The sequence below is a fragment of the Panthera tigris genome, chromosome E3, assembly GCF_018350195.1.
Source record: "Panthera tigris isolate Pti1 chromosome E3, P.tigris_Pti1_mat1.1, whole genome shotgun sequence".
Classification (NCBI taxonomy): domain Eukaryota; kingdom Metazoa; phylum Chordata; class Mammalia; order Carnivora; family Felidae; genus Panthera; species Panthera tigris.
The window spans coordinates 17,744,239-17,881,534 of record NC_056675.1 but is presented as its reverse complement, the minus strand read 5'-3'; the positions used below and the strand labels follow the sequence as shown (position 1 = coordinate 17,881,534).

Genomic DNA, 137,296 nt, shown 5'->3' with positions numbered 1-137,296 from the left:
CCAAAAATAAATAAAAACATTTTAAAAAATTTAAAAAAGAAAGAAAGAAATGGAGCCGATGTGGGGGGAGGTCTTTGAGTCTGACACACCAGGGAGATGTCCAGGTGCAAATGGACCCCACAAGGCTTCCAAAGATGGGACCAGAATCTGGGAGGGCGCAGAGCTGGACAGACACACATGGGGAATCAACACCATCACCGGCATAACGACATCAAGTGATTTCTGTGTAGCTGGCACAATGAGTATTATCTCATTTAATCTGAACCACAACCCAAGCGAAGGCAGTGTTTTCACTTCATCAATGAGGAAACTGAGGCACAGTGAGTGGAAGCGTCCCGGTTCTGTCCGAGGTCACACAGTTAGCATGTGGCAGGGATAGGACTTGAACCCAGGCTCTGACTCTGAGGTCATTTCTAAGCCAAAAGCTGGCTTGGACCCCAAAAGCTGGCTCCACAGCCAACCCAGAGGTGCCAGGTGTGTGGGGCCAGCAGATACCTCAGACCAGGGGAGGCAGGTCAGAGCCGGAGAGAAACAGCCCAGGGTGGGGAAAGAGAAAATGCAGAGAGCTCAGGAAGGGGCCTCCTGTCTTTCAGGCACTGGCCAGATACCTTCCAGGAGTCTGTCGTTTGTGAGCTGGGAACTATTATTGTCATTTTACGGATGCAAGGAAATGAGGATCTGAGAAGTCAGGTGACCTGCCCAACGTCACACAGCCTGTTCCTGGTGAAGCCCAGATTCAAACAGGAGCCTTTGGACTCCAGAGCCTGGCCCGTATCCTAGTGCACACGGCCTCCTTAGCGACAGCACCCCCACCCCAGGCAGAGTCACTGGGCTCCAGCCCCCTCCCCCACCCGGCTGCACAAAGGACCGGACTTTGCTCCCCTCCTCCCCCGCCAGCTATGTAGGGGCAAAGTCCAGAGCTGCTCGCAAAAGCGGCCTCCTCCAGACCACCCTGACCTTTCCTTTCCGGGGGCTCCAGCCCCTTTCTGCCCCTTTCTTCCCCAGAACTCGTTGGGGAACCATAGAAAGAGAAATAAGGGTAAGAAGTAGACTCCTGGAGACAGAAGAAGAGCTTGGGGTTCAGAGAGGTTGGGGGCAGAGAGTAGTGGGGAGGGAGGAGAATAGGGGGCAGGCGCAGTTGAAGGGGGTAAGAGACTGAGATGTGTTGGGATGAGGAGGGAGGCAGGATAGGGGACATGGCGAGACAGGGAAGGGGAAGCCAGGCCTGGGAGCCTCCTCTACCTTCCGGGTCCATGACCGCTTGAAGCTGCAGGACCGGCGGCGGCGTGCACTGCTCGGTTCCCCTTCTCCTCGGAGGCCGGAGGGGGTGGGACTGCCAGAGGAAGAAGGAAGGGGCTGGTCCAGCCAGCCCTTCCCAGATTCTCTGGGGCTCCCTCCCTCCTCCCCTCTGCCAGGACCCCTGGGGCGGTACACACCTTCTCCTTCCACTTTCTGCTGGACTGGAAGAGCTCTTGCCTGTCTTACTCAGAAGTCCTCACCCCGTTCCCTCCACGCAGCCAGCCTTCCCCAGGCCGTGAGGCTGCTGGTGACAGCTGGAAAGCTTCTTTGATGGGTGCCCTGGAAAAATCGCGGACTTGGGTCCTGTGTTCAGATCCCAATTCCCAATTAGTTCTAAAATCTGATTTTCTGAATAAGTGTATTTCTCACTTGACCTATTTTTCCCCCCCTTAGGCCAGACCCCCACTATATCCAACTTGAACTAGAATAACGCTCTCACTTTGGGCTGCACTCCCTTCAGGCCATCCTCCTGGATGCCCGGTTTACCCAAAAGACAGATCCAAGCTTGCCACAGGTGTACTTGAAATCATCATTTTTTCATTCACTAATTCATTTACCCCTCCATTCAGTAAACACATATCAGGTAGCTACTGTGCCGGGCCCTGGACCCTGGAATCACAAAGATGACACGTGGACTTGGAGGGGCCACACTCTAATGAGTGAGGGACACCGTCACACAGTTACAGCCCGGGTGTCGTGCGGTCACACGAGGTGCCGTGGAAGAAATACCATGTCTGTTGGGGATGGAAGCGGCAAGGGCGGCTTCACAAAGGCGGTGACATTTGAGCTGAATCTTGACGGTTGAGGAGTTTGGTGCGAAATCAAGATGTGTGCGTCATGGGGCAGGCCGGGGGTGGGCTGGCTTCAGGCAGAGCGCGTGCAGTCTTGAGTAGGTGGCTCTCTTCAGGACCAGCCCTCCTGGGATGGATCTGGCCCATAGTCCAGCTAGGCTATCCAGAGGCCACAAGCTGGCCAGGCAGGGACTGAGCACCCTGGGAAACTGAGGCACACAGGCACCCATTTGCAGCTCATTGTCCCCAGCAAGTAGACTGTCTTCAAAGTACCCTGGGTTTCCTTTGTCTAACAGCTCTACCCCGAACCTCCCTAGAGGACAACAGCCACCCACTGTGTAGGATACCCTTGTGGAGTTTGAAAGTTTTCTCTCTACGTTTGGCTGGAGTCTGCTCCTGCAAATACTTTGGGAATCTTAGCATCTTCTGGTTATATTCCTCTCTGGTCTTGCTAACAATCCAGGCTTAATCTGCTTCCTGGCACAGTCACTGAGCTTGGGGCTCAGGGCTGGGGTCTTTCTCATTCCCTCAGCCCAAGGGCTTAGAGGACTCAGAACTGACAGGTGTCACCTCTACTTGTATCCCACCCATCACAGGTTCCGCCTGCCGAACTGAACGTGGTCCAGGGTCAGAAATAGGGATGCAGAGGACATTTAGGTGTAAATATCCCTTTTCAGAAATGAAATGTCCTCAGAAGAATGCATGGGGGCTCTTTCTCCTGTCTGCAAAAATGAATTGCATTAATAGATTTCTCAAGACTTTCTCTAAATTCTTTTACCACCTGGAAACATCATTTTGTATGACACAGCTTTATTTGTAACCATAATCTTGAGTGCACTTTTGAGAACAAAATGGAAACGTATTTGAAAATATAAGACGAGGAGTGTCTGGGTGGCTCAGTCAGTTAGGCGTCCGACTCTTGATCTCGGCTCAGGTCATGATCTCACGGTTCATGGGATCAAGCCCCACAGCGGGCTGTTGGCTCTGACAGCATGGAGCCTGCTTGGGATTCTCTCTCTCTCCCTTGCTCTCTGCACCTCTCCTGCTCATGCTCATGCACACTCTCTCTCTCCAAATAAAAAAAACTTTAAAAATTTAAAGAAAAAAGAAAATATAAGATGAAGTATAGTACATCATGTGTACGTGTGTGTGTGTGTGTGTGTGTGTGTGTGTGTGTGAATCCTGTTATTAAGAAACTGGAATGGGGCGCCTGGGTGGCTCAGTCGGTTAAGCGTCTGACTTCGGCTCAGGTCACGATCTCGCAGTATGTGAGTTCGAGCCCCGCGTCGGGCTCTGGGCTGACTGCTCAGAGCCTGGAGCCTGTTTCAGATTCTGTGTCTCCCTCCCCCTCTGACCCTCCCCCGTTCATGCTCTGTCTCTCTCTGTCTCAAAAATAAATAAATGTTAAAAAAAAATTTTTTTTTAAATAAAAAAAAAAGAAACTGGAATGTGCTGGTAATTAACTTGTTACTGTCTGGACAAAATAAATATTTTTAACATTTTGAACTATACCCTCAAGCACACATCAAGAAAAACACATGGCCTATTCAGGGACCTACAAGGAATGTGATGTGGCTGGAGGGCATAGAGTGTTTGCACCAAGGGCTGACCAGTCAGGGCCAGATCTCGAAGGGGTCTTATCTTCAAGCTAAGGCTCTGTCTTGACCTCATTAGGAGGGAATCTGAACCCTTGTAGAAGAGTCATTGGGAGCATCATGGGCAGAGGGTAGAAGAGGTTATGGTCAAGAAACCCAAAGAGAAGTCTGGGCAGGACCCAGGCAAGGTATGTTGGGGCCTGGGGGAAGGAAAGACTCTAAGGGACCATGGACGCAGAGTCAGGGGGACTTGGTACCCAAGAGGCAAAGACAGGAAGAAGTGAGGTTTGATGATGGGTCTGAGAGGCCCTGGAAGAGTCTAGAACAGACTTAGGTTTGGTGACCTCCCCGCTGCTTTCAGAACTGAATCCAAACTCCCTAGTCCTTCACAGTGGGGCTCCAACCCGCCCTTCCCACCTCATGTTCTTGAACCAGACACCCCATCCCCCCAGCGAATACCTTCTTGGTACTATTTTTTTCTAATCGTAAAAGTGATAGGTATTTATTACATAAAACTGGGAAAATACAGAAAAGTAGAAACAAAGTAACAATCATTCGTAAACCTCTCACCTGACAGATAACCACAATGAACATTTGGGATATTTCCTTCAAGTTCTTTTTTTTTTTTCCACAAACGTCCATGTTTTTGCATTTTCATTACAAATCTAGATTCATACGTATTTACAGATTAGTAACTAGCTCTTTGTTCCCCGGTGACATTATATTATAGACGTTTTATTGCATAGTTTTGGAGCACATGGTGTAATAAGCCATTTACAAACATTTTCGTACTCGATATGTTTGGCCCTTTCATTACCACACTTGATAATTCTCTCTTTTGTTTCTCTCCCCACCCCACCCTGGCCTCCTTTTGGTCTTTTTTTTTTTTTTTTTTCAACGTTTTTTATTTATTTTTTGGGACAGAGAGAGACAGAGCATGAACGGGGGAGGGGCAGAGAGAGAGGGAGACACAGAATCGGAAACAGGCTCCAGGCTCCGAGCCATCAGCCCAGAGCCTGACGCGGGGCTCGAACTCACGGACCGCGAGATTGTGACCTGGCTGAAGTCGGACGCTTAACCGACTGCGCCACCCAGGCGCCCCAACCTTTTGGTCTTATAGTATCTGCTGCACCCATTCCAACGTGCGCCATAGTCACACGGCCCTTATGGCAACTTTGCGTTTACTGCCCCCTCTGCTGAGGGGGCCTTTCCCCCCTTTTCAGCCTGGCAAACACCTTCCACCCAGCCATGGCGGCATGACTGGCGAGGGCTGCATTCGTCCCAGCTCAGCCTGTCCCCAGTCCAAGCACAGGTGGCACAAGCCACGGTGGCCAAGTGGACCCATGGTCACTTTCTACCCCCATCTTCCGTGGCCACTTTCTGTCCCTTCTCTCCCCTCCCCTCCCCGAACCACAGGAACAGATGCACCCCTGAGCTGTTCCCCTCCCCTCAAGGTCAGGCCACGGGCAGTCACACACTCAACTTCCCAAGGGCCTTTCTGTGGGTCAACCTGTCTCCTCTCAGCCACTGCACCCTCTGACTCAACAACTTCCTCTTTGCAAATTTCCTCTTTGTCCTGGGGAAATACCGACTATCTCTGGCGCCCTGTGGCCCCTTGGGCTCTGGCCTGGGGTGGGGTCTTCTCCCCGCTCCCAACCATCCTATCCCAGAACCACAGGGGAAGCTCCAGCGTCTATGGGCCTGTCAGTCTCACGGACTTTTCTCGGAGAGGGGAAGGAGCCCGCCCCCAGTGGAAGAGGAGATACAAACACATTAAACGAGGGCCGCCTGGCTGGCTCAGTCAGTTGAGTGTTCTCGACTCTTTTTTTTTTTTTTTTTTTTTTTCAACGTTTTTAATTTATTTTTGGGACAGAGAGAGACAGAGCATGAACGGGGGAGGGGCAGAGAGAGAGGGAGACACAGAATCGGAAACAGGCTCCAGGCTCCGAGCCATCAGCCCAGAGCCTGACGCGGGGCTCGAACTCACGGACCGCGAGATCGTGACCTGGCTGAAGTCGGACGCTTAACCGACTGCGCCACCCAGGCGCCCCGAGTGTTCTTGACTCTTGATTTCGGCTCAGGTCACGATCGATCTCATGATCTCACGCTCCCCGCGTTTGAGGCCTGCACTGGGCTAGTGCAGGGCCTGCTTGGGATTCTCCCCCTCTCCCTCCGTCTCTGCCTCCTGCACTCTCTCTCTCTCAAATAATTAAAACGTTAAAATCCACATTAAATGGGTAACAGCACACCCCCCCCCCCCCCCCCCGCCACCTCAGCTCTCCTCTCCTCTGCCTTGGGAGCAAGCCAGCTGGAGTAGGGGAGGCTCTGGGCACGGGAAACAGCGGCTGAGCTGAAGAATCACACATGCAGTCCATCAAGCCCCACGCTCTTTATTGGGCTACAGACATGGCTAAATCTTCTGCCGCCTCCACCCCACCTGAACCAAGATGAGGACACAGATGTTCTCAGGGGCTCCTCGGATTGGCAGCTCCCGTCCCCTCCACACGCCGGCCCTACTCACCGCCACCTGCACAAACGCAGCCATGGCCTGGCCTCTTGCACGCAAGCTGCGCCCGTGACAGGACACACGCGGGTGCCAGGGTTTCTGGAGGACTACACCGGCCGGGAAACTTTTCTCACCTCTGCCCCGGGGAAGAGAAGGAGCTGCCACCTCAATCCACAGGTAGGGGGTGGGGAGTGTGGGCCAGGCGCCAGCCTAGGATCCGAGAGCACAGCTAGGTGATGCCCCCCCACCCCCAGTCCCTGCTCTGGTGGCCAGTAGCTGGGCACGGGGCACTTCGCAGTGTCAAGTTCGTGGGCTGAGCCGGTAGGACTGTCCTAATCTATGGGGCCAAAAGCACTTTCCAGAGCAATCCTCGGCGAGAGTTTGCTGGGTTGTCCCCATCTTCCTTCCTAGACTCCGGTGTCCCTGGGGAGTCCTCTGAGAAGGCATTGGCCAAGGAAGTTTGGCCTCGTGGAGACTCAGCAGCTGATTTCAAGGACAAAAACGCGGAGAAGAGGGTGATGAGGACCAGTTGGGATCGATGAGGAAAGTCTGTTGGTTCCGGGGGTGTGGGTGCCGGCTGGGAGACCTGGGGTTGAGAAGCCGGATGAGGGCTCGGGATGAACATACCGGGTGAGGACCCAGACGATGCTGCGTGACAAGGAAGCTGGAGGCGATGATACGAGGGAAGGTGGTGAAGGCCGGGAGCCATTCTGACCTGCGCTCCTGTTTTTCACAAGCACTGAGGGGCCTCCACATCTCCGGCCTCTGGCCCCTGGGAAGCAGGGGCCTCCACAGCCTCATCCTTGCTGCCCACCAGCGGCTCCTCCTCCCCGTTTAGGACGGGGGGCGGCCTGGCCGTCAGCTCCTCCAGCTCCAAGGAGCCCGGTTGCGACTTGCGTCTATCGAAGAAAGTGGTGAGTGTGGGCTGCCGGCCAGACGCTTCCCCCTCGGAGACCCCGGGGCCCTTCCCGCCCCCAGACCCGCCTGCTGCTGCTGTCAGGGCCTCCTCGTCAGACACCTGGGCCGGCCCAGCCCAGGCATCTACTACCCCGTTGCGCTTTCCTCCCCTGCTTAGTATCAGGGCCCCTGTCCTCCTCTTCTGCCGCCGGCGCCACAGCAGGAGTAGGGTCACAAGGATTGTGAACACCACCAGGGCCACAAGCACAGCCACCAGCAGGGTGCCATTTTTCTTGGGAACTGATGAGGGATGCCTACTAACTGTGCCTGTAGAAATGGGGGTTGCTTTTGCCGAGGAGGTGGGGAAGCCACTGGGCCCCTTAGGGCTCGCCAGAAAGCCAGTTGACATGGTGAGAGGGGTTACACTGGCTACATCAGAGGTCTTCAGAGAGCCAGTCGCCATGGTGGCAGAGGGTCCCCTGGCGACATCAGAGGTCTCCGGAGGGCCAGTGGCCATGGCGGAGGGTCCCCAGGTGACATCAGAGGTCTCCGGAGAGCCAGTCGTCATGGTGGCGGAGGGTCCCCAGGTGACATCAGAGGTCTCCGGAGGGCCAGTCGCCATGGTGACGGAGGGTCCCCAGGTGACATCAGAGGTCTCCGGAGGGCCAGTCGCCATGGTGGCGGAGGGCCCCCTGGTGACATCAGAGGTCTCCGGAGGGCCAGTCGCCATGGTGACGGAGGGTCCCCAGGTGACATCAGAGGTCTCCGGAGGGCCAGTCGCCATGGTGGCGGAGGGCCCCCTGGTGACATCAGAGGTCTCCGGAGAGCCAGTTACCGTGGTTCCATCAGTCATAATGTGAAGTTCCAGAAAGTCTTCTAGTGATTGAGCATTAGTTTCCAGGTTTGATGACTTCTTGGTGGCAACTTCCCCAGAGACCGATGGCTCAGGTACATGGAGGTCACCACCGGCAGTAGTGGACGCCCCGAGAAAGAACACCTCATTGGCTGTATAGGAAGCTGAAGAAGGTGGGGAGATCTGGGGCCCGGTGCCGTTGCTCTCCTCGCGGACCCTGGCTGTTGCAGGACCGGGGGTCACTACGCTGAAGTTTGGGGGCTCAGAGAAAGTTGGGGTCAAAGAAGCAGAGGGTCTTGTGGGTGCAGACATCCCCAAAGTGGTCGCGATGTCCACAAGCTCTGTGTTCATCTCTTGGGTCCAGACGCCCCCAAAGAGGAGGAGAAGCAGGATCATTCCCATGGCCACAGGCGTGAGCAGGAGCAGAGACCTGAGGGAGGGGAAGTGGAGAGATACCAACACACAAAGCACTGAGGGGGAGAACCTGGCCGGGCCCTCCTCCCCGTCTGCCCACTTCCCTGCTAACTGCCAGGCCTAACTTGCGGCTTAACGGCTTTTTCCACCCTCGCTTTTACTATTATCAGAAAGAACAAGGGCACAGATGCTGGCCGCTCTGCCGTCAGCCCTGATCCGCGGGCTCCCTGAGCCCTGGCTGCTCGTGCTCCAGCGATGGCCAGCCCCCTGGCCCTCCCTGACTCCATTCAGCCCCGGCGGCTCCTGATCTTTTCCTGTCATCTACCAGGCCCTTTTCAAGCCACAGCACATCTCCCGCGGCCGCGAAGTCTCCCGCCCCGCCAGGCCGCGCCCCATACCAGCTCGCTTGATGAGGGCACAGGGCTGGGACCAGACCACTCCAACTCCTCCTGAGGCTGGGGCAGGACTGGGCAGATGGGCCCCAGGGGGAAAGGAAGTGGCCCTGGCTCCACCCACCCCACCCCGGCATCCTGCCCCACCCGCCCTGCTCCCACAGCTGCTGTGTGATGACAGCTCCATCACTCGCTCTTGCTGGGGTCTGAGATGATGCCAGGGGCTCTGGGGTCTTGGCTGAGGCAAGTGGGGTCACGGCGGGTGCCGGGGGGAGGTCTGGAACGGGGACCTCGCTGGGAGCCGGGACGGCGAGGGGTGAGGCTGGCAGAGGGATAAGGGTCAGAGCCGGTGTGAGGCGAAGCCGTGCTCTAGAACAGGGGGTGCGGAGGAGGACATGAGAGGGGAGGGTGGCTTCCTTTGCATTTGTGGTTCCCAAGTTGCTAGGCCCAAACCCAGGGTAGCACCCTTTCCTGCCCCCGAGAGCAGGGTAGCACCCTTTCCTGCCCCGAGAGCTCCCCGGAACTACCAGGGTAAGAGGCCTCGGCTCTGGCTGGGGGGGCCGCGAAAGCCTTTGCAGACCGCGTGCAGTCCTGATGGGCTCTGGATGACATCTCAAGACTGGTGGCTTGGGGGGCCACCACGCGGGGTCCCAGTTGTGGGGTGCTTAACTAGACCAAGGTGGTTACAAAGCACTCATTCGTCATGATTTTATTTGGGGGGAAAACTAATAAAGATGTGGGAAGCTATATGGAAAACAGTCTGGAAAAATATGTACGGAGGCATTAACCAAGTTTCTTTGGATAGGTATGAGTAGGGGGTCCTTTATTTTCTTCTTTTGATAGTTGTTGTTTTCTGAATTTCCTCTAATTGTTTTCTTTTTCCTACTCCTTCTTCTTTTTGTGTGTGTATACACATATTTTTTCACTTCTTTTATTTATTTATTTATTTGTTTATTTCTGTTTCTCTCTTCTAATTTGTAAGCTTTGACTTTCTGCATGAGTGTAATTTTGGCTTTTTGCCTTTCTTTAAAAGAAAAAAAAAAATCAAAACCAGAGGTGCCTGGGTGGCTCAGTCGGTTAAACATCCGACCGGCTCAGGTCGTGATCTCCCGGTTCACGAGTTGGAACCCTGCATCGGGCTTTGTACTGACAGATCAGAACCTGGAGCCTGCTTTAGATTCTGCATCTCTCTCACCTTCTGCCCCTCTCCCACTCGTTCTCTCTCTAGCTCTCTCTCTCTCTCTCTCAAAAATAAATATTTAAAAAAATCAAAACCATGTTTATTTTTATGTATGTATGTATGTATGTATTTATTTATTTACTTTTTTGAGAGAGAGCATGCATGAGCAGGGTAGACAGGCAGAGAAAGAGAGAATCCCAAGCCGACTCCACTTTTCAGCACGGAGCCCTACATGGAACTCAATTTGATGACCCTGGGACCTGACCCAAAATCAAGAGTCAGACGCTCAGCTGACTAAGCCACCCAGGTGACCCCAAACTGATTTTTATGTTGTAAAAGTAATAGTATATGTACGTGATAAGTGATTGAACAGGTCCGTGTGAAGGCCTGGGGTTATATGCCACGCACAAGCTAAGGAGTTCGTCTGACACAGATACATGAGACACCTGGGTCCCAGACAGGGGAATCCATCACCCACAGCAGAGCAGGCAGGAGCATAATGTTTGCATCAGTTCCCCTCGCCCCCACGTCCCACAAGGGTGACACACAAGGGGCTTGCCCTGCCGCTAAGGAACTCTGAGCTTGGGGCATTTCCCCCTGTTCGAGCAGGTGGTAAGCAAGCCTGCTCTTCAGGGCAACATTACTGTGTCCCTCACTCAGCCCAGAGAACAGCCCCAAGAAATGGCCCGGATGTAGAGCAGCTGGGACCTGTGTTCTTGGCATGCGAGCAGGAGTGTGCGGGGATGCTCAGCGCCCTGGCGGATTGCCTCTCCTGACAGGAGAGTGTAAGGAGGAAAAGCTCCAAACCCTGCCACCAGATAAACGTTCAGAGCAAAGTTGGGTGTTACATCTGTGCTTACACAAGCATATATGCATGTATTTCATTATATTACATCTTATTCTACATACTGTTCTGCGCTTAACTGAACAGAAGAAGGAAGGAAAGAAGAGAAAAAAAAAGAAGAAGAAAGCCATTCCATTGTCAGACATTTAGGTTATTTTAACATTTTACTATGGCAAATAGAAAAGTACAAACAATTGGCTGAGAAGTACTTGGAGGTTAAATTTTTTTAAGTCGATTTATTTATCTTGAGAGAGAGAGAGCACGAGAAGGGAGGGGCAGGGAAAGAGGGAGACAGAATCCCAAGCAGACTTTGCACGGTCAGCACAGAGCCTGACATGGGGGGCTCAAACTCACGAACCGTGAGACCATGACCTGAGCCGAAACCAAGAGTTGGTCCCTTAACCGAGAGAGCCACCCAGGCGCCCAGGTTAAAATTTTCTTTCTTTCTTTCTTTCTTTCTTTCTTTCTTTCTTTCTTTCTTTCTTTCTTTCTTTTTATTCTAAAAAATCAACCAAAATATTTGTAAGACTACACAGAGACTCCCAGTTTCCGAATCTTTAAAACAATTACTGAAGCACAATGCATTTTTGACAAAAATGTCATTTCAACCAAATTGCTGCTGACAAAGTTGGATGTTCCCCAGGCTCTATGCGGGGCCCCAGTTCCGGGGAGAGAAGAGAGAACCAGGCTGGGCCCGGGCTCTAGCCTGAAGCGCTCAAGAAACAGGGACCTATCTGAAAGACTGTAGATCCTGGGGTGGAGGGAGAGATCATGAAAATGTGAAAAAGACATCACAGAAGGGCATTACTTCGAAAATTCTGGTAGCAGCACTCTGCCAGGTACAGAACCAAAGGTTCTCTGTGCATGGTCCCAGCTGCTCCTCACAGCAAGCCCATTTTACAGGTGAGAAGGCCAAGTACAGAGACATTAAGTGACCTGTCCTAGAACAGGCCAGGCTCAGTGCCAAGCACTTCATATTTACATAGTATTTACTCTTCACAACAACCCTGTGAGATACCAATCATCACCCCTAATTCTGCAGGTGGAGAAACTAAGAAACAGAACAGTTCAGAGACTTGTCAAGGCTCAGGCAACCAGCAAGGGCTAGAGATGAGCTTCAAAACCAGGTTGGTCTAAGGACCCAAGGCCAAGGATAAGGATCTCCCAGGTAGTACCAGGGTCGGAAATTTAGTTACTGGGCTACATGCAGAGACATGTTTGTGTATAAATGATTCAAATAATAGAAGACCTGCTAAAATAAGGGCTAGAGTCAGCCTTGGGAAGTGCCTGGGAAAACTTCAGAGAAGCAATGTCTTCAAAAGCTGAAAGGAATGGGGACTCCGCTCCTTCCTTTATACCCTACATCTAATGTGTCTGTACATCCTGCGATCTCTACCTTCAAAATGGGGCCAGCACCTGAAACCCAGATCTTGGCTCCTAAATACTTCTCTCCTTGGAAAGGAACCAGGGCTCCTAAGAAAATGGCTGATTCCAAAGCCGGGGCAGGGAAAGCACAAGGTAAGCCTGGAATATCTTGTTGCATCAGGAAGTAAGGACATGCTCAAAGAATGATAGGAACGGGTCAAAGGGACAAGGAACTAGCTTGAAGGAGTTTCCCTGGGGCCAAAGCAGAGACACTTTGAGCATCAAAATGAATAAGTGTAGTGATCGATTAATGCACTGAATAAAGAAAGAACCCATGAGTTCATATGGCTCCTGAAACTACCAGAAAGACAGAGTGAAGGGGGAAGGGAGGAAGATGGGAGAGAGGAGGGAGAGTGGTAGGAAAGCTTTTCCAGTAGGAAAAGCTACTGGATCATTGTAGAAGGAATGTAGAGTTTTAAAATGACCAATCTACAGCCACCATATAACCGATTCAAGTAAGAATGAACTGTGGAGTAAAATTGGGGCAGCAGGGGCGGGGTGCATATATGATATTTTTACAGGCTTAAAATATCTCCCCACCAGATATATACACATTACGAAGGAAAATTAGCAGCTTCACGGTGGAGAAATCTAGCAGACATCATCTTAACCAAATGATCGCACTTTTTTTTTTTTAAGATTTTATTTTTAAGTAATCTCTATACCCAACACGGGGCTGAAACTCACAACCCCAAGATCAAAAGTCACTGCTTCACTGAGCTAGCTAGGTGCTCCAACCAAGTGATCAAACTTAACATCACCAGTCATGGGGCAAACCAACATTGGGAGGCTCCAGATATGGTGCACTGAGAAGGACACAAAATCACATCTGTGGTAGTCCCAGCAACAATGCAGAACCTGATTGTTAAGAGACATCAGGCAAGGGGTGCCTGGCTGGCTTGGTCAGTTGAGCGTTCAACTCTTGATTTCAGTTCAGGTCATGATCCCAAGGTCATGATCCCAAGGTCATGAGCCCCACATCCAGCTCCGCTCTGAGCATGGAGTCTGATTGGAATCCTCAATCTCCCTCCCTCTGCCCCTCTCCCCTGCTCATGTTCTCTCTCTCTCTCTCTCTCTCTCAAATTACATTATATATATATATGGCAAATCAAATTGAGGGACATTTTATAAAATAACAGGCCTGTACTCTTCAAAAATGTCAGCATTGGGAAGGACAAAGAAAGCCTGAGACATTCTTCCAGATCTTGAAAGAGTGAAGAGATGTGACAACAAAACGCATTTATGGATTGGACCCCGGAATCAGGGGGAAAAGTTGCTATCAAAGACACCATGGGAATAGTTGGCAAATCTGAATGCAGACTGTAGAGTAGATGGTAATATTGAATTCACATTCACTTTCCTGAACTTGATAAGTACATGCTGGTTACAACAGAGAATGTTGTAGTTTGCAGAAAATACATCGTCGAAGCACATAGGAGTGAAGGTGCACAATGCAGCAACTTCCTCTTAAACGATTACACACATTGGGGCGCCTGGGTGGCTTAGTTGGTTAAGCATCCAACTTCGGCTCAGGTCATGATCTCACAGTTTGTGAGTTTGAGCCCCGCGTTGGACTCTGTGCTGACAGCTCGGAGCCTGGGTCCTGCTTCGGATTCTGTGTCTCCCTCTCTCTCTGCCCCTCCCCAACTTGTGCTCTATGTCTCTCAAAAAAATAAGTAAATGTAAAAAATTAAAATAAAACAAAAAATTTTAATAAAAAAATTTAAAAAACGATTCCACACAAATAACAGTAATAACAATAAAAGTAATAATGGAGGAGATAAAAATGAAGCGTATGTGTCAAAATGTTCACAGATAGTGGAGAAGCTCCTGGGTTGGTGAGCTGTGGGGATTCGAGGAGAGCCGTGCGCTCCCAGAAGGCACAGAAGCTCCACCCCCTTCCCTCATTGATGCCCTGTGCACCTCTTCCGTGGGGCTGTTCCTATATTCTCATATATTTTAACATTTTCCTAGGCCATCATTTCCCTCATTTGTTTAGCACCTGCCCTGAGATTTGAGAAGACAACTATGGAATAAAACAGCGAGAAAGAATGTCTTCCAAATCTTAATTCTCTACTCAGTTACTCATAAAAGAAGAGAAAGAAGTCTTTTTTTAAATGTTTATTTTATTTTTCACACACACACACACACACACACACAGTGCGAATGGGGGAGGGGGAGGGGAAGGGGAAGAGGGAGACATAGAATCCGAAGCAGGCTCCAGGCTCTGAGCTGTCAACACAGAGCCCAATGCAGGACTTGAACCCACACACCGCGAGATCTTGACCTGAGCTGAAGTCAGATGCTTAACCGACTGAGCCACCCAGGCCCCTGAAGAAGTCTTTTAATTAGTGGTCATTAACAAAAACGCTGGATGGGGTCATCACACTTCCCCAAGGGCAAGAACAAAAAAACCCAGAGGAGACTTCTGAGAACTACAAAGTTTTTATGATGTATCCAGATGCCATACTAAAAATGTAATTCTACCACCCGTCTATTATTCGCTTAGGCATACAGCAGGGGGACATGTTTTTTTGTTTTTAAAGTTCGTTTATTTATTTTGAGAGAGAGAAAGAGAGAGAGAGAGAGAGAACGCTTGGGGCTTGATCTCAGGTACAGTGAGATCATGACCAGAGCCAAAATCAAGAGTCAGATGCCTGGGTGGTTCAGTTAAGTATCTGACTTTTGATTTCAGCTCAGGTCATGATCTCACGTTTCATGAGTTCAAGCCTGCTTGAGGTTCTCTCTCTCCCTCTCTCTCTGTCCCTCCCCTACTCATGCTCTCTCTCTCTTTCTCAAAATAAATAAGCTTAAAAAAAAAAGACACTTAACCCACTGAGCCACCCAGGCGCCCCTAAAATTTTTTATTTTTAAGTAATCTCTTCACCCAATGTGGATCTCAAACCTATGACCCCCATATCAAGAGTTGCACACTCCAGCAACTAGGCCGGCTAGGTGGCCCCAAAATTTTGAAAATAAAACAACACAGAAAGATCCAGAGTCTGCCTACTCTCCTCATCACCACTACCCCCTGGTCCAAACCTCTCCTACTCTCACCCGGTACATGCACCAGTCTCCTTCCCTGTGACCTCATCCTCCTTTGGAGCTCTCTTTCCAACAGAACAGCCAGAGGGCCCCAGATCACACATCTGATCCTACCCTTCAGCTGCTCTACACCTGAAGACAGTGCCCACCGCCTCAAGTCCCCAGAATGGCCAACGAGGCCATACCTGATCTGCCCCTCCCCCTCCCCCCCTCCCCCCCTCCCTCCCTCCCTCTCCTGCCCTTATTCCCCCTGCTCCTACCACCAAGGCCTCCATTTGTTTCTGAAAAATGTGAGCCTTGGGGCCTTGGTGCTGTCATGGCCCCACCTGGAAGGCTCTTCACCCAGATGTCTAGATGGCTCCTTTTTTCATAGATTGGGGTTTTTGTTTTGTTTGTTTATTTTGTTGCTATGGTTGGTTGGTTGTTTTTTTTTCCTCACAAGTTTTTGTTCAAATAATAGCTTCTGGCTCTGTCTGGCCACCCTATTCAAATTGTGCCCACCCCCTGGTCTGCACCCCCCCATTTCCGCCCCCCACACGTTTCTCTCCACAGCACTTCTCACCTTCTCGAATGCTGTATCTTCTACTTCCCTATCTTGTTTCTGGCTGGCTGGCCCTACCAGCACGTGAGCTCTGTGACGGTGCAAGGTGTTTCTGTCTGCTGTCCCGGCAGACCCTGGAAGGTGCTTCGTACACAGTAGGCGCTAGGGTGATGCAAAGTTCTCCAGCCCAGAGAAAGAGAGGGTGTCCTGCAGGGCAGAACGGGGTGAGGTAGGGGTGGGGGTTGCGGGCATTCGAAGGGTCTGGATCTGCGACCACCCCCGCCCAGCCCGCAGACATCCAGGAGGTCATCCCGGGTCATCAGAGGGTTTCAGGCTTCCAAGTGACTTGAGCAACTTGTGTTCTATGAAGATAAGCTCTTCCCTCCCAGCCCCTTCCTCACCAGTGTTTGGGCTTGCAGTTCCGACCTTCTGCAGGGCTCTGAGGGGCCGTTTGCAGCCAGACACCACAGCAGATAGGAGCTGGCACCAGAGAGCCTGCCCCTCCCTGCTCCTAAGCCAGGCGCCAGGGGAGCCACAGAAGAGCGGACGGGACACTGGCACTGAGCTGCATTGCCTCCTCTGTGTGCGGCCTAGGGTCGGTGATTTCATCCCCTCTGCCTCAGTTTCTTCATCTGTAAAATAGGGATAACATTCTATAATTGCACCAAGACCCATTAAATACCTAGGAATAAACCCAACCAAAGAGGTGAAAAGCTACACATTGAAAACTATACAGAAAGCTTATGAAAGAAATTGAAGAAGACACGAAACAATGGAAAAAGGTTCCATACAGTTTCTTCATCTGTAAAATAGGGCTAATAACCATTTACAATTGCACCAACACCCATAAAATACCCAGGAATAAACCCAACCAAAGAGGTGAAAAGCTACACATTGAAAACTATACAGAAAGCTTATGAAAGAAATTGAAGAAGACACGAAAAAATGGAAAAAGTTCCATGCTCCTGGACTGGAAAACAAATATTGTTAAAATGTCGATACTACCCAAAGCAATCTACATATTCAATACGATCCCTATCAAAATAGCACAAGCATTCTTCACAGAGCTAGAACAAACAATCCTAAAATTTATATGGAACCAGGGGCACCTGGGTGGCTCGGTCGGCTAAGTGTCTGACTTCGGCTCAGGTCATGATCTTGTGGTCTGTGAGTTCAAGCCCCGCATCGGGCTCTGTGCTGGTAGCTCAGAGCCTGGAGCCTGATTTGCATTCTGTCTCTCTGCCCCTCTTCCGCTTGTGCTAGCTCTCTCTGTCTCTTTCAAAAATAAATAAACATTAAAACAATAATAAAACTTGTATGGAACCAGAAAAGACCCTGAATAGCCAAAGCAACCCTGAAAAAGAAAACCAAAGCTGGAGGCATCAGAATCCCGGACGTCAAGCTGTATTACAAATCTGTAATCATCAAGGCAGTATGGTGCTGGCACAAAAACAGATACTGAGATCAATGGCACAGAATAGAGAACCCAGAAATGGACCCAGAAATATACGGCCAACTAATCTTTGACCAAGCAGGAAAGAATATCCAATGGAATAAAGACAGTCTCTTCAGCAAGTGGGGCTGGGAAAACTGGACAGCGACACATGGAAAAATGAACCTGGACCACTTTCTTACACCAGACACAAAAGTCAACTCAAAATGGATGAAAGACCTAAATGTAAGACAGGAAGCCATCAAAATCCTCGAGGAGAAAGCAGGCAAAAACCTCTTTGATCTTTCCCGCAGCAACTTCTCACTCAACACGTGTCTGGAGGCATGGGAAACAAAAGCAGAAATGAACTATTGGGACCTCATCAAAATAGAAACCTTCTGCACAGCCAATCAGCAAAACTAAAAGGCAACCAACGGAATGGGAGAAGATATTTGCAAATGACGTATCAGATAAAGAGTTAGTATCCAAAATCTATAAAGAACTTCCCAAACTCAACTCCCAAAAAACAAATAATCCAGTGAAGAAATGGGCAAAAGACACGGATAGACACTTCTCCAAAGAAGACATGCAGATGGCCAACTGACACGTGAAGAAATGCCCAACATCACTCTTCATCAGGGAAACACAAATTGAAACCACAATGAGATACCACCTAGCACCTGTCAGATGGCTAACATTAACTCAGGCAACAACAGATGTTGACGAGGATGCAGAGAAAGAGGATCTCTTTTGCACTGTTGGTGGGAATGCAAGCTGGGAAAACAGTATGAAGGTTCCTCAAAAAACTAAAAACAGAACTACCCTAAGACCCAGCAATTGTACTGCTAGGGATACGGGTGTGCTGTTTTGAAGGGGCACATGTACCCCAATGTTCATAGAAGTGCTATCGACAACAGCCAAAGTATGGAAAGAGCCCAAATGTCATCGACAGATGAATGGATAAAGAAGATGTGGAATCTATATACAATGGAGTATTAGTCGGCAATCAAAAAAGAATGAAATCTTGCCATTTGCAACTACGTGGATGGAACTGGAGGGTATTATGCTGAGCGAAATTAGCCAGTCAGAGAAAGACCAATGTCATATGACTTCACTCATATGTGGAATTTAAGATACAAAACAGATGAACATAAGGGAAGGGAAGCAAAAATAATATAAAAACAAGGAGCAGGACAAAACATAAGAGACTCTTAAATATAGAGAACAAACTGAGGGTTGCTGGAGGGGTTGGGGTGGGGGGATGGGCTAAATGGGGAAGGGGCGTTAAGGAGACACTTGCTGGGATGAGCACTGGGTGTTATCCACAGGGGATGATGAATCACCGGAATCTATTCCTGAAGTCATCATTGCACTACATGCTAACTAACTTGAATGTCAATAAAAAATGAATAAATAAGTAAGTAAATACATTTTAAAAAATAAATACAATACAATAGGGAAAATAATACTATTTTTCAAAGTTCTTGGGGGGATTAAATTAGATCGTGTGGGGCCCTTCATCAGAACCTAATGCCTAATAGCTGACGTAATAAGAAATGAGTTAAGTGCCATTCTGATCTTCCACACCAGACTCCAGGGCTACAGGATTTGGACTTGCCTTGGGGCCTGGGGCCCTTTCTTCCCATCTATCACCCTGTCCAGGAACAGGACAGGCAGACATCCCTGTCCTCCAAGGAATTTCCATTTAGCCAGAGAGAGGTTTACGTACTAATTTATTCACTGAACACAACTGCTTTTTAAATTTTTATACAAGGGGCACTTGGGTGGCTCAGTTCTTCAAGCATCTGACTTCGGCTCAGGTCATGATTTCAAGGTTCGTGGGTTTGAGCCCTGCATCAGGCTCTGTGCTGACAGCTCAGAGCCTGGAGCCTGTTTCAGATTCTGTGTCTCCCTCTCGCTCTACCCCTCCCCTGCTCACATTCTCTCTCTCAAAACAAATAAACATTAAAAAAAATTTTTTTTAATTTTTATCCAAGTAATGATATTATAAGTACAGAGGATTTATCACGAATGGCAATCCTCCTCCCCTTTCCTTGCCAAGTCATGGTCCTGGAAAAAAAAAATTTTTTTTAATGCTTTTAACTTATTCTGGTCTCAGTTCTTCTGATGGGTCCATATCCCTAAACAGCATGCTAATTCAACTATTTCTTAATGTATCCGTTTTGCCTGAATCTACGGGCTTCCAGCTTAATAGATGAACATTTGACCCACTGGCCCTGTCTCACTTCCCAGGTTTCCTACATCCTTCTCTTTAGGCCCTTTGTAACTGTAACTAAAGTTGTTTTTTGTTACTTTATTTTTTTTTAATTTTTTAAAAATGTTTTTTAGTTTTTGTTTGTTTTTTTTTTTTTTGAGACAGAGAGAGACAGAGCATGAGCAGAAGAGGGGCAGAGAGAGAGAGAGGGAGACACAGAACCCGAAGCAGGCTCCAGGCTCCGAGCTGTCAGCACAGAGCCTGACGCAGGGCTCGAACCCACAGACTGTGAGATCATGCTCTGAGCCGAAGTCGGACGCTCAACTGACCGAGCCACCCAGCTGCCCCTGCTTTTTGTTACTTTAAATAACAGCTGGCCATGGTCATTGGGGGTATCAGTTAAGCTCAGAGGCACAGTGGTTCAGGGAGTAGACTCTGGGACCAGATGTCCTGAGTCAGATCCGGGCTCAGCCCCTGACTGAGAGTGTGAGACTCTGGGCAACAGATGTGGCCTTCCCGTGTCTGAGGCTGCTCAGCCACGAGAAGAGGCTAACAACAACAGCATCTGGCAGACGGCCTTGTCCTGAGGATTAAATGAGCGCGGACGGGGCTCGGAACACCACCAGAGCCTCTAACCGCCTGTACGCGGTGTCCACGTTGGCTGTAACAAATCCTCCGTTGTCACTTTGTGGCTTCCCTGCCTTTAGCTCTCTTCTGCCCAGTTTCTGTTACACGTACATTTACTTTGATAACGCTCTGGGTAGGGGGCGGGTGGCTCAGTCGGTTGAGCTTCCGACTCTTGATTTTGGCTCAGGTTGTCATCCCAAGGTCGTGGGATTGAGCCCCACGGTGGGCTCCAGGGCGGAGCCTGCTTCAGAGTCTCTCTCTCCCTCTGCCCTCTTCCTCCCTCTCTGAAATTTAAAAAAAAAAAAAAACTATTTATAAAGATCTGGGTAGATTATACTTGCATTCTCTTCTTTGCATGGTCTAGAGCTATACTGTCCCATGTAGCAGTCACTAGCCACATGGGGCTATCTGCATTTCGATCAATTAAAATTAAATAAGATTTAAAATTCATGTCCTCCATTGCAACTAACCAGCTACATTTCACATACTCAAAAACCGTATGTAGCTCATGGTTACCTTACTGGATAGCACCTCAGCAGAATATATGCATCGTCTCAGTAGAATATTTACATCGTCTCAGTAGAATATTTGCCTCATCTCACTGGCTCGTCCAGAATTTGAGTCTAACAGTGAAAAACTATCAGTTGTCTTTCCTTTTAAAGATTACATAATTTTGTTCAGTGCACAACCAACACTTTACTGTGATTATCTCCCCTAACTCATACATCTTTCAATTTTTCCCAGAGTTTCTAATTGCTTCTCATAATTCCTTGTTCCAAGAGGCTTCCTTGCCCCCCTGCTCCTCCCTATTGCTACACAGCTTTATCCTAGAACCAGTGGTATTGTGCTCCCAGGTGGGGTCCCCTATTTCCTGCACCCCACATCCTCCTCTTTCTAGGTTTAGCCCCTCATTTTTGCTGGAGCATATCCTCAAGTCATTTTCTAATAAAGGGGACTTCTTAGGAAGAAGGTAAACTTTCTGATTAATCTTTCACCTTCATAGGTCTTTATTTCATTCTTACACCTGCTTGATATAGAATGCTAGGCTAGGGGCACCTAGGTGGCTCAGTCGGTTAAGAATGCCAGGCTAAAAATTATTTCCTTAGAACCTAGAAGCATTATCTTCTTTTCTTCTAGGATCTGGATACTTGATTTTGCTGATGAATAGTTTGATGCTAATCCAAGAGTTTTTCTCAAAAAAAAAAAGGGGTGGGGGGAGGATTTGAAAATTCAGCCGCTGCGTTAGAAAGCCCTACTCCAGTAAGCAAGGCCCCAATTAGTGTTTTATTAGCTTACTCTGAATGCTGAAAGGACTTTAAAGAAATACCAGATATTCAAAGAAGCGCTGCAAGGTGAAAAGAAAGCACCAAAATGAAACAGCCTCAGCAACCATTCTGCCTCCCTCCTTCCTAACAGAACCCCAATTTGTTCAGAAGCCCACTCTCCATGCACATCAGGGGTACTGACCCCTCCTTCAGCTCCCGAAGAAAGTCTGATTAGAGGCTCTTGAATGGCTCAGTTGGTAGACTGTGCAACTCTTGATCTCAGGGTTACAAGTTTGAGCCCCATGTTGGGTGTAGAGATTACTTAAAAAGAAATAAATTAACTAAGATTTTAAATATTTTAATGTTTTTTTTTTTTGAGAGAGAGACAGAGACAGAGCACGAGTGGGAGAGGGGCAGAGAGAGAGGGAGGCACAGAATCCAAAGCAGACTCCAGGCTCTGAGCTGTTAGCACAGAGCCGGCACAGGGCTCGAACTCATAAACCGTAATGAGATCATGGCTTGAGCTGAAGTCAGACACTTAACTGACTGAGCCGCCTAGGCGCCCCTAATTAATATCTAAAAAAAGAAAGTCTGGGGCTCCAGGGTGACTCAGTTAAGCATCCGACTTCAGCTCAGGTCACGATCTCGCGGTCTGTGAGTTCGAGCCCCGTGTCGGGCTCTGGGCTGATGGCTCAGAGCCTGGGGCTTGCTTCCGATTCTGTGTCTCCCTCTCTCTCTGCCCCTCCCCTGTTCATGCTCTGTCTCTCTCTGTCTCAAAAATAAATAAACGTTAAAAAAAATTATAAAAAATAAAAAAATAAATAAAAAAAGAAAGTCTGATTAATCTACAGGAACTACCCTCACCTTTGCCCATGATTGGAAAGGGAAATGTGACCCGATTCTAGCCCACTAAACTGAAAGAAGGGAAGCTTCTTGGGAAGTTTTTCCTTCCTTCCTTCCTTTTTTTTTTTTTTTAACTTTTGTTTAAATGTTTATGTATTTATTTTGAGAGAGAGAGAGAGACAGAGAAAGAGAGAAAGAGAGAGGGGATCCCAGGTAGGCTCCATGCTGTCAGCACACAGAGCCCAACACGGGGCTTGATCCCACAAACGGTGAGATCATGACCTGAGCTGAAACCAAGAGTCAGATGCTCAACAGAATGAGCCATCCACGTGCCCCAGAAAGCTCTTCCTTACTTTTAAAAGAAAACCAGGGCACTGACTTCTCTCTCCCTCTAGACATGATTAAGGACACATCCAACAGCTCTGAAAGGAACCAACACTAGGATGATGACAGTGTTGTGAGTGGCAGGGCAGGGAGACAGCATGGGATCCCTGAGGCATTGTAAGAGGTAGGTCAGTGAGCCCTGAATACCACCTGTCCCCTTCTGTGGTCTTCCTAGTAGTTGGATCTTCAGTTTTTTGTAGTTAAGAGCATCATAAGTATATAAACAAAATGAAAAATAACCTTTGAGGAAACAGAAGTTGAAAGGAAGGAAGGAAGGAAGGAAGGGAGATCTGATATTCTTGGAGAATTTTGAGAAGATATTGCTTCCTTAAAATAAGAACAGGATGCTATGAAAAATAAATAGAGTACAAGACTGAATTCTTAGAAATTAAAACTGTGAGGGGCGCCTGGGTGGCTCAGTCAGTAGAGTATGTGACTCTTGATTTTGGTTGTGAGTTCAAGCTCCATACTGGGTGTAGAGATTACTTAAAAATAAAAACTCCTTGGTGTTATGTCCCGTATTCTTCTGGCCTGTGCCAGTAAATCCCTTCTTGTTTTTAATAAATACATGCATACATACATACATACAATACAATCAAGAACTATCCCGGGGTGCCTGGGTGGTTTGGTCTGTTGAGCTTCCGACTCTTTTTATTCTTATTTTTTTCATCTTTATTTATTTTTGAGAGAGAGACAGAGTGTGAGCAGGGAAGGAGCAGAGAGAAAGACACAGAATCGGAAGCAGGCTCTAGGCCCCAAGCTGTCAGCACAGAGCCCAACACAGGGCTCGAACTCAAACTGCGAGATCATGACCTGAGCGGAAGTCGGACGCTCAACTGACTGAGCCACCCAGGCGCCCTGAGCATCGACTCTTGATTTCAGCTCAGGTCGTGATCCCAGGGTTGTGGGATCAAGCCCCGCATCAGGCTCCATGCTGAACATGGACCCTGCTTAAGATTCTCTCTTTCTCTCTCTCTCTCTCTCGCTCTCTCTCTCCCTCTGCCCCTCTCCCTCACTCACACTCTCACTCTCTCTCTCTAAAATAAAAAAAAAATTAAAAAAAAGAAACTATCCTAGAAAATAACCCCCCCCCCCAAAGTAGAAGGTGGAGGAGAAAATATGAGAGACAACATGTAAGGCCACATTATTTCAGGTAAATCTATGTGCTCTAACAAAGAGATCCAGTAGGGTAGCCAAAAGAACAAAGTAGATTATCTCTAATGAAACAAGTCCAAGTTAAGTGGTGGTGGCTGGTGACACAGCTCTGTACCTCGCATCATTCAGGGACCAGACTCCTTCCTAGCATTTTTCTGCCGTCCACTGTTGCAGAGATAAATCTCCTGTCTTGATGAAAAGAGAGTATGGAGGAGGCATGCTTTGCCCACCTTCTTAGACTTATGCCTAGAAGTCTTAAACATCAATTTCAAAATATTCTGTTGGTGAAAACTCAGTTGGATGATCATATCTAACTGCAAGGAAGGCTGGGAAATGTAGTTCAGCCATGTTCCCAATGGGAGAGGGGATGACTGGATTTTGGTAGACAATGAGTAGTGCTCGCCACAGAGACACAGTCGGTCAATCCGAGAGGTTCAAGCCAACCACACCAGGAAGAGAGAACCAAAAGAAAAAAAAAAAAAAGAAAGGGGTAATTATTCGAGAAATAACATAAGATACTCATTTAGCTGAAAAAATGCATCTTCAGACTCAAATGCCCATTCCAATAAAAGACTGGTTAAATTTACTCCTATGTATTTTATTCCTTTTGACTCCATTTATTCTTTTGGGGGGGGGTGGGGGAGAACAAGCGAGGGAGAAGGGCAGAGGGAGAGAAAATCTTAAGCAGGCTCCTCCCTCAGCACGGAGCCTGACACAGGGCTTGATCTCACAACTGTGAGATTATGACCTGAGCTGAGATCAAGAGTCAGATCCTTAACTGACTGAGCCACCCAGGTGCCCCACAATTTATTCTTTTTGCTACAGACTGAAATGCCTGCCCAATAAAAGAAGACTCATGCCCAGACATTTCACAATCCCAAAGACGCCACGTATGACTTACATCTCTCCTAAGGAATAGGAGGCAGTTGAGTTCAAAGCACATAGATGAAATCAGGAATGAAAAGGAGACATTACAACTGATACTACAGAAGTACAAAAGCTCTTGAGAGACTACTATGAACAATTACATGCCAACAAATTGGAAAACCTAGAGAAAAGGGATAAATTCCTAGAAATATAAAAACTACCAAGATTGAATGGTGAAGAAATAAAAAACCTGAACAGACTGATCACCAGAAGGAGATTGAATCAGTAATCAAAAACCTCCCAACAAACCAAAGTCCAGGATCAGATGCCTTCACTCCTGAATTCAACCAAGCATTTAAAGAAGAATTAATACCAATTATTCTCAAGCTCTTCTGAAAAATAGAAGTGGAAAGAATACTTCCAAACTCATTTTACAAGGCCAGAATTACCCCAATACCAAAATCAGACAAGGACACTACAAGAAAAGAAAATTAGAGGCCAATATCCCTGATGAACATAGACAAAAAAATTCACAACAAAATATTAGCAAACTGAATTCAATAATACAATAAAAGGATCATACACCATCCTCAAGTGGGATTTATTCCTAAAACCCTCTATTTGCAGATGACATGATATTATATGTAGAAAATACCACAGGCACCTGGGTGGTTCAGTCGTTTGGGCATCTGGCTATTGATTTTGTCTCAGGTTATGATCTCATGGTCATGAGATCAAGCCCTGCATTGGGCTCCATGTCAGGTGTGGAGCTTACGTGGGATTCTCTCTCTCCCCACCTCTCTCTTCCCCTTCCCCCCCCCTCTCTCTCAAAATAAATAAAATTTTTAAATTTTAAAAAAGAAAATACTAAAGACCACCAAAAAGCTGTTAGAACTCATAAATGAATTCAGTAAAGCTGCAGGATACAAAATCAATAACAAAACTCAGTTGTGTTTCTTTTTTTAAGTATTTATTTATTTTGAGAGAAAGAGCATGTGCATGAGTGGGGGAGGGCAGAGAGAAGAGAAAGAGAGAGAGAAAGAGAGAGAGAGCAAGAGAAAGAATCCCAAGCAGGTTCCACACAGTCAGCTCAGAACCGGGCGTGGGACTCAATCCCACAAACTGCAAGATCATGACCTGAGCTGAAATCAAGAGTCTGATGCTCACGAACTGAACCACCCAGACACCCTAAATCAGTTGTACTTCTATACACTAACAATGAATTATCAGAATGAGAAATTAAGAAAACAATCCTATTTACAATTGCGTCAAAAAGAATTAAATGCATAGGAATAAATTTAACAAAGCAGGTGAAAGACCTCTACACCGAAAACTATAAGACATTGATGAAGGAAATTGAAGATGACACAAATAAATGAAAAACAGGGGCGCCTGGGTGGCTCAGTCAGTTAAACATCCGACTTTGGCTCAGGTCATGATCTAATGCTCATGGGTTCGAGCCCCACATCAGGCTCTGTGTTGACAGCTCAGAGCCTGGAGCCTGCTTCAGATTCTGCGTCTCCCTCTCCCTGCCCCTCCCCTGCCCACACTCTGTCTCTCTCCCTCTCTCAAAAATAAACATTAAAAATTTTTTAGTAAAAAAAATAAATGGAAAAACAGTCCATGTTCATGGATTGGAAGAATTAATATTGTTAAAATGTCCATACTACCCAAAGCAATCAACAGATTCAATAATCACATTGAAACAATTTCAGTGGCCTTTTTCACTGAATTAGAACAAAGAATCCTAAAATTTGTATGGAACCACAAAAGACCCCAAATTGCTAAAGCAACCTTGAGATAGAAGAACAAAGCTGAAGGTATTGCGTCATGCTTCCTGATTTCAAACAAAGCTGTAGTAATCAAAATTATATGATATTGGCAGAAAAACAGAGACACAAACCAGCTGAACAGAATAGAGAATCTAGAAGTAAACCCACACCATATGGTCAATTCACTTATGACAAAGAAGCCAGAATATACAAATGAGGAAAGGATAGTCTCTTCAATGAATGGTATTGGGAAAACTGGACGGCCACATTAAAAAGGAAAAATGGCACCCAGGTGGTTCAGTCAGTTGAGTGTCCAACTCTTGATTTCGGCTCAGATTATGATCTCATGGTTTGTGAGATCGAGCCCCACTTCTGGCCCTGTGCTGACAGAATGAAGCCTGCTTGGGATTCTCTCTTTCCATCTCTCTCTGCCCCTTCCCCACTCATGTGTGTGGGTGCTCTCTCTCTCTTTCTCTCTCTCAAAATAAATAAATAAACATTAAAAAAAAGGATTCTCTCCAAGAAAGAAAGAAAGTAGACCCTGATCTTATACCATACACAAAAATCAACTCAAGGGGCACCTGGGTGGCTGAGTCCATTCTGACTTCAGCTCAAGTCATGGTCTCAACAGCTTGTGGGTTTGAGCTCTGCCTTGGGCTCTGTGCTGACAGCTCAGAGCCTGGAGCCTGCTTTGGATTCTGTGTCTCCCTTTCTTTCTGCCCCTCCCCTGCTTGCACTCTGTGTGTGTGTGTGTGTCTCTCTATCTCTCAAAAATAAACATTTAAAAAACTTTTAATTAAAAAAATAATAAAATCAATCCAAATGGATGAAAGATTTGAACATAAGACCCAAAATCGTAAAATTGTTAGAAGAAAATAGAGAGGGTAAGCTCCTTGATGTGGGTCTTGGTGAAGATATTTTGGATTTGACAACAAAAGCAAACATAAACAACTGGAACCACATCAAAAAGCAGAACTGGGTGGCTCAGTGAGTTAAGCATCTGACTTCGGCTCAGATCATGATCTCATGGTTCATGGGTTTAAGCCCTGCATCAGGCTGTCTATTGTCAGCACGGAGCCTGCTTCGGATCTGCTGACCCCTCTCTCTCTGACCTGGCCTCTCTCTGTCCCTCCTTCTCTCTCTTGCTCTCAAAAATAAACATTTTTAAAATTTTTTAAATTTAAAAAAATAAAGAACTCATACAACTCAATAACAAAAATAATTCAATTAAAAATGAGCAGAGGAGGACCACTTCTCAGTGGCTCAGTCTGTAGAGCAAGCAACTCTTGATCTCAGGGTCATGAGTTCAAGCCCCACATTGGGTGTGGAGCCTACTTAAAAAAAATGGACAGAGGATCTGAATGGACATTTTCCCAAAGAACGCATACAGATGGCCAACAGATTCCTAAAAATGTGTTCAACATCACTAATCATCAAGGAAATACAATACAAGTCAAAACCACAATGAGATATCACCTTGCACCTGTTAGAATGGCTACGATACAAAACAAAAACAAAAACAAGAATTAACAAATGTTTGTAAGGATGTGAAGAAAAGAGAACACTTGTGTGCCATTGGTGGAAATGTAAATTGGTGAAGCCACTATGAAAAACAGTACGGAGATTTCTCAAAAACCTAAAAACTGATGAGTTATCATGTGATTCACCAACTCTACTTCTGGGTATTGAGCTGAAGGAAATGAAGACACTAATTTTAAAAGATATCTTCACTGCCATGTTTATTGGAGCGTTATTTACAATAGGCAAGACATGGAACCAACCTAAGTGTCTGTCCATCAATGGATGAATGGGGGAAAAAAGTGCTATATGTGTAACACACACACACACACACACACACACACACACACACACATCCACACACACAGGAATATTATTTAGCCATAAAAAAGAAGGAAATCTTACCATTTGTGGCCACATGGTTGGACCTTGAGGGCATTATGCTAAGTGAAATAAGTCAGGCAGAGAAAGACAAATACTATACGGTCTCACGTATAGGTGGACTGTAAAACAAAACAAAACAATGAATTCATTGATACAGAGACCAGATGGGTGGTTGCCAGAGGTGGGGACAGGCGGGAGCAGGCAAAATGGGTGCAGGGGGTCAAAAGGTACAGCCTTCCAGTTATAAAATAAGTCCTAGGATATAATGTACAGCTTGATGACTATAGTTCATAATGCCGTATTGTTTATTTGAAAGTTGGTTAGAGGGGCGTCTGAGTGGCTCAGTCGGTTAAGTGTCTGACTTCAGCTCAGGTCATGATCTCAAGGTTTGTGGGTTCAAGCCCCACGTCGGGCTCTGTGCTGACAGCTCAGAGCCTGGAGCCTGCTTCGGATTCTGTGTCTCTCTCTCTCTCTGTCCCTCTCCCACTCACACTCTGTCTCTGTCTCTCTCAAAAATAAAATTAAAACATTTAAAAAAAAGAAGAAAGTTGATTAGAGAGTAAATACTGGAAGTTCTCATCATAAGAAAAAAATGTAGCTACGTGTCACAATAGATCTTAAGTGGACATATTGTGGTGGTTTCACAATATATACAAATATTGATTGACATATCATATCGATACAAATTATGCTGCATACCTCAAACTAATATAAAATTGTATGTCACATTTGCTTTAATTAAAAAAAAGAATATACACGATGAGGTTAATGAGAAAAAAAACCCAAGCCTAGTAAAAGGCTCATAGAGGGACCAACTTCACATTTGACTGGGAGCTTCCTGGGACTAACCCAAGAAGGGACAATTTACATGATGAGAGGGCTTAATCAAAAAGGAGGAAAGACAGTAGTTAGTTCCTCAGAGAAGTCCAGTGTTTTCCTAGTACTCACTTCTAAAATTAGTTTTTGGGGTGCCTGGGTGGCTCAGCTGGTTGAGTGTCGGACTCTTGACTTTGACTCAGGTCACGATCTCACGGTTTGTGGGTTTGAGCCCCACATCAGGCTCTGCGCTGACAGCATGGAGCCTGCTTGGGATTTTCTCCCTTTCTTCTGCCCCTCTCCCACTCGCACTCTCTCTCTCTTTCTCAAATTAATTAATTAAATTAAAAAAAAATAAAAATAGTTTTCATGTGAGAACATACTTCAATTGCCAGTTGATGTCATGGTTGTGATGGCCGATGGACAACGCATCAGTAGTAAGGGCCCGGGTCTTGGAGTCAGACAAACTAGCTCGCAGGCAACTCCACCAGTCAAAACTGTGCACCAGGCACCTTCCCCGGGCCTCAGTCTTCCTGCCCTTTAAAATGGAAATAAAGGATCTACGTCACAATATTTGTTCATTTATTTCACAAATATTTGTTGAATACTAACCATGTGTCGGGCATAGGATATAGTAATGAACCAAATAAAGTGCCACTCATGTGTCTTCCTGGAGGTGACCTTCTCCTGAGGTGAGTCAGACTCTAGAAAAATCCATACTGTTAGGTATTATGGAGGAACATAAAGCGGTAAAGGGGTGCTATTCTATAGGAAAGCCTCTTTCTCAGACAGAGAGGTGTCAGGGTGACATTGGGGCAGAGACCTGTGGGCAGTGGGGCCCCCAACCATGTGATCCCTGGGGAAGGGAATTCCAGGGGAGGACAATGCCAGGTCGGAGGCCTTTTTCAAAACTGGGTCATGCTTGGTGTCCTCTGAGGACCCAGGGGAGGCCAGTGTGGCTTGAGCAGGGCATACCACAGATCAAGGGTAGGAGGGGGAGGTCAGAGAGGAAACAGGGCCATATCCTGTGAGGTGATCTCTTTTTCTTTTAAGTTTGTTTACTTGTTTTGAGAAGTAAAAACGGGCATGAGCAGGGGAGAAGCAGAGAGAATCCCAGGTAGGCTGCGCACCAATGCCAGTCTCAAACTCATGAAACGTGAGATGAAACCAAGAGCCAGCCGCTTGACAGACTGAGCCAACAAGCCACCCCCCTCCCCTCTGTGAGGTGATCTTAAGGACTTTTGCTCTGAGTCAAAGGAGACCTGTTGATGGGCTCCATCTTTGAAAAGGCCCCCTCTGGCTGCTGCAGGGTGTGGAGGGGGACACCATGGGAGCAGGGGGCCAGTGAGGAGGCTCCTGCACTGACCAGGAGAGAGACCACCAGGTCCAAACCAGGATGATGGGGGGTGTGGAGATAAGTGGTCAGTTGCCGAACGTCTTTTGAGGTACAAGCAACAGGGTCATTTTTAACATAATGGATATGCGGGTGCACGAGAGGTGATCAAGGACAACACCAGGGTTTTTTGGCCCGACAAACTGTAGGCATGGAATTGCATCTTCTGATATGGGAAGCCTAGGGTGGAGCAGGTTTGGAGGAGAAGATAAAGAGTTTATCTGGGAACAGGTTAAGTTTGAGAAGCCCATTAGACACCCAAGGGGGGGTAGAAAGTTCCAAACCTCATAGAAAAGGCCTACCCTGAAGAAGTAAATTTGATGAACATCAGCATTTGCATGGCGTTTAAAGCCATGAGTCTGGACGAGTTCACCTTAAAAGTGAGTGTTGATTAAGAGACGAAGGCCCAGCATTGACATGTGAGATGGGTACTGCTCCAATCACAGAGAGGATCATAGGGGCCCAGAGAGCTCAAGCGATTTGCCTAAGGACATGCAGCTTATAAGGGGTGGAAGCTTTGGGGCTTGTTACCCTAGGCTGGCTGTCATGTGCCTTCCACCCCCAGATCCAGCCTCTGCTCTGCTCCATGCCTCAGAGGTCCTTTTGCGCTCTGGCTTCCACTCGGGTTTGGCTAAAGGTAGGATGGGCTGGAGATCAGAGGGAGAGGCAGAGCAAAGGCAGGATGTTTCTTCCCAGATTCCTTCCTAACCTGAGTTACATCTCTGGCACTGGCTTCATCACCAACCCATGTCTAGCATCTGTCAGGTGGACCCCTGTGATATTGGGACTTATTATAAGGAATATATATTTGGTCTCTGTCCCCATTTCTGGCACAGAGCTCCCCAAACCACACACACATGCACGCACACACCCACGCGTGCACACGCTGCAATTGGTGATCAGAATTTTACCTCCTCCTCTGTATCTCCAACTTTCATGATTTCCTCCCCTTCCCAGAGAGCCCTGATCATAGTAGCATCTCTCCACTGTGGCTAAGCCCCGAGTGTTTCCACATTCCTTGTAGGTTCTTCTAACTATCCCCACCTCTACATAGAGTCCTAATATTAAAGCCTCTAGAACTCTGTTGTCCAATATGATAGCCACTAGACACATGTAGGTATTTGAATTCAAATGACTTAAGGGGTACCTGGCTGGCTCAGTCGGTTAAGCGCCCAACTTTGGCTCAGGTCATGATCTCACAGTCCGTGAGTTCGAGCCCCGCATCGGGCTCTGTGCTGACAGCTCAGACCTGGAGCCTGCTTCGGATTCTATGTCTCCTTCTCTCTCTGCCTGCCCCCCACTTGTGCTCTGTCTCTCTCAAAAATAAATAAATGTAAAAAAAAATTCTGAATTCAAATGACTTAAAATTAAATACAATTTAGAATGTGCCTCCTAGCCACATTCCAAGGTTCAATAGCGAATGTGGCTAGTGGCCACCATTTTGCTGAGCGCAGATAGAGACATTGCAGTCATTACAGAAGGTTCCATTGGATGGCACTGGTCTAAAACCATTGGAATTGGATTCTGTCCCCTGCTGGGACTGACTGGTACATGCCCCACATCTGTCAAAACTAAGGCATTTTTATCCGGTTTACATATTTGCGAATCCAGTTTTAGCTGTCATTGACCCTCAACCATTCTAACAGATATTCAAGGCATAATATTTAACCCTCATACACTGCAGAGAGGAACCTATAATGGTGCAGCGCCTCAAAATGGTAAAACATGCTTAACCATGTGGTCATAACCATATATGACCCCAAAATTCCACTCCTAGCCATGTGCCCATGAGAACTGAAAACATAAAAACTTATGCACATATGAAAACTTGTTCACAAAGCAGCATTATTCATCACTGCAAAAAAGTGGAAACAATCTACGTGGCCATCAACTTATGAATGAATAAACAAAATGTAGCGTTGCCATGCAATGGGACATTATTCAGCTTTAGAAGGGATAAGGGGTCCCTGGGTAGCTCAGTCAGTTAAGTGTTCCACTCCTGATCTCTGCTCAGGTCTTGATCTCAGGGTTGTGAGTTCAAACCCTGCGTTGGGCTCCGCAATGGGTGTGAAGCCCACTTATAATAAATAAATAAATAAATAAATAAATAAATAAATAAATAAAACTATAAAAGGAATGAAATGCTGATACCTGCTACAGCATGTATAAACCACGAAAACATCATGGCAAGTGAAAGAAGCCAGGCACAAACGACCATATATTGTATAATTCATTCATTTGAAATGTCCTGAAAAGGCAAATCCATAAAAACAGGAGTAGACTGGTGGTTGCCAGGGGCTGGAGAAGTAGGAGAGAAATGGGGTACAGGGTTTCTTTTTTGCAGGGATGGAAATGCTCTAAAATTATCATGGCAATGGCTGAACAACTCCGTGGATGTGGGAAAAAATCATCGAGGATACACCTTAAATGTGTGAATTATATGGTATGTGACTTTAGCTCCATAAAGTAATTATAAGAAAAAGACACAAGGTCTAAAAGCAATGAAATAAAAGCCAGTATCTTATTAGAAAACATGGAGGTATGGGGGCCCCTGGCTAATTCAGTCTGTGGAGCAGGCAACTCTTGATCTCAAGGTTATGAGTTCAAGCTCCACATTAGGTGTAGAGATTACTGAAAAAATAAAACCTTAAAAAAAAAAAAGAAAGAAAGAAACATGGAGGTAAATACCAGTAGAAACAGCTCAAGAGAGTCTAGAGTAGTTGTACAGGAGGGAGATTTGGGGGGGAGAGTGCAAGGAATTGCTTTTCAAGCCTTGGAAGGCTATTTGAATTCTTAAAATTATATGTATTACTATTTTGATAGAAAAACAAACCATTTTTTAATTTAATTTAATTTAATTTAATTCTATTTTATTTTATTTTATTTTATTTTATTTTATTTTATTTTTAGAGAGTGAGCGAGCACTTGAGCAGGGTGAGGGGCAGAGGGAGGAGAGAGGGAACTCAAGCAGGCTCCATACTCAGTGCGGAGCCCGACACGGGGCTCAATCCCACAACCCTGGGATCGTGACCTGAGCCGAAATCAAGAGTCAGATGCTCAACCAACTGAGCCACCCAGGTGCCTCAAAAACCATAATTTTAAAATAAAACAAGGCTTAAAAAAAGAGGAGTTTGCTGTCTAAAACAGCTCCTTTAAGGAGTTAGTTCAGAAAATAGTATGGAGGTTACTCAAGAAATTAAAAATAGAATTACCATATGATCCAGTAATTCCACTCTTGGGTATTTACCCAAAGAAAATGAAAACACTAATTCAAAAAGACATATGTACCCCTATGTTTACCGCAGTATGACTGATAATAGTCAAGATATGTAAGTAGCCCAAATGTCTATAGATAGATGAGTGGATAAAGAAGATATGTATATTTACCTTGCTGCCAATGGCAAGGTTTCATTTTTTTTATACTCAGCCATAAAAAAGAATGAAATCTTGCCATTGGTGGCAACATGGATGGATCTGGAGGGTATTATGCTAAGAGAAATAAGTCCAAGAAAGACAAATACCATGATTTCTTTCACTCATAAGTGGAATTTAAGAAACAAAACAAATGAACCAAGGAAAAAGAGACAAACAGAAAAACAGACTCTTAACTACAGGGAACAAACAGATGGTTTACTAGAGGGGAGGTGGATGGGGGATGGGTGAAACAGGTGGAGGGGATTAAGAGTGCACTTACTGCCATGAGCACCAAGTCATGTACAGAATTGTGGAAGCACTGTGTTGTGCACCTGAAACTAATATAGCACTGTATGTTCATTATACTTGAATAAAAAAATAAAAAGAGCTTAGTTCATATCACATACACACACATGCACACACACACACCGTGTTTAGAGACGTATATTACCCAGGACAGTGGTTTTCACAAAAATAACCTAGTGTGAGTCAGTAGGCTGCCTTGTTTCCACTGAGGGGCAAAACCATGCTCCATGAGCCTAAGAAAAGGTCAAATAAGTCCTCACAGGACAGGGTAGAAGAACAGGATGTGGGAGGGCTCCATGGGAGAGCCTGGAGTGGGTGTTCCAGAGTGGGAAAGAAGCTTGAGCACAGCAGAGGCAGAAAGGGGCCAGCGCTGGCTGGGCTGGAGTATGGGATAAAGGGGTATAAAGAAAAACAGTTTGGAAACAGGCTGGGCTCAGAGCTCATGGCATTTGGGCCAGGAAGAGGCTTGTCAAGATCCCTTGTATCCCAAATCTCAGTTTGGCATGATCCCTTGGACCCCAGTCTTCAATTCCCTCCTTGGGGCTGTTGAGACTGTGGGGCTCTATGTAAGTGTGGTCTCCACCTCAAACCACCCTTCCAAGCCCTTTTCAAAGAATACTATTTTTTTAAATGTTTACTTATTTTTGAGAGAGAGAACGTGAGCAGAGGAGAGGGACAGAGAGTCTGAAGAGGGCTCCGCACTGACAGCAGACAGCCCTATGCAGGGCTTGAACCCACAAACTGTGAGATCATAACCTGAGCTGAAGTCAGTCGCTTAACCAACTGAGCCACCCAGGCGCCCTCAAAGAATACTTATTGAGCACCTACTATGTGTTCCAGGCATGGCAGTCAGTGCTGGGGACACACGGGCCCCCAGTTCTCACGGAACCTACTGCAGCCATCGATAAGGGTTATGAGGGAGGAACACAAGGACCCATGGGCCACATGACAGGAGCCTCTACTCAAATCTGGAGGTCAAGAAAGTCTTCCTGGGGGTACCTGGCTGTCTCAAGTCGGTGGAGCGTGAGACTCCTGATCTCAGAGTTGTGAGTTTGAGCCCCATCTTGAGTGTAGAGATTACTTAAAATAATAATAATAATAATAATAATAAAATAAAATAAAATCTTAAAAAAAAAAAGGAAGGGAGAAAGGCTTCCTAGAGGAAGAGTTGCCTATGTGTTGCCTGAAGATTAAATAGTAGAAGTTGTCCAGGCAGAGAGAAGAGGGAAGAGATGTCAAGAAAGTGGGAAAAGCTTTAGTAAAGGCCTGGAGGCAACAAAGAGCCTTGGATGTGGAAATTGCTGGAAGGAGCTCAATGTGGCCAGAGTATGGGGGCTTGGGAAGTGGTGAGAAAAGCAAACACAGGCCTGGAGACCCTTGCTGGGAAAGGTGAGAGAGCAAACCGGCCAGGCGTCCTGTTCTATTATAGCCCCGGGGTCCACACGCAGTCTTTTTTTTTTTTTTTTCTTTTACATTTATTTATTTTTGAGAGACAGAGACCGAGCACAAGTGGAGGAGGGGCAGAGAGAGAGAGAGACCCACACAGAATCCGAAGCGGGCTCCAGGCTCCGAGCTGTCAGCACAGAGCCCAATGTGGGGCTCGAACTTACAAACCGTGAGATCATGACCCGAGCCGAAGTCAGACACTTAACTGACTGACCCACCCAGGTGCCCCCACACGCAGTCTTGTCAGTAATGACACCCCATGCAGGATCATGCTGGTGCCTTCCCGCCTACTGCCCGTGCTAGAACTTGCATAGCCCACAATCTTCCTGACGTCCCCACAGGAGTCAAGTTCGTTTGGCACACACTGGTGTTGTTAAGATATGAAATAGTTCTTTTTTTTTTTTTAACGTTTATTTATTTTTGAGACAGAGAGAGACAGAGCATGAATGGGGGAGGGTCAGAGAGAGAGGGAGACACAGAATCTGAAACAGGCTCCAGGCTCCAAGCTGTCAGCACAGAGCCCGATGCGGGGCTCGAACTCACTCACCTCGAGATCGTGATCCGAGCCGAAGTCGGCCGCTTAACCGACTGAGCCACCCAGGCGCCCCAATATGAAATAGTTTTGTAAAGAGCCGCCGGTCCAAGACATCCCTCCAGTATTCCCCATGCCAGTCACTCTGGCTTCTCCTTTAGGAAACTCCAGAAGGCCTCACTTTCCAGGTACTGAAAGGTTTACACCTGGAGAACAATAGTATCCCTCATCCCATGATATCACGTAAATAGCATGTATATCATGTAGGCATCGTGTATATAAAACTTAGCCTAGGGTCACCTGGGTGGCTCAGTTGGTTAAGCATCCAACTCCTGATTTTAGCTCAGGTCATGATTTCACGGTTCATGAGTTCGACCCCATGTCAGGCTCTATGGAGCCTGCTTGGGCTTCTCATTCTCTCCCTTGATCTCTGCCCTTCCCCACTCAAGCTCTCTCAAAATAAATAAACAAACCTTTAAAAATAAGTAAATAAAACTTAGCCTCGAGTCTAAGTGCACATCATTAGTGTTTCATAAATTTGGAAGTTTGGACATCTCTAGTGGGCTCCAGGTCGATGTCACGTGTCCAGCCTCCTCATGGATCCCAGATTAGCTGGTGGCAATAGGTTCACAGGAAGCCCTGGGACATTGACAGCCAGGCTCTTTCTGCCACCCTGCTCTCCCTAGCCTGCCTCTCGCCCACACTGCTCTTGAAGACAGAGAATAGTGCCCTCTGCTGACCTCCCTGGAGGACTTCGGGTACATTTGTGGAAAACCGGAGTCTGCTCACTGTCTCTACTGCCACTGATATTGGGGCACAAGATGGGATGGGGTTGGGGCACAGCATCGTGTAATCAAAAAGCCTGACCGGGGCTTCTGACCAGAATGAAGTAAAAAGTGCCAGGTACACCTGCCTACCTTAAACAAGAAGAAAGAACTTTCGGTCACTGGACAGCTGGCAGTGCAGGTTGGAGAGTCCTAGAGCGCAAGAAGAGGGGATCCAAATAGACTCCAGCAGTCTCCCTGAAGTGAGGAGACAGAGTTCTATAGGGAGGATCCACAGGCCGGAGAGATGGGAGGAGAGAATTCTAGATACCAGCAGAGCTCGGTTGCCACAAGGCTTCATCTGAGTACTAAGCAAACAATCCCCGGGGCTCGCACACGGTGGAAGTGGCTCATGGTCCCACCAGCCGTCGTGAAAAGATCACCAAACGCACAGACATCTAGTGAGGACTCAGAAGGGCATAGCCTCAGCAGTGGGGCCAAGTTAACCCCAGGCCGAAGGTTATTCTGGTCCCGCTTAACACGTAAAGGCAAGCCTTGGAAGGCTCCAAGTGTTTCCAAGGCATTCAAACCCTCCTAACTTCTTGGCCAAGTAATAGAACTCTTTCCCAGGACAAAGTTCAAAGTATTTAAAAGAGGAGATTTCCACCTATGGTTGAGTGAGGAGGTCAGCAAATCCTCTCCCCCAACTCACCTATAAAGCCGCACGAGGTAAACAAAACAGTCGCTTCCCTGAGATCCACCAAAGGCATACCACAACCTGAGAACCCCGCTCAACTTTGAGTTAGAACAGAGGGAGTCGATGGTGTTCTCGACTGGGGCTGCTCTCTCTCTCTCTCTCTCTCTCTCTCTCTCTCTCTCTTTCTCCATTGGCAGCTCGGGAGGTGCAGAAGTTCTGCCGGGGTGGGGATGGGCCTTGAGGGCTGGCAGTTCCACTGCTGAAGGGGGTTTATTTGATTAGGACACATGGATGATGTTCATGTCCAGGGATGTCGCCAGAGGAAGCGGCCAGTTCGGTGACAAGCGAGTGGGGAGAGCAAGGGCTCTATTAGCCTGATGTTGTGGTTGTGGTTGAAGGGAGCCTCTTCCCAGCTAAAGCTGTGTACATTTGCAGCAGGGAGAGCCCACGTTACCCGTTACCCGTACATTCTTGGCTAAAACCCTGGGGCTGTATGCACAGAGAAGGCCCAGAAGGGCCCAGGGGAAAGCAAAGCTATGGTCAACTTGAAAACAGCCTGAACTTTGTACTCTCCTACCCACCCATAGATCCACTGGCAGAGGACAGAATTCTCACTGGCTCAGCGTGACTGAGTACAACTGCTGTCCAATAATTAGCTGACCATTAAGCTACACAGACAGGGTATTTCTGGGAATCCAGGCTTAAAAATAAAAGCAAGAATTATTTTAACAATTTTCAATGTTTATTTATTTTTGAGAGAGAGAGAGAGAGAGAGAGAGCGCGCGCGCGCGCGGGGGAGGGGCAGGGAGAGAGGGAGAATCCGAAGCAGGCTCCAGGCTCCAAGCTGTCCTCAGAGAGCCTGAAGCGGGGCTGGAACTCACCGACCACGAGATTGTGACCTGAGCCTAAGTCGGACGCTTAACTGACTGAACCACCCAGGCACCCCAAAGCAAGAATTATTTTAAATGGGGCAGAGACATCAGTGGATATCCACCATGGGTGAGGCAGATTTCACAGATCAAGCAGAAGCAAATTATTAAACAAAGAAAAACAAACAAAAACCAATGACAACACCGACCTGTAGGGGGCATCAGAATGCAGTCTAAACTCTGGGAAAACAAGTACAGCCCCCCCCCCCCCCCCCCCCCCCGCCTCTGAGTGTCCCCAGATGCATTCAGCATCTTTGAAGATAAAACCATTTAGCATTTAGCAAAGACTTTGAAAGCAGCTATTATAAATATGATAAATATGGTCAAAGAACTAAAATTTTTAAAAAACTCAAAGGAAATTGTGACAAAATAGATCATCTTGGTAAGAGGATAGAAATTATTTATTTTATTATTTTTTTAATGTTCATTTATTTTGACAGAGAGAAAGAAGAAGGCAGTGAGCAGAGGAGGAGCAGAGAGAGAAAATCCCAAGCGGGCTCCATGCTGTCAGCGCAGAGCCCGACATGGGGCTCGAACTCATGAACCATGAGCTCATGACCTGGGCTGAAATCAAGAGTCTGTCCTTAACCAACTGAGCCGCCCAGGTGCACCGAAATTATGTTTTTAAATTTATTTTCATGTTTTAAGTTTATTTATTTTATTTGAGAGTGAGAGAAAGTGCGAGTCAGGGATGGCCACAGAGGGAGAGAGAATCGCAAGCAGGCTCTGCAAATCAGCGCAGAGCCCGACGTGGGGCTCGAACCCATGACCCGTGAGGTCGTGACCTGAGCTAAAGTTGGATGCTTAACCGATCGAGTCACCTAGGTGCCCCAGAAATTATGTTTTTTAAAGGAATGAAGTTCTGGGGCACTGGGTGGTTCAGTTGGCTAAGCACCCAACTCCTGATTTTGGCTCAGGTCATGATTTCATGGTTCATGAGATCAAGCCCCGCATGGGCTCCACACTGGGAGTGGGGTCTGCTTAAGATTCTCTCTCTCTTGGGGCGCCTGGGTGGCGCAGTCGGTTAAGCGTCCGACTTCAGCCAGGTCACGATCTCGCGGTCCGTGAGTTCGAGCCCCGCGTCGGGCTCTGGGCTGATGGCTCGGAGCCTGGAGCCTGTTTCTGATTCTGTGTCTCCCTCTCTCTCTGCCCCTCCCCCGTTCATGCTCTGTCTCTCTCTGTCCCAAAAATAAATAAAAAACGTTGAAAAAAAAATTAAAAAAAAAAAAATGAAAAAAGATTCTCTCTCTCTCTCTTCCCACCCCCCTCCAAAAAAAGGGGGTGGGGAATGAAGTTCTGATACCTACTACAATATGCATGGATGAACCTTCAAAACATTATGCTAAGTGAAAGAAGCTAGACACAAAAGGAAAAATATTGTATGACTCCATTTATATGAGGCACCTAGAATATACAAATTCATAGAGACAGAAAAAGCAGAGGCTATCAGGAGCTGGGGGAAGGGAGGAATGGTACGTTGTCATTTAATAGGTACAGAGTTTCTGTTGAGACAATGTATCATAAAGAACATCTGGAAATGGATAATAATAGCAGATATACAACACTGTCCACGTACTTAATGCTGCTGGATTATACACTTAAAAATTGTTAGGGGTGCGTGGGTGGCTTCGTGGGTTCAGTGTCTGACTCTTGAGGAGTGCCTGGGTGGCTCAGTTGGTTTGTAGCAGGATTCTCGCACAGAGAGCTGTGACACCGAGGCTTTTTAATTTCCAGGAAGCAATTTTATTCCTGCCGGCACCGCTCAGTTGGGTTCGTACACGAAAGAACTGAGCACCGAACGTCACGCGGCATAGTTTTTTATACATTTTCTATTTCTTTGTCTCCCATATATGGTATAACACACACAAACATGCAGTCTCATCAAGTAGTCTCAGTTTACAAGGTCATGAGTGATGGCGTCACGTAGGCACATAGCCAGGTTACTCTGAAGCTTTCTCTCCCTTTTTTCTCCCTCCTTGAGGAGGGGACCCTACCACATTCCCCGCTTTGATGCTCGGACCCCTCCATTTTGGGTCAAAGAGCATCATCTTGGTTTAGAGGTTTGTATTTCCAGAACATCATTACATGAGCGGCCGTCTTTCTTTCAACCATGGCCTCAATGAGACTGGAGACGGACCGTACAACCAAGGGGACGAAGCAGGGTAAGATCCAGCACCCTCCCAAAATTAGGAGGATCATTCCCATGAAGGTTTTGCATCCTCCGAGAGTTGATTTTCACCTTTCCCTGGGGTTTTCACCTTTCCAGGTCTGGACGGGGGACATGAGCAACCTTTCTCATTCGATCTGTGATCTCCTCCATGACTTTTTCCTCATCATCTGTCTGTGGGCACCAGTTGTTGAGAGAGACACAGAGTATGAGGGGAGGAGGAGGCAGAGAGAGGGAAACACAGAATGCAAAGCAGGCTCCGGGCTCTAAGCTGTCAGCACAGAGCCAGACGTGGGCCTCTAATCCATGAACCGCGAGATCATGACCAGAGCCGAAGTTGGACATTTAACTGACTGAGCCCCCCAGGCGCCCCGTCATTGGTTATAATTTCTACAACTGCTTGCAGTCTAATTATGCGGTTTAGCATGTAAATGGGAGTGCGGTAGCCCCCGGACCCATCCTCTGCCCCGGTGGCAGGGCCATAATATTGGATTATATGCTCAGGAGGCCACTCATCATCTTTCCATTTGCCAATTTGCAAGGTACTTCGCTTTCTTTGAGCCTATCTCCGTACATGTGAACTCTCAGATGTTCTCCTCCTGCAATGGAAGTAGGAAGAAAGATGGACGGATAGTCCCCAGCACACATGACCCTGACCAGCCTGAAGGAAGTACCATAGAGGCTCTTTTCCCACATACCCCATATAGCCCACCTGGGGCCTGCCATTCGATGGCTGCATCAATGTTGTCCCAAGCCTCTCGGAGATGAGACAAGTTAAACAAGGGGTGAGGGTCTGGCTCAATGTGACCGGGGGACCCCCACCGTTGGGTTTCCCAGGTGGTTGAATTATAAAACCTTTGGCCTAGGCATGTTAAGCTTCCAACAGGGATGGTGAACTTTTTCCCCCATCAGGCAAGACAGTTCTTCCCAATGATTGAGGTTTTGAGGAGCCAAACCCCGGTAGTGGAACTGGGGTATTTTGTTCCATTATAAGGCTCGGGGGGATCTAATTCCCTGGCCTCCCATGGCCATTGATCCCCAGGTTGGTTCCCCCACATACATGGCATGAAGAGATCTTTAGGGTCTGGGCTATAGTCTTTACCAGGACTAGAAACAAGTTCCTTGCTGGGACTGAAATGGGAGGGGGACTACTTATTTCTTCAGAGAAGGAGTGACGGGACGTGGTTGGATGGGTGGTAGTGACCCTCTTGAAATACAGCACAGTCCCTGGGTGTCTGCCACACCCATAGACTCAGACGCCAATTCGGGTGCCCCATTGCCACATATGGTCTCCTGGGTTAATGATGGTGAAATTAACAGGGTTACAGGCTTTTGATTGACAACCTGATGTAGCAGCTCCCTCCTGAAGGAGCGCTGTTGTGCCTTTTTTTTTCCCCCAAGTAGCCCATGAAACACAGCTCCAACTGGGGCATAAAAACTCAGGTGTACAGGCACATACACCGTTTTCCTCACACGTGCATTTGTCACTGAGTCGGTATTTTCGCTCCCAATCCAAGCCTCCACATGGTATATCAAGAGTCCTCGGGCCCTCCATGACAAGTGCCCGCTTTTCTCATACAACAGATGCCTCCGGGCCAATACCTATAACTGCACATTCATCAAACAATATTGACACCAGACGCTTGGGGTTAGTGATCTGTGTCCAGCTGATCAAGACCCTCCCACTTCCTGGTAAGATCGGACTTCTAAGCAGTCTTCATCTGGGGAGCATTGGGGTATTGACACAAAGCAAGTGTATTGACTCCCCCATTGGCAGATGGAATAGGGGGTCTTATTGTGTATGCAGGGCGCCAGGGTCTTTGCCTGGCATGAGAACTGGGTATGGTATGGTATGGTAAGGTCCAGGTGACTCCCTGGCCTGACCTGGTTATGCGAATACATGGGTCACACGATGAGACATCTAGATTCACAAACAGGGTCCAGATTGAAAGCAACAAATGCCAACAAAGCATCCTGCCCACAAGAGGAAAGTGAGTGCTGACAGCAACCTCTTGCCACATTTTCAGCCAGCTGGGGCAACCTTCGCCAATCCGATAGCAAGAAGTAGGGCAAAAATTACAATAACAGTGAGAGACAAGGGGTGGCAGTGCATCACGGTAAGAAGACAGACATAGAAAACAAGGACAGGGGCGCCTGGGTGGCGCAGTCGGTTAAGCGTCTGACTTCAGCTCAGGTCATGATCTCGCGGTCTGTGAGTTCGAGCCCTGCGTCAGGCTCTGGGCTGATGGCTCGGAGCCTGGAGCCTGTTTCCGATTCTGTGTCTCCCTCTCTCTCTGCCCCTCCCCCGTTCATGCTCTGTCTCTCTCTGTCCCAAAAATAAATAAAAAACGTTAAAAAAAAAAAGAAAAAAAAAAAAGAAAACAAGGACAGTCTATTTATTTCACCGGACCGGCGATTCCTCAAGCTTCTGCTGTGTGTAGATTGGTCAGCTTCCGGAGTGACTAAAGCAGGGCAGCGGTCCCCCGCTGGAATCCCCGGCGTTGCAGATTGCTTCTTCCGGGTGGTCAGCTTGCACGGCGTGGATGGATCAGTCCCGGGAGTCCGGCTTCACTCTGCCGTGGTGAATCCGGGGACCCACCTTGGCTACTTTTACTGCAGTAGGGGTGGACACAATGACAGTGAACGGGCCCCTCCAAAGGGGTTTGAGTGGCTGGACTTTCCACTCCTTTACCCATACAGCATCTCCTGGCTCAAAGGAGTGACAATCTGTGGTCAGACTCACAGGCCATCGCTCTTTAACCCATCGGTGTAGGGTGCTTAGAGTAGAGCCCAGCGCCCGCACCTGCCGCCTCAGGGTTAGCCTGCCCATTTCCTTTAAATCCCCGCTATGCCCTTGATAATTGAGGGAGGGTGCCCATAAATGATTTCATAAGGGGGAAAGCCCTGTTTGCTTCGTGGGGCTGCGCCTGATTCTTAACCAGGCTATTGGCAACACCTGGTCCCAGTGCAGGTGGGTTTCTTGGCACAGCGTACTTAATTGTAGCTTCAGGGTTGGGTTCATTCGTTCCACCTTCCCGGAGCTCTGGGGTCTGTATGCCGTGTGTAACTTCCAGGAGATCTTAAGTCCTTTGCCACCAGCTGCACCACCTCAGCCACGAGTGCTGGCCCGTTATCTGAACCCATAGTGACAGGGATCCCAAATCGTGGGATAATTTCCTTTAGAAGAAGTCGGGCCACCCCGTGCGCCTTTCCTGTTCAAGTAGGGAAAGCTTCCTCCCAACCTGAGAAAGTGCACACAAAGACCAACGGGTATTTACAACCCGGATCCCGGGGGAGCTCAGTGAAGTCCACCGTCACATTTTCAAATGGGGCTGCCCTGACACTCTGCACCCCAGGAGCGGCCTGGGGTCCCTGATGTGGGTTATTCCGGGCGCGGGTTTCACACTGCTCACAAAGCACCTGGGCTATGCTGGAGAGTGGAGGGAGGTAGAAATACCGGCTTAAGGCTGTTTCAAAGGCTGTCCTGCCAATGTGAGTTTCCTGATGGAACTGTTTAACAAAGGCTGGCGCCAGGGTCTCAGGAATTGCTACTCCGCTGTCTTCAAATTTTCACCATCCGCCTGGGGGGGGGGGGGGGGGGGGGGGAGTAGTTTCCATTTTCAGTCTTAAACCAAGTACTTTCATGATGTGAGTAATTAGGGTCCCATTCTGCCAGCGGGTTGGGGAACAGTGCAGTGGTTAAAGCTGCTGATTTTGCTTTGCCTCTCAGTCTGCCTTACGGCTTCCCCATGCAGCCGTGGTGTCTCCCCTTTGGTGTCCCTGGCCATGCATGACTGCCACACTTTTAGGGGCCCACAGAGCGTCTAAGAGTTCAAGGACTTCCTTACCATATTTTATGTCCTTTTCTCCCGAGTTTGTCAGACCCTTCTCCTTGTATAAGGCCCCAGGTACGTGGAGGGTGGTGAAGGCATATTTAGAGTCTGTGTATATATTAACACGTATCCCTGCTGCCAGTTGGAGGGCTCGGGTTAGACCAATGAGCTCTGCCTTTTGTGCCGAAGTCCCCTTCGGCAGGGGCTCCGCTTCAATGACAGAGTTCAGGGTCACCACGGAATAACCTGCAAGACGCTCTCCCCTCTTTACAAAACTGCTACCATCAGTGAAATATTCACTGTTGGGGTCTTTGAGGGGCTGATCCCTCAAGTCTGGTCGGCTGGAGAACACCTCATCCATGACTTCAATACACTCATGGTCTGGCTGGCCTGGCCCAGCAGGAAATAGGGTTGCAGAGTTCAGGGCCCGCAGTACTTCCGGGTTCTCACATCACATTCCCTGATATCTGACCATCCTGGCGTTGGTTAGCCAGTATTGTCCCTTGTACTCCATTAACGTCAATACTGAATGTGGCAACCAGACTGTCAATTCCACACTAAGAGGGCTGTGGCTGCCAGCGCCCATAGGCAGGGGGACCAACCTTGGGCCACAGAGTCAAGTTGCTTGGAGAGATATGCCACCGGGTGATGCCATGATCCCAACATCTGAGTTAGGACTCCCACTGCAATACCACTGCGCTCATGGACATACGGAAAGAAAGGCTTGGTCGTGTCTGGGAGCCCTAACCCAGGCGCATTAGTAACGGCTCGCTTTATTTCCTCGAAGGCCTTTTGCTGTACTGATTCCCACCTCAGGGGTTCTCTCTCTCCCTGCTTTGTAGTCTTATAGAGGGGTTTTGCCAGGACTGAAAAGTTAGGTATCCAGATTCTACAGAAACCTGCAGCCCCGAGAAACTCTCGAACCTGGCGTCGGGTTGTCGGGCCGGGATTGAACAAAAGGCCTGCTTCTTCTCTGGGCTGAGTTGGCGCTGCCCGTGGGACAGGTGGAAGCCGAGATACTTAACCTTTTCCTGACAGAACTGGGCCTTTCTCCTGGAGAACTTGTAACCGGTTTTCCATGGGAGGGTAAGGAGCTGCTGAGTCCCTTCCATGCAGCCCTTCCGGGACCTCCCAGCCGGCACCAAAGCATCCACGTACTGAAGCAGGACACAGCCGTACTGATCCCCTGGGAAGGCTTTTAAGTCAGAGGCTAATGCAGTGCCAAAAATGGCTGGGGAGTTTTTGAACCCCTGAGGCAACCTGATCCAAGTTAATTGGCCCTTGTCACCATTTTCAGGATCCTCCCAGTGGAAGGCAAAGATCAATTAGCTCTGGGGGCCAGACAGATGCAGAAAAAGGCATCCTGAAGGTCCCAACAGGTGAAGCAGGTGGCTTCAGCAGGAATGAGCCCCCAAAGTGTACAGGGGTTTGGGACCACCGGGTGTATGGTGACAGTTACCTGGTTTACTGCTCACAGATCCTGAACCGGCCGGTAGTTGTCTATGTCAGGCTTATGGACAGGCAAGAGGGGCATGTTCCAAGTCCACTGGCACGGCTGGAGGATCCCATACTTTAAAAGTCTCTCCAGGTGGGGCGCCTGGGTGGCTCAGTCAGTTAAACGTCCGGCTTCGGCTCAGGTCATGATCTCGCGGTCCGTGAGTTCGAGCCCTGCGTCGGGCTCTGTGCCGACAGCTCAGAGCCTGGAGCCTGTTTCGGATTCTGTGTCTCCCTCTCTCTCTGCCCCTCCCCCGTTCATGTTCTGTCTCTCTCTGTCTCAAAAATAAATAAACTTTAAAAAAAATTTTTTTTAATAAAAATTTAAAAAAATAATAATAAAAGTCTCTCCAAGTGTTTTTGGATCCTGACCTGTGCCTTGCGAGGGATGAAGTATCGTCTCTGGCAGGTGGGCTACGCCCGGACTTTAATTCCACAACCACTGGAGATATGTTTTGGACTGACTCCTGGTGGGTTGTCTTCAGCCCACGATCCTGGGACCTTAAAGGGAAGCTCGGGCACCGGTTGTGGTTTTGCCTTGAGACTACAGAGACGCCACTCCTTCCCTTGGGGAATCGTGAGAGTCAAAATCTTTACATCTGGTTTCAGTAGGGTCAGAGCAGTCTGTCCCCGAGAGCTGAAAGCTAACTGGGCCTGCAGCTTTTCCCAATAGGTCACGGCCCATTAGAGCCACGGGGCAGTCAGGGAGGTACAGGAATTCATGATGACTTCATGGCCACGTAAATTGCATTGCCGAGGCAACAGGAAGGGACGGCATGTCGGACTGCCTGTGGCCCCCACGATGGTGGCTCTCTGTGAGAGGGGGCCCATGGGTCGGGTCACTACTGAGTGTTCTGCTCCAGTATCTACCATAAAGTCAATGGGTCGGCCCCCCACATTCATTCGGACCATGGGCTCCTGGGGGCCTAACCAAATAGAGCCCGGTCTGTCCTAGTCCTCCTCGTAGTCCTCTATGGCGGCTATCCTCACAAAATCATCTTCGGATGCCCCATGAGGCCATGATGCTGGTTGGTACCAGCCCTAGACCACAGGGGCTTTTTTTTTTTTCCTGCCTGGGGCCTTGCTGAGAATTACCAGGTCGCTGGGGGCACTCGCTGTTCCAGTGGCCCTCCTGACAGCAGGAAGCACACTGATTCCACCCTGATTTTGGTCCGGGGCAAGAGCCTCCTCCCTGCTGCTCCCCTTTCTGGCCTTGGCCCTCTTCCCTGTGGGGAACTCTTCCGGGGGTGTTTCAAGGGCTCCACCAAGGGGCAGCTAACAAGTCTGCCTGTTTTTGCATCCTTCCGCGTTCTTCCTTCCGTGCTGCCTGGTCACGGTTAACAAACAACTGGGTTGCTACTTCTAGCAACTGACAGATATTCATGCCAGTGAAGCCTTCTGGTTTTCGCAGCTTGCCCTGAATGTCCCCCTGGGCCTGAGCTACGAAAGCCGCATTAATCATCTGCTGGTTGGCAGGTGCTTCTGGATCGAAGGGAGTGTAGAGACGAAATGCCTCACATAGTCTCTCATAAAACTGGCTCGGGCTTTCCTCGGGTCCCTGGAGCACTTCTGATGTTTTACTCATATTTATGGCCTTCCCCCACCCACCCCCGCCCCACCTTCTTTTTGCCATTTAGAGGGGCTTCTTGATATCATTCAGTCCTTGCAATCCGTCTGCCTATACTTGAGTCATTTGGGTCCCTGGGTCCCTCCCCAGGGAAGTGAGCCCGAGCGTAGGCCTGGTGGTCTAGTGTCCCAGCCGGGGCATTCTCCTCTAACCATTTTAGGGCTGCCTGAGTAATTCGGCGACCGTCCTCAGTGTTGAAGAGGGTCAGAAGAAGTTGGCGGCAGTCCGTTCAGGTAGGTTTGTGGGTTTGAATTATGGGACTGCATTAGGTCCATCGTGGCCTGGGGCTTTGTATAAGAGGGGGTATGGTGCTTCCATTTTAGGAGATCCATAGTGATACAGGGTGGGTACATAAAAACACGTTGGCCTCCTTGGATCTGGCCTTCCTGATCATAATAGATGGGTCCCCTGGTTTCCCTCAGTGGCATCTGTAGGGCTCTCCGGTGTGGCTGCAGGGAGGGGCTGCCTCCACCAGTCTGATTCTCTAGTCGTCGTTCAGGAGTCATATACAGGGTTAAGACTGGTGGTCCAGGGGAAGTCGGTCACATTCAGGGGGGCTGGTTGGTGCTGGGGGTGGTGAGGCCTCGGGGCTGGGGGCAGACTCTGATGAGGCTTCTGCAGTTAGGGCTGCTGGGGGCACAGGGGGCAGTAAGGGGTGCAGTGGGACATATGGTGTTTCTTCAGGTTCTCCCAACAGTATGGGCTTTTTAATCTCTGGCCAGCATTTGGAGGAAGCCATGATGTGAACCATCATAACTTTACAGGTCTCTCAATAGAGACTTTTTAGCCAAGGTAGCCGGGATAGGACCAGGTCTTGCCAACAGTCAATGTAAGGAAATTGGTCAGGGTGGCCTGGATCCCCCGGGGGATGACCCTGAACACTCGCCAACTAGTTCCTTATCAAGTGAACCCTGGGAGGGCCAGCCCACCCCAAATGATGGCCAATCAATCTCACAGAATGCCTGGAGCTTTTCATGAGTTAATTTCACACCATAATTTCCTGAATATCCCTTTTTGCAGTTTCTCAACATAAACTCTAGGAGAGGCACTTTACTCTGCTTTCCACCCATTTCCTGCCCCTAACAGACGACTTTCACGCACACGAGGGGGGGAAAAAAAGGAAGGAGGGGGACTAGTTTGGAGAGGATGCACACTCACTTTGTCCGTTTCCCGCCCGCTCTCCTCTCGAAGGTATTTCAGGCACCTCTTAGCATTGGCGGGTTCAGTTTCAATCCCCGACCAGGATCAGACTCCCGAAGAAGTCTGACACCGCCTTAAGCCTCACCACAGAACCTCGGACCAGGACTCAACACCCGCTTCGGCCCTTGGTCAGGTCGGAACCTTCCCGTTGTAGTCTCATTCACACACATGCACACAAAGACTCCAACCCACCGCCCTACATTCAGCACCTTTGAGTTACAGCTGCATTCCTCAACCCTTGTGGAGAGTTACTAGGGCAACTCTGGGAGGTGATCAGGCTCCCCTCTGCCTCTTAGGGGCAGGTCTGCCAAAACGAACCCGGGTTCTTACCAGTCTGACGGGCGGCACTCGTTGAGCTGGTTCCTGGGCCTCACAGGTTTTGTTAGCCTACACGGGGTCCTCGCCCCGGCGCCCCGGCACCCCGGGATAGGCTAATCTCCTACGGGTGAAGGGGTCCGCTGGCACCAGGCGAGGTGGCTTCTCCTGGCGCTCTGAGGCTGTACCCAGTGGCAAAAGAGGTAGAAACGCACCATCTCCAAATCCTCGATGTGAGCCCCCAAGCAATGTAGCAAGATTCTCGCACAGAGACACCGAGGCTTTTTAATTTCCAGGAAGCAACTTTATTCATGCCAGCACCGCTCAGTTGGGTTCATACCCGAAGAACTGAGCACCGCATGTCACATGGCATAGTTTTTTTTTTTATACATTTTCTATTTCTTTGTCTCCCATATATGATAACACACACAAACATGTAGTCTGATTAAGTAGTCTGTTTACAAGGTCATGAGGGATGTTGTCATGTAGGCACATAGCCAGGTTACCTTGAAGTTTTCTCTCTCTTTTTCTCGCTCCTTAGGGAGGGGACCTGACCACAGGTTAAACGTCCAACTCTTGATTTCAACTCAGGTCATGACCTTGTGGTTCCACGGATTGGAGCCTCACATCGGGTTCCGTGCTCACCGTTCGAAACCGGCTTGGGATTCTCTCTCTCTCTTCCTCTCTTTCTGCCTCTCTCTCTCTCTCTCTCAAAATAAATAAATAAGCTTAATTTTTTTTAAAGCGTCTAATTCTTGATCTTGGCTCAGGTCATGATCCTGCGTTTCATGAGATGGAGACCCAAGTCGGGCTCTGCACTGACACCATGAAGCCTGCTTAGGATTCTCTCTCTCCTTCTCTCTGCCCCTCCCCAGCTCGTGCTCTCTCTCTCTCTCAAAATAAAAAACCAAACAAAAAAAACAAAACAAAACAAAAGGTTAAAATGGCAATAAACTCCAGACTTGAAATGCACAACTAGAGGAGCACCTGACTGGCTCAGTCAGTGCAGAGTGTGACTCTTGGTCTCAGGGCTGTAAGTTGAAGCCCCATGTTGGGTGCAGAGATTACTTAAAAATAAAATCTTAAAAATCACTACAGGGGCTCAACAACAGATCTGACATGACAGATGACAGAATCTATGTCCATGAAGAAAGATCAACAGAAACTATCCAATCTGAAGAACTCAGATTCTTGCTTCAAAAGGCAAGAAAAAAATGAATCTTTACGCAGAGATCTATGGAACAACATCAGGTGTACGAACATAAACATAACAGGGGTCCCAGTAGGAAAGGAAAAGAGAGAAAAGAGCAGAAAGATTTGAAGAAAGAATCACAGAGCTTCCAAGCTGAGTCGCACCAGAGGCCACATACTGGGATGGTAGCACACCCCACTTTCATAGAAAGAGAAGCTCCTGAACTTGGGACCCCAAGCTCCAGGACCCCACTCTATGTACTTCTTCATCTGGCCGTTCATGTTGTCATCTGTATCCCTTATCATATCCTTTATAATAAGGTGGTAAACATAAAATAAGACTGTGGGGTGCTTGGGTGGCTCAGTTGGTTAAGCATCCGACTTCGGCTCAGGTCGTGATCTCGCGGTGGGTGGGTTCGAGCCCCACGTTGGGCTCTGTGCCGACAGCTCGGACAAAGCCTGGAGCCTGCTTCAGAATCTGTGTCTTCCTCTCTCTCTGCCCCTCCCCTGCTCACACTCTGTCTCCCTCTCAAAAATAAATAAACATTAAAAAAAATTTTTTAATAAAGACTCAAGGCAACGAAGTGACTTGTCTGGGTTTACACAACTAATAACTGGCAGAGCTGGAATTCAAACCTGGGACACTGACTACGACACCAAAATTTTAAACATTTTGTCACAGAGTATGTCACCACAGGAACTCATAGAGTACTGCATCAGGGAAAAGGAGGGAAAAAAAGGGAAACAACGGCCCAGAACTTCCAAATTTGTTGAAAAATTAATCTACACATCCAAGAAGCTCAGTGAATACGAGGTAGGATCAATGGAAAGGGATTCACAGTTAGACCCATCATAGCCAACCATTGAAAGACAGAAAGGGGGCGCCTGGTGGCTCAGGTCATGATCTCACGGTCCGGTCCGTGAGTTCGAGCCCTACAGTGGGCTCTGTGCTGTCAGTCCAGAGCCTGGAGCCCACTTCTGATTCTGTCTCCCTCTTTCTCTGCCCCTCCCCCCATTCACACTCTGTCTCTCTCTCTATCAAAAAAATGAATAAATGTTTAAAAAAATTCCTTTTAAAGAAAGACAAAGAGAAAATAATAAAAGCAGCAATGAAAAAAGACTCATCATGTGCAGAGAGCATCAACACTGATCTACACAAACTTTTCATCCGAAACAATGGAGGCCAGAAGTCAGTGAGTAGAGTGACATATTCAAAGTGCAACAGACCAAAAATGAAATTAAGGAAGTAATTCCACGAACAACTTTGTGCCAGCAAATTCAATCACATGGATGAAATGGAAAAATTCCTTAAAACTAACAAACTGTCAAAGCACACTCAAGAAGAAACGGAAAACTTAAATAGCCTCACATATAATTAACGAAATTGAATTTGTAGTTAAATCTTCCCATAACATTAATTGGAGCTCTGTGCCTAAAATAAAAACATTCTCTTTGGAACCAGCACAGACTTCTAGGTACTGAGAGACAAGGTTTTTCTCTTTCAATCCTAGAAATACTTTCTCATCATACAACTTTTTTTTCTTTTAGATTTTATTTATTTATTTTTAACTAAACTCTACATCCGACATGGGGTTTGAAGTCATGACCCTGAGATCAAGAGTTGCACGCTCCACCCACTGAACCAGCCAGGCATCCCCATACAATGGTTTTGTTGTTATTTTTCAGGAGCCAGCTTTCAAAATATTTGGAAGCCGAAAGGATTCACTCTCAGGTTTCGCATTGTTGCTTTGCTGGTGAACTTGATAAAACCAATTGAATTCCTTCATGGTCCCCATAAACTGTAGATAATACCTGGAAAAATTCAGGGGAAAAAAAATTTCCCACAAAGAAAATTTCAGATACAGATGGCTCCTTTGGTAAATTCCACCAAACATTTAATGAAGAAATAATATCAATTCTACATAGATTTAACATTATTCCCTTCAAATCCCAACCAGGTTTTTTGGGAAATTGACAAGCTGATTCAAAAATTTATTTAGAAATGCCAACGACAGGGGCACCTGGGTGGCTCAGTCGATTAAGCGTCTGACTTCAGCTCAGGTCATGATCTCGCAGTTTGTGATTTCGAGCCCCACATTGGGCTCTGTGCTGACAGCTTGGAGCTTGGAACCTGCTTCAGATTCTGTGTCTCCCTCTCTCTCTGCCCCCTCCCCCCCACTCACACTCTGTCTTTCAAAAATGAATAAAACATTTAAAAAAAAAAAAAAGAAAGAAAGAAAAAGAAATGCCAAGGACATAGACTAGCCAAAACAATCTTTAAAGAGAAAAAAGAGGATGTTCACTACTTGATGTCAAGATTCACCATAAAGTTACAGTTACCGGGACACCTGGGTGGCTCAGTCGGTTAAGCATCCAACTCTTCATTTCAGCTCAGGTGATGATCCCAGGGTAGTGAGATCGAGCCCTGCAACAGGCTCCGCACTGACAGTGTAGTGCAGAGCCTGTTCGGGATTCTCTCTCTCTCTGCCAGCATGAGCACACGTGCATTCTCTCTCTCTCTCTCAAAATAAATAAATAAACTTTAAAAAAAAAGGCAAAAAAAAAAAAAGCTACAGTTATCAAGACAGTATGGTACTGAGGGGCACCTGGATGGCTTAGTCAATGGGATGTGCAACTCTTCATAGCAGGGTCATGAGTTCAAGCCCCTTGATGGGCTGGCTTAAAGATTACTTTTTTTAAAAAATGAGAAAAAAAAAGACAGTATGGTATTAGTATAGAGATAAACATAGAAATCAGTGGAACAAAATACGTAATTCAGAAATAGATGAACATATATGTGGACAATTGATGTTCTGGAAAGGGGGCAAGGCAATTTTTCAACAGTGGAAAGGAAAATCTCAACAAACGTGCTCACGTGACTGGCTAGCCATACACAAAAAAAGTGAAGTGTATACAAAAGTTAACACAAAGATATCATAGACCTAAATGTTAGAACTGAAACTATAAGACTTCTAGAAGAATCAGAAAATGTTGGTGACTCTGAGTTTGATGAAGATTTCTTAGATGGGACACAAAAAGGCACAAACTATAAGGGCAAAAAATCCAAAATTGAACTTCATCAAAATTTAAAATTTCCACTCTTCAAAAGATACTGATTAAAAAGAAGTTAAAAACAAGCCAGAGACCAAGAGGAATATTTGCAAAAGATATATCTGACAAAAGACTTGTATCTGGGATATGTAACTGCTACAAACTCAATAATAATAAGACAAATAACCCAATTTTATCATAGACAAAAAATAGGAACGGGGCACCTGGCTGTCTCAATCAGTGGAGCAGGTGACTCTTGATCTTGGGGTTGTAAGTTCGAGCCCCAGGTTGAGTATAGAGATTACTTAAAAATAACATCTTAGGGGCTCCTGGGTGGCTCAGTCGGTTAAGCGGCCGACTTCGGCTCAGGTCACGATCTCACGGTCCGTGAGTTCGAGCCCCGCGTCGGGCTCTGTGCTGCCAGCTCAGAGCCTGGAGCCTGTTTCAGATTCTGTGTCTCCCTCTCTCTGACCCTCCCCTGTTCATGCTCTGTCTCTCCCGGTCTCAAAAATAAATAAAATGTTAAAAAAAATTTTTTTTAAATAAAAAAAAATAACATCTTAAAAAAAAAATAGGAGCAGACATTTCACCAAATATTCTGGCTGGACTTCAGGATCACACACACCTGGGTTCAAAGGCCGGCTTTACCACTTTCAGGCTGTGCGGCATGAGATAGATCACTTCACCTCTGTGAGCCTCGCTTTTCTCATCAGCAAAATGGAGGACATTCGTAACTGAATAGTAGGTAGTCAGAAAGACTACACATAATATTCCTAACTTATTTAAATACTTAAGAAATGCCAGGGGCACCTGGGTGGCTCAGTCGGTTGAGCATCCGACTCTTGATTTCAACCGAGGTTGTGATCTTGTGGCTGACGTTGGCGCGGGGCCTGCTTTGGGATTCTCTCTCTCCCTCTCTGTCTGTGCTTCCCCCCCCCCAAATAAATAAATAAACATTAGAAATGAAAAGAAAAAGAAAAAGAAAAGAAATGCCAGATGCCCTTTCAAATACAGATAGGTTTAGTACCACGTTTTAAGCCTGGGAAAAGCCAACATTGTATTTAAGCAAGTTGAAGAGTTGAGACAGAGAAATGTGTCCAAAACGCGGTGTGGAGCTGACGCCCCTGGAGCTGTGGGGCAGAGATGCGTAGGGTAGTCAGTGGAGACAAGAAAACGAGGGCAAGAACCACAGCATCAGAACAGGAAAACCAGAGGCTACCCAAGCAAGTCTCAGGCAGCGCCAGCATCTACAGTGGGTTGTACAGGCTTGTCACGTGTGGTGTCTCCACAGATAGGTGGGGTCTTATCTACAGGGCAGGCTGAGCCAGACAAGCTTCCTGGAGAACAGGGAGACTGGTGGGGACAGGGTGAGCAGACCCCACTTGGCCAGAGGGAGATGTGTGCCGGGATGGCCCCCCGGAGGGGGCAAAAGGAGGTCTGGTGGCCGCTTGAACCGACCACAGAACGGCATGCCCTTGAACCCGGGGAATGGCCAGAAAGGACCAAGGGGCAAGCCTGGCCTCCATGTGGAGTTCGGAAGAAACATCATCCACCCTTGGGCCTCGTGCAAAACATCCGCTTCCAAATCCGCCCTTGAAAGAATCTCCCCTTGGGTCTCGGTGTCAGGAAGAGCTGGGCATCTCCAGGGCTTCGACTTGGCCGTGGCTGGGAGCAGAATGGAAGGCAAGCCGCTCAGTCTCAGGCCTCCCCACTGCCTGGGAGCCTGGCATTAGTGGCCCTGCAAAGAGGCATCAAACTAGCCAGGTGGGTCTGGAAGGGGTGACAGATGTGTCAAAGGCATTAAGGGACCCCCAAACTCCGTGGGCTTTGTGGAGCCTGACTCTTTGCCAATTTTAACTCCTTTTTGAAGTCCTCCACCATCCTTGTCTCCCCCAGGACCCCACCAGATGCCCAGGGGAGGGTGTGACAGCCTGAGCCTGGACTCGCCTTCTCCCACTCTTGCTAGTCTTCTGGAAAATGGCCTGCCACAGACAAAAGGCTCTGGTGTCCCAGACACAGGGATGACATCTGCAGCTTTGACCTTGAGCCGCCCTGTAAATTTGCCCATGGCCTCAGTAAAAATGACCCTACCGATCCTTCAACCCTGCTCCCTGAGAGACTATTGGGTCTAGACACCTGTACACTGCCCATCCAGGTCACACCTCACCCCTTCTGGGATGGCAAGGACAAACAGTCCCACCGGGAAAGACTTGGCTCATCCCCTAGTCATTCATCAGCACTGAACTCCTGTCTCAGACCAACTGGTGGAGACAGGCCAGCAAAAACTGCTCTGGGTATGGGGCCAGACATCTGTGCTATTGGGCACAGTGGAAGAAACAATGACCAACCAGGGGGGTGGGGAGTGGATTATTAGGAAGCCTGTAGGAAAAGGAGGCCTAGGGGTGCCTGCGTGGCTCAGTTGGTCAAGTGTCCAACTTCGGCTCAGGTCATGATCTCGTGGTTCACGAGATCGAGCCCCACATCGGGCTCTGTGCTGACAGCTTAGAGCCTGGAGCCTGCTTTGGTTTCTGTGGCTCCCTCTTGCTCTCTGCCCCTCCCCCGCTTGTGTGTGTGTGTGTGTGTGTGTGTGTGTGCGCGCGCGCGCTCTCTCTCTCTCTCTCAAATTAAGAAAATAAACACACACACAAAAAAAGGAGACCTAGAATTGAGTACAACAGATCTATTAATTGGTCTTTCCCAGATAGAGAAGAGAAAGGCATCACTGGCCAGGCCTGGAGAAATCAAATTGCCCTGTTCTGGGATAAGGCTGGAGCCTGGAATCAGGGAAGAAAATGGAGAAGGAAAGCAAAGGCAGATGTGGAGCTGGAGGGGCTGCATCGAGCCAGGCCCTGGAAGACCTTCTCAGTCACCTTCAAGCTTTTGAACTTTATCTCGAGGGAAATGAAGCCATTATAAGTTTCCAGTAAAAGGTTAGGGACTTCACCTCCATGGTCTCCCTCCCCAAAACCATAACTCAAATCCAATCACGAGAAAAATCCCAGACCAAAAAAAGCACCCAAATTTGAGGAATATTTTACAAAATACCTAACCAATTCTCCTCAAAACTGTCAAAAGTCAGCAAAAACAACTCTGAGGAATTGTCAGACCAGAGGTTAAGGAGACATGATCATTGAACGTGAAGTGGTATCCCAGAAGATATTCTGGAACAGACAAGGGACAGAAGAGAAAAATTAGTAAAACTCAAAGAAAGTGTGAGGTTTAGTTAATGGTAATATACCATACCTTCATATGGTGGAATAGTCAACAATAAAAAAGATTACTATTGCATATTACATGGCTTAATCTCAAAAACTGGCTAAGTAGATACAGAAGACACAAAAGACCACAAATTGTAGGAGTCCGTTTGTACGAAATGGCCAGAATAGGCAACTCTACAGAGACGGGAAGTAGATTAGTGGTTACCAGGGACTGGAGGATGAGGAGGGTGGGGAGTAAGAGGGGCGGTTTCTTCTACGGTTGACAGAAATGTTCTAAAATTGTGGTGATGGCTGCACAGCCCTGTGAATGTTCTAAAAAGAAAAACCTCCTGAACTGTGTACACTTCAAATGGGTGCATTACATCTCAGTAAAGCTCTTGGTAAAAAATAGTAATTTTATGTACACACCTAACAGTTTTAGGAAAGGCAAAGGAGTGAAGTGCTGATAGGGGCTTGCAGCAGGGCCACAGCCAAAGGGAAGAGAACTCCAGTGATGCTCGTGGAAGGGGGGAGGCATTCAGCTAGGTGGGGTATGTGTTAGTTTCCTATCAGGGCTGTAACAAATAACCACAAACTTTGTGGCTTGAAATAACACAACTTTATTAGGATTCTGGAGGTCAGAAATCCACAATGCTTTTCACTGGGTTCAAATCCTCAGTGGGGCTGTCTTTTTTTTTTTTTTTTTTTGGTAGCAGCTCAGGAAGGACTGTTCTCTTGCCTTCTCCAGCTTCTACAGGCCACTGCATTCCTTGGCATATGGCCTGGTCTTACGTCTTCGAAGCCAGCAGCTGTGTTTGACCCTCCACTCTTTTACTTTATAGGACCTTTGTGATGACATTGGGCCCACCCACCTCTATAATCCAGGATAGCACGCCCCCCCCCCCCGCCCACGTCAGTCATTAGTTTAATCACATCTGCAAAGTCTCTTTTGCCACGTAGGGTCCCATATTCAGATTTTGTTGAGGACATGGACATCGCCGGGGGACCATTATTCTGCCTACACAGCCTGACATCAGGAAGGTGATCACAGGAGGACAGTGTGAGGGGTAGATGGGGTGACATCTGGATGTGTGGAGCCCGAGGTGCCAGTGGTACATCCAAGGGAACCGCCCCCTTGGCTTTCATCTGTTCGCCCAACAGTAAATCCCTCCCATGAGTCAGTCAGTCATTGGGGTTATAAAGGTGACCAGCTGTATTGCTTTTCACTTCTGAAATCCAGATGCACCGTTTAATCAAGGACATCTTACAAATGCAATTGGCAGGGTTTTCTTAATGACACATAAACACTTCTTACAACTGAAGGCATTTTGGAATCAGTGACCACTAAGTCTGGGCTGGCACCGGCATGGACCCAATTAATACAGAAGTTGGAGGCCTCACTAGAGCATCAAGTATCCCCAACCTGCCGTCTTTCCTACTTCCAAGCCTGGATCCTTCCACCTGGGGTCCTGGCGCTCAGCAATCCCGTTTCAGACCAGCAGAACCCTGGCCACACATGCTCAGCTCTGCCACCACAGCAGGACCTGGGAAGCGGCCCCTCCGGGTGTAACCTCAGTCCCGAGTCATGCCCAGTGGCTCTCCACCTGTCCACACGTTGGAAAACACCTGGGAGCTTTCAAAAAGCCCCACCCACTGAGCCACTATCTAGACTAATTCATTTAGAATTTGAGGAGTAATTTTACAGCTCCCCTGAGACTCCAATGGACAACCAAGGTAGAAAAGTGGAGGGTTCAACCTAGTTTGGTACAAGAAAGAGGCAGAAGGCAGCACTGGCGAGAGGTGGGAGGTGCTAGGTCCAGACAATACAATTCTACCAGTCTCCCTCCCAACCACACCCCCCAGAATCTGAATTCCTGGAAGAGGACTAACCCAGTTATCTCAGCTCCTTCACCGCACTTGCCCATGCACACTGGGAGCTCAGGAAATGTAAACCTCACAGGACTTCCAGGGTGCGAAGAAAGGTCTGGGAAAAGCAGCCCACTGGGGCTGGGCCAGCTCTCTGATTTGCTGTGTGAGCTCCAGGGAGGCACTGGCCCTCTTCGTGCCAGTTCAGGGGTTGGCCCAGGTGGCCTTGAAGGGGCTTTCAAGTGCCAACACTGAGTATGCACTTCCCCTACGAAGCCTAATACAGTGGAGTCAGTGGATACCAGGCTTCCTACTCCCCCCAAACAGATGTCCCAACCCCCAAGGCCTAAAATCTCCACTTCTGGTGCTCTACCTTACACTGGCTACAAAGACAGAGACTCTGAGGTTCTGAAGGCCAAAGACCTAAGAACTGCAAAATAGGAGCCCCCTCTGAGGATACCGGAGGACAGCATGTGAGTGAAAGGGATTTTTAGATGGTGAGGAAACTCCAGAGGCCACCTGACAGCCCTGGTTCTGCCCCCAGAGTGACAAACAAAGGTGACGTGGTTCAAGTAACCAGAAACTCCCAAGAAGGAACTTCATGAGAAAACACTCATGAGGCGAGTCCAAAGGGGTCCTTGGCTTCTGGCCATCAGCACAGCCAAGGCCCTAATATGTAACCAAAGGCTTTTATTGGGAAAGGGAAATTGACTGAAAAGTGGCCCCTCAAGTCCTCACTGCCTGAGGCAGCTGGGGCCTCCTCCAGAGAGTTCAGGAAAGAAGGGGCCACCAAACCGGGCCCTCAGCAGGCTCAGGTATAGAGGTCAAAGTCAATGCGTTTGGAGTTGTAGAACTGTCCACCAGGAGGGTCCAGCTTCCGGCAATAAACACCATCTGCGAAGTAGCCTTCGTTCACCCAGGTCTGCAGGAAAAGAGAGCAAGAGCTGGGAAAGGACTGGTATGGGCGGTGGGGGAGGAGAGAAGTGGCAGAAAGAAGTAGAAAGGGGCTTACCTGCATCTGGGTGCTGGTGAAGGGCCCATACAGCTCAGCATCCCCTGTGTTCTCCCACTTATATTCCCACATCACGTCCACCAGACCATCTCCTGGCAACTCTGCTTCTAAAACAACAGACAAGGCCATCTGGGCCTCAAGTTCCCTGGCCCCTGCCCCTGCCCCTGCCCCTGCCCCCAGCACTCCTCCTCTGCCCTCCAGTCCTACCTCCCTTCTGCGTAGGAGTTGGGGTCTCCAGCTCCCCCTCTGCCACTTCTTCAGCAAACATGTCCAGAGAGGGTGGGGGTGTGGGCTCAGGGGGTCCCTGGGTCCGGGACCCCAACCCCTTCAGCCGCATGGCTAATCGTTCCCTTGTCTCCTGATACACGCCAAGGTTGCCCCGGGCCACCATCTGGTCGGCCAACCCAGAGAGCCGATCCAAGCGCTGGGGGGAACTGGGCCGCCCACCCCCTTTGCTGCCCCCTTTGCCTCCTCCTCTGGCCCCCAGACGCCTCAGTGCACCAGCTACGGTCTCTCTTGGCAACAGCAGCTCCAGAAGGCCCTCCAGAAGGGCTTGGGCACTCATTGGTGTCTGGCCCAGGCTGTCCTCTTCCTCTGAGTCGGACGGTGGGCGCTGATCGGGTGGCCGCTCCCTGATTTTCACCTGTGATGTGAAAACAGGGGTGGGGGTGGTTATCTCCTACAAACCGTGAGCAGGGCCCAAGCCCAGCACTGGCTGCCTCCAGGCCCCCACCACGTCAGCCCCTGGGCCACACCCAGTCAATGTTGTCTAGCCAGCTGTCTCGGATCTGAGCATCCCGGTTCAGGAAGTAGTTGCCATCAGCATCAAAGTGGCCTTCCTCCATCTCCTCCTGCAGGTTGAAGGGTGTGATCCGCACACCTCCCTCACTGGGGAGCGTGGCTGCTTCCTGACCTGCATGAAAGACACAGGCATCCCGTGCTGGGTGCACGCGCGCGTGCGCGCGCACACACACACACACACACACACACACACACACGCACGTGCGCGCCCTTGCCACCCCCCCATCCCCAAAAGCTCTATCTGTTCCTCCAGCAGAACCAATTCTTGGGTTTAGCTCACCTTCCACATCCTCCGAAGCCAAGATATCATATTTGCTGGACCCCTCCTCTTCATCATCATCCTCCTCATCACTGTCCAAAGAGTGTTTGCCTTTGAAGCGGCTCCCAGGACCCCCTGCCCCAGCCACAGGATCCACTGGCTGTGAGGAAGGGCCAGCAAGTTGAGAGACGCAGGTTACTGGCTATTCCTCAAAATACTCCAGGTAGAGTTTTCTTCAAAACCTTCCCCAACTGGAAATTCTCCAAACCCACTTCCCAGAGAACATGGAAAAGCTAGCCCCCTCTCTGCTTTCTTTGCCCCCCGCCCCCTTCTTTCTCTTCTGGCTTCTAGTACTTTCTCTCCCCTCACTCCTCCTAAGAATGCAGGAGTCTGGCCCCCTCACCTTCTTCTTGGGAACACTGATTTCATCCTCATCATCCTCCTCTCCCACACCTTGGAAGGTCACTTTTCTCTTTGGCATGACTGGACTGAGGAGCCTTCCCTGGGCTGAGCCGAGAGAAAGGATGCAGATTAAGGGAAGTGGGCGAGGCTACTCACCGCGGAAGAGCCCCAGCACAACAAATAATCACCCGGTACGCACTAGATCCAGCTCGTGAGGAGAGGGAGCACAGAATGAGGGGCCGAGAGGGAAGCTGGCCGCCAGGAGGCCCCCCGGACTTGGTTCGGCATCCAAAAGAGTTGCTGGAGCGGGGGCGGAGGGGCGGTGGCGCAGAGGGGCTCCCCACGGGCAACCCCCACCCTTGACGAAAAAAGGCAGGCTCCCCCACATACCCCGCCAATCCCTAGCCCCCGCAGTCCTGGGTGCGACGGGGATCCGCGGGCTGACACCCTCTCCTCCACCCCCAGCTCCCTCAGAGCCCGCGGGGCCTGGACGGACCCAGGACCTGGCGTCCTGGCCACCCCCTCCGCCCCGCGCTGAACTCCCAGCTCCGCGGGGTGACCCCCATCTGTCCCGGGCTAAGTGTACAAGCCTAAGTGTACAAAGAGAGGCGGCAGAGCCGCGGGGATTCGAGCAGCCCCACCGGCTCGCGCTCACCTCAGGATCCACGGGAGGCCGTGGGGGAAGAAAAAGAGAGACTTTCCCCAGGGCTACATCCGGGGCGCCGGGCGCCATCACCCGGAAGAGAACTGCGGAAGGCGCCAGAGAAGGCCGGAAGTGGCTTCACTCCGATTAGATGACTAACTGGCAAAGCGGGCGGAAGCACGCCGAGAGCGGGGAAGACAACCCCGCCCTCCCCAGGGTGACGTGAGCAGTTTGGGGGCGACAACGGCGAGAGCAGGCCACAAATGAACGCCTAGACCCTGATCAGACGATAGGGATGGCCGGATGCGGTTTAGATTCCCTCCTACAGCAGTTAGAGACTCTGAGGAGAAAGTAAAGCACACTACTTAAAGGGGCGCCCAGCATCATGGAGGGGCGAAGTGGGACAGTGGGTTTCGGCCCGGTTCCCTTTACAGAGTTGAGTCACCTTTTTCCAGGGTTGGCCAAGGGCTTTGTGCCCCTCACCGTCTCCATAGGAATCCTGCTTTCCCAGTCAGCGTCTAGTTCTGTCCTCTCCTAGTCCGAGGTGCGGCCTTGCTCTTCTCCCTGAGGAGAGACCGAGTTCCCACGATGGCCCGCCTGGAGCCCCCAGCTGGCTTTGGGGGCACTTTCCGAACCCAGCTCTCTTTAGGACCCAGGGGAAGTCATTTACCCCACGCCTGTCCCCTGGTTGAGTTCCTGGTTTCAGAGGTGGGAAGAGCCATCACCGTACAGGTGACAGTGGTTCCTGTGTCCAGAATCCAGGCTAGAAGCCTCTTGTGCCCCGATCTCAGGTAGGCCTGGAAAGAGGCAACAATGCCTCTCTCTCAGACCACAGCCTCAGGATAAAGCCCCACTGCTGGCAAGTAGGGTCCCAGCGGCCCCAGCCCAGAATCTGTAAGCTGGCCCAAGGGGGAGAGCTAAAGGGGGGGATGGGGGGGTGGGTATGGGTCCCTGTGCTGTGGGGACAAGACCTCTAGCTCTTCAGAACAGTCCTGAATCCCACTAGACTAAGGCTATGCCCAGGAAGAACCTACTGGAGCCCCAGGAGGGCAGCATGGGGTACCCATGATAAGGAGACCACCCCTCCTCTCTCCTGCCCCCCAGGATTAACTCCCAGATTGAACTACCATGAAACTGCACCAAAAGTCCGTGCTCAGTTTCTTCCACGGATACAGAACACAGGCTCCAGACCGGGAGGGCATCTTGCTAAAGAAGGGAGCCCGAAGTATCAGCTATCAACGCCGCTGGTTTGTCCTCCGGGGAAACCTCCTCTTCTACCTGGAGCACCAGGCAGACCGCACACCCCTGGGCCTCATCCTCTTAGAAAACTGCCAGGTGGAGCCACGCCTCGGGGCCACAGAACCCTATGCCTTTACCATCTCGACCCCCGGGGTTGAGGGCACAGAAGGTGGGCGGACCTACAAGCTGGCAGCAGAAAACCAGGGAGAGCTGGCAGCGTGGCTGTGGGCACTGGCTGGGGTGAGCTGGAGGCGGCTGGTGGCGCTACTACCCCCACTGGAAGCCCAGTACCGGGAGCTGTGCCAGGCAGCTGGCCAAGAACCCAGCTCACCCCCAGAGGACTGTGGCTTCCTAGCCACCCTCAGTCCCCCCTCCAGCTTCCAGGAGTTGCACGAGCACTTTGGGAAAGAGATCCGGGTGCTGCAGGTGGTGCGTAGAGGACTCCAGTCCAGTGACAACAGAGGCAGCAGATCCCAGGCAAAGGGGGAGCAGGAGCTCAACAGTTGTCGATGAGTGACTGAAAGATGGACCAAAGGCCAAAAGGTCCCTCCCTGCCAAGACCAGCTGAGTGCTTCAGCAGACACCCAGATCCTGGCCTGCTCCATTGTTTCCTCCCCACCCCACCCCACCTAGTTCTTATTCTAACTCCCTTTATCAAATAACAAGGCAGGAGACAGGCCCAGGTACAACAGCAGGTTCTTTTCTGATTCCTCGAAGCGCCGCACAGGGTGGGAGCAGAGACAAGAGAATGTAAACATTGGGTTCCACCCCCTGGAGCTCAGGGGAAGACCCCTTACCCAGATAGGGGCTGGAGGGGAAACAAGGTGGAAGGCAGGGGCCCTGGTAAGACAAAGCAGGAGAGGCCTGAGAACACAGAGGAGGGTGGGTGAAAGAGAACAAGGAGAATGGTAGGTGGGGAAAGGGGGGACATTTCCTGTGCCAGTGCATGTCCCCTTAAATAAACGAGTGCAAGAACATTATGGAAGGAGAACCAAAGGATAGAAGACAGAGCAAGCACCCCCACCCTGGGCCGACCAGCTGCTCTGTACATAATTACAACAGAGATGTCCAGAAGTAGAGCAAGGAGAGCCGTGGTCCCCAGCCAGGAAGTGGGGGAGACCAGCAGGGCTGAAGAAGGGAAAAAGGAACCCAGCTCCACTCATGGAAAAGGGGAGCAACTGGAGTGTAAGAATCTGAAAACTGCTGATTCCCATTGCCAAGTCACCCCTGAGGTGACAAAAGGCCAATCAGGACTGCACCTGGGAAAGAACCCCAAAGGAAATCGGGGCAGGAGTGCCAGAGACCCCAGCAGGACCTAACTGGAGGTGAAGGGGCTCCAGACTTGTTCACACCTGCCCCGAGGAAAGGCAGCTGCCCCATGCACTGTCACTGTCCCAGCTGTGTAGGGATCAGCAGCTGGCAAGGAGATGGGAAATCAAACCACTTTCCCCAGAAGGACAGTCTGCCCAGGAAGCTCGGGGCAGCACCCCAGGCCAGGCCTGCTCCTGACTGAGGGGAAAACAAGGGAGGCCATGCAGTCCAGCCCCGGGGACAGAGGTCAGAAGTAAGCATCCTGCCGGGCCTCAGATGCGGAGGACCTGTCCCCACCATCCTGGGGGCCTGGGGGTCCATCTGCCTTTCGACGCAGTGAGAGCTTCCTGCCTTGGGCCTTCTTTTCCTGCTTCTGCCGTTCCTTCTCCTGCTTCTGTTGCTCCTTCTCCTGCTCTTTTTCCCATTTCTGCCGCTCCTTCTCCTGCTTCTCCCGTTCTTTCTCCTGTTTCTGCCGCTCCTTCTCACGTTCCTTTTCCTGTTTCTGCCGCTCCTTCTCCTGCCTCCGAGTCTCCTTGGTGGGACCCAGTGGGGTGCTGTTGCCGGTAGGCGAAGGAAGGGATGGATGCAGTCCCTCAGCGGTGACCACAGGTCCCGGGGCAGGCCCAGCACTGGCCCTGCGGGCAGGAGGGGGTGGGGAGGGGGCCCCTCCAGCTGCCCGGGAGCCTCGGCTCTTGAGGCCAGGGAGGCTAAGAAGGCTGGAGGAGGGGCCCAGGGGTGGCTGCTGCCGCCGACGCTCCTCATGGATGGCCCGGGAGCCATGTAGTCGCCGAGAGGGCCGATACTGCAGCTCCCCCCGGGTTTCTCGCCACTTCTTGAGCTGGGCTGTGTTCTCTCGCTCAATCAGTGCTTCTGTCACTGGGAGGTTGGTCACCTAGACGGAGAAGAAACGGGTACCGGAGTGAAGGTGAGGATGGGGATGGGCTGAAGCAGGTGTGGGTGTGCTAAGGCCACGGCCTACCTCGTGCACCAGGAAGTCCTCCTGCATGCACTGCTGGGGCAGGTTGCGCAGCTGCTCCATGGTCTCATACATGCCTTGGCAGGAGCGCAGCTTCTCCACTGAGCCCAACGTGTGACGCAGCAGCACCAGGGCCACGCGGAAGATGATCTTGACGCCTGCAAGGTCAGAAAGAAGACAGCGCGGGTGATCAGGGCCGGGACCTCAGTGTGTCCCAGTCAGAAGGGACTCAACAGGCCCCATCCCTGTCTACTGCCAACCGTACAGATGAGGAAACTGAGGTCCCACGAAGGGAAATGAGCTGCCATGGGTTTCGAGTTCCTGAGAGGAACAGTAGGTTCTGGACTGATAGCAGAGCCAAGACTAGGCCCCAGTTTCTCCAGCCCCCAGACTGCTTACAGGGAAGCCTAGGTCCCAGAGGTAACTTCGGGCAGCAGGCCACTCTCTGGCAGCCGCCATGGAAACCCCGGCCCCCTCATGGCCTGAACGGCTACAGAAGTACCTTCACAGAAGAACATATCCCAGACACGCAGCACTGAAGCCCAGGGCAGGGTGCGGGCAAAGATGCACATGAACCATTCTGTCATGTAGAGCACGGGGTCAATGCGTTGCCGCCGCAGGTGCCGGTGTGCCAGCGGGGAGGCCCGGCGCAACAGCGCAAAAAAGATTTCTCCGTCCAGCTGAATGGCCTCCTGGAAGTGGGATGAGCCATGAGAAGAGGCCTACTGTGGCTCCCGTGGGGTAGGACTGTCCCTAGTGGGGGGATCCTCACCTCAGTGGGAGAGGCCCAGAGCAGAGGGACAAAGGGACAAAAGGACAAAAGGGGGGGGGGGGAGAGGGAGGAGGCAGGACAAGGACCTCCCTGCAGCCTCAGGAGAAAGTCACCACCTTGGGTGCACCCAGCCCCCAGACACTCACCAGCCCTGCACTGTAGTAACCGGGGAGGTACTTGTCACAGATCTGCACCAGGCACCAAAAAGCTTGCTGAGAAGAGCGAGAACAAGGAAGGAGGGAGGGGCCTGAGAAACAGGGAGCAGAGAGCTCCCCCATCACCACTGTAGGCCAAGGTCCTCCCAGTCCCTCCCCAACCAGGACCAGCGTATGCTGACCTCAGCAGGCATGTGCATGAGCAGCACGGCGGCCACTGGGGCCTGGGCCTGGCAGTAGCCCTCATCGGGCCGGTAGATAGTGTAAGCCTTCAGGATTCGATACAGGTCCTGTTGCCTGTGGGTATTGGGAAAGACCATGAGGGCAATCACAGGAGTTGGGGGCTCTCTGCCCCAAACTAAGCCTGCCCCCCACAACCAGCCCCAGCCCAGACCCCTCCTAGATCCAGTTCCAGATTAACCTCAGAGGTTCACCACCACGCACCTCCACCGACCTTCCTAGCACTGCTATCAAGGTTAAGCCAATGACCGAGACCATCATCAAAGCATTCCAGGCTCCAGCCTTCCACCCTTGCCTCCACATCCTATGTGCTCCGTACCCGTTCCCCAGCACAGGATGTGCTCTCTCTCCATCCTTCATCTGCCACCACCCCATAGACCTTCAAGGTCACCTTCTTCAGAAAGCTTCCACTGTCCACAGCATCAGACCTCCCGTAGCACTGTCTGAATTCTTTGATCACCCCAGAGCAGGGCCTGCCCTATCTGCCTCAGTGGATTTCATCAGTTCTCTGCCAGCATGTCCATTGGCCCCTGGTTCTTGGTGAAGGCCTGAGAAGCCAGCTGTGTCTCAGACCTTTCTCGTGTCTCTGTATCCCAAAGAATAAAATCTCTGCCCTAGACCTGTCCTCTTGAGGGTGCCCATCGCTGTGTCTGAGAATTCCATTCACTTAGCCCCACGTTGGAAAAGAGAGCCCTACATCACTCCCCGTGGCTAATCAAGTCTTATCAACACTACATGTTGAGTTTCATTCATGCCTGTTCCTTCTCTCTACCTCCACAGCCATTCCGGAGCTCAGACTTTCATTTCTTACCCAGAAAAAAGTAAAAAGTAATAACCTCTTACATCCCCAAATTCAGTCATTGAAGTGTGATCTTGTGTTTTACCTGTGTTTTACCCAGTACTATTTACTTAATATTTTTTCTCCACTTTGCAATAGCATCCATGAAATGACAGGTTTGATGTACTAGTTATTTTACCTAATACCTATTAAACATGTAACTCCCACAAGCTCCCATGCTATTTTTACCCATCTACCTGCATCTGTGTCCCTGCTTTCTCCCTGTTGCTGTGGGTGAACTGTCTGTGGTCCTGGCCAAACACAGCTTTTCCACTTGGGTACTGCGTCCCATCCCCTCTCACCTACACAGTCCATCACTCCAGCAAGCCTCCCACCTCTCCTGCATCATCAGTTTTTCTCTCCCTACTAGATCATTCCCAGTGGCATACCAGTATCTGTTATTTCCTCTATGTTACAAAAAAAGTCTCTTGACTACCCCCCTTCCCCTCCAAATATTACATCATTTCTTTCTTTACCTAGTCAGCAAAACTTCAGAATAAAGACTTGCTGTCTTTAATCTCTTTCCTCCCATTCTCCAGTCAGGCTCTATACTACTGCCCTGTGCAAACTGCCTTTATCAAGGTCACTAATGACCTCTACTGTGCTGAGTCCAGAGGTCAATTTGCAGACTTGACTTGACTTGACCCATCAGCAGCATTCCATACAACTGGTCCCAAAACCCCTCTTCGATTTGCTTCCAGAAATCACACTGCCCTGGTTCTCCTTCTACCTCTCTAGTTTCTCCTTCCTGTGCTGGTTCGTTCTTATCTTCCCATTCTTGAAATGTTACAGCTGCAGGGCTCAATCTCTGAGTTTCCTTTTGTATCTACACTTGCTGCCTTGATGAGCTCGTCCAATCCCACAGGTGAAATTTAGTCCCATCTAGAGGCCAATAACTCTCAATCTCCAGCTTACCTCCAGTTTAAACTTCTCCCCAAATTCCAGACTTATACAGGTCGTAGATCCAACTTTCTTGACATCTCCATCTGGATGTCCAATTAGCATTTCAAACTTCACATTCCTAAACTGAGCTCTTAACATACCCCTCTAACCTCCTTTTCTCATCCACACCAATATATGAACAACTCCATTTGTCTAGTTTCTCAGGCCCAAAACCTTCAGAGTCGGCCTTAATTCCAATCTCTCTCTCTCTCTCTCTCTCTCTGTCTCTGTCTCTGTCTCTGTCTCTCTCTCACACAGTCCACATCTAATCTATTGGCAAATCCTTTTGGCTCTACTTTCAAAATATAGACAGAACCCAACCACTTTTCCCCATAGTTCCACGGCTACCATTCTGATATATCTATCATCCTCTCTCTCCTGGATTATGGAAATAGTCTTCTAACAAGTCTCTCTGCTTCCGTCCTTGTCTCCTTATACTATTCTCAGCACAGCAGCCAGAATGATCCTTTTAAAACACAAGTCAGATCATTATAACCACATCTCCATTCACATTCTCTATTACCCTTTCTTGCTTTAAACTCCTCTTTAATACTTACCACCCTTTCACATACAACATACTTTCCTTCTCTATCCTCACTAAAATGTAATAAGCCCCATAAGGGCAAGAGTTTTTGTCTTGTTGACTGCTATCATCTGTGACTAGACCAGTTCCTGGCAGATAGCAGGTGTTCAGTTAAATATTTGCTGAAAAGATGAACCAACTGATGAAAAATGTGCATCTGAGAGTCACCTAATACCATCTGGCATATTACTAAGGAGTGATATATATACATCTTGGGGAAGTCTAGCATACAGAACAAAAGTACAAGTGCCTCAGAACAATTTTTAAGGCCCTCTGGTGATCTGACCCGAAACTGCTTTTCCAGCCTCAGCTCCACTCAACCCCACATCCCAGAGACAGCTTATATAAACCCCCAGCCAGGAAAAACCTGCCCCTGGCTCTGCTCCCATCTAACCTTCAAAACCCAACTCAAATGCAACCTCTTCAATAAGTCCTTGTTGTGCCTCTCCATCTCCCCTCCAACAACCCCCCAGCCCCGAGTCAGAATCTCCTTCCCAGGACAGTTCCCTCAATATGGCTTGACACTCAATACATTAAGGACCACTTTCCTAGAAGCCCTGGAGGGCAAGAACAGCTTTCAACCCAGCCCTGTATCCACCTGGAGCCTTCTACAGACTGACCCACATGATCAGGCCATCTTACCCGTGCCCTCCTCGAGCGGCAAACATCTCATGGAAAGGGAATTGGCGGTGCAGGTCCTTCTCAATCACATCCAGCCACTTGGGGTCCCCAGGAGCCCGTTCCAGCTCCTGCAGTGGGACATCAGGGATTATCTCAGGATCTAGGGGGACTGATGATACCCTTCACACAGTATCACATGTCCCCATACCCTGGACACACCTCAAACTTGCCAGGGTTCTGCTCCAGGAGTTCCTTGCTATTGGACAGGTACTGCCAGGCCTTGGCTCTGAGGGAGGAGGGGATCCCCTTCCGGCAGCGCAGCTTCACCTAAGGCAGAGTGGCAGGCAGGGTGACAGCTTCAGGGGCTGGCATAGCCTCCAGGCTTTCCCCAGCAGTCCTCAGGCTTCCTGGGACAGCCCTCCCACATCTCATTGGCTTGACTCCACTGGACCTGGCCTGGCCTTCTATCTTTAAAACTACTCCTCCCCCCAGGCCCAAGAACCACCCATCCCCAATGTGGCCTAGAGAACAAATACTATCATGGCTTCCCTGGAGTATATGAGCTCTCCCTAACCCCCTCCCAACTTGTCCATTGCCCTGCCCACCAGTCAGCCTTCCAAACCTTCTGGAAACGCCGTGACAGCCACTTATCCCAGTTACTGAACATCTCCAGCCATTTGAGTTCCCGCTGCCGAGCCACATCTACAGGAATGGAGCTCTCTCTGCAGGATGAAGAAAGCATGGAAAGGGTCAATAGCAGTAGTATAAAACATGGATTGCTGGCAGAACTGAAGCAAGCCACCCACCTCCCCAGGCTCAAATGAGAGACTGGATGTAAAAGCATTTTGTGAGCTACCAAATATCAGGATATCTGGCCACTTAGCCATCTAAGGGCCTAGTTCACCACACTGAAAGGACTTCTTCCCTTGGAAGGAATCTCTGTACAGAGATGGTGTTCTCATGTTGGATCTCTGTACATGTTGGGTGTGTTCAAATCCTGCTTATGGCACATACAAGTTTGGGGAGAGGGTACAGAATATTTAAAAGCCACAGTTTGCATTAGACCTGGGTCCAAGTTGTAGCTTTACCACTTACTCACTGTGTGACCTTGGGCAAGTCACAGAATTCCTCTAAGCCTCGATTTCCTCATTTGTAAGGTGGAGAAAAAAATAGGATCTACTTGAGAGGTTATATAATAGCAAGTGCTCAGTAAGAGCAATTGTTATCCATAAAACAGAATACAGAACAAATATAAATATACTTCTCTGCCTCCTTAGAAGCAACTGAGTTTCCTCCTATCAGACTCTTGAGATCCCCTGGGCCACCTGCAATTCCCTCTACCTCCTCCCTGAAGTCACCCGAGATTCTCAAGCAAATGAAGTTTTCCTTGCACTGTTTGCCCATTGTTCTGTCACAGCTTCACACTCAAGATACCCCAGGAGTCTTGAAACAGTTACTTGTAGGAGCCAGTACCAGGAAATGAGTGGAATGGAAGAAAGCGCTTGAATTTCCAGACCAACCTGAGCTCAAATCCCAGTTCTGTCCATTAGAAATTGGGAAATCTTGGCAAGTGATAACCTGAATCTCTTCCTCATCTGTCAAAAAGGGATGCCACCATCTACATCACAAAGGTATGAGAGAACTACTGAGAAACTGTATATAAAGGACTGGCAAATGGATGGGCTCATTAACTATTAGTTTCTTTTGTCTTAGAACCACTTAATCATTGCTCATTAATATTTTAAAAATATTTATTATGTATTTTTGAGAGAGAGAGACAGAGCGTGAGCAGGGAAGGGGCAGAGAGACAGGGAGACACAGAATCTGAAGCAGGCTCCAGGCTCCAAGCTGTCAGCAGAGAGCCTGACACAGGGCTCAAACTCACGAACCTCAAGATCATGACCTGAGCCAAAGTCAGACACTTAACCAACTGAGCTACCCAGGCGCCCATCATTGCTCATTAATTTCTATCATAAGTTGGTTCCAAACCCTACTAAGGATCAGGAAGAATTAGGTAATATCTTTCCTGCCCTCAAGAAGGTCACAAGCTTGCAGGGGAGATAACTGCAATGTGGTGTGGGAAATGCAATAACAAAAATGCACAGGAGAGGCACTGACTGGAGTAGGGGCAGTGGATATCAGGAAAGGCTTCCTAGAGGAGGAGACATCTTCATTATAAGCCAGGAGGGACTGAGTAGAACATACCAAGACAAGAAGGAGGAGAAAGGCATTCCTGGCAGGTGGAACAGCCTGAGTATGAAGGGGGAGAGACTACAATCAGTTCAACAGGACCACAGTATTAAGTGCATGATGAGAAGTGGTGGGAGAGAAGACCAGAAAGACTGGCAAAGGCAGAAAATAAGGAGTCCATCTGCAGAATAAAGCACATGGCACTTTATCCTGTGGCCAGGGGAGAGCTACCATAAGTTTTTAAGGTAACATGTGCCCCAGTCAGCCTGGCCTCAGAAGTATGTTCTTCCAGCATGGAAGATAGATTTTAGAGGGACAAAATTACAAAGCAGAGAAACATAATCGAGCAACGTGCCTGGCACACAAGAGGGGCTCACTGAAATCCAATTCAATCCAAGTTCCTTAGGGCAGCATAATATTGAGGAGAAAGCCACTGGTCACACAGATCCAGGTGTGAGTGGGGCAATTCACTCAACTGCTCTAATCCTGTTTCTTCACCTATACATTGGGTACAACAGTGCATCCCTCCAGCATGGGAAAACACCAAGGTCAAACTTCAGTTGCCTTCCTAGGACCATGAATGTTGGTGCTCAATCAAAAGTTTTCTGTTTTTTGTTGGATTATAAAACACCTAGAATACCTTCCCACAGTGTTTTCCCCAACTCCAGGCAGGTGCCCCCCACCCCAACACACATAACACGATTAGACTAAATCCTATGCATTCTTCAGGATTTGGAAGACTCAGTTGAATTCTGAGTGGGCAAAAGGTCCCTTCCCTAGTACTCACAAAATCCTGTGAAGATCTCTAGGCTAAACCTAAAATACATTGACATCAATTGTTTAAGTATTTGTTTCTCCCTTTTGACAACGAGTGCCTTGAAACAACTATTTTATCCCTAGTACCTAGCACAGGGCCTGGCACCTGGGTGCTCAGGTGACGCTGTAGGTTGAACTGACCAACAGCTTAAAGCGGTACATGAACAATGGGCAGGATCCTTCCCAGAGAGAGGGAAGGAAGAAGTCAGAGGCAATCACACCCCCACATCAGGAGTGACTCAGGCCCCTGGAGGGAACTAGGAAAGAGTAAGCCCGGCTGGGGAGATGAGGAAATGGGGAAGAGGCCTCCCCCAACCCCTTCCTTCAGTAAAAACACAAGATTGCCCTTCTCTGTTTCGCAGAGGAGCCTTACCCTCACGGTCTCCCCTCTACCGATGAGGCCTCCCCCAGCTCATCATCCCATCAGACCTAGGGCTATGGGGGAGGGAAGATGACTGCATCCCTCCCAGACTCCTTCCCTTTCAGGGACCAAATATCTCTACCAGAATCCCTGCCCAGCCAACCCTCCAGAATATCTGACCCACAGCTGGAGTTTTTCACATCAAGGAGCTGGGACGACCTTAAGTATCACCTCATTCAACCTTTCACTATATAGAGATGGAAACTGAGACACAGAAATAGGGAAAACACTAGCTCAAGGGCACACAACACACTAAAAGCAAAGCTCAAACCCAGAACTCCTGACACCTGGCCTGAAACTCTAACATGCAAGTGCCACCAAAACCTCAGGATGCTCTGGGCATGACAGGGATCACCAAGTAGCTCACTCCTGCTGGAGCTACTCCCCTGGAGCCTTGGAGGAGGCTGAGCTGCCAGGATCTGGGCAAGGTGTATCATTTCCTCCTCCCCAACCTCTGCTTCCCTGAAGCCCCACGGGGTGCCCACTGGGTACTCACAGACTGCCCGAATACTGGCTGCCCCCAAGGAAGCCATACTTGTCCGTCTTGCGAAGGGCCAGCCCATTTATCTCCGAGTCTGAGCCCATGGAGCTCACATCATCTGCCAAGGACTCCAAGGTCCCAGACATGAGGCTTACAGAGTCCAAGTAGCTCAGAGTGTCCGGGGCCTGCCCTCGAGGCCCAGAGATGCCAGGTCCCAGGCTGGACGTGGAGCCTAGGTCCTGAGAGTTTTCAGCAGGCTCCGGAGCTGGGGTGACCGTCACGACAGTTACCAGAGCCTCACAAGTTCCTGAAGGGCCTGTGCCAGACCCTGAGGGGTCCTCTGGAGCCTGTGCAGTTGATGCTGATGTTGCTGCTGCAGCTTCATGTCCACTTGTCACCTGTCCTGCTGTCACTGCTGCAACCCGCGCGGTCACTCCTGAGGCAGCTGGGGTTCCCGGCTTGGGGGCAAGCGGGGGTTTGGCGGTCAGAACCCCAGGAACTGTTCTGGAAGGGGTCCTGGTGGGGGTACCTGGTCCAGGGGCGGGTGAGGCTCTAGCCTCCTCCGTCTTCGGAGAATCTGTCCCCGGGCCCAAAGCCATGGACATCTCGGCTCCTGCCACTGCCGCGGGCACCAGGGGGTCTGGGTCAGCGGAGACTTGCGCCCTCGGGGCTTCGGAAGAGGCCTCCAGAGTCAGCACCACCACTGTGCTGCCTGTGACGGTCGAGGCCGGGGCCGAGGTCTGGGTGGGCCCCGGGACCCAGGCGGGCTTCGCCTCCCCGGGGGCCACCAGGGTGACGGGGGCCGAAGTGGCCGTGGTCACTGGCGGCCCCGGAGCCACCACCACGACGGGCCCGGCCCGGGACCCGCGGGGCGGCGGCGAGGGGGCCGCGGGGGCGCCATGACGGCGCGGCGGGGCCACCAGGGGCGCCGGGCCCGTCTCCATGGCCGCGGGCCACCCCTCACATCACCCCGCCGGGGCGGACGCAGAAGGCGCCGCCCCTCAGGCCGCTCCTCGCCGCCCGCCAAGGAAGAGGAGAAGGCGAAGGGCGCGGCCCGGCGCGCGTCGCAGATGAGGGCGGCGCGCGGGCCGCCGCCGGGCGCGCGGAGGCGTGGCAAGGGTCCTGGGGCGCCAGGCGCCGGGGTCTCGCTCGCGCCCTCTCACCCCTGGCGCTCTCTCGCCGCCGCCCCCTCCCTCCAGCTCCGGGCGAGCGGCCGACCTCGCGCCTGCGCACACTCCTCAGTGCCGGCTAAGCGGCCAGCATTTCGGCGTTTCACGCCTGCGCGCGGACAGGACCGTCGCGCTCCTTTTTTCTCCCTCCTCGTCAGAGTGTTTGGGCGAATAATAGGAGAGAGGGAACTGGGTTTCTGCCAATCGTTGGAAGGGTGGGTGGGGCTGGAGGTGGGAAGGGGCTGGGTAATTTGGGAAGAGGAAATGGAGAAGAAGAAGGGCTGGAAGACCAATGAGAAGGGGGGTGAAGGCAGGAGGAGGTGGGACGAAAGAAGTAACTAATAGAAAAGCGCGAGGCTGAACGCCCTGGCCAATAAAAATGGCTAAAGAGTGAATGACCGCGGAAGGAGGCGGGTGCTGTGCGAGAAGAGGCTAGCCTGGCCAATAGGAATACTAAAAAGGGAGCCAATGAAAAGGGCGAGTAGGTGGAGGGCAAGTTGACAGACAGTGGTGTCTATTTGGGCAGTGACAGACGGCATCCGCAGTCAATAGGAAGGGCTGAGGAATTCTTAAAGTCTCCCAAGAAGGTCACGAAAGAATGACAGCTGGAGGGGGGCGGGCCAAATTTGCAGTTAATTTGCATTGTCAGCCAATAAACGCATTCCCTCGCTTAAGCAATTGGGAGGAAGATAGACGGCTGTCTCAGCCAATGGAAGCATCCAAAGTGTAGGGGTGCTGCCAGCAGGCGGTGCCAGCCCAGGGATATCGGTGACAACCGGAGACAAGCGCAGAAGGGGGGTGACAGTTGGGGATAGCACTGTGAGGGGGCGGGGGCCAGGGACATTACTGCAGCCCTTAGCCAATAAGAGCATGGCGCTGCTTTGTTTGAGTCCTTTCTGGGCTCCCATTCTGTCTGTCTCTCTCTTTTTTAAGTAGGCTCCACACCCAACGTGCGGCTTCAACTCACGACTCCGAGATCAAGAGTCGCATGCTCTACCAACTGAGCCAGTCAAGCGCCTCCTAGGCTCCCCTTCTCCATCCAGCTTCAGAGCCACCTCACTCTCGTGGTCTGTGAGACCCTACAACAGATCCAATGCCTTGATCAAGTCCTCTCAACCTCCACTCCGTCTCTAGTTCTCATCTCGGTCTCACAACCAACTTCAATACTCCAAAGCCCAGGCGACTATAACCAGAGCCTCCAAATCCTCTAAGCGACCCATTTCTCTAGATCCTCCCAAGCCCTTAAGTCCTTCTCCTAGCTCCCCAGCTATCTGAGCTCCTCCTCAGAATCCAGGCTCTAATTCCTTGGACCTCATCCTCTGAGTGCCGCCCCCCAGCATTCTAGTAGGCATCCTACCCAAACTATGAATTCCCAGTAACAGGAACTCCCATATCTGTATTCTTATTCTTTTGGGTATCCAGGACCTATCCCATCAACTCCTCTCCCCTCACTGCCACACCTCTCTATACTCCTCATTTTCTAAGAAACCAGACCCCAATCTCCTGAACCCCCCCGCCCTTGCTACCCTAGACCACAAACACAAAGCCCTGACTTTACAAGCCTCTCCTTTCTCTGACCCACATCCCTCCGAGCCTCAGGGTTAGAGGGCCCAAATTTCCATACAGAGTCCACCATCCTGAAATTTCAGTCAGACCTAGCTCCCAATGCCCAGGTCCTCCTTGGTTTCTGAGTTCTCTTAGGCTACTCACTCCCAGCTCAGACCCAGATCCTGTGTATTCTCATTCAGTGTCTGAATTAGATATACAGCTCCTGATCTCCTCCTCAACTTCCCCACTTTTCATTTGGCCCAAGCTACCTGAGCACTTTCCCTTTTCCCCTCTTTGGAGTTTTCCTCCCCTCCCAGAATCCAGGAATAAGGCTCCTCCCTGGGCCTAGACCCCCATGGTAACCTTATAAGGTGAGACAGCTGTCCACTGAAGTAGGGAGGGGCCAGTGCAGGAGGCCGAGGGCAGCTGCTAAGTTTAGGGTGGCTCCTTCTCTCTTCTTAGAGACAACAGGTGGCTGGGCCCCAGTGCCCAGAAAAGAAAATGTCTTAGGGGCATTGGCATGAGGCTGGAGGAGGGAGACGAAGGAGGCATCTTCCTCAGGACACTGGGTCCTAAAGGAAGCAGATGAAGGAGGAGATGGGTGTCCTCGCCAATCGTGGCCTCCTGGGGTTTCCTCAGCCACTATTTCCCCAGGAGAGGGCACCTCAAAGTCATACAGTCAGCCAAACTTGTTCTTGCCCAGAATGGAGAAAGGGCCACTGGCCATCCCAGCCCCCCAGGCGGAGGTGACCAAGTAGCAGTCCTCTTGGGGTCTTTGACTCCCCTCCGCTCGGTTCCAACTTTCATAATAGGACCCAAAGAAATTATTACAGACTCACATTCCATTATGTTCTCCTGTTTCAAACCTTTCCAAGGCTCCCAAGTTCTCAACCCTCAGCCTGGCATTGAAGCCCCTCCAGTCTCTGGTCTCCAGCCCCTTGCACCCTCTGCTCAAGCCCCATTACCATTCTGGCAACCTGATCTTTCACTTCTCCAGGCCTTTGCCCGTCTGTGCTCTCTGCTTAGCACACCTGCCCCTCCACTTCCACCTGACCCACTTCTCCTGGCCTTCATAAAGTCATCCCCATACTCCCAGACACGGCTGCTATGCTCTCTACTTCTGTACTCCTGACCAAATGCTGTGAATCATTCTCTGCATTTATCCTGTCTCCACAGCTAGATTCTAAGTCCACCAAGACAGGGCCTAACTATTCATTGTAATGATTATATTTCACTAAACTGTTCCCAAATGGTGTTCATATCCACAAGTTCTGTGGGATGGGAATTAATACCCATTTTATAGAGGGTGGAAACAAGACCCAGGGAGTTGAAGCACGAAGCCCAAACTCACAGAGCAGGCTTTCTGTCTAGTCTCTAGTCCCTGGTCATTCTATGCTTGGCGTTTTTTTTTTTTTTTTTTTTCTTGAAACACCCTCCCCTCCACCATGAAGGGGAGGTAGAAGACTTTCCTATTCTTCAGCTTTCCCAGACAGCTGTCTCCCTGTCAACTCTGCCACTACCCCACAGGCATACATACACTTGACTGTGAACTCCACAATGGGAGTTGAGGGATTGTGCTTGCCAAAATGCACCCATGAAGCACAGCCCAGTGCCTGGCACAGTGTAAGTGCTCAATAATTTTACTGGGTTTAAATCTGGAGGGGTGCCTGGCTGGCTCAGTTGGTAGAGCATGCGACTCTTGATCTCTGGGTTAAATTTGAGCCCAACATCGGGTGTAGAGACTACTTAAAAATAAAAAATATATATATTAAAAAAAATAAGTAAAACCATAAAAAATTAATTTCAAAATAAGGAATGTTTCAAAAGTAAATAAATAAATCTGGACCCACCCACTCAGGGGTACAGGGGCCTGGTTCATCTCTCCCCCAGTACTGTCCCTCAGATTGGGTCCTCTCTGAACTCTGACACATTCCAGCCCGCTTTTGGGAAAGAGAACATCCCTTTCTGCCCAGGTCCCAGGGAGACATGCATCCCAAGACCCACTCCCTCCTCCCTCCCTGGGCTCCAGCTGCTGCTTGGCCCTCCAAGAAAGGAGAGGCCCTCAGCTGGGCTATTTTGGTATCTGGGGTGGGCACCGAAAGGGCTAAGGTTACCTTGGAATGTTGAGGGCTCCCTGGGGCAGGACTATATAACCCCAGAGGGACTGCCCCAGGCTGACTCTGCTCCTTTCCAGCCAGAGCCACTGCCTTGCCCCCAGGAGACCGAAGACATGGTGAGTGAGAATCCCCCAGACCCCTCAGACCTCAGGGCAGCTTCACTTTTGAAAAGAACATAGCCGATTCCCAGTCCAGTAAGAGAAAAAAAGATGAATCCTCCCTTTCTTGGCATTACTAATGGGGATCGTACAGAATGATGGCCTACAGGACCCAACCAAGGATAATCTGCCCAGACTCTCCACTCACAGACCTGTCCCTCTCAAAGCATCCTCTGCACCTTTCTGCACTCCCTCTTCCCCAAACCCTCTGGGACCAGCCAGGCAAGAAGTCCAACTCCCATTTTATAAATGAGGAAGTAGAGGTTCAGACAGGGTGAATGAGTAGATTAGGTCACACAACAAGTCTGGGACTCAGAGGAGACAGGCTCAGGGCACAGAGAAGGGGACTTGTTGAGAAGTCCCACTTGTTGGGTAGGATGAAGGACAGGAATTTAGGGATACAGATTTAAGCAAGTCCCCTCAGCAGAGGTCATAAGGGAGGGGAAGCCTAGAGCCAGAACAGTTGCTTTAGAAAAATGACCCAAAGAACCCTGAATCTAATCCACTGCCTCCAGAGAGGAGTAGGGATTGGCCCATAGACCCCTTTGCCCATCCCTCACCCCCCAGGCACCCAAGAAGGCCAGGAGAAGGGCGGCAGCAGAGGGCGGAAGCTCCAGTGTCTTCTCCATGTTCGACCAGACTCAGATCCAAGAGTTCAAGGAGGTGAGAGGAGAAGGGAGACTGAAGGCTGACCAAAGGCACCCCCTGCTGTTCCTCCCCCCTCATACCCCTCCCTGGAATGTGCACCTGTTTGGGGGGGGGAGGGGAAGGGTTTAGAATTCCTTGCTCCCCTCCCTGTTTGGCATGTAAGAAGACAGCTGGCTGGGGGCCAGAATCTGATCTGCCTGGGATAGGGATGCTGAAGCCCGGCCATAAGGGACCTAACCCCTCCCTGCCCCTACCTTGCGCAGGCCTTCACGGTAATCGACCAGAACCGTGATGGCATTATCGACAAGGAAGATCTGCGGGACACCTTCGCAGCCATGGGTGAGCCCCTTATCCCACCCATAAAGACTCAAGACTGAGGAAGTACTGGGAATATGGAAGCCTTGGGTTTCAGCCCTGCTAGCCCCACCTTGGGCCTCAGCCTGCCCAGGCAAAAAGTGGGTGGGATGATCTGAAATTATGGGAAGGATCAACCCTTGGCCCCAGGACCCCACTCCAGCTCCCCCCACCCTGCTCCAGGGCGCCTCAATGTGAAGAATGAGGAGCTAGATGCCATGATGAAGGAAGCCAGTGGTCCCATCAACTTCACCGTCTTCCTGACCATGTTTGGAGAGAAGCTTAAAGGTGAATGAAGTGTCTTGGGTCTAAGCCCCCAACCGCTCCTCCCCAGACCTTTCAAGGACAGACCGTTCAGGGACCCTTCCGCTTCACATGCCCTCTGACCCTGCAGGTGCTGATCCTGAGGACGTGATCACTGGAGCCTTCAAGGTCCTGGATCATGAGGGGAAGGGCACCATCAAGAAGAAGTTGTAAGTGACCCTCTCCAGCTGCTCACACACAGAAAGCCTCCTTAAATTCTTACCAAGGGTTAGGTATAAGGGAGGGAATAAGGGAAAAATTAGAACTGTGGAAATGGGCAATAGGAGTACATTTTGATAGCACATTCGGGAGGGGAAGAGCAAAAGCAGGGAGGCCAGACTGGGAGACCAGTGAGGGATCTACAGTGACTTCGGTTTTGAAGATGATACCAGGAATGACAACAAGGATGAGGTGGGAGGGAGTGGAAAGGAACCACGAAGCCCAGTCTCAACTCCCCATATGTCACCTCTCTCCAGCCTGGAGGAGCTGCTTACCACGCAGTGCGACCGCTTCTCCCAGGAAGAGGTGAGTTGGGGAGGGGCCCGGGAGACGCAGAGGGAGGGGTGAGGGGAGCGTACGCAACCGGTAGAAGACGCCCCTGAATCTTTCCCCAGATCAAGAACATGTGGGCAGCGTTCCCCCCCGACGTGGGAGGCAACGTAGACTACAAGAACATCTGCTACGTCATCACGCATGGCGACGCCAAGGACCAGGAGTAGGGGACCCTCTTAGGCCTCTGCTGGCCGATGCCTCCTGCCAGTCCGACCCCCCACCCCGACTCCTAATAAAACTCAACTGGTCTTTGTTTCTTAGCTGCGGCGCCTTCGGTGCATTTGTGGGAGAGGGGCTCAGGTGGGATGCCCGGCTGAAACACTGCCTGGCACCAAGGCAGCTCCCAACAAATGAATGAGTAAAGAGTGGCCCGGAGGCCTGGGTGGGACGGTTTCACCCGCTACTTATTCCCGCTGGGAAAGCGAAGACGCGAGTGGCTTCAGGGAAACTTTTTATTGAAGTCACAACTTGGGGGAAGAGGGGCGGAGATGGGAGTCAGGGGGCGGGGTGGGAAGCGCGGGGCGGGGCGGGGCGGGGCCAAAGTCGGAGCTACAAACTCTGGCATTGCGGGAACCTGTTAGCCCGAGAACCCAGCGCCGGGGCGGACTTCTCAGTTTGGGGCTCTGGGATTAAGCGCCCGGCAGCCAGAGGCTCGGGGATTGGACAAAAGACGGACTGAAGGCGGAGCCGAGGTAAAGCAGGGCAGGGGCGGGGGCCTCAGAGTGCGTCCGACTGCTCGCCCTGAGTCTGGCTCTGCTGCATCTGGGCCTGCATCTTCTCCAGCATCTCCTGCATGCGGCGCAGCTGCGCGGGGCAAGATTGCAGGCGGTGGGACCGGGCGAGGCCAGAAAGGGACTTCGCAGAGGACTTGGGTTCTTGGTCGGGGAGGGGGGGTGGGAAGCGAGGTACTTGCTCACCTCTTCATCTTTCTCGCGGATCAACTTCTCGGTCTCGGCCAGAGGCAGCATGGGCAGCGGGATCTCTGTAGCGCTCTGGCGGGAAAGCTTACTAGAGGGCGGGGGGGGGGGGGGGGAGGACAGGGAATCAAGGACGGGACCCTTGGTTGTGGGTCACAGCCGCGAGGCAGGGCGTGGGGCGAGGTTGGGGTCTAGGAGGCGGGGCCTTGTCCTTCCAATGCCGTCAGCAAAGTGGGTGGGGAAAGATTCTGGGGGATCGGTCTGGATGGTGAAGGCGGGGTCCGGGGTAGTGAGGGCCGGGCCTTGGGAGCATCTAGGACTGAGCTCGGGCTCTCACCTGCGGCTGGCTCGATCACGCGCCCCAGGCCGGGCCAGGCTTTGTAGGCAGCTGGCCCGGTAGCCCTCATAGAGAATATCGTGGGTCACCTCCTTCAGGTCCTGTAGGTGTGTCTGCACCAGCATCCGTCGCAGGTTCAGGAAATCGCAGTGATGTGGGTTCTCCACTGAGGGGCGGACCGGCGAGCGTCAGGGAGCTTCTTGGCCGGGTCTAGTCTGCCCGGAGTCCTGCCCCCACTCTAGGTGAGGGTCTGCAGTCCAAGGACCCCTCTTTTGATTCTTAAGACCCCCGGGACCGGAGATCGTCCCAACTTCATATGTTGGGTGCTGTTAACTCAGCGGCGTTCTGGGCTCCCTGTTGGCCTCAGAACGCGTGCCCCACCTTACTCACCCTCCACAGTACCCCAGGAGTAGCGGCGTCCCCTCACTGGACGGGTCCCACCGTCCCTCACTACCTCGCAGGAACCGACGACTGCGAAAGGGATGCTTTCCTGGAGGGCAGAAGTCAGGGAATCACCGTTGGCCCCTCCTCGCCAGAAACCTCTTTGTCAGCTTCCACCAACACCTCCTCCTCCCCTGCTTCTCTGCCCCTTCCTCCTTTTGCCTCTGCACCTTCATCTCTGCATCCTGCCTCTTGAAGTCTTCGTCCTCATCAGAGTCACAATCGGGAAACTGGTAGATGTTGATCTCCTCCTCCTTCAACTGGTCCCGGATCTGGGAGCAGACACAGAGAGAAACACAGAGGCTGTGAGCAGCAGACATTGCCTGGTGGGTGACAGTGAGATACAGGTCCCAGGTGGTCAGAGACAGAGAGAAAGGCATGAAAGACAGAGATGGTGAGAGGTGGACATATAGGATACCCCAAACCAAAATCTCAAAGGGGTGCCTGGCTGGCTCAGTCCGTGGAGCATGTGACTCTTGATCTCGGGGATTGTGAGTTTCAGCCCCATGTTGAGTGTAGAGATTACTTAAGTCATTGGAGTGGGGGTCATTATCCTGGGGCTGGAGGGCTATCAAGAGTGATCATATCTTTGCTGCCACTCTCAAGCCTTAGCAAAGCATCCAGCCCAGGGATTCCATTCTGAGCCTCCAGAGACACAGCTCCTTCAGTCAGCTTACTCCCCATCTTCCTCAGGAATTTTCTCCTACAGACTAGCCTGACACATCATGCTTCCAAAAGGCTAGCCCAAGATCAACGAAGTCAAAGCTGAGTTCAGGTTTGATGGCGACTTTTGGTTTCATGTAGGGCCAAAGGTCAGAGGTCACCAGACCTACCCTCTGCTTGAGGGCCTGGGTTTCCTTAGGCATCAGGGCATCTGCTTTGGCAATGACTGGGATGATGTTGACCTTTTCGTGCACTGCCCGGAGAAAGGCCACATCTAGGGGACGGAGCCTGCACCGAGGGATTTGGTCAGGGTTCAGTCTTAAGCCACTGAGACCCTCCCCCACCCCTCCCCAAACACCCCAGCCCCCCAGGGTATCCCCCCAGACCCTCGGCCAAAGGGTGAGATGAAGTAGAGGCAGCAGTGGACACGGGAGTCCTGAATGTTCTTCCGGTTCAGGCCACTCTCATCCCTAAGATACTGCTCAAATTGCTCCTCAATAAAGCGCACTACAGGCAGCCAGCTAGGGTATGGGAGGAGAGAGTACAGTCAGAGATGAGGGGCCACAGCATAGGGAAGGGGCCAAGGCTAGCCAGGACTTGGGGGGGGCAGGGGGACTTGTTTCTTTGGCTCCAACTAAAGACATCAGAGGAGATTGGCAGGGTGTCAGGAAACACTGGGCACTTTGGCTGCATGGACACCAGAAACAGACCCCACCTTTTGGGGAGGGCAGGAGCAGAGCAGACCAGCCCTGTAACTGACCCCTTAGTCTTCATAGAGTAGCCATACCGGGAAGCTTAGCCCCCGCTCCTTCCCCTGCTCCTCACCAGTCTGAGCAATCCACTGAGTCCCCAAAGCCAGGTGTGTCCACCAGGGTCAGCTTCACCTTTATACCCCCCTCCTCGATCTCCACGCCCCGGCGCTCAATGGTCAGCGTTTGTGTCAAGCGAGCTGTGAGGACAGAGAGAGGACAGGGAGCTGGGTAGGGGCCTGAGACAGGACTGATCTCCGTTCTCAGAATCACAGTTGCCCCCAGCCATTTTTCAGGGGAGTCTCAAGAAAGCAGCGAGCTGCCTGAGTTCCCCAGAAAGTCATGGGAGACCCAGATGAAAAGAAAGAGAGTGCAGCCTGGGGATGGGAGAGACAGAGAACCTGGAGAGGACGGGAGGATCTTACCACTGGCCTCTGGCAGGTGCCGGTCCTCATAGAGATTGGTGAGAAACAGGCTGTTGATGAGGGTGGATTTTCCCAGGCCTGACTCCCCTGTAGACAGGACAGGCCCTCCTGGTCAGGTGAGGAGACAGCCAGAGTGGCTTGAGGACCCCCTCCCCCCCACCGGTCCCCTATACAAAACCCATCAGACCTGCCACCATGAGTGTGAAGTCAAAGCCTTTCTTGACGGACTTGCGGTGCAGCTGGTTGGGGAGGGCAGCGAAACCCACATACTCCTTGTCCTGTTGGTGGGGGGTAGACAGTATGAGGCTGCTGGGGGCAGCAGGAAGGGCCCTCCAGTATAACCTGACCTCAGGTGCAAGAAGTCAGCCTACTGTGGGTTGGCCTGGATCTGGCTACTCTGGGGGCTGGGGGCTGAAGGCAGAGATGCCTGTATTCCTGGGCATAAGGACTCACCATGGTCCTGCTAGCTGTCGCTGCACCTGCTGTCTCTCCCCACTTCCTCTGGTGAGGCAGGAAGTTGAGTGTGGCAAAAAAAAAAAAAAAAAAAGGGGGCGGGCAATGTAGGAAGCTGAGATGCTCAAACTGGGCCGGAGAGGTGGGGAAAGCCAAGACCAAGAATACCTGGAGTTCTCACTTATGGGATCCCTTTGGCAACCCCACCCCCACCCCCCACCATGGGAAGCTTCAACCCCTCGGTTCTCTACACACCTTTTTCCCAAGCCCCCACTGTAGCCCCATCACCCTGGTGGGAGGTGGGTGTAGGCAGAGAGGAAGGAAGCAAGTTAGTATCTCTAGTAAGTGAGATGAAGGCTTTGACTGGGATGGTTAAAATTTTTTAAAGTTCCCACGGTCTACGTGGACCAAAAGTCATAACAAGATTAGAGGTGGGAGGGGCCGTCAATTTTCCTTACCAGCTCAACTGATTCTTAAAAGGACTTCAAGTCTTTGGACACTCCTGGCAGAGATGCCTTACTTTAGAATCCTGGCCAAGGCACTCACCTGCTCTAGCCCCTTCAGGGGCTTCCCAGTAGCCTCAGAATTAAGTCTGAGTTCTGGCCTGGTAGTCAGAGCCTTCCACATCTGGACTCATCACCCCTTCTCTCACTTGCCCTTGGAGAGTGCCCACATCCTTTGTTCTGCCCACACTGAGTTTTTTCTTCTGGCATTCTTGATCCTTCAAGGGTTTGATTCAAAGATCTTCCTCTAAGAAATCTTGCGCAACTACCCCAGGCAGAGTCATTTTCCCTCCTCCAGACCCTAACACCTTTCACAAGCCTCTCCAATGCTCGCATTTGTTTATCTGGCTATCTTTTCTACTGGCTGAGCTTTCTGAGGGCAGGGACCATGTTCTCTTCATTTCTATGCCTTGGGTGTCTTGCACAGGGCCTGGCACAGAGAAGGTGCCAATAAATAATATACTCAATGAATGAGTGCGTAAAATAACAAGTGAATGAAGTTGGTCAGGGCCAAAGGCTGGGAGGCTGCGGAACATATACAAGGAGCCTTGCTTTGGAGGCAGAAAGAACTCCGCAAACCTCAGTTCTACCACTTACTATGTGACCTGGGCAAGTCATTTGACTTCTCTAAACTCCATTTTCCTCATGGTAAAATGAAATACATGCATTTCCACTTAGTTATCAGAACTCCAAGCAGTTTCAGATGACATGTGCTTTGGAATCAATCAGCTACATACACAAACCCTGGCGTTAGACTTGACGAACCGAGTGACCTCTCTGAGCCTTTACAGATGATCTCCTTCCTATGACCTCTTGGGCCCTGCTTGGTCTGGATCCTGTCTACTGCTCCAACCTCATTTTCTTTTCCCATTCCTTGTGGTTCTATTTATTATTTCCCTGTTAACCCCTGTTGCGAACTCAACTGTGTCCCCCCGACCCCAAAATCATGTGATGGAGCCCTAACCCGCAATGTGATTGTATTTGGAGAAGGTAATTGAGGTTAAATGAAGTCATAAGGGACTTCAATCCAGTAATAGGTCTGGGGTCCTTATAAGAAAAGACACCTGTGATCTCTGCGCAGGCCCAGAGGAGGGGCCATGTGACCATGTGAGGACACAGAAGGTGGCTCTCTGTGACCCAAGGAAACCAGAAATCAACCTCGCCAGAAACCAACTCTGCTAGCACCTTGATGTTGGACTTCCGGTCTCCAGAACTATGAGAAAGTTGATGTCTTTTGTTTAAGATTCCTAGTCCGTGGTATTCTGTTATGGCAGCTGAAGCAGACTAAGGTAGCCTCATAGCTCACTCCTATCCCTCGCCCTAAGGCAACCACCCTAATGTGCTTTGTGTGTAATTTTTTGCTTTGTATACATTTTGAAAAATGTGTAGTATGCAGTGCATGTTGACGCAAACGGTTATATATCTATGAATATGTATTTGTTAACTTTTTCATTCATCACTATTTTTTTAAAAAAATTTTTTTTACTTTTTTTTTTTTAACATTTATTTATTTTTGAGAATGAGAGAGACAGAGCATGAACAGGGGAGGGTCAGAGAGAGAGGGAGACACAGAATCCGAAACAGGCTCCAGGCTCTGAGCTGTCAGCACAGAGCCCGGGGCTTGAACTCACGGACCATGAGATATGACCTGAGCTGAAGTCAGACGCTTAACCGACTGAGCCACCCAGGCATCCCAAGACAGAGTAAAAATTTTTAAAGTTTTGTTTTCACAATCTCTACACCCAACATGGGGCTTGAACCCATGACCCCAAGATCAAGACTCGCACGCTCTTCTGACTGAGCCAGCCAGGCGCCCCCATTCAGCGTTATTTTTTAAGATTCATCCACGTTGCCATGTGTCTATCTTACCCTTACTTCACACTCATTTCTATTACTGTCCCCTTCGTGTAACCTTGGAGAAAACCTCTCTGGGCTTTACTTTCTTTATCTATCAGATAGGATTGGAATCTCCTGCCACACAAAACTCCAATGTTGTGCGAGAGTCCTAGGATTATGGAGACATCGTGATTAAGAAATGTGTGGTCGTGGCCATCTGACTTTAACTTCTCTGTGACTTAGTTTCTTTATCTGTTAAATGTTAATAATTCTACCTCTTAGGGTCACGGTGGGGATTCTATGGCCTAATCCACAGTAAGCTCTTAGTTGAGTACCCAGCATATGAGATGAGCTCACGCAGAATGCTAGTTATTGCTAGTATTACTCGAGCCGAGGGGTGTGACATGTCAGCATCTCAAATCTGCTCCTTGCTGAGGATCCAGACAGTGAATCAGTCAGGGTTTCGGCCCTCTGGGGAGACAGAGACAGCCACAAGTGTGTCACAGAGCACTGGTGCTAAAAATGTAGTGTAACAAGAAGATAAACAGAGTACTTTGAGAAGCCAAGGGAAGGGCTAATTATACCCCTCCTCAAGCCACCACAGCTCTTCCTCCAGCGTTTATCTCGCCGAGCAGCCTTAAGGTCTTAATTAAAACTCTGAGCTCCTCCCCGCTGCTCTCCATAAGTGCAGTTGACCCTTGAACAACACGGGTTTAAACTGTGCGGGGCCATCTATATGCAGATTTTTTTTTCTTTTTCTTTTTTTTTTTTTTTTTAGTGTTTATTCATCCTTGAGAGAGAGAGAGAGAACACAAGCAGCGGAGGGGCAGAGAGAGGAGACAGAATCCCAAGCAGGCTCCAGGCTCTGAGCTATCAGCACAGAGCCCCATGTGGGGCTTGAACCCACGAAGCATGAGATCATGACCCTAGCCAACGTCAGACGCCCAACCGACTGAGCCACTTAGGTGCTCCTATGAAGATTTTTTTTTTTTCAATAAATACAGTACAGTACTATAAAGGTATTTTATGATTTTCTTTTTTCTTTTTTTATTTTGAAGAGAGAAAGAGAGCATGTGGGGGTGAGGGAGGGGGCAGAGGGGAAGAGAGAGAATCCCAAGCAGGCTCTATGCCCAGCGTGGAGTGTGATGGGGGGCTTGATCTCACGACCTTGGGATCATGACCTGAGCCGATATCGAGTCAGAAGCTCCACCGACTGAGCCACCCAGGAGCCCCTCTTAAGCTTTTCTTAATAACATTTTCTCTTCTCCAACTTACTTTATTGTAAAAACACAGTATATATACACAATATGGGTTAACTGTTTATCTTGTTGAGGCTTCTGGTCAACAGTATTTTATTAGTAGTTAAGTTTTGGAGAAGTCAAAAGTTGTACGTGCATTTTCAAACTGTGCAGAAGGTTGGCGTCCCTAATCCCTGCATTGTTCAAGGGTCAACTGAATATCCACTTGGTTTCCAGAACCTTCCTATCAGAAATAATTGGCCTCCTTCTCTTTACACCTTCCACCCCCTTGCATCTGCCCTGGGTTCAAACTGATCAGGTCTTCCCTGAGTTATTGAAGAGCCTTTAAGAAAATAACATGTATATTCATTTATTTGCTGTATAATCAACACATTCTTACAGAAAAAATAGAAAATGCAAATGGAATAGAAATGTGTGCATCTAGGGGCACCTGAGTGGCTCAGTTGGTTAAGCATCCAACTTTGGCTCAGGTTATGATCTCACAGTTTTTGAGTTCCAGCCCCACATTGGGTTCTATGCTGACAGCTCAGAGCCTGAAGCCTGCTTCGGATTCTGTGTCCCCCTCTCTCTACCGCTCATTCGCTCTCTCTCAAAAGTAAACATTTAAAAACAGTTTTTAAAAAGATATATACATCTAGTATCACTACCATGGTATAACCCTATTTTGATGTTTATCCTTCTAGATTCTCTCCTAGCTCTATAGATGTGAATAAACATATTTACAAAACTAGGATCATACTATAACTTTGTTTGGAATCCTGTTTTTGTCACTTCATATGTTTTGTACATTGTTCTATAGTGAATACACATCTATATATTATTTTTTGACATATTCATTTATTTTTAGGAAAATGACATTTAACAATTTGATAAGAGTGCTTTTTCTTTTTTTAAAGTTGTTATTTTAATTCCACTTAGTTAACATACAGTGCTATATTAGTTTCAGGTGTACATTATAATGATTCAACAGTTCACATCACCCAGTGCTCATCACGACAGGTGCACTCCTTCATCCCCATCACCTATTTAGTCAATCTCTCCACCCTCCTCTGGTAATCCCATCAATTTGTTCTCTATAATTAAGAGTCTGTTTCTTGGTTTGTCTCTTCCCCCTCCCGCCCCCGCTTTGTTCATTTGTTTCATAAATTCCACGAGTCAAATCATATGGTATTTATCTTTTTCTGATTGACTTCATTTAGCATCATATTCTAGCTCCATTCATGTCATTGCAAATGGCAAGATTTCATTCTTTTTTATACCTGAATAACATTCCATTGCATATATATATCACATCTTTATCCATTCATCAGTTGACAGACATTTGGGCTCTTTCCATAGTTTGGCTATTGTTGATAATGCTGCTATAAACACTGGGGTGCATATATCCCTTTGAATTAGTGTTTTTTAATTCTTTGAGTAAATACCCAGTAGTGCGATTGCTGCATCATAGGATAGTTCTATTTTTAACTTTTTGAGGAAACTCCATTTTTCTGTTTCCCACAGTGGCTGCACCAGTTTGGATTCCCACCAACAGTGCACAGGAACTCCTTTTTCCCTATATCTTAGCCTACACCTGTTGTTTCTTGTGTTGTTGATTTTAAACATTTTTTTTTAAGTTCATTTTTGAGAGAGAGAGAGTGAGCAGGGGAGAGGCAGAAGAAAAGGGAGAGAATCCTAAGCAGGCTCCACACTGTCAGTGCGGAGCCCGATGCAGGGCTCAAACTCACAAACTTCGAGATCATTACCTGAGCCGAAATCAAGAGTCAGATGCTTAACCGACTGAGCCACCCAGGTGCCTCTGATTTTAGACATTGACAGGTGTGAGATGAAATCTCATTGTAGTTTTGATTTGCATTTCCCTGATGATCAGTTGTGTTGAACATCTTTTCATGTGTCTATTCATAGATATTTGGTATTTAGATTGATTCCCATTCTTCCCAGTGATAAACAATGCTGAAATGGGTTGGGCCTGTTTGTGGTGCCATCATTGTGTACTTGTCCCATTTCCTTAGGGGAAGGGGAATTACTGAATCAAAGGAAGTCACGTATCTAAGGCATTTGTGCATATTAACAAATTGTCCTGCAGAAAAGGCTCTCGGTTTGTCTACTATAGAGATGACATGAATTACTAGTGACATAATACTCATTTGCATGCTTATTATTCAAACAAATGTGTCCAGTCATTCATGTTATAAGGTTTGGGGCCTGTTTAGAGAAAGGAAGATCCTGCCTTGACATTCCTATGGGCAATATATGGTGGACAGTTTTCTCATTTAATTATCTAGATTCGTTCTTTTTCATCTTGCCATCAAACCTGCATAGCTACCTAAGGCCCCACCCGGCGACCCTAGAAGGGCTTCTGTATCTTTAGACTGGAGTTCAGGTTCGGACTTAGTGACTCCAGGCTTTCTCTTCTCAAAGTCAAAGCTAGCTCCAAGAGTGAGTATGGTGTGTGGGCTGGCCGCCTTTCAGGGGAGGGTTCCTCCGAGAGGGGCTAGCTCTTTGCCATTTGGTACCCTCTTGCCTCTGTTTGCCAGTACAAGTGCCTGACACATGGGGGGCCCCCAGGAAATGTTTGTGGAGCAAATGAATAAACATACCACTCTAGCTTCCACTGCTTTCCTATTATGTAAACTCATGACATCGTGACACATTAAAACAGAACTATTCTCTATTTTCCTCTTTGAGGGTAGGTCTTAGCCATCTTTGGATCTCAAGCTTCTAGCACATAGTAGGTTTTCGATTAGTGTGTAGGCAACTGTTAATGTGGGGGCACATCGCTCTTCATTCAGCCCCCACCTCAGCCAGCTCTGGACTTTGTTGAAATCTTAGTTCTGTCAGGATTAGCTCAAAAATGCCACCTTCTTTCTTGGTTAGTCTAGCCAAAAGAGTAAAAGCTGATATTTTTTGGCTCAGTGTTTTATACATATTACACATATCAATCCTTAACCATTCAAATTCGGTATTATCATCCCCGTTTTACAGTTTAGGAAACAAAACTAATTTCCGCAGTGTCAAACAGTTAAGTGACAAGGTCAGGAATCAGACTGCATAAATGGCCTTAAAGACAGAGTACACAGCCACTAAACTCTACAGAAGGTATCTCTCTCTGCACTACATTCCTATTTTGTTCGTCAGATTGGTATAGATCTGTCTCATCGTCGGCACATCTCCATATTCTACTGGATCAAGAGCTCCCTAGAGAGTTTCTTTGTAAGTCCAGGGAGTAGACAGTGTCTAGATATTGGTTCGTGATGCTTAAGTATGTACTGATTGATTTGTGGTCCTAGTTTCTGTGTCTAATACCTATGAATAGGAGGCATCCAGAACCATGCAGACTCACTCCCAATTTAGAATTCTTCCTGCTCTCGCACACTATCCTGAACTGGTGCATGTACCTCACACCCTTACAATTAATTCTTTTTCATGGTTTGTGTACTTGCCCCTTAAAACTGGTAGCATCCAAGGATATATCTTACTGGTGTTTCACCTCCTTATTCCAAACTCTTGGCTTAGCACTGAGGTGCTAATAAATTGTGAATTGATATACAAACCTCTGTCACCCCTCACTTATCAGATAATAAACAAACACTTCCAAGCACTCCCCCCTTCCCCAAAGGCAAGCTTGCAGAGTACAGATACTGGGGATCACGCCCCAGGGTCCACTGGCCCATTAAACGATAGTTTAATGCTTTAGCCTCTCCCTGGGTGTGGCCTTTATAGGGTTGTCGACCTGTCCCTAGTCTCCCTGTGGCCTATTTCTTTGTGTCTCTATCTCTTTGTCTCTGCCAGTTTCTCTTTTGTTTCTCTGCCTCTGGGCCTGTTTTCTCTCCAGATTCCCTTCTTTTTCTTATAGCTCTTCCGACTGTGCTCCAACGATTTCATCTCTTATGTTTCTACATCTCTTTGTCTCTGGAGGCCAATCTTCTGCTCCTGTATTTTTGGTTCGCCGCTCTCTCGGTCTCTCTCGGCTTTTGCGTTCTGACTGGGGGTTCTTAGGTTACGACTTTGTGTCTGGCTCAGGGTCTCCGCCCCGGGCCTGATTTCAAAGGCTGACTCTCCCCAGCATTTCCCAGGCATCTGCCTCTAGCCTCTAGCTGCCGCTCAGGCTTCGGTCTCCCCCAGCCCAGCCCCCATCCCCACCCCACCCCACCCCCGGCCGCAGGCCTCTCGGACCCGCCGCGCTTTGTTTCCTGTGTCTCGGCGCCCCGCCCCCGCCCCGTCTGGGGTCTCCGCCGCCCTTTGTTTGCCTGGGTCTCTCCCCCACCCCTTTCCCTGGGTCAGTCTTCGATCTCTCTTTGTCTCTCCGGGCCAGGGTGGCTGGCGCAGTCGGCCAGCCCCGGGGGTCGGCGCAGGTGGCCCGACACAGCGACAATTAGGAAGAGTCTTCGGCCCTCATCACCCGGCTCCGGCCCAGGAGGTACACGGTTAATACCACCGAGTTCGGGCAACTGTCCTCGGCTTAGAGTAGCCCTCTCCGCGGCACGCGGCCTTCCGCCGGCCACCGAGCGCCGGCCGACGCGGGCGGCCTCCACAGGCTTGCAGCTCCTCCCAGTTCCTAGAGCGGCTTGGTGAGGCCTGGCGCTTCCGCTTCCCGTCCCCGCCCCCGGCGGCCGCCCCCGGGACGCCTGGGTCCGAGCCCCCTCCCCATTTGGCGCGGAGCCCGCATACCCCGGCCGCCGGCGGCTCCGGCAGCGAAACCCCGCCAAGGAGCTCGTGAGGGCGCCGGTGTGGCACAGCCGGAGGCGGCTGGGAGGAGAAGGGGGCGCTGCGGGCCGGAAGGAGCAGCAGGTGCAGGGACGGCCGGCGGCGCGGGCGGGGGTCACCGGGAGCCGCACCCCGCACCTCGGACCCGGCCGCTGCCCGGTGCCCGCGCTGGCCGGCAGAGGGCAGCGACAGGGTGCCGCGGGCCGCACATGGCTGTGTGACCGTGGGATTGTGTCTGTCCCCTTGCTCAGGGCGGCGTGCGGGCGATGGAGCGCGCGGTGGAGCCCTGGGGCCCGGATCTCCAGGGCGCAGAGGAGAGGGAGCAGCTGAGAGGCGCCCGCACAGGTGAGGGCCGGGGCAGTGCCTCGCCACGGGCAGGTAAAGGCTGGGTGGGGACTCCGGTGCCGGGCTGTGTCTGGCCGAAGCCCAGAAAAATCGGACGTGAACCGTGCTTCCAGGGGGAGGGGGAGGGGAGCAAAAACCGAGGGAGGGAGCCAACGTTTCTGAGCACCTACTGTGCGTCAGGCCGTGAAGGGGCATCATCGCAAGGACTCTCCCCACTCCTGGATAGTCCTCAGCAGCCTCACAGCCTCTGCCCTACTTCAGGCCTCGTTCTGTCTCGTCTTGACAATTGCAAAAACCTCCCCACAGCCCTTTTCTCTTCAGTGATGCACTCAGCAGCCACATTGATCCAAGTCCAGATGTAATCCTGTTTGCCTTCTCAAAAACCTTCCCTAGTTCCCTTCTGCCTGCTAATTAAAAGCCTTAATGTAGTGTTCGATCTAGGCCTTACATGCCTAATCTAGTCCCAACATCCCTTTCCAGCTTTATCTTCCATTCCTCTCTATGGTTTACTCTTTTCTGTGCTGTGAAAGCTTTGCCCTATCTCCTTATTTCCTCTTTCTCTTGTGACCGCAGTTTTTCTGAGCCCACAATTATAATTATTTGTGCTTGATCTTATCTCTCCTAAGCATTTTGAGGGACAGGTGTGGGTCTGGGTCCTCTCAGGTATATGCAAGATAATTGAAGTAATACATTACACAATGGGCTAATATAAGAAGATATAATAGAAATAGTAAATAGTAGGTGTTCCATATAGAGACAGTATAATGTAGTGGTTAACACAGGCCTGGAAATCAGACAGACCCGAGTGAGAAACGTGGCTTTAATACTTCCTAACCCCTTCGCTGCTTGGCCTTTTGGCCAAGTGTAGTATCTGTTCTTACCAGCGTGATACTTTATAACCTTAAGCAAGTGGCTTAAATTCTTGGAATCTCCATGTCTGTAAAATGGGAGTAGTAGTAGCATTGTATCATAGGATTGTTTGCAAGGATTCAGTGATGGGTAGTTCAGTGACTGGCACGTATTAAGGGCACGTTGACAGGAAGTTACCATTGTTGATGAGAGGCAGCAATAATAAGTATTTCAAAAGTTCAGAGGAGAGAGGGAGAGACATCCTTGTGACTACAGATCGCCAAGGAAGCCTTCCTGGGGAAGGTGCCATCAAAGATAGGAGCTGAGCCAAAGGGCAGGGTCTACTACTCCCTTTTGTTTCCCCAGGTTTAGGGAGTGAGAATGTGGAGATTTCTCAGCCGGATGAGTTTGAACATCCCCCCCAGGAGGATGACTTGGGGTTCAAGGAAGAGGAAGATCCGGCTCCAGGTCATGAAGTAGGAAATGCCTCTCTCAAACCTGAAGGCATCCAGACCTGGGATGACTTGTGGGTCCAGAGAGAGGGACCGGGAAAACCTCAGGCTCGGGACAGAGGTCCCCGGCTCCTGGGAGAGCCACGCTGGGGCCAGGCTAGCGATCGGGCTGCCGTGTGTGGCGAGTGCGGCAAGAGCTTTCGGCAGATGTCAGATCTGGTGAAACACCAGCGGACCCACACAGGGGAGAAACCCTACAAGTGTGGGGTCTGCGGCAAGGGCTTTGGGGATAGCTCTGCCCGTATCAAACACCAGCGAACTCATAGTGGTGAAAAGCCCTACAGAGCCCGACCACCAGCCCAGGGTCCCCCAAAGATTCCTCGGTCCAGGATCCCGGCTGGTGAGCGCCCCACTATCTGCGGTGAATGTGGCAAGAGCTTCCGGCAGAGTTCTGACCTGGTGAAACACCAGCGGACACACACGGGTGAGAAGCCCTACAAATGTGGCATCTGCGGCAAGGGCTTTGGTGACAGTTCTGCTCGTATAAAGCACCAGCGGACACACCGGGGGGAGCAGCCACCCCGGCCCGTGGTGCCCAGACGGCAGCCTTCTCGAGCAGCCACAGCAGCCCCACAGGGACCCAAGGCCCAGGACAAGCCATATATCTGCACCGATTGTGGCAAAAGATTTGTGCTCAGCTGCAGCCTTCTGAGCCACCAGCGCAGTCACCTGGGGCCCAAACCTTTTGGCTGTGATGTGTGTGGAAAGGAGTTTGCCCGGGGCTCAGACCTGGTGAAGCACCTGCGGGTGCACACGGGAGAGAAGCCCTACCTGTGCCCCGAGTGTGGCAAGGGCTTTGCCGACAGCTCTGCCCGGGTCAAACACCTCCGCACCCACAGTGGGGAGAGGCCTCACGCCTGTCCGGAATGTGACCGCACCTTCAGCCTCAGCTCCACCCTCCTCCGCCACCGCCTCACTCACATGGAGCCCCAGGACTTCAGCTTCCCGGGCTACCCTTTGGCCCCCCTGATCCCCAGCCCACCCCCCAGCTCAAGCCCACCCCCACCGCCTCTTGGCACAAGCCCCCCACTGACACCTCGAAGCCCTTCACACTCAGGTGATGGGCCTTTTGGCCTGCCTGGCTTGGAGCCAGAGCCCGGGGGCCCACAGGCTGGGGAGCCACCCCCACCACTGGCAGGTGACAAGCCCCACAAGTGCCCTGAGTGTGGCAAGGGCTTCCGCCGAAGCTCGGACCTGGTGAAACACCATCGTGTGCACACAGGGGAGAAACCCTACCTCTGCCCTGAATGCGGCAAGGGTTTTGCTGACAGCTCGGCCCGAGTCAAGCACCTCCGCACCCACCGAGGTGAACGGGCTCGGCCACCACCACCATCCACTCTCCTGAGGCCACATAACCCCCCTGGCCCAGCACCCATGGCCCCTCGACCCCGAGTCCGAGCCCAGCCCTCTGGACCCAGCCAGCCCCATGTGTGTGGCTTCTGTGGGAAGGAGTTTCCCCGGAGCTCAGATCTGGTCAAACATAGGCGAACACACACTGGGGAGAAGCCATATAAGTGTGCAGAGTGTGGCAAAGGTTTTGGTGACAGTTCTGCCCGAATCAAGCACCAGCGTGGGCACTTGGTCCTGAGGCCCTTTGGGACAGGGGATGGTCGGGCAAGGCCCCTCAAAGAGGAGCCGCCAACAGGACTGGAATGATGGGGTCCAGGGAAGGTGGAGGCCCAGGAGACCAAAGGGAGGGTATCGGCTGCTTAAGCAGAGAAGAAAGGGCCGGGGAGGTGGTGGGAGGGAGAAGAAGGGGAAGAAATGGGAGAAAGGAGTGAATAGATAGAAATAGAGATTGGAGACAATAACCTTGAAGCTCAGGAAACTGTCCTGGCTGGGCTCAGTCAGGATCTTGACAGTGTGGTCTATACCCCCAGCTTCTAGAACACTGCCTTGTACTCTGAATAGTGTAGGCACTCAATAAATACTTGTTGAATGAATAACTGGCCTTAGCCTGAGGGCCCTTAAAGAACTCTAAATTCCTGCTGCCTCTTAACCCGTTAAGGATTGCTCCTACCCAACCTTGCCCTTAGGAGACCAGCACCCTGGCCAGCACCAAACAGGGTTTGACCTGTGTTTACAACAGCGAGACTTCAGGAGTTTGGGGTGGTAGAGAGGCAGGAGCATCTTGAACCTTCTGATGGGGAGAGTGTTGCTGTGTGGACTGCAGTATGCAGGCTCAGGCCCCTGGACATGGCCTTAGCCAGGAAGGGCGCTCTTGGACAGCCCAGACCCATCTGCCCTGGAGAACCCTAACCTGCCCTGACACCTGGACACTGGCAGAATAGACCAGAGACAGCAGAAGGAGCACTCCTACACTCGATGCCAAGCCCAGGTCCTGGTGGACGTCAACAGAGACAAACTGGCTGGGAGAAGGACAGGACTGGAGTGAGGAGAGGCCAGGGAAGCTCCAAGGCAGGACAGCCACATTTCCATGTATCTCCTTGCCAATAAACTTTCTTGTCTGAAGCTTGGACTCTGTGCTTGTGTGTGTGCGCAGGGTGAGGGGTGGAAAAGATGTCAGAGCCCCACCACAGGTGAAGCCATGTGTAACCCTGTGAGGGGTCTCTTGCCTTCTTTGAGCCCAGCAAATAAAGAAGATGGAATAGGCTGCCGCTATCTAGGTGTGACATCTGGTCGAAAAAACAGCCACCAGGTTTGTCAGCTGATACTCCTGACTGACTTCTGGCTGTCCACGGGCGCCACCTACACCACAACGTCGAGCGCGGCCCCTAAAAGGAAAAACTCGGCGCCACAGGGCGGGCTGGGGTGGGGGGGTCGGTCCGTGAGCACCGTTGCTATGGCGACAGGGACCCGGGGAAAGGTGGCCGTCCGTCTAGTACAGGCACAGAAGTCCCCGACACTGATGCTGGGCCTACTGGGAAACCCCACCTCCCTGAAGCCCTTTTTTATTTATCGGGAAACAGGTCGTTTGACTGCATAGTCCAAAGGGAGGGCAAAGGGGATGCCTCTTTAGTCCCTGGAAAAAAACAACCATATATTCTCAGCGACCCATGCGTCATTAGGAACAGGACTACAATTCCTAGCTTTTTCCGAGGAGGGCGCCAATGGGGAGGAAAAGAGGAACTGACCTGATTGGCCAGGGACAAAGAAGACGAGGGCAGTTAACCCATCTGAGAAATGAAGTACAAGACCGCTTAGCAACTTCGCGAGTTGGGCGTCTCCGCTATTCTGCGTGGGGGGAATGGTCCCCGGATAGACGCTCTCGCGAGATCGTAACCATCCGCCGGGCTTCCCTAGAAACCAACGAAAGCTTGCTAGAGCGCCCTTCCTCCGGGTCTTCCCACCTCTGCCAAGTTGTTAAATACACTCTCGAAACCCTAGAATGCTGCATTCAAGCCTGGGGTTCTTGGAGACTTCGGTCCTTAAGTGCACACACACCCACAGATCTGAATGGAGGTCTCCGGGGGCGTTTGGAAGATCGCCCCTGCTGGGTTCCGTGTTTCCCCTCCCAACCAGTCGACCTCCAAGCCAGCCTGCAGCGAACTTTGTAAAATTACATCTGACTGTGTCGCTCCCCTATTAAAAACCCTGCCGTATTTCCACATTTCTCTGTAAAACGTAACTCCTTGGCATTCAAGTTGGCATTCAAGGTCTTCCATTTGTGTGATTTCCGCCCTGTGCCTCTCAAATATTGCTCCGTTTACTTGGAATGCTCATCCCCATCCCCACTCTCTCCCCCTTGTTAACCTCTCCAAGTCAGAACGCTTCAAGCATTACTTTCCCCCACAAGCCTTCCCTGAACCTCCAGCCTGGGTTAGAATCTACTTATTCTCAATACTTAACACCTGCAGAACTTCTTGAGGCTTATTAGTCACTCGACAGCATTACCTACTGTGTGCTGGGTATGGGGGATAGGAAGATGAATAAGACAAAGTCTCTGCCCTCGGTTTCTATGCAGAAGATGGACGTTGGCCAAATAATTCCAAGTGTAGTAAGGACTCTGCAGGAAGCATACACACAGAAGAGAATCCTGCCCGATTCAAAGGCCTCGCCAAAGAAGTGGCAACTAGAACCTAAGAAAAGGAGTGGGGGATAGGATAGGAGCTGGAGTCTTCTAGGCAGGAAAAAGAGTATGCACCAAGTCTTTGGGCACCCAAGAATTTAAGTAAAGTTCTAGTGAGTCTGAAGGCAAATAGTGAAATGCAGAGGGGTGAGGTGTAAGATGAAGCCTTTTCCAAATTCAACTTTCTACCCCACCCTCACCCCCCCACCCCCGCCCGGTCCTAACAGCAGCCTGGCACACAATAGGCCTCACTGAATACTTCGGTGAACGGTGTCCTTGAAACATGATGGGCTCTTCATAGGAGTTTACAATCCCATAAACTGCTACTTCCTTGTCAATATGGCAAACTCCCACTCATCTTTGAAGGTCCTTCACATTTTTCTCTTCAGCGAGGGCTGCACCCAATAACCACTCCCTTCCAAGGGGGTTATTCAGTTATTCACTCATCTTACTATGCTGCCGGAACACTTATATACCTATTGTTTTCCCTTTCATATATGTATATGTATATGTATATGTATATGTATATGTATATGTATATTTATTCATATATATATATATATCACAATCTTTTTTTACTAGACTCTAAGATTCTCAAGCACAGAAACTAGATCTGAGTCCTGGTATATGCTTGTACACATTTGTAGACCAAATGGACAGAAGCCCTCTTTTTCCTTTTTCGCAAGCATCTGTTCCAAAGCCTTCCCACAGCAGGAGACCCTGCCAGTGGTGACTTTCGCTGTTCCCAGTGGAGTCTCCTCACTGACTGAATCAGGGCAAGCAGGCCTTGCCTTTTGCTAGAAGTGGGGTTCCAGCCATAACCTGGCCCCTCCCTACCTCTTCTCCATCACTCATATTAGATTTACCCTTTTGCTAACTCACTTGGCTCCGGTCACATAAACCTCTTTCTGTTCCTCAGATATGCCAAGCTTATTCTCACCTTAGGCCTCTGCAGTTCTGTCTCGAACACTTTTCCTCCAGATTTTTGAATGGCTAATCCTTTCTCCCCATTCAAGATTCATCTCAAGTATTATTTCCTCAGAGATGCTCCCCCTATCCACATGAAAGAAACCCCCAACCACAGCCACACTCTCTACTGCATCATCTTGCCCTATTTATTTCATTATCTGAAATTATCTTGTTGACTTACTTGCTTACCATTTTTACACTCTTAAAATCTCCATAGCAGCCAAGATTTTTGTCTGTTTTGTTCACTACTGCATCTCCAATACCCAGAATGGTGCCAGGCATGTAATAGAGCCCAAGAAATACTTGATAAGAGAATGAACACAACCAAAGTGGGTCTTGGTGACCTTGAGTGTGAGTATCCAGGCACACTTTCTCTGAGGAAGAACAAAAGTTTACCAGATGTAATCCCAACTTCCAAACTATGCCCTGGCCTCTGAAGACTGAGACTCAGGTTTGAGTCCTAGCTCTGTCACCAGCTTCCCCACGTAACTTCATTTCTGAAAGATAATTTGGTGAAATCGAAAGGACATGAGCTTTGGAATCTGGTACTTACCAGCTATGTGACTTTGAGCAAATCATTTAAGTTCTCTGAGCTTTTGTTCCTTCGTTTGTCAGAGGGAGACATTATTATTGATTCCCACTGGACTGATATATAAAGAGACATAAGGATTATAAGCAATTACTGAATGTTATTTCTCTTTTCTTTCCTTTCTGAATCTTAGTTCCCCCGTTCGTAAAATGGGAGAATTAAGTATCTTTTTCAGGAGAAGTGGGAAATACAGCTCTTCATACAAAATATCTTAGTTTTTAAAATTTTTATTTATTTTTGTATGTAGGCTTCACACCCAGCAGAGAGCTTGAATCGAGACCTTGAGAAGCTGAGATCAAGAGTCGGAGGCCTAACCAACTGAGCCACCCAGGTGCCCCCATAAAATATCTCAATTCTTAAATGTGGCAAATTAAAATGTGTAAAAGACCTGTATTTTTTAAAACTAATTTTTTTAAAAAAAAGTAAAAACACCCTGAGGGTCAAACAAGATACTTCTGTGGACTGGGTTTGACCCGTGGGACTACTGATTTCCACTTAGGCTATTACTTGTCAGGGACGCTATGCGAATTCTTACTGTATAACTTGCGCAAATCGGTTTTATCTCCATCAAGTTCTGATAGCTGATCTGTAAAATGGACCCACCTTTGTGCAGATCAAAGATCATGTGTGTAAAACACTTAGCATAATGCTGGCGCATAGTAGGCACGCCACACCCTAAGTGGCTGCGGTAGCTTGGGTGGCTGTTGATTTGCGAAGTACATATTCAAGGGGCAAGACATCCCAGACACCAGGAGACTGGGAGGGCGACGCCGGGAAAGGAGAAAAAATAGGAGAGGAGGAAAAAAGAGGGAAGGGAAGAGGTGAGCAGGCAACCGGGTCCGCCCTCCAGGCGGGGCGCCAGCGAGAGGCCCAGGCCGGGGCGGGAGCGCACGTGGCCTATTTTGGGCGGAGCAGACGCGCTTGGCCGCAGCGGAGATCTCCGAGGCGGCCACAGGAGACGATCCTTGAAGGTAGGTAACAACTGGACCGCGAAGACCTTGGACGCCGGGATGGGGCGGCCAGGGATTCCTGGGAGTTGGGGTACAGCGGAGGGCGCCAGATCTGGGCTCGCCACCCTCCCGGGGCAGTTCTGGCCGGACGCCTGGGTCCTCTGGGCCCCTCCTCCTCGTGGGCGGGGTTAGGTGACCTGACCAATGACTGGCCGTCTGCGAGGCCCCGCCCCACCCCGCCCCCGGAGCCGCGGCCTCGCAGAGTGCCCAACCGCCCGGCGCCCTGGCCAGGGGCTGTGCGAGCGCCGAATCTGCGGCTGGTGAGTGCGCACCCCACCGGGGTCTCCGCCCCGATCCCGCCCCCAGACCATGCCCTAGAGCTCAGGGCCTCTGGCCCAGACGCGGGGGAGTGACTCAGCGTGGGGAGGGTGCCGACTTGCTGGGGCTGGAGATTCGTACTGCACAGGGCCTTGAATGCCGGGATGAGTGGGGAGAACGAGTGTCTTCGGAGCTGGTCCTGGGGCGTGGGGCTGGGCTGGGCTGGGTGGAGGGAAGAGGGCAGACCCAGAGACCAGGGCAGAGCGGGAGAAGCCAAGGCTTCACAGACTTGCTGGGGTCAGGGCCACGGGGCGGGGTGGGAGTGGGTGCAAGTCCTGAGCTTTTGACCCAGCCCCTCACCCCAGAACACCAAGATGCCTGGTGAACAGCAGACAGAGGAGGAGGAAGAGGAAGAGATGCAAGAGGAGATGGTGCTGCTGGTGAAGGGTGAGGAAGATGAGGGTGAGGAGAAATATGAGGTGGTGAAACTCAAGATCCCCATGGACAACAAGGAGGTACGTGTCCCACACCAGGGGGCCTGGTTTCTCTTATGTCTGGTCGGGTCCAGCCACCCTCAGACAAACCATCAATCCAGCCTAAACTTTTCTCTGCATCTTAGACCTAGAATCTCAAGTTGGTGGCCCATCCTTCTGCTCTATTGCCCATGCTGCCATCATACAGATGACACACTTGCTCTGCCAGGCTCTGTGCTGGGTGCTGGACAGGGAATGCTCTCCTTGGTTCCCCCGGTTCCCCGTGGAGCTTGAGGACGAGCGGGATTAAAGTGACAAGTAACCACACAGCTACAATCCCGTGTGATGGGTGCAGGCACAGGAGGTGTGGAAGTCCAGAGCTGGGAACTTAATGCACACTTAGGGGTGAGGAGGGGGTGGTTAGGTAGGCAACAGCATTAGGAACACCTGACTCTTAGTAGCATTTGCTATGCACCAGACACTGTTCTAAGTACCGCAAATCTGTACCGTGGTTAGGATTTGTTCCATTTCACAGGTGAGGAAACTGAGGCCCAGGAAACTGGACGGTTTGGTGACTGGCCCAAGGTCTCAAAGTTAAGAAGGAGATGGCTTAGCTGAGGCCAGTGGGGGTCTGAGATTTAAAAGGAATGGCCCCTTACGTGGCCCAGGGGAGTGGGTGGGGCACTGGGAGAAGGGAAGGCACTGGGAGAAGTAGTTCAATCAGGCTGTAGCATGGATGAGAGTAGGGTGGCTGGCAGCCTGGGGCGGGGGAACCTCTGGTTTTACCCTGAGGGTTTTGAAGGTTTAAAGAAAGGAATTTTAAGGAGATCTCAATATGAGTTAGATTTCCCCACTGGAGATCCTAACTGCCACCAGGTATATATTTCCACTTCCAGAACCCTAGAACTCTCACCCCAAGACAGAGGAGCCCTGAGTCCAACTGGAGGGCTCCTGTTGGGCGGGGTTTCTGGGCCCAGGCTCCCTCTCATTTCGTTCTGCTAGGGGCCAGTTCTCTGGAAAAGACAGTTCTGCTGCCCCCTAGTGGGTGTGGTGGGCCTTAGGGGGCGGGGGCTGGCTGCTTTGGCAACTGCTTCCAGTCAAAATAACTGTTTAGTTCCGTTTTCCTCAGGCCTCCTTGGCCTGTCATCCTAGTTCAGCCTGTGTCTTCTGGCTCTGTGGATCCCCTCATCTCCACCTTTGGCCTATAATTTAAGACCTCAGACTCCAGGGCTTGGTGTAGACTTCCAACTCTATCACTTTCCAGCTGTGTGACCTTGGGCAAGCTTCTTAACCTCTTTGTGGCTCAGTTTCCTCATTTGTAAAAGGGAGATCATAACAGCACTCACTTCCTGAGGTTGTGGGGACTGAGTGAATTAATACATGTAAAGAGTCAGAACTGTGTCTGGTGCATAATAAACACTACGTAAGTATATGCTGCTGACATTCATTCTTCTCCCTGGGGTTCAGGACCGGACACTAGGTAATCCTTTTGGAGATGTTTCAAGTCCTTTCTATCAAAGAACTTTGTGGGCTGAAACCTGGGGCTGGGAGTGGACAGAGAAGCCAACGGAGGCCTAGACAGAGGACGGAGAGCAGACAACTCAAGGCAGTGGGGAAGGCTTCAGGGAGATGACTTGGTCCTTCAAGACTTGGTGATTGGTAAATGGAGGAGGAGAAAGGCCTCCCAGAAGGAAAGAGCAAACGCAAAGGCTCAGAGGAGACGAGGCCAGAGAAGTAGGCGGAGCCAAAGTGTAAAAGGCATTGGAAGCCAACATGGAAATTTAGACATAGTCTCAAATCGGAGGAGGGACATGAGTGATTTTCTCCTTAGAAGAAACACTGGCTGCCGTGGGGTACCAAGCCAGGTAAGGCTGGTAGCCTAGTCTAAGGTTTTGACAGCAATGGGGAAAAGAGGGAGAGAAGGGGACATTTGTGAATCCTGATTGGACTGGCTGGAGGTAAGGATGAGGATATGGGGAGTGGGCATGTCTAGTCATCAAAGGTATGTAGGGCTAGACTCTAAATGGTATCATGTAGCAGTGAAAAGCATTGGTTCCAATCCTAACTGCCAGTCACCAGCTTTGCCTTGGCTTTCTCGTCTGTATAGAGGAGTCATGAGAGTTAAAATCCTTGACTGCCCACCTGAAAGGTATCATCTGGGTTACTGGATTTGGGGGGGTGGCGGGGGTTGGGATTGAGGATGACACACAGACATCCCACGAACTGTGCCCGCAGCATAGCTCCTTAACTTGCTGTGTGGTCTCCCTGAGTCTCAGTTTCTATGAAATAGTGACCTCAAAAGCTCTTCCCAGTGCTAACATTCTGTGACTCTTAGCTATCACCCAGGCTCATGGCCAGTCATTGTCCAAAATAGGCCTTAATTATGCTGCACTCAGGGCCTGGAGTATCCTGTCACTGCCCATCAAAACCCAATCTATCTTTAGTGAATAGAAAAGATTTTCTCAGAGGGCTCTATGCACATCCAATCCTCTCTCTCTCTGCTTAAACCCTTGAGTGGTTTTCTGTTTCCTTCAGGATAAAGTCTCAGCTCCCTAAGCCTGGCATTCAGAGCTCCTCACCATCTGACCTCATGTCCTGGCTTATCTCTAATCACTCAGCTCCTATCCCAAGCCCTGACTTCAAACACACCTGACCCTTTCTCATCCCTAAGACTTTGCCCATATGGTCTTTCAGCCTGTAAACCCCTCTTCACCTTTTCTACCTGTTTTCTTCGGGAGCTGTTCTTGTCTCTTCTAGATCAGGTTTCTTAACTTTTAACATGCGTACAAATCACCTGGTGATCTTGTTAAAATGGAGATTTTGATTCTGCAGGTCTGGGGTGGGACTTGAGAGTCTGCATTTCCTTCTTTCTTGTTCTTTTTTTTTTTTTTAATATATTGTTTTTTAACGTTTATTCACTTTTGAGAGAGAGAGAGAGAGAGTGAGAGCGGGCCAAGGGCAGAGAGAGGGGGTCAGAGAATCCAAAGCAGGCTCCAGACTCTGAGCTGTCAGCCCAAAGCCTGATGTGGGGCTCGAACCCAGGAACTGTGAAATCATGACCTGAGCTGAAGTCAGACACCCAACTGACTGAGCCACCCAGGCACCCCATCTTTTTTTTTTTTTTTTTTTACTCTTTATTTATTTTCAAGAGAGAGACAGACAGAGCATGAGTGGGGGAGGGGCAGAAAGGGAGACACAGAATCGGAAGCAGGCTCCAGGTTCTGAGCTGTCAGCAGAGCCCGACGCAGGGCTCAAACTCAGGATATGTAAGATCATGACCTGAGCCAAAGTCGGGCGCTTAACCACCGAGCCACCCAGGGGCCCCAAGATTCTGCATTTCTAACAAATTCCTAGTGATGCTGCTGTTGATCTGTGGACCACAGTTCCTGTAGCTAGGAGCAAGAGGATAGGGTCTTATTTTATACTTTGTACCAAAAAGAGGGGAGATTCTGATTGCTAAAAGAGTCCAGGGGAGGGAGACAAGCTGTGCAGGTGATCTCAAATTTGTCAGTGAGATAGAATGGCATCATGGCAGAGAAGAGGTATTTTGGATGATGACAGACTTTCAGTTCAAATCCTGGCTCTGCCATTGATTAGCCGTATGGCCTCGGGTGATCACTTCACTGCCGAGCCTTATTTCCTTACTCAGAAACGGAGCAGATGATACCGAACCCAGAAGGTTGTGAGAGTTTAAAATGAGAACATGGATGAAAAGCACTTAGCACAGTTCCTGGCACATAGTGAATGCTCAGTGGATGGTAGTAGTTGTTGTTGTTGTTGTTGTTGTTGTTGTTGTTGTTAATTAGGAAAGTAAAGGCTGAGGAGAATATGAATTTTAAAAAGTGATTAAAAAAAATACTTAAGCAAGGGGGCGCCTGGTGGCTCAGTCAGTTAAGCGTCTGACCTCGGCTCAGGTCATGATCTTGCGGCTTGTGGGTTCGAGCCCCGCATCGGGTTCTCGGAGCCTGGAGCCTGCTTCGGATTCTGCGTCTCCCTCTCTTTCTCTGCCCCTCCCCTGCTCACTGTCTGTCTGTCTCTCTCTCAAAAAATAAATAAACATTTTAAAAGTTTAAAAAAAAATACGCAAGCAGGAAGACAAAAATCACAAACTTCAGCTACCTGGATTTTCATATTATTATATTTGTCTCCTCATAGTACCCTCTTGTTATAGTGCAAATGCCATTCTAATGTCTAAGTCTACTAGTTGCAGAATTAAGGGCATGGAAGGACCTTTAATGATCCCTTAGTCTGGTACTGGCCAAGCCTCAGTGACCTGTGTGTCGCTCACCTCTTGTGCTCATTTATGTACTCTTTTCTTCCGATAGATTCACATCATTTTGTTAAATAAATCTGCCTTCATCTAAACAATAATACTGATGGAATTGTGGATTTCATGTGATCTACTGTTTTTCTAATGTCCATGAAAATAAATACACAACGGTTATAAGATAGTTTCCCTACATAACACCTAGAGTACTCTTGCATGTACGGGGTGTGCATGCCTCAAGTTGGGAAATTTTTATCTCACCTAGCCTATCCCGCCTTCCTTGGGACACTGAGGCAGGGGAAGGAAGTGACTTGCTTGGGGTCTTAATGAGCTAGACCCTACCTGTCTTACCAAGATTCTTCCTGGAGGGCTCCTGGCTGGCTCTGTCAGTAGAGCATGTGACTCTTGATCTCAGGGTCATGAGTTTGAGGCCCCCGTTGGATGTAGAGATTACTTAAAAAAAAGAAAAGAAAAAAAACTCTTTCTGGGGCCCTGAGTCCTTAAGCTGGCGATACTAAGGTTACTCATGTGAAGATTTCCTTTCACCTGAGTCAGTGAGCCCAGCATAAGAAAGCCCTCGGGCTGGTCAGTTATCTTATAGAAGGGTGCCAAAGAAAAAATGGGTCCAAAAAATGTAAATATAATGAGAAAAATTCTCTCCACAATGGCCGACACGTTTAAACAAACACAACAGATGTCAAAACCAGGGCAAGACTGGAAAGTATGACCTTGAATTCAGACTGTGCCAAATCTGCTGTGGGGAGTTTCTTGATTTAAAGTATCAAGTTGTATTTTAACCTCGAATCCCTCTTGGAGAGCACCAGAGGCTTGGAGTCCAGCCTCTGTCACGTCTTGGCTGTTCTAGTACAGGGAAGCAATGTAGCCTACTGGTTAAGGGCGAGTGCTGACTCCCTCTGGCTTTGTGAATCTGATCTCAATGAGCCTCTGTTTTCTCAACTATCAAAAGATAACACCCAATTCAAGGGGATGACAGGAAGATTTAATGCAATAATGTACATAAAGTAGCACTGTCAAAGCCTTAACTGTATCGTTATCACTGTTATCATTATATGTACATTTAAACCAGAATTCCCATGGTTGATCATTAATTTCCCAAACTGCCTTGTTTTCCAGTTTCTGAGTTGGTTACAGAAAAGCCACTGACTATTTACAAAGGATCTTGAAGGACCTGAAGTTGCTATCCTTGCACTTCAGAAAGAAAAAAGCCTCACTGTTCTTGTCACTCACCCTTTTAAGAGAGTTTCTTTGTCTATAAAGTGAGAATAGTAGTAACTACTTTGTGGAGATTGAATATGGGGAGCAGCTAACACTTTCTTGTCCTTAATATGTGCCAGGTATTTCATTTGGTCATGAATTAATGTGCCTGTTTGGTTCATGGTAGGGGCTCAATACCACTTCTGCTGGGGTGAGCATTCTCTTTTCTTTTTCTTTTTTAATTTTTTTTTAATGTTTTACTTATTTTTGAGACAGACACAGAGCATGAGCAGGGGAGGGGCACAGAGAGAGGGAGACACAGAATCTGAAGCAGGCTCCAGGCTCCGAGCTGTCACCACAGGGCCCGACGCGGGCTCAAACTCACAAACCGCGAGATCATGACCTGACCCTAAGTCGGACGCATAACCGACTGAGCCACCCAGGTGCCCCACATTCTCTTTTCTAAGAAGGGAATAATGTGCCCCCAGTATTCCCCTTCACTCCGCTGTTAGTAAAAAGTTTTCTCTTCACCTGTCTCTTACAAAGCATTTCTTCTGATTGTATCTCTGGAGGCTCAGACCTCATGAAACTGGCTCATTTTCAAAACTTTCCATTTCAGGCCTTGCCTTCACAACTTAAAAAATGATAAGTGCTTGCTCTGAAAAGTTTATTAAAGAGCCTGGACTTGGTCCTGGCCTGGCTTCTAAGACACCATACCATGCCTTCCTGGCTCTCCTGCCTCACTGACTGCTCCCGTTCAGCCTTCTTTGCTAGCTGATCACCTTGCTGCCCCAGGTTCTCTCTCCCCATTCCTGGGGTGATCTCATCCAGACTCAGCTTTAAAAACCATCTATAGGCTGCCGGCTTCCCAATTAACATCTCCAAGCATAGGCTTCTTTCTTGAGCTCCAGATGTGTCAAGGAGAACCGCAGATATGCTCCAGAACAGATTTCACCTACCGCCTTGCTCCTACCGCCCTCATCTCTGTAGATGGCCACCCCACTTTTGCAGTGGCCAAACTCAAAATCTGGGTGGAGTCACTTTGAACCCTCTCTTTCATTATACCTCAGAGCCAATCTACTGTCAAATCTGTGGTCTTCAACTACACGATATACCCAGAAGCAGGCCACTTCCACTTTCCACCTGTCACCTGGGTGTGAGCCACCGTCTTCAGAGACGGCTGCAGTATAGTGGCCTCCTCTCTGGGCTCCTGCTTCTGCCCTCTCCCCTCCTTGCTTCTGTTCTCAACCCCAGCAACCTGAGTCTGATCTGTTCAGGTCCCTGCTCCCAATCATCTGACATCTCCTCTTTTGGTTCCCCATCTCATTCATATTACTTGACCCTAAGCTGAGAGAGTCCCAGCAAGACCATCCCATTCATCACTCTCCCCCTCAAGCATTCTGCCCTAGGCACTTTTTCTTGCCCTTCTTGGAACTCAACAGGCAGACCCCCTGCAGCCTGTTCTTTCTTGTGTAGCCTGTTCTTTCACCTTCTTTAGGTCCCTCTGCTCACGTTTTATCAGTAAGGTTTCTTAACAATCCTATTTAAATGAAGCCTCCCCCTCCCTGCCCCAATGCCAGCAACTTCTTATCTGTTCTCCCTGTAGCGGGACTTTTTAAATTTTAATGTTGAATCCCCAGTGCCTAAACATAGTCCGGCATATCTTGCGCACTCAATAAATATTTGTCGAATTAATAACAGAGAGCTTGAGTATCACTAGGCCTTGTGATACGTGCGTTAACATACTGTCTCATTAAAAGCGCACAACCGTCCCGAGGCGGGCACCGTTGCTTTTTCAGTTTTACAACGGGGAACTGAAAGGCTGCGGCTTGCGGAGACCCGGGTCTCCGGCTCCCGCCGCCCGCAGTCAGGGCTGACGTCTCCCCACCCCTTCTCCCCGCAGGTCCCGAGCGAGGCGCCAGCGCCGTCGGCCGACCCGGCGCGCCCACACGCGTGCCCGGACTGCGGCCGCGCCTTCGCGCGCCGCTCCACGCTGGCGAAGCACGCACGCACGCACACGGGCGAGCGGCCCTTCGCGTGCACCGAGTGCGGCCGGCGCTTCTCACAGAAGTCGGCACTGACCAAACACGGCCGCACGCACACGGGCGAGCGGCCCTACGAGTGCCCCGAGTGCGACAAGCGCTTCTCGGCCGCCTCGAACCTGCGGCAGCATCGGCGGCGCCACACCGGCGAGAAGCCGTACGCATGCGCGCACTGCGGCCGCCGCTTCGCGCAGAGCTCCAACTACGCACAGCACCTGCGCGTGCACACGGGCGAGAAGCCGTACGCGTGCCCGGACTGCGGACGCGCCTTCGGCGGCAGCTCGTGCCTGGCGCGCCACCGACGCACGCACACGGGCGAGAGGCCGTACGCCTGCGCCGACTGCGGCACGCGCTTCGCTCAGAGTTCGGCTCTGGCCAAGCACCGACGCGTGCACACCGGCGAGAAGCCGCACAGGTGCGCCGTCTGCGGCCGCCGCTTCGGCCACCGCTCCAACCTGGCGGAGCATGCGCGCACGCACACAGGGGAGCGGCCCTACCCGTGCGCCGAATGCGGCCGGCGCTTCCGCCTCAGCTCGCACTTCATCCGTCACCGTCGCGCGCACATGCGGCGTCGTCTCTATATCTGCGCTGGTTGCGGCCGGGACTTCAAGCTACCCCCTGGCGCCACGGCCGCCACTGCCACCGAGCGCTGCCCAGAGTGCGAGGGCAGCTGAGCCGCCGTTCTCGTCCCTGTGGGGCTGCTAGCGTCCGGCTGGGGGCAGGGACACCCTGGGACCCCTACCTGGGGCTGCATTACCCTGGATCTCCCCGCCCCACTAGGAAAGGGGTGGGACAGCAGGCCTGACTGCCTTGGAACTGGGAGGCCGGGAGAACGCCCTACTGCGATCCCAGGAAGCAGTGCCCACTCCCTCTCACTACAACCCCTTGGCCCGTGTTAGTGAATAAAGTATTAAATCCTCACTCCACCCGTGCCTGTGAGTGAGGGGAGGAGGAAAGTTGGGGTTTTCCCCAGGCTTGAGTGATATGAACGAGTTACCATGGAGCCAAGTGAGGCTATAAGCCCAAAAGGATTTCTTGCACCGGCTTTACGGGGGGGGGGGGGGGGGGGGGGGGATTGGCCCTTGATTGTCCTCATAACTTCAGGTCTGGAAGGGTGCACAAATCCTGCACATTCTGATCAAACAGCCACTGCATTCGTTGGTGAGCAGGCATGAACTTCAGTCTAGGAGAGATCGGCTGATTTCATTTCTCAGCTTGGATGACGGGCAGAGTCAGAGATGAGGGCACAGGATGAGGAGCAGGGCAGGAATTGTGGTGACAATGGTTACACCCCAGTCTGGACATGTTGAGGGTGAAGTGAACGCAGAGGGGTCAGAGAGGTGATTGGAAATAGTAGTTTGGGGATATCAGGTCTGGAGTGGATGAGAGGGTACCCAAGAAGAGTTCGTGAAAGGGCAGCCACAGCTAGAAAGAAAACCAGAAGTGTCTTGTCTGGAAAATCTAGAGGAAAGTGTTTCATGGAGGGAGTGGTCAGCTCTCTTAGATGCTGTATTTGTAGCTCCGGGAAAGTGGTGAGAAGAGGCGTGGGGGTGAAAGCCATCCTTGAGTGGGTTAGAGTATAAATAGGAGAATGAGGAAGCCCAGCGGATGGGTGTAGACAATCCATTTTAAGAGGCTTGGCTGTGAAAAGCAACAGCGCAGTGGCTGGAGATTTGTTGGGGTTTTGTCAATAGGAAAGAGACTCTACGATGCTTTATATCTGCTAGTGGAAAGGAAGGGAAGTTGCTTACGTAGAGGAGATAGGAGAGAACTCACCATGGAGAGGGTATGTGATAAGAGATCAATCAGTAAGGATGAGAGTCCTGCTGTCACTGGTAGGGAGGAAAGGTTGGGAACACAAAGCTGAACCGGTTCCAATCTGGATTGTGTTTTACCTGGCAAGTAAGAGGTCACTGGTTAAAGGAGTGAGGTCATCAGTAAAAGGAATGCCTTATTTTGCTGATGTGGAAATGGCTCGTAGGGGCAGCAAAAATAGTTTAAAAGTTTTTTTTTCCCCAGCATTACTCTGCACTGTGAGGGAGGCAGGCTGTGGGTATCCCAGAAAGGGAAGTGATGTGCCCGAGGTCACACAACGGGCAAATCATACACACCCAACACTATCTTTAGGTATACAAGTGGAAATTGGCCTTAGGAGGATGGGAGGAGGCAAGAGACCCTCTCCAAGAGGAGGGGGATCCCTGTGATGGGGGCCCACAAAGAGGGGCATTCGGCTCTCACAGGGCTGGGGTCCTGATGGACAGGGATGGGTTTTAGGCCCAGCTCCAACTTAACTGTTGACATTTCCTGCTCTGGGGGCCTGAAAATTCTGAGTTGAAAAAGCAAACAGGTAACTGCAGACTTGGAAAGTCCCTGCTATGTGCCAGGCACTGTCCTAAGCACTCTACTTACATAGCTTACTTAAACCTTACAGCCCAATGAGGTAGATCTCATTATTTTCATTTTAGATGAGGAAAGCAAGGTGCAGAAAGATGAAGTACTTTGATGAATGTCATCCAGCTCATAACTATCAAAGATGGCATTTGAACCCAGACAGCCTAGCTCCAGAAGCTGGGCTCTTAACCAACTCTACATACAGCCTCCAATCCCCTTTAGATGCCCAGACGGGGTCAGGGAATTGCATGACATCAGTGATCTTGGTAGAAAGCAGATCTTTCTGCCCTATAGGTGGGAGGTACACTAAAGAAACATGGGAGCTGGGCTCAGAGACATCCCTGGTGCCCTTCTCCAGTACTTGCTGGGATAAAGCCTTCCCAGTTATTCCAGAAAGAATCTAGAAGTTGCTAACCAAAACATTTATTGAGAGAGAAAATTCCAGGAGGCTGTCTTCTGGAGGTTCTCAGGCCTCAGGCCTTAGGAAGTAGGGCCCCTTGGCCCGTGACCTATTAGGAAAGGACTAGAAAAAGTTCCGTGACCAGGCCACTCTCTGCTTCTCAGATGCCACGCCGAGTTGCAGGTCCTGTGCGCATGGTTCTAGGTTGAGGCCTGGCCTGTGGACTCACAGGCAAGCTCTGCAGGCCCCCCAGCTTGGTCTTCAGAGGTGGCCCCATGGGGTAAGTCTGTATACTTGAGGGCAGAGCCACGGGACAGATGTGCTGGGTAGCGCTGCCGGTTGATGTCCATCTTGGAGAGCACCGCTTGGGGCAGATCCACATGGCAGCGTGCTGCTAATGCCACCAGGTAGATGAGGACATCACTAAGCTCCTCTTGAAGGGCTGCCCGTTCCCTGGGGGGCCAGGCTTGGGGGCCGGGCTCCTCATCAGGTTTCCACTGACTGGAGGCAGAACACACAGGCACAAACACAGATGCTAAGACCACAGACTCCGCCTCTCTTGGGAGCAGCCTAGTCCTTGCAGCAAGGAACGCCCACCTCTTAGGAAGTTCCTTCAAGGACAACTCAACCCACCTGCACCCTAGGCAGAGTCAGGGTGGGGAAGAGACCCCGACAGATGATTCATCCAGACCTGTGTGCCCCAACCCGAGCCAAGGAGTGGTCAAGAGAACATTTCACTTGCTAAGACCCAATTGTACTCTCTCCAGCCCTAAGCCACTGCCACTCCAGACTAATTCTCAGACCTGCAAAAGCTTGCTAGCTCATCTTCTGCTCTTGCTCAGTACCATCTTTTATTTTTTTTTTTTAATTTTTTTTTTAACGTTTTATTTTATTTTATTTTTTTTTTCAACGTTTTTTTTTTTTTTTTTTTTTTTTTTTTTTAATTTTTGGGACAGAGAGAGACAGAGCATGAATGGGGGAGGGTCAGAGAGAGGGAGACACAGAATTGAAACAGGCTCCGGGCTCTGAGCTGTCAGCACAGGGGCCCGATGCGGGGCTCGAACTCACGGACCGCGAGATCGTGACCTGAGCCGAAGTCGGCGCTCAACCAACTGAGCCACCCAGGCGCCCCCAGTACCATCTTTTATAAGCAGAAATTACACTTTGTCCCTCTCCTGCTACAATTTCCTCCAACCGGGCTTAAAATAAAATCCAAACGCCTGACCATGCCCTTTAGATCCTGTATGAGCTGTCTCCTGCCTCTTCCAAAATCATTATCCACCACTCTCCCTCCTGCCCCCCACCTAAAGCCACTCTGGCCCGTCCTGTCTGGCAAACCGGCCATATTGTCACAGGGCCTTTGCACTTACTGCCTCCTCTGCGTTAAACGCTCTTCTCCCTGCTCCCCCACCAGATCTTTCCTGTGGCTGGCTCCTTCCTGAGGTCTCAGCACAGATGTCATCTGCTCAGAAAAGCCTTCTCCTTGTTACTTTCTTTTTCATCACTTTGGGTTGTTTTCCCCATAGAACTTTATCACAATTCCTGGTCTTTTAAAATTAGTTTGCTTATTTATTGTTAGTCTCCTTGCACTCTGAAGACAGGAACCATGTCTTTTTTTTTTTTTTTTTTTTTTTAATCCCCAAGATTTTAAGTCATCTCTATACCCAACATTGGGCTTGAACTCACAACCCTGAGATCAAGAGTTGCATGCTCCACTGACTGAGGCACCCAGGCACCCCAGGAACCATGTCTATTTTGTTGAAGGCTATATCTCTTAATTCTAGAAGACCTAGCACATAGCTGATGCTCACAAAACCGCAATAAATGAATGGTTTGCCCTTACATCTCTGTGCTCTCGTTTCTCCATTCCCAAAGTTCAGGCCTTGATTTAGGCCTTCCCACCTCTTTGACGGATCTGTATCAGCCTCCTCACAGGTCTCCCCTGCCCTGATTCTCTTGGTGACCCAATCCACCCTGCAGACACAGTGATCTTTCTACCCTTCAAATCTGTCAGGTCCTCTGTTCAAACTCCATCACTTCCTAACTCCAACTTTGTCAATCCGGGTTCATACGCCACCTCTCTCTTCCACGGTCGCCACTCATTCTGTTATGTGTGAGGCACTCGGGACATACTAGACAACGAAACAGATACAAAATCCTGCTCTCTCTTGAAAAGCTTACCCTGGAGGAGTCTCAGGATCTTCCTGAATGGGGTGCCTGGATGGTTCAGTCAGTTGAGCGTCTGACTCTTGATTGGCTCAGGTCATGATCCAAGGGTCGTGGAATCAATCCCTGTGTCCAACTCTGCACTGAGCATGCATGGAGCCTGCTTAAGACTCTCTCCCTCTCCCTCTCTCTCTCTCTCTCTCTCTCTCTCTCTCTGTCTCCTCCTCTGCCCCTCTCCCCTGCTTGAGCTCTCTTTAAAACAACAACAACAAAACAAAAAACTCCCTTAATTTAACTTGCCCTTTCCCACTCACTACCTTGGGAAAGGATTCTTCGGTCTGGAAGGCCACAGGCAGGTCTCCTAAAGAATACTCTCCTTTCCACCCCAGAGGCAGAGGTCAAGGTAGGCTGTCACCATCCCTTCTTAAGACCTGGACCTGCCTTGCTGTTTCCACACCTTTCTTTCCCAGAAGAATGGATGCCCCAAGAGGGCAGGGACAGGTGAGTCATTTCTGTATCCCCAGACACAGCCTGGCATGGATATTTAATGATCAGATAAATGTTCCCCTCCCCCACAACACAGACTCTTCCAAAAAGACTTCCATCTACTCACAAGAGCTCTGCCAGCTCCCCCACTTCCCCCACCAAGGCCAGTAGGAGGTTCCGAGGCTGGTGGAACTGGCCCCAGTCTCGTTCAGCAGCAAATTCAGCATGGAGGCGGCGGCTAGAACAGAAGAAAGGAGTAGAAGCCCAGGTCCCAGGGTTAGAGAATGCGGACGACCAGGCAGGTATCTCAGTGATACCTAGTGGGGGCATTAGTTCCGCACCTAATTCTTTGGATGGCCTTAAGCAAACCGTTTCTTCTCTATGGGACTTGGACTCCGCATCTCTAGAGTGGGTGCGCCCTACTCAGACCCTGAACTCTATCAAAACCTAACAATACTGTCTTTTCCATTATTCCACCTCTTGATGCTGCTTCCGCTGATTTTACAAAGTGCAGCTCCAGGAACATTTCCCCTAAGAAGCCCTCCTTGATTTCCTCTAGTAAAAAATAATGTCACCCACCTCTCAGCACTGCTTTTGCCCCCATCCTACCACCCACTCCTGGAGGGCAGGGGCCGGGCAGAAGCAGCACCGGAAATAGCCATATTTCCCCAAGGCTGGTTCTAATATCCCTCACCGGGCATCACCATTTCCCTTGCCTCAGGTGTGCATCACTAAACCCATTTTGCAGATAAAGAGGTTAAGATGGCTCGCCCAGGACAGCCAGCCGAGCTGGGCCCCCCAGCATAGCCTTCTTCCAGACCACGTGGAGTGACCCGTCCCAATAGGAGAGAAAAAGGGGGAGACCTCCCCAGGCTGGGGCAAGGACGGCTTACATGTCCTCAAGCGTGGGCTCCGGGCTGAAGCTGAAGGCGCCGGCAGCAGCAGTGCCGTCTCCCCCCGTGTCCCCACGCGCGACCCCATTTGGCCGAGACATGCCACCCACCACACAGCAGCCGGGATGCGCTAGAAAACACCGCGCCAAGCTCAGAACCTGCCTCTAGGACCCCCGACCAATCACAGGCGTTCACGACTACTTCCCGGGGCGGAGCCACGGGAAAGACCAATTATTTGTGTGGAGTTTACACTCGCCTCTTGCCCAGGTCCCTAGATTCCTGCGACTTGGCCTGGCATCTTAAAGGTATAGGGACCAGATTTGCCCGGGAGGAGACAACGGTCAGAAGGCGAGGAGAGCGCAGGCGCGTCATTTCTCTCGTGGGCGCCAGATGGCGCCAAAGAGAAAGGATGGGGCCGAGGTGAGGATGGGACGCCCAGGGGAAAACCCCAGAAATGGAGAGTTTAAACAAGAAAGGGAAATTTATTATAAGGATACAAGAATGTCACCAGGATACAGGAACTAAGTAGGGTAGCCGTTCTAAGCATTTTACATATTTAATCTTCATAACAACCTTATAAGGTAATAGCATCGTCATCCCCATTTTACAGGTAAAGAAACTGAGAAATTAAGTAATTTTTTAAAGTTTATTTTTGAGAAAGAGAGAGAGCACAAACAGGGGAGGGGCAGAGAGAGAGAGGAGACAGAGAATCCCAGGCAGGCTCCGCACACTGACAGCGCAGAGCCCCATCCGGGACTCAAACCTATTAACCGTGAGATTGTGACCTGAAACGAAATTAAGAGTCCCAGGCTTAACCCACTGAGCCACCCAGGTGCCCGGAGAGATGGAGTAATTTAACTCCGCAGCTAATAATGTGGTAGCCAGGTTCCAAATCCAGGCAATTTGGTTTTAGAGTCTGTTTTATTAACCTCTACACTATAGTGCCTCAAATGATAAGTACTATGAAAAATAAAAGTATTGGGGCGCCTGGGTGGCTCAGTCGGTTAAAAGTCCGACTTCAGCTCACAGTCCGTGCGTTCGAGCCCCGCATCGGGCTCTGTGCTGACAGCTCAGAGCCTGGAGCCTGCTTCAGATTCTGTGTCTCCCTCTCTTTCTGCCCCTCCCCTGCTCATGCTCTGCCTCTCTCTGTCTCAAAAATAAATAAAAACATTTTAAAAAGCTATTAAAAAATAAGAAGAAAATTATTTAAACACTATGGGAAGTGGGAGTAACTTTAGATTGCATGGTCCAGGGATGAGGCGGTAAGCGCTGTTGGTTACCAGCTCAATTTCACTTTCCCCTTCTCCATGCTTGCACAACTGTGATTTTATTCTCGGGTTCACCCTCCTCTACTTGATTGATCATGTCCCATTGCCCTGGCCTCATCAGTTTATGGGTGAGCATGTGGCCTAGATCTTGACAATGAGAAGTTAGAGCAAGTCTGCTGGAGACTCCTGGGAAAGATTCTCAGTTCTTTTGTTTAAAAAAAGCACAAGATGTTTCTGCCTTTAGATGTTAGTATGTGAAGGAATCTTTGTGTGGAGAGCTAGCCCACAAACGGGGATTGGCAGATAGGAAGATAGAAAGGACCTGGATCCTTGATAAAATTGTGGGGACACTTATTTTTACAAGTTCCAGAAAAGTCCTAATTCAGGACGCTGGTTATATAAGAAAATAAATCATTTTATTAATTAAACCACTTTTAGTTGGGTTTTCTGTTACTTGTCATTAAGAAAGTGACTTTTAATCTGAGTAAAAATCAAGGGGAATAGAGTTCTAGATAGAGGGAACACCAATGCTTAAAGCAGAAAAATCTTTGCATGTTCTAAAGACAAAAAGAATTCCAGTGTAGCAGGAATGTGGTGAGCAAGGAAGGGTGGTTGGATATGGTATTAGGGAAGTGACAAGAGGCTAGATCAGATCAGCCAACCATGAATTTTATCCTATATTTGATTTGGAATTTTAAGTATTATGGAGACCCTTTGGAGGGTTTTGGCAGGGGGGTTATATGATGTTGACTCTGGGCCAGGTTGATGGTGAGTCAAGATGGAGAGAAGTGGATGTATTGGGGAGCTATTTTTGGAGGTAGATCTATAGTCTTTGTTGATTTTGAATTAAGAGGCATGGGAGAAAGGGTAGAGTCGAGTGTGGCTTACAGGTTTTGAGTGTTGAGCAACATGGTGGATGGGCGGTGACTCATACTGGGATGAGGAAGGTAAGGAACACATGTGGCATCAGGAGTTTGGTTTAAAGCAAAGCAAGGTGAAGCTGCATATCAATCTGACAGGTGGATTTATGAGCCTAAGTTTTAGAGGAGAGATCAGGGCTCAGACTCAGATTTGGTAGTCTCAGTTATTAGATAGCACTTAAAGTCATGGGCCTGAAGAGGAATAATTAATACAAGAGTCTAGATAGACAAGACTGAGATTTGGGGGTACTTCTGCATTTAGCAGTTGAGCAAAAGAGAAAAAGCAGGTGAGACGGGAGGAAAATCAAGAGAGTGTGGTGTTCGGGAGGCTAAGAGAGGAGAGTGTTCCAGAATGAGTAAATATCTGATTTAGATGCTACTAAGCCGCTGGATAAGATGAGAGCACAGAAGTTGCTGATGGATGAGGCAACACAGAAGTTGGATATGGGAGCTGGGAGGAAAGAGGAAGTTCTGGGTAACTCCTGGGTTTCTGGCTTGAGTAGATAGATAGTTAGTTTTGCCGTTTGCTGGAATGAGGACACAGAAGACCCAGGAGTTGGGGTGGAAAGGAAGATAATGAAACCAGTTTGGAGCATGTTCGGGTCAAGATGGCTCTAGAACATCGGGATGATGTCCAGTAGGCAGGTGGCCATACAGGTCTGAAGTTCAGAACATTGAGCTGCCTATGGACCTGGGAACTGAAAGTACCTTCCCTAGCACCTACCCTGATGTTCGCTAAGCTTCTCTGCACAAGAACCCAAAGTCTTTTACTGGAATATAAAACATAGCTTTCTTAGGAGTCCTCTGCATCTCAGATTTTTGAAGAATCAGGGACCAGAACCTCTAGAGCTCACAGGTCAGATGGTCCTTGGTGATTGACAGGAAGGAGGAGGCACTTTTTGTGGGAGGCACAGTGTTGGAGGGGTGGGGAAGGCCCTCACTCAGGAGAGGGAACAGGCGTGAACATATCATTGGTCCCCTGATCTGGACCCCTCATCCAAACTCTTTCTGCACCCTCACCCCCATGTTAATTCACCTTTCTCCATTCTCCTCCGACACATCTTAGCAACCCAACCTCCCTGCTTTCATCAGGGCCTCAATGTGCGTGGTCGTGGCTTTTGGTTCATGTTTGTGATTAGCCTTTCATAAGCCTATCTCTCCAGGGACTGGGTGCCCTAGTCTTCAAACCAAAGGTGTTTTCTCAGTGTAGGCCAATAAATGTTTGATGACAGGATGGGCGGGCTGGGACAAGCAAGCATTCACATGCACACGCCACCCTTCTGCTACTCAAGAGTTTGGCCGCCTTCCCCACTACAGCCAAGCCGGTGCAACTGGTCCCAGTAAGGCTTTTGAGAAACCCTGGAGTGGAAGAGATGACAGTGACTGGAGAACAAAATAGCAGAGACCCATGGTGGTGTTGGGGTGGGGGAAACTAGACTACTGAGGTCCCAGAGACAATAGAGTATCATGGCAAACCAAGAGTCAGGTGATTGGGAAGATTGTTTCTCTTCTCTGAGCTTCGATTTCTCTACCTATGTAATGGGGCTCTGGCCTAGGGGGCCTCCAAGGACCCTTCACGTGTGTGCTGGGAGGACAGGGACAATGTGTTTTTTTGTCTGTACCGCAGTGCTGTTCTTATTGGAAGTAGAGCCATAGACCTTGTTGGTTTTGAACTGGGGGGTGGCAGAAATGGTGCTGCTATAAGTATTTGCTCTTATTAAAATTTTCAGCGGGGAGTCATGACAGAGGCTTTGAGAAATCTGTAGACTAGCTCATTTAGGCCAGGAATCCCCACCACCTTCAGAAGTCCTTCCTGGAGCATCTGGCTGGTTCAGTTGGTAGAGCATGTGACTCCTGCTCTAAGGGTAATGAGTTCAATTGGTTTTGGGGTGATGGATGTCCCTGTTCTAGATCTCCTTTTAGACTGAGTCTCCTGGAGAACAGAAGCATTGTCAGGCTTTTATTTCTCCAGGACCTGGTACTTGAATAGATCTAATAAACACTAATTCACAGGAGTACGTCTTATGGGATCCCCTCCATGACTTCCTCACTGTAGGTGGATATGGCTATGCCTATTTTACAGGTGAAGAGACTGAGGCCCAGAGACTTATCTGAGATCACCCAGGAAGGGGAAGGCTGAAATTCACCAGCACCACCCCACCCCAGGGCTTCTTAGCAGGTGAAGGTAGTCTCCCTACCCCCCTGCAAGGGAGTAAAAGAGGCAGCTCCATATGCTTGGTATGTGCTGAGGTCACCTTGCCTTTTCTTCTGCCCTTCTGTCCTATCTTTTCATCTTCTTTCTTTTCTTCTAGCTTCAACTTCCTCTCCTTTTTTTTTTTTTTTTTTTTGCTTTGGTTTCCTTTCTCTTTTCTTCTATACCTCTTTTCTTTTCTTCCTTACCTCTGTACCTGTGATTCCGTTATGATTTCTCTCCAAGGCCCTGTCCCCCACCCCACCTGCTGCCCAGCTCCTCCCCAAGGAGAAGTTGGATGCCTATCTTGCTCTCCACCCCTAACCCTTTCTAGGTTAACTAAGAGAACTCAGGCCAGGGAAGCACCCAATCAGTTTCCTCCTTTTGTACTGCCCACTCCAACCTGTTGGAAGAGCTGTGTATGAGAACAAACAGAACTAAGGTCTGAATTCGTCCTCCAAAACCTGGTCTTAAGAGCTTGGTGGTACCAGCCTCCACCACTAGGAGACAGCAAGAGCAAGGAAAGTGTGGACATAGAGGGCGCTAGGGTCCCCAGTGTGTACCCCTCACTCACTCACTTACTCATTCATTTATTCAATATATTCTGAGCACTGACTACGGACCAGACAGTGATCTAGGTACTGGGGATACAGAACATCCCCTGCCATCGTGGAGCTCACATACTGGCAAAAAGGGACACTTATAAAGTAAACGAACACATTCTCAAGACAATTACACATAATTACACATTAGGTTGGGAGCTATGAAGCCAATAAACAAGGTGATGAGTTGGAGAGTAGCCAGGTGTTGGTTGACGTCAGAGAAAGCTTTTCTGAGGTTTTATTTTATTTATTTTATGAGGTAAGCCTGAGAGGTGAGGTTCCAGACAGAGGGAACTGCAAATAAAAAGGATCCTGATTTGTTTGGGCCTACACAGAAAGGCTAATGGGCTAGAGTTTAGTGAGAGAGGGAGGGAGAGTGCCATGAGATGAAGTTGGAGATACATAGCAGGGATTTTATGGAAGCGATGTAAGAGCTTTGGGCAAGAGAAAAACTGATTGAATTTTTTAAATTGATTAATTGTTGTAGTTAGTAGGCTCTTATTTCTCCAGGGCCTGGTACTTGAGTAATCTAATAAATACTAATTCATAGGAGCATGTCTTATGGGATCCCCTCCATGACTTCCTCGCTGTAGGTGGATATGGCTATGCCTATTTTACAGGTGAAGAGACTGAGGCCCAGAGACTTATCTGAGATCACCCAGGAAGGGGAAGGCTGAAATTCACCAGCACCCCCCCCCCCCCCCCGCCCAGTGCTCTTAGCAAGGTAGTGAAATGAAGGTAGACTTCCTTCATACTATATACGATTACATTTCATTTATCACACAAGGTTCCATTCTTCATTGGCGTTGATAACTGTCTCCTTCTTTTATTTTCATTTGCTAATTTTCTATATAATTAGCATTGATCCATTTTACATCTTCCATTAACCTTCCAATTTTCCACAAAATTAAATGTATCAATACTCTTATCAGGTCCATGTTCCTTTTTCTGGGAGCCTTCAGGCTCCTGTTCCCGTGTGCTGTGTCTGTTCCAGACTGGTTGGTCTCTAGGCCTGCTGTAGAGCCATTACCTTGAGACCTCCCTTCACCTTCTCTGTGCTGGCTTGGGTTTTTCTCTTTCCTGGTTTGCCCCCATGTTTTCCTGGAGCACATCTTCCAGTGGTTTCTTGAGAGAGTCCCTGGGATGAAACCACTTTGACACCTTGCATGTCTAAAAATATCTTTATTCTACTTGTTTGAAAAATGTGGCTAGGTATAGAATTATACAGTGAAAATCATTTACTCTCAGAATTTTGAAGGCATTACTTCATTGTCTTTTAGCTTCCAATTCCCTGTTGAGAAGTCTGATACCATTCTTATCCCCAGAACTTTTTTTTAAGTTGTATGTATTCATTTTTGAGAGAGAAAGAGAGAGAGAGAGTGAGCAAGCAGGGGAGAGGGAGAGAGAATCCCAAGCACGCTCCACACTGCCAGTCTGATGTGGGGCTCAAACCCATGAACCGTGGGATCATGACCTGAGTCAAAATCAAGAGTCAGACGCTCAACTGACTGAGCCACCCAGACACCCATCCCCAGACCTTTCTATGTGTTCTTCCCCTCCCCAGAAGAATGGGCTCTGGAGTCACACTGCCTAGCAGATGGCTTGTGCAACCTTGGACAAATTTCTTAATGTCTCTGCACCTCAGCTTCCTTGTTTGCAAAATGGGATTGTTCGCAGTTCAAATGAATTAATATATATAAAACAGTTCTCTTTACCACTGGCATTTTAAAGTTTAATACAATTAGTGTACGTCATTTTTCACTCACTATGCTGGAAAGTCAAAAGACGTGTGCTAGTTACAACCTTTTAAATTTTAGAAAACTTTTTTTGTATTATTTTATATAATTTTTTCTTCCATTTGCTTTATTACCTCTTTTTGGAATTCCTTCTAGATGTTGAACCTCCTGACTTACCTCTAATCTCCATCACATTTTTTTTCTTCTATCGTACATCTTTTTGTTGTTATTCTACTTTCTGATAAACTTACTCAATTTTAAGTTAATATTGTTTTTTAATGTTTATTTTGAGAGAGACAGAATGCGAGCGAGGGAGTGGCAGAGAGAGGGAGACACAGAATCCAAAGCAGGTTTGAGGCTCTAAGCTGTCAACACACAGCCAGATACAGGGCTCGAACCCATGAATGGCGAGATCACGACCTGAGCCGAAGTCAGATGCTCAACCGACTGAGCCACTAAACTTCCCCAACTTTATTGAGTCTTCTACTGATTTTTTTAATTTTAGCAATATTTTATATTCTAAGTGCTTTGTTCTCATATCTTTTTATGGACACTTTATATTCTTTTACCTTTTTTTTTTCTTCTGCTCCCTGTATTGTCTCTTTATTTTTTTTCTTTTTGCTTTGACGTCTTTCACGTTAGAGGCTTGCCTCAAATGTCTGGTGATCCTTAACTGCTTACATTTAAGAATGAGGCATCGAAAAGAACGTGCTTGGGTGAAACTTTCCATATGAGAGTCTTCCTGATATAGGGATTTTCACCGGGGGCTCCCTAAATACTTATAGGGTTTTTTTCTGGGCACATTCTTTTTCTCCAGAGGAGCAAAAAGTGGTATAAGCTTCCTGGATGGTGTTTTTAGTAGCTAGGGGAGGGGCCTGGGACAGTCTCATTTTTGTCTTTATTCTTGTTTTTGGTAAGGCCTCTGTTCTCTACTGCGGTGTCTCTGACTATGCAGTATTTTTAAAACTCATTCCTCAGAAAGTAAACCTCCCTTTACCTACAGAGGTGAGAGGCAGTCATCTGGCTATGTGACATGGGGGAAAGGTTTGAGAACTTCAAAGATCTCATTGTAATTATGCTGTATATAAACTTTCAAAAAGTATCTGTCTTCATCCCTCCCCTTAACCCCTTAGTACCCTCAGAGCCTAGCTCCTTGCTTCCTATTAGTATTCCCCAACTCTGAAAGCATTTACTTTGGCTTCCCCTATCCTGCTGTCAGTTGTTACCCTTCTCCCGCCTACTTCCAATGTTTAAAGAATTGTTGATACCTTTCTTTTGCGATTTCCTTTCCCACCCTCTAGTCCTTGGGCTTTCTGCCTTTTGAGTCCTTTGCTATCAACTGAGGGGGAGGGCGCAAAACTAAATCTAGGTGTTAAATGCTCTGGTCCGGGATCAGGGAAAACATTTTCACTCTCAACTTGCCAGATTCTAAATGTATCATTTGGCTCATTTTATAACACTGTAAAAGATTCAGAACTCCCAAGAATCCAAATAGTAGTCAGAAGAATTTTTCAACAAAGTCCCTTTTATTTATTTCACTAGAAATTACTTTATTGATTAAATCGCCAGAAATTTTCAGTGCAAGATTTAACATCTCAATGACCATCAAGGCTTGGGCTCTGGGGCTTGCTCTGCCTCCCCCAGTCCTTAAAGGGGTTTAGAGGGAGAGACGTCATTAACAGAGACCAAATCAGATGGTCGCAGGTCCTCCTTTCCCAGTCATTGGACAAGCTGCTCAATTCTTGCCCAGAGCAGGAAAGAGCCAGTGTTTCTGAAAACAAATCTAATAAAGAATTTGACATTGCAATGTAAGATCTCTCTTAACAATTTAGTTCTATCAACAGTATTGGTCCAAACTTATTTGCTTCTGATCTAAATCATTTTGCAATTTACCTTTTTTTTGGTATGTATGTAATTTCAATAATCTCACCCCCTGTGCAGACATGAATCAACCCAATGCTAAGAAAAATCCCTCAAACCAGAAGAGCCTCATCTTGTTCTTGGAAAGAAGTAACAGAGGTTTTTCTGCTTCTCTTCCATGTAAGAGATGAACAAACCCCACCTTGAAGTCCAAAATGTTACTTCGGGCCTTGGAATGTGCAGCTTGTGATGAGCCGATTCAAATCACCGAGAAAGGGCAGCCGGAACTACTATGCAGGCAGCCTTCTTTGGAAATTTCTTCTTAAAATAAAGTTTTGAGAATCGTCCATGATTGTGTTCAAAGACTCTAAGGTCCACACAACTTCTGCTATTCCGTCTCAGGAGCCAGGTTCAGAGGCAGCATTGGAATTGTCAGGAACGAGAGCAGTAGCAGTGGCCCCGCGAGGTAGGACCTCAATAACTCGAGGCTTGTCAATGATCCGAGCTGTCCGGTTTCCCTTTTCTACAATACCGACGATCCATGCTTGGTGACCCTCTCCATACTTGGAAGATTTGATTTCAGAACAAAAGCGAGCTGCCTGTTCTCTCGGCAGACAAATCAGTAATCCCCCAGAAGTTTCTGCTGAGGTTCCTTGAAGGAGCCCAAAGCGCCCACTGGCCTTGCTGATGGCAGCCATCTTGGCAATGATTGGCAGATTATGAATGACAAATGACACCTCATTTCTTTGTTGTTTTGCAAGGTTCTGAGAGTGTCCTAGAATGCCAAAGCCTGTGATATCTGTGGCTGCGTGTGCATTAAACGTGTGCATTAGTCCAGCAGCAGTTCTGTTTAGGGTAGCCATATTGAACATGGCTTCCTGATAAGCTAGCTCTACCTCTTCTCTGGAGACCACCATATTTATTTTATTCCATCTTTCAGGATTATCCAGCCATTGGTGGGCATTGACAGCAACTTGGGTTCCTAAGGGTTTGGTTAACACGAGCACATCCCCAACAACTGCACTGTCCGGCATGATGAATTCATTTGGCTGACATACCACAGTGGCAACCCCTCCGACGATAATCCAAGGGTTTACCACTGTCTGTCCACCAGTCACTGCAGTCCCTCCTTCCTCAGCAGCGTCGCGAAAGCCTTTGATCATGAGCGGTGTTATCTTTTCTCGTTCCTCCTCAGTCATACTCTGGCTGACGCTGAGTAACATCAACATGTTGTCACATTCAGTAATACCCATGGCGTAGAGGTCACTCAGCACGTTGGCACACGCTATGCGCCCCATCATGTAGGGATCTTCCACTAGGGGGTAAAAGAAGTCCGTGGTCTGCACCAGTGACAGGCCCCCGTGCCTCAGGGGTATGACGCAGGAGTCCATCCCAATGCCCAGGGCTGGAAAGGTTGGGTTGGGTTCCGCCCCGGCCGGGAGGCCGCCTTCCTGGGCCGCCTCTTCATGGCTTCCGACCAGGCCCAGACCCGACGGGGGCCGAACGTCTGGCCGCGTCAGTCCCGCCAGGAGTTTGAGCAGCGTCTCCTGGGGGACTTTGCAGCCTCAGCCCTTCATGCCGGAGAAGCCCGTCAGCCGCCAGCTCGGGCTGAGGCCCAGCGCCTGGGGCTCGAAGGGCCGGTAGCTCGAGAAGCCGCGGCCCAGAGACAAGCCGGCGGAGCCGGAGCCTTCCGCCGCCGCCACCGCCACCTCTCCGCCGGCGCCCGGCGCCGCCGCTTCCGCCATCGTGCCTGCCCGGCAGGGAGGGGAAAAGAGGAGAGGAGCGCTCCCTTTTATTTTCTACTCCAGTTAATATGGATTAACAGATATTACCGCAGAGAGTCTCCTCCGCACGACTCACGCAGCCCGACTCACGCCACACCGCGCGCTCCTGGCCTTCCTGGGGGAGGAGCCGCCGGCCTCCCGTACTAATAGCCCCGGTGATTGACAGCCGTACCATCCAATGACGACTTCGCAACCGAGGGCGGGCTTCCTTTCATCTAAGAGATGAATTACAAATCGACCAGCAGTTTGCGAAACTGGTGTGGACTTGGTTACCCGTTTGCTATTTGGTTCGCTCCGCTAGTTGTAATTTAAACGATCTCTTGGGAGAGGCTGGTGCGACTTTGCTCCCTAGAGGCAGTTGACCAAGTGCTGCATTTTCGGAGATGAGGAATTTGGGGGTCACTTGGTAGATCTATTACAGGTCAGAAAGGTCCAAGGGTCACATGACAGCGCACGTGACCAATCCAGGTTAGGAAAATAGCCCAGGGAAAAATTCGGAACGAATAATGAAAAATTAGATATTAAGTTACTACCATTAAGCAAGCAAACTGTAGCATCAAAATAATGAAATGTTAAAATGAGCTCCAAAAAATTGTAAGATTCAGGGGCGCCTGGCGGGCTCAGACGGAAGAGCATGCGACTTTTGCTCTCCCCGTCATGAGTTCAAGCCCCGCATTGGGAGTAAAGATTACATTAAAAAAATAAACAATAAAAATAAAATAAAAATCTTTTAAGGCTCTTAAGGGCAGACACCTGCTTGGGTTCTGGTGCTGTTTCCACCACTAACTGCCTGTGTGAGTCACTTTCCCTCTCTGGAATCAGTGATGTATCTATCTGGACAACAAAGTAGCTTACCTTCTTTTGTCCTCAGGTTTCTGTATGTCTTTAAGTTAGTATATATGAGAATCTGTGATGTAACCCTGAAGAGCAATTTGCCAATATCCATTAAGGTTATAAATGCATATAATACCTTTGGCCCAGCAGTTCCAATTCTAGGACTTTATTCTACAGATGTACTCGTGAGCTGTGAGTGGGAAATGGTAGGGATGTTTTGTTTTCTGTGCTGTTTGTAATATCAACATACTGGAAACAATCTAAATGTTTATCAATTATGATTAAAATAAATTGTTGTACGTTTACATAATAGACTATCCATCCAAGCAACTGTAAAACAGAACGAGAGAACATTGATGTAATTCTATTGATAATGGTTACAGTTCTAATAGGCACAGTCCTAAATGCTTTATGTATATTAACTTAGTCCTTATAAAACTCTTTGAGTTACGATTCTTTCCACATTTTACAGAAAAGGAATATAACGCACAGAGAGATTAAATGCCCTATAAAAGGTCATAGCCAGTTTAGAATGGAGCTGGATATGAATCCAAGCAATCTGTTCCAAAGACTACCAGGCTATACTGCGGATGATGTTTGTGAAAGAAACAAGCAAGCTTCAGAGCAGTATTTATACAATACTACTATTTGTTGTAAAAGGGGGAAATTTATGCAATAGCATATTTCTGGGAGTATAATCGCCAGAAACTGGTAAATTGATTGCCTCTGGGGAGAGAATGAGGTGGTTGGGGATGGGAGATTCTTCGACAAAAAACTGGAAACAACCCATGCATCTGTTAACAGGGAATGCATAAACAAATTGTGGTATAATCACACGTGGAATATTATTTATCTGTGAAAATGAATGATAGGTATAGGGATCATCAATATGGATAATCTCAAAAACAAAATGTTGGGAGTAAAAAGCAAGTTGCAGAAGTGTACCTAAACTAAGATGCCATTCATATAATAAAATTCAACACCAGGCAATGCAATAATATATTGATAAGATATGCAAAATGGTAAACACTTTTTTAAAAGGAAAGAGAGTGGATGATTAACAAAATTTAGCATAGGGATTACTCCTGGGGTAGGGTGCATAAGGGACCCCTGGGCTCCGTTTCCTTCTGTTTCTTGGGCTGGACATAATGTTCTTGAAACTGCACACATCTATTTTCCCACACTCTTTGTAAGTTATATTTCAACATTAAAAAAAGAGAAAGCGTGCTATATTTCAGAATTAAAAATACAAAAAGAAAAACAAAATAGTCAAAAAGCAATAGATGTGGAAGCAACAGACATCTGGATTTTGTCTCACCTTTGGACTTGTCAATGAGCTGTCTAGCCTTGAAGAACTGATATAAACTGTCTATGCCTTAGTTTCCACTTTTGTAAAATGAAGGTTATAATCTCTGCTTAGGATCTGGCGTAAGGATCATATGAAAATCTCAACTATGAAGATTTCTTTGCAAAGTATTCAGTACATTGTACATGTGAAGGATCTTCCTATCACTAAGGGAAAAATGAAAACATCCCAGTACATCTGTAGTCACCTCATCTGGGTTAAAAAGTGACTAGATCAGGTGCCCCTGGTTATACTCTCTCTTTGTTCTTTGGACTTTTTCCTCTAGGCATTTAGAACAATTTGTAATTCTTTATTCATTTGATAATCATGTGATTATGCCATGACTATCTGCCCACTAGGCTGTAAGCTCCACAGGCAGGGGCTGCCCTGTTTCGTCCACCCTGACTTCTGTAGCACCTTACATGGCAATGACATTTGATGAATGAATATATCATCTTATGAAATACAGTTTGCTGGGCTCATGTGATGACCGGTGCTGAGCATCTTGTACTCATTCATCTCTTTTATTTTTTAAAAAAAGTTTATTTATTTATTTTGAGAGGGAGATAGAGAGAACAGGGGAGGGACAGAGGGGTGGGGGGAGATAGACAATCCCAAGCAGGCTCTGCGCTGCCAGTGTGACAGTGCAGAGCCCGACTCAGGGGCTCGAACTCATGAACCAAGAGATCATGACCTGAGCAGAAAACAAGAGTTGGATGCTTAACCAACTGAGCCACCCAGGCGCCCCCATCTCCTCTTTTAATCCTCATAGCAGCCCCAGGAAATCAGCAGTATTATCCACTTTAGGGATGAGGAAACTGAGGTCCCCGATAAGTCAGGAGTGGTGCACAGGGTCACCAGCTGGAATCAACCTAGGGAGAATGCAAATTTAGGTCTGTTTTGACCTGAAGGCTGGTGTTCTATCCCTCATCCTGGGGCTCCCCCTTGAGAATACTAACAGCCCCCAACATGCCTCCAGAAAAAGCAGGACTCTGAAGGGAAGGTTTCATCCCTATAGTTCCCTGTTGCTTCTGTTTGGACAAAATGTTCACTCAGGTCAAAAAAGTCATGAATTTGCCTTGGTCAGTGACCAACCCACTAGGCTTAGAACAAGTTCATGTGCCTTTGTGCAGGTGATCCACATGAGTCACAAGGGTGATCCTTATGATTGTATCATGAGCATTTGAAAGCATCCTTTTTATCTTTTTCTTGTTTCTCACTGAAAGATCCATTGAATCACATTTACCACTTGGGTGAAAGCATATGGGTCAAAGATTGCAAGAGTAAAAACCTAGAGGTGGGGTTGGAAAAGCAGGCAAAGGAGAAGAGGTGGTTTTTGTTTATTTGTATGTTTTTTTAATTTTTTTAATGTTTATTTTTGAGAGAGAGAGCAGGAAGGGACAGAGAGAGAGGGAGACACAGAATTGGAAGCACTCCAGGCTCTGAGCTGTCAGGACAAAGCCAGACATGGGGCTCAAACTCACAGACCGCGAAATCATGACCTGAGCTGTTGTCACAGACCTCGCGATCATGACCTGAGCTGTTGTCACAGACCTCGCGATCATGACCTGAGCTGTTGTCACAGACCTCGAGATCATGACCTGAGCTGTTGTCGGCCGCCCAACTGACTGAGCCACCCAGGCGCCCCATGTTTGTGTTTTAAGTAGGCTTCAAAACCTACCATGGGGTTTGAACTCGTGACTCTGAGATCAAGACCAAAGCTGGGGCACCTGGGTGGCTCAGTGGGTTGAGGGTCCGACTTCAGCTCAGATGATGGTTTCTCCGTTGGTGACTTCAGGCCTCACATCGGGCTCTGTGCTGACAGCTCAGAGCCTGGAGCCTGCTTCGGATTCTTTGTGTGTGTGTCTCTCTCTCTGTCCTTCCCCTGCTCATTCTCTCTCTCCCTCTCTCTCTCTCATTCTCAAAAATAAGTAAACAGAAGAAGAAGAAGAAGAAGAAGAAGGCCTGAATACCAGCCCCTCATTTGCTTTTCACATACAACAAAAGCACTGAGGCTGGTGCTAGTTTTTCACATTATGATAATTTAGAGTTATAACACTACACTTAAAGGTTTAGGACACTTTATTTTTTAATTTAAAAAAACTTTTAAGATTTTATTTTATTTTAATGTTTATTTATTTTTGAGACAGAGAGAGACAGAGCATGAATGGGGGAGGGTCAGAGAGAGAGGGAGACACAGAATCTGAAGCAGGCTCCAGGCTCTGAGCTGTCAGCACAGAGCCCGATGAGGGGCTCGAACCCATGAACTGCGAGATCATGACCTGAGCCGAAGTCGGACGCCCAACTGACTGAGCCACCCAGGCGCCCCTAAGATTTGATTTTAAGTAATCTCCACACCCAACGTGGGGCTCACACCCATAACCCCAAGATCAAGAGTTGCAGTTCCACCGACAGAGCCAGCCAGGGGCCCCAGGTTCAGCACATTTTAAAGAAGTCTTTTTAATTGTGGTAAATATACACTCAGTATATTTCTAGTATACTGAGAATATTTCAGTAAGTTTAGCACCCTTTTAAAAAAAAGTTTTTTTAGGGTTTCTTTTTGAGAGAGACAGAGCACGAGCAGGGGGGAAGCAGAGAGAAAAAGGCACACAGAATCGGAAGCAGGCTCCAGGCTCCCAGCTGTCAGCACAGAGCCTGACACGGGGCTCGAACTCACGAACTGCAAGATCATGACCTGAGCAAAGTCGGAAGGTTAACCGACGGAGCCACCCAGGTGCCCTTAATACGTTTGTTGTTTTTTGTTTTTTTTTTTAAGATTTTATTTTGGGGCACCTGGGTGGCTCAGTCAGTTAAGCATCTGACCTTGGCTCAGGTCATGAACTCGCGGTTTGTGAGTTCGAGCCCCACATCGGGCTTTGTGCTGACAGCTTGGAGCCTGAAGCCTACTTCAGATTCTGTGTCTCTCTCTCTCTGCCCCTGCTCATGCTCTGTCTCCTCTCTCTCTCTCTCTCTCTCAAAAATAAATAAACATTAAAAATAAATAAAGATTTTATTTTTAAGTAATCTCTACACCCAATGTGGGGCTTGAGCTCACAACCCCCAGGTCAAGAGTTGCATGCTCTACTGACTGAGCCAGTAAACTCATTACAAAATTATTCTGTTGTCCCTGGAGGAAAATCACAAAATGCAGCTTAGTGAAAAGGAAGAAAGTTAAAAGAACTTGAAATCCCTCTTCCCAGAGAGAAGTACTAGTCATAGCTTCACAGAGTGAATTTTAGACAATTTGCTCTACGTGTAAGGAGGGCCATCACCTCACACTGAACTCCAGGCGGCGCCCTGTCACTTCCTCCAGGCCACATGGACCAGTGTGCTGTGTGCTCTGTGTACTTGCATATATTTTTAATTTTTTAAAACAAAAAAGGGATCATTCCGAGTGTTTCTAGTAAGAAATAACATAATGGATGGAAATAATCCAGCATGTGATAGGCGCTCAGCACTCCTGCTGGGTTCCTTCATCAATATTTGTCGAAAACTTTTGTGCGCTGGATACTAAAGCTATGGCAATGAATGCCAGACAAAAATCCCTGTCCTCGTGGAGCTGACGTACTAATGGGAAGAGATGGCGATAGGTAAGATCAATCATTTGTCAATTAGGGATAGATGTTGAGGAGGGAGGAATGAAGTCTAGAGAGAGGGAGGATAGGAAGTCTGATACGTGTTTTGCGTAACTGTCGCCAGGGAAGGCCTCGCTGAAAAGGTGACTTTGAAGTAAAAGCCTGAATAAAGAGAAGAATACTGCGCAGATATCTGGAAAAGAACGTTTCAGGGAGGGAATGGCCCAAGTGCAAAGGCTCTGCGGCAGGAATGTACCTGGGGTGTTCTAGGAGCAAAAGACAGCCACGATGACTGGTACGTAGTGAGTGGAAAGACCCATAAGAAATGAGGTCAGACAGATGCGTCATAGTGTTGGTGAAGACGACACAGGACTTAGGGCATCACAGGACTGATGTAATCTGACTTTGCTATAGCTTTGAATCTGCATTCAAACCCCACAGGTCCAAAACATTCCCCATTGGTCTGAGCCCCCCCACTCTGGCCCCGACATCCAGGTCAGCATCCCCATTGCTGGTCCCTGAACCTGAGCCTGACCCAGGCAAGACACAGCCTCTCCCGGGTTTGCCCCCTGGGGCTTCCAGCAAGAGGCTCTAGAAACGAGACCTATGTCCGTAGCCCCTCACACTCTTAACCACCTAACAGCAGCCTGTGTGGCGGGAAGTTTCATCTTTGTATCTGAGGTAAATGTGAGAAGCCCTAATGAGTCATCGCTTGCCATAAGAATGAGAAAGAGAGACACAGCACAGAAAGAGAGACTCAGAGTGATGGCAGAACTCAGAATGGAGGGTCAGGAGACAGAGATAAAGAGTGAGAAGGTGACTTAGGAGGTGCTGAGGGAGGGAGTCACAGGATAACTTGGGGGGTCAGCATTCCGGCAAACACTCGTGGCAAAGGGCCCGAAACGAGCAAGCTCCATGTGTTGGAGGCACAGCAAGGCGGCCATTGTGGCTGGTGACAAGTGGGTGAGGGAGGGAGCAGGAGGAAGTGATGCCAGAGAGGCAAGGAAGGGCCAGATGTGCGGGGCTCATGGGCTTTGGGCTTTGGCACGGCCTTTGGATTTGGCTCTGGGCAAGATGGGGGCCATGGGGCAGTTTAGACCAGAGGAGTGACGTGGTCACTCTGGCTGAAGTGAGGGTAGACAGGGTCGGGAAAGTGGATGCAGAGAGACAGTGCGAAGGCTCTGGCAAAAACCCAGGGGAGAGACGATGGTGACTTGGTTACACTGGAGATGGTGACAGGTGGTCGCAGTCTGGATATTTTTTGAAGGTGGAGCCAACAGACTTCCTGATGGATTCGATACAAGATCTGATGGGCCATGTGAAAGAATCTTGGACTTTTTGTCCTCGGAGAAAAAGGAAGTCACAGGATTGGTTTTAAGCAGGGACATGACATGGCTGCATTTGTGATTTTGAGAGATCACTCTGTGGGGAGTGAAAGAACACACTGGCGGGGAAGGATGCAGCATAGGACCACTACTGTCTTCAAGACCTCAGGAAGTTCCTCCCCTGTGATCCCATGACCCCAGAACTTCCTTGTTCTAACAGTTACCATCTAGATTTTCTCTGACTTCTGCGAGCTCCTTACAGCTTGGACCACACCTCACTGGGTTCCATCTGCTCAGGGCCCAGCATGAGCTCTGACACAGAGAAGCCCTTAGAGAGAGCATTTGTTGAATGAATAAATGCAAAGAATGTGAATGAGGTAAGAGATCAGCACCCTGCTATTTGGGGCTCACTAAAGCATTTTTAAAATCCCTTATTATTGTTGATTTCTGGTTCAAACAGTTATCTGTGCCTTTTATTAAAAAGCCAAACATGACATAATAATAAAAGATCTCTAAAACCTCATCCTCTATACTCTAGAAATAACTCAGGACATCTCTAGAATCTAGAAATAACTATGTAGAGTTCATTAAATATCCTCCCCCCAAAAGTTTATTTACTTAAGTAATCTCTACACCCAACGCGGGCCTTGAACTCCCAACCTGGAGATTCAGAGTCACATGCTCTTCCGACTGAGCCAGGCAGGCGCCCCTCCTCCCCCCAATTTTTTAAATGTCTACACCAAACAATGAAGGGTTTAAGAGGTAGAGATGTGGGAGAGAGACAGGATGAGAAAGGCAGACCTCCTTCCTAGCAGGCAAGTAAGGTGTAACACACACTATTTTGTAATTTGCTTTTCTTCTACTTAGATCATCATGACAATCTTTCTATGCTAGTACTTGTAAATCTACCATATTTTGTTAAAGACTGAATACTATTGCATAAAATGGATTTATGTAATTGGTATAACCAACTTCCTGTTATTGTTAGATATTCCCCCACGCCCCCCCTTTTTTTTTTTAATTAAAGGATTTCCTTGAAGATCCTTGTTGCGTTTATTTCTTGGGGCACCAGAATTTTAGGAGGATAGTTGAAACAGGTGTTCGTCCTGGGGCAGTCGGAGGACTTGAGACTTTGCCTCATGGGGACTATTAGGTATAACTGAGGGTGTTCAGTCTGGAAGAGAGACATGTAAGCCTTGTCTGTATTTCTGAAGGGGCTTCCAGATGGGAAAGAGAACAGATTTGTCCCCAGGCATTTCTGCGGGACAGAACCAGGTCTAAGTTACGGATGTCACAAAGAGGCAAACTTGCGTGTCGTAATACAAGAAAGCATTTTCTGGGGCACCTGTGTGGCTCAGTCGGTTAAGTGTCCAGCTCTTCATCTCAGCTCAGGGCGTGATCTCACGGTTGGTGGGATCGAGCCCCACGTGGAGCCCCATGTCTGGCTCTGCGCTGTCAGAGCCTGCTTGAGATTCCCTCTCTCCCTCTCTCTCTCTCTGCCCCTCCCCTGTGTGCTCTCTCTCTCAATAAATATATAAACTTAAAAAAAAAAAAAAAAGAATTTTCCTACAAGCAGAGCTGCCGGAGATGTAGCGGATCTCCTTGGGACACAGTCATGAGCATGCTGTCTCTGTAGGTGTGTAAGGAGAATTTGATTGAAGATTTAATAGGAGGTATTATATAAGGGACTTTTGTGCAGCAGGCCAAAGTTGAATTAGGTGACATTCAAGAGTGCTTTCAGATCTGAAACTTTATTACTACACTGCTAATCGAAGGTGTCATGAAGGATGACCCAAAGAGGTTGGCAGTTTCAAATTCTCCTTCCTAAGAGTGTGGGAATTCAGAGTATGTGTGAAGTGGACCTGCGGTTGGCCCTGGAGGACAGCCTTCTCCAAACTTCGTTGAAGAAGCGGGGAAACGTGGCTTACAGAGAGAAGGATGGGGAGCAGGTGATGCCCTCTTCCAGCCGCCTGCAAGACCTGATCGTATTTGGGTTCTTCTAAGGGCTTTGTGATATCCTCGAGACAAATATATTTGTTTGCATTCAGTAAGCCCACATGGGTGCCCGTGACTTGCCACAGTATGACATCTGGCCCGGACCCTCTAAATTAATAGGGACTCATCCATAGCCCCTGAACGAGCTTCGGGAACATTCAGCTGGAGGAGTGGCGGAAAGGGTTAAAAAGGTGGTGAGACAAGGGAGGAAGCCTTCCTAATCATTTAGATAATCAAGAGAGCTTCTGCTTCCCCCAAGCCCTCCACCTTGTTGTACGGAGCAAACACATCATACAATGACAAGTCCTCCAGGTTCTGTTTGACTTGTTTTCTGGATGGACTCAAGAGACCGGGTCAGAAGACAGGAAATGTTTTCCTGCTTCCCACTGGGGTAGAGCGATGGCAGGGAGTTTGCTTTCCTTGATGTAACAAAGAAGACAGCTTGAGGTTACCAAGATCCCCATTGTAGGCCAAATGTGGGTTTTGGTCATTTTGGAAGTTCAAGAACAAGTGGGCCGTGTCTGGAGAACTAATGCGGTTCCTATTCAAGAGGGAGCGTAGGAGTGTCCTGAGTGGGGAGGCTCAGACCAGAATGAACTTGACCCAGGAATGAACGTTTAGCCATTAGATGGGAGTAGTGATCCTTCCTGTACATAGTAGCTATTATGCAAGTATAAGTCTGGCTCAGACCCCTGAACATAAATCCCGTGTTTGAGTGAGACAGAGAGAGACAGAGAGAGAGAGAGAGAGAGAGACATAAGTAAAACTTGAAAGAGCTGCCTTACTAGCCTGCACACCCTGGAGCCCAAACAGTTGGAGCTTGGTGTCACTCAAAGCAGGGAGAGAAGTTCTTCCCGACTCTACCCCAGTCTTGGTATTTCAAGGGCTTGGGCTAATCGCCAAGAAATGTTCTAGCTCCAGTTTTGGTTATAGAACGACAGCCAAAATGTGAAGCCTTGAGCAGCTCACATACCAGGGAGTAGAGCACAGGTGAAATACCTCTAAAGACTTTCTGAAATAGCAGAGACTCTGCAGGAAGCCGGAGACCTTGTACTAGCAGGTGGGGGTAATACGGCAACAACATGGCGGTGGTAACATTAATATGATCTTGTTTGGACTCATAGACTGGTGAGTCCTGCAGAAGCCTGGGATCTGGGTATGGAGGAAGCAACAAAGGCCCAGAGAGGTGAAGAGGGTCATTGGCACAACACAGCAAGACAGTACTGCTCGGAGCTGGTTCCCAGGTTTCTGGCCCTGAATGATGGGCTCTTTCGGCTACAATCAACCATACGCTGAGGGCCTGGAAACAGAGGCCCTGGAGTGAGGTCACCCAGTGACATCAGGGCCCCGTGAACCGCACGTGAATACTCAAGAGTGCCATCTGTAGGAAATCCCTACCTGTGGTATGTTCAGCTCAGCCCTCCCTCAGAAAATCCAGGTAGAGTTTCTAGAACTTTAGAATGCTCTGGTGTGCCTAGCCATGAGATCATAAGGGTCTTGCAATAGGGTGGGGGCCTCTGAGCCCCTCTGGGCCTCCGTATCCTCCCCTCCCCTGAGGCCCCCTTCCGGGGGTAGGGGAGTTTCTCCCTCTCCTGGCAGGTGGGAAGAAGGGGAAGGAGCCCTGTGGTGACCCAGATATTTCTGTCAGAACCATCCTGACCAAAGGGGCCCATGTCACTGTACCCAGGAGGAAGTGGTGGGTGGGGAGCCTGGGCTGGGAGGTAGCAGCTGGGCAAGCACACCATTTGCACCAGCAAATCTTCTGTGTGAATCAGAAAAGAGAACTTTGCCCTGATTCGTCCTGGGTTTGTAGGCAGTCAGGCCTGGTGGAATCGGGGGGTAAGGGGGAGAGAGAGGTACCAGCCTGCCTTTCCAGCTGCCCTCTACATCAGCCAGGCATGCCCCGAGGCTCCCTGCTGCCACACCCTTGCTTATTCAACATGTTATTCATTTAAGCACAGGAGAAAGCGTTCAGTGTGGCCCTACTGTGACTGGAACGAGAGAGGGCATCGGGAATGGAGGTAGCCTTTCAGTTGTCACCGTTCCCTGTTTGTAGACCTCATGAATTCTCTCTCATGACATCTATTTCTCTGCATTTCTGCCCTGTTCTCCCCTCACTTATGACTGTCCCCTCTGTGTCCTCCAAGTTTCTGTTCTGGAGGGACCCAACTTCTTTCTAACCTGCCACCAGTGTATCATTTAATTTTATATATTAATTTTTTTTAATGTTTATTTATTTTTGAGAGAGACAGAGACAGAATGTGAGTGGGTTGGGCACAGAGAGAGAGGGAGGCACAGAATCCAAAGCAGGCTCCAGGCTCTGAGCTGTCAGCCCAGAGCCTGATGCGGGGCTCAAACTCACAGACTCTGAGATCATGACCTGATCCGAAGTCAGACGCCCAACCGACTGAGCCACCCAGGCGCCCCTATATTAAATAAATTCCTGACTCTGGGAATTCAGGCCTCTTCTTTCAACTCCTTCAACCTCTTCTTTTCGGACAATACAGCTTTTTGGTCCTAAGAGTCTAGACCCTGGAAAGCTTAATTATCCTTAGGGACAAGGGAAGCCCCAAGCATTCACTCCTCGGTGAATATTTGCTGACTAAATATTTACCTGCTATGCTCCAGGCACTGTTTCAGGTA

At 49.2% G+C, this 137,296-nt stretch overlaps 11 protein-coding genes across 25 annotated transcripts in view; 4 read left to right on the top strand and 7 right to left on the bottom strand.

Moving 5' to 3' along the window:
* Positions 1-1,358, bottom strand: part of QPRT (quinolinate phosphoribosyltransferase) — a 15,390-nt gene extending 14,032 nt beyond the window's left edge. Inside the window, exon 1 of the mRNA XM_042971964.1 lies at positions 1,243-1,358. Within this exon, the coding sequence (XP_042827898.1) occupies positions 1,243-1,255 (13 nt within the window). The 5' untranslated portion in view covers positions 1,256-1,358. The remainder of the gene's footprint in view (positions 1-1,242) is intronic.
* A 4,697-nt stretch (positions 1,359-6,055) lies between these two features.
* Positions 6,056-8,830, bottom strand: SPN (sialophorin). Its single transcript, XM_015543221.2, has 2 exons — positions 8,754-8,830; positions 6,056-8,371 (listed from the first exon to the last, which is right to left on the bottom strand). The coding sequence occupies exon 2, from the start codon at positions 8,341-8,343 to the stop codon at positions 6,922-6,924; it is 1,422 nt and encodes a 473-aa protein (XP_015398707.2). The 5' UTR covers positions 8,344-8,371; positions 8,754-8,830; the 3' UTR covers positions 6,056-6,921.
* Positions 8,831-59,102: 50,272 nt separating this feature from the next.
* Positions 59,103-61,738, bottom strand: CD2BP2 (CD2 cytoplasmic tail binding protein 2). 3 transcript variants are annotated; one of them, XM_042971092.1, is made up of 7 exons: positions 61,612-61,738; positions 60,958-61,061; positions 60,576-60,714; positions 60,250-60,407; positions 59,702-60,137; positions 59,495-59,601; positions 59,103-59,426 (listed from the first exon to the last, which is right to left on the bottom strand). In XM_042971092.1, the coding sequence occupies exons 2-7, from the start codon at positions 61,033-61,035 to the stop codon at positions 59,313-59,315; spliced, it is 1,032 nt and encodes a 343-aa protein (XP_042827026.1). In that variant the 5' UTR covers positions 61,036-61,061; positions 61,612-61,738; the 3' UTR covers positions 59,103-59,312. The 3 variants fall into 3 exon arrangements, with proteins under 3 accessions (XP_042827026.1, XP_007094815.1, XP_042827027.1); XM_007094753.3 differs by having other exon boundaries at positions 59,103-59,404; XM_042971093.1 differs by lacking the exon at positions 61,612-61,738 and adding an exon at positions 61,347-61,447.
* A 28-nt stretch (positions 61,739-61,766) lies between these two features.
* LOC102949660 (sesquipedalian-1-like) lies at positions 61,767-63,527 on the top strand. Of its 6 annotated transcripts, none has more exons than XM_042971098.1 (2): positions 61,767-61,821; positions 62,704-63,527. In XM_042971098.1, the coding sequence occupies exon 2, from the start codon at positions 62,728-62,730 to the stop codon at positions 63,349-63,351; it is 624 nt and encodes a 207-aa protein (XP_042827032.1). In that variant the 5' UTR covers positions 61,767-61,821; positions 62,704-62,727; the 3' UTR covers positions 63,352-63,527. The 6 variants fall into 6 exon arrangements, with proteins under 6 accessions (XP_042827032.1, XP_007094816.1, XP_042827030.1 ...); XM_007094754.3 differs by having other exon boundaries at positions 61,780-62,034; XM_042971096.1 differs by having other exon boundaries at positions 61,781-61,950.
* Positions 63,518-74,477, bottom strand: TBC1D10B (TBC1 domain family member 10B). The gene is made up of 9 exons (XM_007094763.2): positions 73,200-74,477; positions 69,899-69,998; positions 69,496-69,603; positions 69,298-69,404; positions 66,235-66,349; positions 66,044-66,109; positions 65,628-65,817; positions 65,129-65,283; positions 63,518-65,041 (listed from the first exon to the last, which is right to left on the bottom strand). The coding sequence occupies exons 1-9, from the start codon at positions 74,126-74,128 to the stop codon at positions 64,397-64,399; spliced, it is 2,415 nt and encodes an 804-aa protein (XP_007094825.2). The 5' UTR covers positions 74,129-74,477; the 3' UTR covers positions 63,518-64,396.
* MYLPF (myosin light chain, phosphorylatable, fast skeletal muscle) lies at positions 74,477-80,266 on the top strand. 4 transcript variants are annotated; one of them, XM_042971100.1, is made up of 8 exons: positions 74,477-74,568; positions 78,096-78,134; positions 78,744-78,839; positions 79,088-79,163; positions 79,362-79,466; positions 79,573-79,651; positions 79,958-80,006; positions 80,096-80,266. In XM_042971100.1, the coding sequence occupies exons 2-8, from the start codon at positions 78,132-78,134 to the stop codon at positions 80,198-80,200; spliced, it is 513 nt and encodes a 170-aa protein (XP_042827034.1). In that variant the 5' UTR covers positions 74,477-74,568; positions 78,096-78,131; the 3' UTR covers positions 80,201-80,266. The 4 variants fall into 4 exon arrangements, with proteins under 4 accessions (XP_042827034.1, XP_042827036.1, XP_007094819.1 ...); XM_042971102.1 differs by lacking the exon at positions 74,477-74,568 and adding an exon at positions 74,684-74,834; XM_007094757.2 differs by lacking the exon at positions 74,477-74,568 and adding an exon at positions 74,684-74,940.
* A 251-nt stretch (positions 80,267-80,517) lies between these two features.
* SEPTIN1 (septin 1) lies at positions 80,518-84,006 on the bottom strand. The gene is made up of 11 exons (XM_042971094.1): positions 83,937-84,006; positions 83,753-83,843; positions 83,566-83,652; positions 83,217-83,340; positions 82,778-82,912; positions 82,562-82,679; positions 81,899-82,000; positions 81,678-81,777; positions 81,288-81,453; positions 80,951-81,041; positions 80,518-80,837 (listed from the first exon to the last, which is right to left on the bottom strand). The coding sequence occupies exons 2-11, from the start codon at positions 83,760-83,762 to the stop codon at positions 80,751-80,753; spliced, it is 1,020 nt and encodes a 339-aa protein (XP_042827028.1). The 5' UTR covers positions 83,763-83,843; positions 83,937-84,006; the 3' UTR covers positions 80,518-80,750.
* A 7,860-nt stretch (positions 84,007-91,866) lies between these two features.
* Positions 91,867-96,722, top strand: ZNF48 (zinc finger protein 48). 2 transcript variants are annotated; one of them, XM_042971863.1, is made up of 3 exons: positions 91,867-92,036; positions 92,575-92,668; positions 93,884-96,722. In XM_042971863.1, the coding sequence occupies exons 2-3, from the start codon at positions 92,590-92,592 to the stop codon at positions 95,683-95,685; spliced, it is 1,881 nt and encodes a 626-aa protein (XP_042827797.1). In that variant the 5' UTR covers positions 91,867-92,036; positions 92,575-92,589; the 3' UTR covers positions 95,686-96,722. The 2 variants fall into 2 exon arrangements, with proteins under 2 accessions (XP_042827797.1, XP_042827796.1); XM_042971862.1 differs by lacking the exon at positions 91,867-92,036 and adding an exon at positions 92,229-92,407 and having other exon boundaries at positions 93,884-96,721.
* Positions 92,581-109,803, top strand: ZNF771 (zinc finger protein 771). 4 transcript variants are annotated; one of them, XM_042971865.1, is made up of 5 exons: positions 92,581-92,668; positions 99,865-99,948; positions 100,468-100,588; positions 101,251-101,400; positions 108,744-109,803. In XM_042971865.1, the coding sequence occupies exons 4-5, from the start codon at positions 101,260-101,262 to the stop codon at positions 109,554-109,556; spliced, it is 954 nt and encodes a 317-aa protein (XP_042827799.1). In that variant the 5' UTR covers positions 92,581-92,668; positions 99,865-99,948; positions 100,468-100,588; positions 101,251-101,259; the 3' UTR covers positions 109,557-109,803. The 4 variants fall into 4 exon arrangements, with proteins under 4 accessions (XP_042827799.1, XP_042827801.1, XP_042827800.1 ...); XM_042971867.1 differs by lacking the exons at positions 92,581-92,668; positions 99,865-99,948 and having other exon boundaries at positions 100,530-100,588; positions 101,238-101,400; XM_042971866.1 differs by lacking the exons at positions 92,581-92,668; positions 99,865-99,948; positions 100,468-100,588 and adding an exon at positions 100,816-100,887.
* A 1,882-nt stretch (positions 109,804-111,685) lies between these two features.
* Positions 111,686-115,503, bottom strand: DCTPP1 (dCTP pyrophosphatase 1). Its single transcript, XM_007094759.3, has 3 exons — positions 115,219-115,503; positions 114,453-114,563; positions 111,686-112,174 (listed from the first exon to the last, which is right to left on the bottom strand). Exons 1-3 carry the CDS (start codon positions 115,317-115,319, stop codon positions 111,874-111,876), a joined length of 513 nt encoding a protein of 170 aa, XP_007094821.1. The 5' UTR covers positions 115,320-115,503; the 3' UTR covers positions 111,686-111,873.
* Positions 115,504-123,895: 8,392 nt separating this feature from the next.
* SEPHS2 (selenophosphate synthetase 2) lies at positions 123,896-136,080 on the bottom strand. Its single transcript, XM_007094760.3, has 2 exons — positions 136,052-136,080; positions 123,896-125,991 (listed from the first exon to the last, which is right to left on the bottom strand). The coding sequence occupies exon 2, from the start codon at positions 125,538-125,540 to the stop codon at positions 124,194-124,196; it is 1,347 nt and encodes a 448-aa protein (XP_007094822.2). The 5' UTR covers positions 125,541-125,991; positions 136,052-136,080; the 3' UTR covers positions 123,896-124,193.
* Positions 136,081-137,296: the final 1,216 nt, after the last annotated feature.

Bases quoted from the DNA above. Each gene is read 5' to 3' on its own strand.
- SPN (XM_015543221.2), bottom strand. From the start codon at position 8,343: ATGGGAATGATCCTGCTTCTCCTCCTCTTTGGGGGCGTCTGGACCCAA.
- CD2BP2 (XM_042971092.1), bottom strand. From the start codon at position 61,035: ATGCCAAAGAGAAAAGTGACCTTCCAAGGTGTGGGAGAGGAGGATGAT. The intron at 59,602-59,701 runs GTAGGACTGGAG...CTGTTGTTTTAG, and splicing joins AACTCCTACGCAGAAGGGAG to AAGCAGAGTTGCCAGGAGAT. The intron at 59,427-59,494 runs GTAAGCCCCTTT...GTCCTTTCCCAG, and splicing joins TCACCAGCACCCAGATGCAG to CTCTTGCTCTCTTTTCCTGC.
- LOC102949660 (XM_042971098.1), top strand. From the start codon at position 62,728: ATGAAACTGCACCAAAAGTCCGTGCTCAGTTTCTTCCACGGATACAGA.
- TBC1D10B (XM_007094763.2), bottom strand. From the start codon at position 74,128: ATGGAGACGGGCCCGGCGCCCCTGGTGGCCCCGCCGCGCCGTCATGGC. The intron at 65,818-66,043 runs GTGAGTGTCTGG...TCCCACTTCCAG, and splicing joins GTTACTACAGTGCAGGGCTG to GAGGCCATTCAGCTGGACGG. The intron at 65,284-65,627 runs GTACTTCTGTAG...CTGACCTTGCAG, and splicing joins GGATATGTTCTTCTGTGAAG to GCGTCAAGATCATCTTCCGC.
- MYLPF (XM_042971100.1), top strand. The intron at 79,652-79,957 runs GTAAGTGACCCT...ACCTCTCTCCAG, and splicing joins GGCACCATCAAGAAGAAGTT to CCTGGAGGAGCTGCTTACCA. The intron at 80,007-80,095 runs GTGAGTTGGGGA...ATCTTTCCCCAG, and splicing joins ACCGCTTCTCCCAGGAAGAG to ATCAAGAACATGTGGGCAGC.
- SEPTIN1 (XM_042971094.1), bottom strand. The intron at 81,454-81,677 runs GTGAGTAAGGTG...TCCGCCCCTCAG, and splicing joins CTCCTGGGGTACTGTGGAGG to TGGAGAACCCACATCACTGC. The intron at 81,042-81,287 runs GTGAGAGCCCGA...CCCGCCCTCTAG, and splicing joins CGTGATCGAGCCAGCCGCAG to TAAGCTTTCCCGCCAGAGCG.
- ZNF48 (XM_042971863.1), top strand. From the start codon at position 92,590: ATGGAGCGCGCGGTGGAGCCCTGGGGCCCGGATCTCCAGGGCGCAGAG. The intron at 92,669-93,883 runs GTGAGGGCCGGG...TTGTTTCCCCAG, and splicing joins GCTGAGAGGCGCCCGCACAG to GTTTAGGGAGTGAGAATGTG.
- ZNF771 (XM_042971865.1), top strand. From the start codon at position 101,260: ATGCCTGGTGAACAGCAGACAGAGGAGGAGGAAGAGGAAGAGATGCAA. The intron at 101,401-108,743 runs GTACGTGTCCCA...TTCTCCCCGCAG, and splicing joins TCCCCATGGACAACAAGGAG to GTCCCGAGCGAGGCGCCAGC.
- DCTPP1 (XM_007094759.3), bottom strand. From the start codon at position 115,319: ATGTCTCGGCCAAATGGGGTCGCGCGTGGGGACACGGGGGGAGACGGC. The intron at 114,564-115,218 runs GTAAGCCGTCCT...CTTCTGTTCTAG, and splicing joins GAGCCCACGCTTGAGGACAT to CCGCCGCCTCCATGCTGAAT. The intron at 112,175-114,452 runs GTGAGTAGATGG...TTCTGCCTCCAG, and splicing joins GGGGAGCTGGCAGAGCTCTT to TCAGTGGAAACCTGATGAGG.